General features: G+C 40.3%; 4 protein-coding genes and 1 long non-coding RNA gene across 9 annotated transcripts; 3 read left to right on the top strand and 2 right to left on the bottom strand.

The window, feature by feature from the left end:
• Positions 1 to 12,228: 12,228 nt before the first annotated feature.
• On the bottom strand, positions 12,229 to 14,885 carry LOC127452187 (small integral membrane protein 10-like protein 2A). The gene is made up of 2 exons (XM_051717492.1): positions 14,592 to 14,885; positions 12,229 to 12,908 (listed from the first exon to the last, which is right to left on the bottom strand). Exons 1-2 carry the CDS (start codon positions 14,757 to 14,759, stop codon positions 12,888 to 12,890), a joined length of 189 nt encoding a protein of 62 aa, XP_051573452.1. The 5' UTR covers positions 14,760 to 14,885; the 3' UTR covers positions 12,229 to 12,887.
• A 3,903-nt stretch (positions 14,886 to 18,788) lies between these two features.
• On the top strand, positions 18,789 to 37,095 carry LOC127452180 (ras-related C3 botulinum toxin substrate 1-like). Its single transcript, XM_051717486.1, has 6 exons — positions 18,789 to 19,035; positions 25,956 to 26,027; positions 28,627 to 28,744; positions 30,516 to 30,578; positions 30,747 to 30,906; positions 34,967 to 37,095. The coding sequence occupies exons 1-6, from the start codon at positions 19,001 to 19,003 to the stop codon at positions 35,095 to 35,097; spliced, it is 579 nt and encodes a 192-aa protein (XP_051573446.1). The 5' UTR covers positions 18,789 to 19,000; the 3' UTR covers positions 35,098 to 37,095.
• Positions 35,236 to 47,730, bottom strand: LOC127452174 (serine/threonine-protein kinase 19-like). Of its 5 annotated transcripts, none has more exons than XM_051717476.1 (6): positions 47,419 to 47,730; positions 42,756 to 42,901; positions 42,394 to 42,629; positions 38,288 to 38,385; positions 38,063 to 38,210; positions 35,236 to 37,176 (listed from the first exon to the last, which is right to left on the bottom strand). In XM_051717476.1, exons 1-6 carry the CDS (start codon positions 47,507 to 47,509, stop codon positions 37,119 to 37,121), a joined length of 777 nt encoding a protein of 258 aa, XP_051573436.1. In that variant the 5' UTR covers positions 47,510 to 47,730; the 3' UTR covers positions 35,236 to 37,118. The 5 variants fall into 5 exon arrangements, with proteins under 5 accessions (XP_051573436.1, XP_051573437.1, XP_051573439.1 ...); XM_051717477.1 differs by having other exon boundaries at positions 42,759 to 42,901; XM_051717479.1 differs by lacking the exon at positions 47,419 to 47,730 and adding an exon at positions 47,000 to 47,121.
• LOC127452191 (uncharacterized) lies at positions 47,120 to 60,051 on the top strand. Its single transcript, XR_007899211.1, has 3 exons — positions 47,120 to 47,183; positions 52,047 to 52,240; positions 59,848 to 60,051. It is a non-coding gene; the product is annotated as an uncharacterized LOC127452191 (long non-coding RNA).
• A 1,289-nt stretch (positions 60,052 to 61,340) lies between these two features.
• Positions 61,341 to 92,028, top strand: LOC127452162 (5-hydroxytryptamine receptor 3A-like). The gene is made up of 10 exons (XM_051717443.1): positions 61,341 to 61,398; positions 61,901 to 61,963; positions 66,707 to 66,858; positions 66,961 to 67,005; positions 68,094 to 68,197; positions 83,775 to 83,944; positions 84,418 to 84,545; positions 85,512 to 85,722; positions 90,153 to 90,317; positions 91,262 to 92,028. Exons 2-10 carry the CDS (start codon positions 61,909 to 61,911, stop codon positions 91,546 to 91,548), a joined length of 1,317 nt encoding a protein of 438 aa, XP_051573403.1. The 5' UTR covers positions 61,341 to 61,398; positions 61,901 to 61,908; the 3' UTR covers positions 91,549 to 92,028.
• The last annotated feature ends 34,647 nt before the right edge of the window (positions 92,029 to 126,675 follow it).

Below are 126,675 nucleotides of genomic sequence, written 5' to 3'. Positions count from 1 at the left end.
AATAAACCTGGTAAATTATCAATAATGACATCATAGTGATTAATTAAATTAAAACAGTAGGCCTTCATGAAAGACTAATGTAGCCTTTAATAAAAAATGTTATCCCAATATATTGCTATATTGTTATTCTGTAAATGGTTTACAAAATAATAATAACATTTTAACAGAGTTGTTTGATTAAGTTTACTCACCTTCAATGTCATAAAGAGCAGCTTTTGTTTTCTTTTCTTTTTTTCTAAAATTGGACTTTTGATCCTTGGACAATCCTTGAGGGTAACCACCACCTGTTTTGTAGGTCACAATACCACGGTATGATGCGGGATCCATATTTTATAGACCAAAAGAGAAAAATTGACTAAGTAAGAGAGATTGAGGTTGGTTGGAACAGATTTGATTTCTGGTCATTTTCTAATTACTTTCACAGATAAATACTTAGCTTCTTGCTCTACAGTGATCCTGTCAGGGCATTTAAATGTGAAAATCTCTTAATGTGAATATAACAAACCAGAGAAACATTTGAACAATTCTTTAATTTTAGTTTAAAGTTATTGATATAAGTATTATTTTGATCTAAGATTTACAAGTGGACTAATATCATGTACAGAAAAAGTATGACTAGGGTAGGTTGGCAGAGTTTTTGAAAGGGTAGGGGGATTAGTGAGTACACTGGGTATAAGAAAGTATACTTAACATATAATTACCTTCAAACACACTGTTTACAAACTGTCTAAATGTTTCATAAAATTAATTTTTACCAAAGATGCTGTGTTTCTAGCAACCCTCGTCACCCCCTTGTGTAAGTCTGGCTATAATTCTGATGCAATGAAAGTGACAATGGAAAAATATTTACCTCTCAAAGTGACAATTTCGAGGGGGTATTCGATTTCTTCACATTCTGCTGTTAACACCTGAATATTACCCTGCGATTAAGAGAGAGAGAGAGAGAGAGAGAGAGAGAGAGAGAGAGAAACACTTGTTGTTCCTAAAACGAAATATGTTACATCTTAAGTACATTTCTGCAATGTCGTTCACAATTTGTCATTCTTAAAGATAGTAGCCTAATTATTTAACTGTATGATTACCTTCATGGGTTTCTTCGGGGTACCGCTCAGCACCCCCTCTTCTGCACATGCATCATCGCACCCTAAGCCGAGTCCTGATTGGCCGATTCTCTATGTCATCGGCGCATGGACAAATGGGGTTTCCACTTCTGCAGATTAAACAATTGTTTTGCTGTAGGCTAGTTGTTGAAAAATATGCTGACATTATTTACCTTTTAAGTGTTATTGAAATAAAAGTGTAGTATGCAGATACATCATCCAATAGATAATTATGAGAAATACTCGTTAATGTAGCTATTATTGGACAAAATAAAAAGATTGAACACTCGTTTATTATACCAAATGTGAAGAATGTGATATCACTACCCATGTATTTTTCTTATTTAATGTTAAACTCTACATAAAATATTTATGTAGACTCCTTACATAATGTCACAATGAAGAGTAATAATTGAATATCTTAATAAAAATACACAAATAATTATCAAATAAAAAAAGAAAAAAAATTCTAGTAATTTTAAACGAAACTAAACTGTGGTTAATAAAAGCTCATAAACGCGTTTAAATGATTAGAGGGATGATAAAAACATAAATATACAGATTCAATTATAAAATTCAATTAACGAGTAGGTTTTCATGAACAGTGTACGTACATCAAATGCATATAAACACACACACACACACACACACACACACACACACAATAATAATAATAATAATAATAAAACAAGCAAGTGGCCATATTTGGGCATCCAGTCAGATGAACAGAGAGGTAGAATCCAGATAGGGTGGAAATTGAATTGAACATACTTTATTGTTCCAAAAAGCCATTTTTTCCTGTTTATACATACTTAATTTTGTTCCTGTTTGTACCCCTGAACAATAAGACAATGTCAATAGAATCAGATGTGTTGTGAGACACAGAGTGCTTCTTGTGACAATGCAACATACCTATTTTTATGATTTTTTTGGCCATCCATGCAGAATAATGAGGGAGGTATAATCCAGGCAGAGATGTAAAAAAGTGTTTGTAAAGAGGAAGCGAGAAGCAGCTTTTCCTGGTTCAGGTAAGCGTTTATTTTCCTTACTGCAGTCAACACAGTCTTTCAAGGCTTTTGCGCTGTTCAATAATGCAGTCTAAAATCCACAAGCTATTTCACAAATAAACTCTCAACTTTGCAACAACAGACTCTTGGCTTCACAATCAGTGCCCAGGCTCTCTCTCTTGTCTACTTGCGGTCTGGCTCCATTTATGCCGCTCTCCCTGTGCTCACTGAAATTAGAGACAGGTGTTAGACATAATTTAGCTCAGGTGTAAGCGCCCTTACCGCTTTCTCTCTCCGGAGAGATGCTTGACCACGCCCCCGCTGCCACATATCCCCTACCACTCCCCCCCCCCATTCCTGGAAAGGAAGTCGGCGACAGCCATCTGCGCCCCCCGGTCTGTGGACCACCTTGAACTTAAACAGCTGAAGAGCAAGATACCAACGGGTGATCCGGGCGTTAGTATCTTTCATGCGATGAAGCCACTGGAGTGGGGCGTGATCCGAGCAGAGGGTGAAGGCCCGCCCCAGCAGGTAGTATCGGAGAGTGAGGACCACCCACTTGATGGCGAGACACTCCTTTTCCACGGTGCTGTACTTAGTTTCCCTTAACGAGAGCTTACGGCTAATGTACAGCACCGGGCGCTCCTCCCCCTCCACCACCTGCGAGAGTACGGCCCCCAGCCCCCTGTCTGAAGCATCTGTCTTAAACAAAAGGGAGAGAGAAGTCAGGTGAATGTAACAGCGGCCCCCCGCAAAGTGCGGCTTTAACTTGCGTGAACGCCCGTTGACACTGCTCCGTCCACTGGACCGGATCTGGAGCTCCCTTTTTAGTGAGATCAGTCAGCGGGCTGGTGACGTCCGAATAATTAGGCACGAACCTTCTATAATAGCCAGCCAGCCCCAGGAACTGTCTCACCCCCTTTTTGGTCTTGGGTCTCGGGCAGGTCGCAATCGCCGCTGTCTTGTCAATTTGGGGACGCACCTGCCCGTGGCCCAAGTGGAACCCCAGATACCGTACCTCCACCCGTCCAATCGCGCACTTCTTCGGATTTGCTGTGAGTCCCGCTCGGCGCAGTGATCTCAGAACCGCCCTCAGATGTTGCATATGCCGCTGCCAATCATTGCTATAAATGATGATGTCATCTAAATAGGCAGCGGCGTAAGCTGAATGCGGTCTGAGGATTCGGTCCATGAGACGCTGAAACGTAGCCAGGGCTCCAAACAAACCAAACGGAAGTGTCACAAATTGGTGTAATCCAAACGGTGTGGAGAAGGCGGTTTTCTCATGGGAAATTGGTGTCAAGGGGATCTGCCAATAACCCTTCGTCAAATCCAATGTCGAATAAAAACGAGTAGTGCCCAATCAATCGAGCAACTCATCAACGCGAGGCATTGGATATGCATCAAATTTAGACACCATGTTGACTTTCCTATAATCCACACAGAATCGTACAGACCCATCGCTCTTAGGCACTAGAACGACTGGACTGGACCAATCGCTGTGGGATTCTTCTATTACCCCCATATCAAGCATCGCATCCAATTCTTCCTGAACAATTTTCTTTTTGTTTATTTTAGGAGATTGAGGTGGTATATTTGACGTGCGTCCCCTCTATCGGTTCGTTTAACCTCATAATCGAGATCTCCCACTTGTCGTGTGACCTCAAAGGGTCCTTGCCACTTGGCGAGTAATTTAGAGCTCGATGTGGGAAGCAATACAAGCACTTTATCTCCCGGTGCAAATTCCCTTAGCTGAGTTCCCCTGTCATACAGTCGGCGCTGTCGTTCTTGAGCTTGGAGCAAATTCTCCTGTGTTAGTTGCCCCAAGGTGTGGAGTTTTGCTCTAAGATCAAGAACGTACTGAATTTCATTTTTACTGTTTGAAGGTCCTTCCTCCCAGGCCTCTCGCATTACATCAAGCACGCCGCGTGGGCATCGCCCATACAGCAGCTTGAATGGGGAGAAGCCAGTGGAGGCTTGCGGGACCTCTCGTACTGCAAATAACAGGGGGTCGGGCCATTTATCCCAATTTCTAGAATCATCGTGCACGAACTTACGAATCATGTTTTTGAGGGTTTTATTAAATCGTTCCACCAGGCCATCCGTTTGAGGATGGTATACACTGGTGCGAATCGATTTCATATTTAACAGTTCGTACAGTTCGCGTAGTGTTCATGACATAAATGTTGTGCCTTGATCGGTGAGGATTTCTTTCGGAATCCCCACCCGGGAGATTATTTTGAAGAGTGCCTCCGCGACACTGCGTGCTGAGATGTTGCGAAGAGGCACTGCTTCCGGATATTGCGTTGCATAGTCCACTAGGACCAATACAAAGCGATGTCCGCTTGCTGACCATTCTAATGGCCCGACGAGGTCCATTCCAATTCTCTCAAAGGGGACCTCGATCAGAGGGAGAGGGCGCAATGGCGCTTTTGGGGTGGCCGGTGGGTTAACCAGCTGGCATTCGCGGCATGCCGCACACCACCTGCGGACATCGCCGCCAATGCCCGGCCAATAGAAACGGGCTATTAGACGGTTCAGTGTTTTCCTTTCTCCTAGGTGACCTGCCATGGGATTATAATGAGCCGCCTGGAATACCATTTCCCGACGGCTCCTTGGAATCAACAGTTGGGTTGTATCCTCTTTGGTCCGAGTGTCCTGTGTCACTCGATACAACCGCTCATTTATAATTGCAAAATAGGGGTATGAAAGTGCGATGTCAGGCTGGAGTCGTTGACCATCGATGACTCTCACTTGGTCAAAGGCGTGTTTGAGGGTTTCGTCTCGCGACTGCTCCAAAGGGAAATCCCCGTCAGGGAATTCCCTGAGAAGGGGAGGGGCTGCAGCCTCTCCCCCTCTCTCGTCATCATGATGTGGAGCTGTCGAGGACGGCCCCGGCTCCGCCTCCCCTGCCAGAGCATCGCACATCACACATCTCCCCATTTTCACACAGGACCCATCCGCGCAAATTCCCTTTAATAAAACTCTAAAATCAGGCCAATCAGTCCCCAAAATCAGCAGATGGGTGAGGCGGGAACTAACCGCAGCCTCCACTCTATGCTTTTTCCCCCGAAATTTAATTGTCAGGGTCACCACCGGATACTTGTGAATATCCCCGTGTACACACTTCACCTTCACCGTTTTAGTTGTGACCAATGCTTCGGGTTGAACCAAGCATTGGTAGATAGTGGTTTGATTACACCCGGTGTCCACCAACGCTTGGTGAGTACCCCCCTTGACACTTACCAGTATCTGGTACGCTCCGGCCCGGTCGGGGGCAGCCTGTGGGAGGTCAGAGACCCGCACCACTGTCCCCAGCTCCATCAGAGGGCACTGATCTCGGAAGTGGCCCGGGTCTCCGCACCTCCGGCAGGCCGGCCCAGGCGCTACGCCCGCACTTGCGTCGGCGGGCACCCCCCCCTGAGGCGGGGCATTGGTATATATTGGAAAGTGATGCCTCCCACACCCGGGGAACTGGTCTCCGTGGCTGAAGTCCTCCTCGTCTGCGTGGGGCAGGGACGGGACCTGCAGAGAGAGCAGAATGAGAGGAGATAGGGGAGGGGAATGAGACAGGGGGAAGAGAGAGAGAGAGGGAGGGCTCTTCCGCCCTCGGGATCGCCGCCATGTGGTCCTCCGCAAGCCAGATAGCTTCCTCCAGCGATGCCGGGCGGTGGCACTGGACCCACTCCGCCGTCCCTTTTGGCAGTTGTCATATTAATTGCTCCAGTACCACCTGGTCGATGATCGCGTTGACGCCGTGGTCCCCCGCTAGCAACCATCTTCGGCAGGTGATGCGGAGCCGCTGGGCGAAGGCAAACGGGCGGTCGGAGTTCTCCAACTTCAGGCTCTGGAAGAGCTGACGACTTTCTTCCGGACTCCGACCAACCCGTTGCAGGATGGCCTTTTTTAAGTCTTCGTAGGCCAGGAGGCTCATCGCTGGTAGTTGTTGAGCCGCAAGCTGGGCTTCCCCAGACAGTAGCGGAATGAGTCGGGCCGCCCACTGGTCGAGTGGCCAGCCCCAGATCTTGGCAGTGCGTTCAAAGAGATCCAGGAATGCCTCTGGGTCGTCCGCCGCTCCCATCTTTTGTAACGCAGGCGGCGGTAACGGCGTGTGGGTGTCCGGGGTCGCGGCTGGGGCTGCCTCCTGGCTGAGACGGCTCCGGATCGCCTGTCGGTCCTCTGCTTGAGCGCGCATGAGCTCCACAAACCGGCGGTCTTGATCTTGCTGAAGCTCAAGCAGGGATTGCTGGTAGCCCCGATGTAGGCCAGCGAGGGTCTGGAGGATCTCCGCCAACTGGGAGGACGCTATGGGGCGACTTCCATCCATTTTCAACCAAACTTCAGTTCCCGGGTTTCGGCACCAGTGTAAAGAGGAAGCGAGAAGCAGCTTTTCCTGGTTCAGGTAAGCGTTTATTTTCCTTACTGCAGTCAACACAGTCTTTCAAGGCTTTTGCGCTGTTCAATAATGCAGTCTAAAATCCACAAGCTATTTCACAAATAAACTCTCAACTTTGCAACAACAGACCTTTGGCTTCACAATCAGTGCCCAGGCTCTCTCTCTCGTCTACTTGCGGTCTGGCTCTATTTATGCCGCTCTCCCCGTGCTCACTGAAATTAGAGACAAGTGTTAGACATAATTTAGCTCAGGTGTAAGCGCCCTTACCGCTTTCTCTCTCCGGAGAGATGCTTGACCACGCCCCCACTGCCACAGTGTTTAAGTCAGTATTATGGGACATACAGTGCTTCTTGTGTCAATGGACCATAACTATTTTTATGACTTTTTGGGCATCCATGCAGAATAATGAGGGAGGCAGTAATGAGGGTATATATACAGGTGCATCTCAATAAATTAGAATGTCGTGGAAAAGTTCATTTATTTCAGTAATTTAACTCAAATTGTGAAACTCGTGTATTAAATAAATTCAATGCACACAGACTGAAGTAGTTTAAGTCTTTGGTTCTTTTAATTGTGATGATTTTGGCTCACATTTAACAAAAACCCACCAATTCACTATCTCAAAAAATTAGAATATGGTGACATGCCAATCAGCTAATCAACTCAAAACACCTGCAAAGGTTTCCTGAGCCTTCAAAATGGTCTCTCAGTTTGGTTCACTAGGCTACACAATCATGGGGAAGACTGCTGATCTGACAGTTGTCCAGAAGACAATCATTGACACCCTTCACAAGGAGGGTAAGCCACAAACATTCATTGCCAAAGAAGCTGGCTGTTCACAGAGTGCTGTATCCAAGCATGTTAACAGAAAGTTGAGTGGAAGGAAAAAGTGTGGAAGAAAAAGATGCACAACCAACCGAGAGAACCGCAGCCTTACGATTGTCAAGCAAAATCGATTCAAGAATTTGGGTGAACTTCACAAGGAATGGACTGAGGCTGGGGTCAAAGCATCAAGAGCCACCACACACAGACATGTCAAGGAATTTGGCTACAGTTGTCGTATTCCTCTTGTTAAGCCACTCCTGAACCACAGACAACGTCAGAGGCGTCTTGCCTGGGCTAAGGAGAAGAAGAACTGGACTGTTGCCCAGTGTTCCAAAGTCCTCTTTTCAGATGAGAGCAAGTTTTGTATTTCATTTGGAAACCAAGGTCCTAGAGTCTGGAGGAAGGGTGGAGAAGCTCATAGCCCAAGTTGCTTGAAGTCCAGTGTTAAGTTTCCACAGTCTGTGATGATTTGGGGTGCAATGTCATCTGCTGGTGTTGGTCCATTGTGTTTTTTGAAAACCAAAGTCACTGCACCCGTTTACCAAGAAATTTTGGAGCACTTCATGCTTCCTTCTGCTGACCAGCTTTTTAAAGATGCTGATTTCATTTTCCAGCAGGATTTGGCACCTGCCCACATTGCCAAAAGCACCAAAAGTTGGTTAAATGACCATGGTGTTGGTGTGATTGACTGGCCAGCAAACTATATATATATATATATTTTTTTTTTTTTTTTTTTTTTTTTACTGTCATGTTTGTTTTCTAATTCTGCATGTTTAATGTTCTCTTTTCCTTTTGTTGTGTTTCTATGTCTTGCCCGCTGAAATAATATATGGCAATGCCATTATTGCATGGGTTGACATGGGATGTGTGTGTGCACTTACTGTATGCTAAAAAAATAACCAAGAAGAAAAACTGTTTAAGTAAATAGAATATGTTATGGGACAAACAGTGTTGCTTGTCTAAACTAAACATTTCTTTTCATTCAGAAGAATGATGGAGGCAGAAATCAGGCAAAGAAGTTTGTTTGAAATCTTTGCAAATTTATAAAAATAAATAAATAAACATGTACATAAGTATTCACAGCCTTTGCTCAATACTTTGTTGAAGCACCTTTGGCACCAATTACAGCCTCAAGTCTTTTTGAGTATGATGCTACAAGATTGGCACACCTATTTTTGGGCAGTTTCTCCCATTCTTCTTTGCAGGACCTCTCAAGCTCCATCAGGTTGGATGGGGAGTGTCGGTGCACAGCCATTTTCAGATCTCTCCAGAGATGTTCAATCGGGTTCAAATCTGGGCTCTGGCTGGGCCACTCAAGGACATTCACAGAGTTGTCCTGGAGCCACTCCTTTGTTATCTTGGCTGTGTGCTTGGGGTCGTTGTCCTGTTGGAAGATGAACCTTTGCCCCAGTCTGAGGTCCAGAGCGCTCTGGAGCAGGTTTTCATCAAGGATGTCTCTGTACATTGCTGCATTCATCTTTTCCTCGATCCTGACAAGTCTCCCATTTCCTGCCACTGAAAAACATCTCCACAGCATGATGCTGCCACCACCATGCTTCACTGTAGGGATGGTATTGCCAGGTGATGAGCGGTGCCTGGTTTTCTCCAGACATGACGTTTGCCATTCAGGCTAAAGAGTTCAATCTTTGTTTCATCAGACCAGAGAATTTTGTTTCTCATGGTCTGAGAGTCCTCCAGGCGGGCTCTCATGTGCCTTTTACTGAGGAGTGGCTTCCGTCTGGCCACTCTACCATACAGGCCTGATTGGTGGAGTGCTGCAGAGATGGTTGTTCTTCTGGAAGGTTTACCTCTCTCCACAGAGAAATGCTGGAGCTCTGTCAGAGTGACCATTGGGTTCTTGGTCACCTTCCTGACTAAGGCCCTTCTCCCCCGATCTTTCAGTTTGGCCAAGTGGCCAGCTCTAGGAAGAATCCTGGTGGTTCCAAACTTCTTCCATTTACGGATGATGGAGGCCACTGTGCTCATTGGGACCTTCAGTGCTGCAGAAATTTTTCAGTACCCTTCCCCAGATCTGTGCCTCAATACAATCCTGTCTCAGAGGTCTACAGACAATTCCTTGGACTTCACGGCTTGGTTTGTGCTCTGACATGCACTGTTAACTGTGGGACCTTATATAGACAGGTGTGTGCCTTTCCAAATCATGTCCAATCAACTGAATTTACCACAGGTGGACTCCAATCAAGTTGTAGAAACATCTCAAGGATGATCAGTGGAAACAGGATGCAACTAAGCTCAATTTTGAGTGTCATGGCAAAGGCTGTGAATACTTATGTACATGTGATTTTTTTCGTTTTTTATTTTTAATAAATTTGCAAAGATTTCAAACAAACTTCTTTCATGTTGTCATTATGGGGTATTGTTTGTAGAATTTTGAGGAAAATAATGAATTGAATCCATTTTGGAATAAGGCTGTACCATAAAAAAAAATGTGGAAAAAGTGAAGCGCTGTGAATACTTTGCGGATGCACTGTAGTTTTTGTAAAATGAATTAATGTGTGTTTATGTTGTTTTTGTTATTCATTTGTGTATATTTCTCTTATTAATTTGTTTAAAATTTTTTGCTTAAATGCTGAAAGTTGCAGTAGAAATAAAGCTAGGCTATATTATTTATTTCCACCAAGAGCCAATTACAGAGCCTTACTACATCTACTATATGTACAATTTTAACAAATGTTTTAGATATAATACCCGTAACATTATTCATTATCATGAAAATTAAATACACTTATGTGTTCATTTGGACAACACTATAACATTACAAGAGTTGAGTGTGTCAGATTGACAAACTCATTTTCTTTTATAAAGCATGTGACACGTTAGTGTAAAATCTACCAGTAGGCTAGTGATTTAACGTTCAAATAGCAGACAAACAAGACCTAGAATCGACTTGATACACGAGTTGTGTAGAAACACAGATAACTGTTTCCATAAGGAGGTAGGGAAATGACCTTTGAAATCCATTGAATTAAATTTCAGAGTCTGTGCTGCCATCTACTGGAAAATGTATAACTTGTCATCCTAACTGAACTTTCGGATGGGTTGGGTGAAGACGAAATTCCCACTTTTTTACTGCCATCTAGTGGAAAAACGGCGGTACTGTGCGCGTGCACGCCAAGGTGGGTAGGCTTCAGCCGGGCAGTCGGAATTAGGCACAACACCGGACCCGGGGTTTCCCAGCAGAACATTGCCCAGAGCATCACACTCCCTCCACCGGCTTGTCGTCTTCCCACAGTGAATCCTGGTGTCATCGCTTCAGGCGTTCACGTGATGTAAAAGAAAACAGACTCTTCGGACCAGGCGACCTTCTTCCACTGCTCCAGTTCCGACGCTCACGTGCCCACTGTATCCGCTTTCGACAGTGGACAGGGGTGATCATGGGCACTCTGACCGGTCTGCGGCTACGCACCCCCATAAACAGCAGGGTGCGATGCATTGTGTGTTGTGACACATTCCTCCCATAATCAATATTTAAAATTTTCTGTGACTTGTGCCACAGTAGATACCCTTCGTTGCACTCGCGCATCGATGAAACTTGGGCGCCCAACACCCTGTCACCGGTTTGTGGTTTGTCCCTCCTCGGACCGCTGTCAGTAGGTACTCAACACTGCTGACCGGGAGCACCCCACAAGTCTTGCCGTTTCAGAGGTGCTCTGACACAGTCATCTGGCCATAACAATTTGGCTCTTATCAAAGTCACTCAGGTCTTTACTCCTGCACATTTCTCCTGCATTCAACACGTTGACTATGAGAACTGATTGTTCGCTTACTATCTAATCAACCCAAACCTTGACATGTGGCCTTGTTAGGAGATGATAAACATTATTCGCTTCACCTGTGAGTGGTCATAATGTTTTGGCTCATCAGATGATATTGAATTTTGAAGCCATATTGAATTGCATACATTTAAAAAAAAAAAAACAAAAAAAAACACAGAGGCTTTAAAATTCCCATTTGAGGTATGAAAGTGTGAAATTTATATTGCACGGCTGAACAGCTATGGCATAAAGTTAGTTCTAAGAAAATCTTTAGCAGCATTTATTTGCAGATAAGCCTTGCTTTGATATTTTATGTAATGCAATGATATTCAGACATATAGCTGAGATTTTTGAATTTTTGTTGTTTAATACCAGAGCTTTTCAGATGTACGTTTCTGAAATCCAAACACTATAGACATTGTGCTAACTGAAGAGCCACATGTCACTTATTTTTAATAACAGTGTATTTTTTAACTCTTGAAAATTAATTTTTTGGTTTATATGTGAATAAATAAAGATACATTTCTAGTTCCAACATTATTTGTACTTCAGACCTTTTTGTTGGACAAGAAAAACTAGCTTCATACCATGTGACCCACGTTTGGTTTTCGACCATTCAAAATTGGAGAATTTTCTTTGAGAGCCCAATTTCTCTGGGATTTAACCATACAGGGTCTTAAAAATGAAGATACACAAAGAAAAGTTTGTTCTGAACCAGAATCTAAAAGGATATTAAGAAATATTTAATACTTCTGGAGATATAGGCACTCCAACTTTGGAAAAACAACACAGAAAAGTGTTTTCCCATTAATTGCATCCAGTATAATGCAACGAGGAATGCTGAAATCAATTTTAGTAAATAAAACTAATGATGCTGACACCTTTCTGAGGTTATTTTTTGCCCTGTAGATTGCTCCAAAATCACAGAGGCAAACATTGTCATTTTGACCATCCTCTACAAAATAATGGATTACTCAGTAAAAGTTGATCCATGGGATTTAATGTTTTGCCTTTCATCATCAATGATATTTCTTTCACCAGTAAAAAACACACACACACAGAATGAGCCTATTGTCTGTATTGATTCCTCAATAATAAAGTGAAAATCCCAGTCACAAGGCAAGCAACATTTCTCATAGTTTATTTTAAAGTTAAATCAGAGTACATTCACAAACCTCCCAGATTAATCAAAATGCACTTGCTAAATAATGCACAGATTCCATAACGACAAAAAGACAAACAAATGAATCCATACCATATACAAATCCCTGTAGTTTAATGTAACAGTAGACACTGTGTTAGAGTAAATGAAATCTCTGGATTGTGTATGGTGGAGTCCATCCCTCTCTAAGAGATGTCATGCGGTGACTAAACAAAACTAGCTAAAATTAAAGTGTGCAAGAAAAGACATCTTAACACTGTTGCACTCAAGTTTCTCATGCTAAAACACGTACAGCAACTCATCACAAAGTTTTATTCTGTCATTTTGACTCTCATGGGATTTTGTCCAATGGTTTAAGAGTCATTTACCGTCCAGAATGTGCAAAAGTAACACGAAACTGTGGGTGATGCAGCATCATATAATTCTGCTCATCTCCTGGAAATGTCCATACAGTACGGATAATTCCCACTGATATCACAGTCAGCATGTTTGCATCTGTGTTTCTGCCTGTTATTTATAATCCATGGTGTAAGTTGATGAGCTCCGGGGTAACCATAGGATCGAGTCTCATTCTCGGACTTTGGCCAAATGGTGAATATTTCTCAGTGAGGCATCTATTAATCAATGAATCTCAATGTGAACCTTCAAACATGGAGAAAGATGAGATTGTTAGCAACATTATGAGAACTAATCACACTGTTCATGAAATGTATTAATGTACGCTACTAAAGCAAACAAAACATAAGGACTAACAACATCAATACAATATATAACTTTGATTTTAACAAACGGTCACACTTAAAGGTGCTGTAAGTTCCTACTCCCTGAAAGATATGAAAGAAGTGCCCTGAGATATCTCACCGGTCTCTGTGACAACTCTAGACTCTGTAAACAGCAAACAAAAATTTGTCCGTGGACAATGACGCTTTCTGCCTGTCAATCATTTTGCGCGTTTTCATAGTATTGTAGTTGCAGCGAATTATTGAGGCATGATGCATTTTTATGCCATGTTGTTCATAACAGTTGTCAATTGATGGCGCTATTTTGCTGCTGTTGTTTTTAACGAGCGTTTCTCTCAATAAAGCTCATTTTTGTATCTTTGGAGTTCAGTGTTTTGGAAAGAGGGGGCGTGGCTAATCCAACGGCTGAGTCACGGAAGTAGAATGGCTGAAATCGCTTAGAGAACCTTTAAGTTTTGTTTTAAAACATGTTCAGACAGACAGACAGACAGATAGATGGAAAAAAGAGTGACAGACAGACAGATAGAGAGATAGAAAAGAGTGATAAACAGACAAATAGATAAGAGAGTGATAGATAGACAGACAAGAAAGAGTGAAAGATGGAGAGACAGACAGATAGTGACAGACAGAAAAGAAAGAGTGATAAATAGACAGACAGAGAGATAAGAAAGAGTGAGATAGAAAGACAGAAAGATAGATAGATAGGAAAGAGTGATAGATAGACAGAAAATAAAGTGTTAAATAGACAGACAGATAGAAAAGAGAGTGACAGACAGACAGACAGACTGATAGAGTGATACACAGACAGAAAGATAAGAGAGAGACTGAAAGACAGACAGACAGGCAGACAAGAAAGATTGTTAGAAAGACAGACAGAAATGAAAGAGTGATAGATAGACAGACAGACAAGAGTGAGACTGAAAGACAGACAGACAAGAAAGAGTGATAGAAAGACAGATAGACAGACAGTGATGGTCAGACAGAAAAGAGTGATAGACAGACAGAAAAGAGAGAGTGATAGACAGATAGACAAATAGATATAAGATTGAGTGATAGACAGACATAAAAGAGTGATAGGTAGACAGACAGATAGACAAGATAAATAGACCGATAGATAAGAGTGACAGACAGACAGTCAGGAAAAAATGACAGACAGAAAAGAGTGACAGATTTACAGTCAGACAGATAGAAAAGTGACAGACAGACAAGAGTGCTAGATAGACAGACAGACAGACAGAAAAGATTGAGTGATAGATAAACAGACAGACAGAAAAGATTGAGTGAAAGATAGATAGGCAGAGAGACAGTGACAGACAGACAGACAGACAGACAGAAAAGAGTGATAGGTAGACAGACAGATAGACAAGAAAGAATGAGATGATAGATAGATAGATATAAATGAAAGAGTGACAGACAGAAATGAGTGATAGACAGACAGACAAATAGAAAAGAGTGACTGAGTGACTGACTGACAGACAGACAGACAGACAAGACTGCCATCATTATCAGTCCAGGAGGCGGATGGTTTGATTTGTTACATGGGCTAAAAGACGGACACACGTAAACAGCTCTTGAACACACTCACCTGTAGTCGCACGTTAAACATCATTGAGGCAATGACATACAGATATGGAAATCTGACTCTGAGTCTCCAGGCGAGATCAAAGAATATGAGCAGAGTTCTGCTGAGTCCTTTAGAAAACACTCCGTACGTGCCCGAGACACGCAGCACTAAATGCGACAGTCCCGCCATTACACTGCACTCACTGATTACTGACACATGAGCGTGTGATTTACTGCTGTAACAGTCCACATCTCCTCTCAGATCCACTCACCATCCTCCACCCTGTTAATATTACACTGCTGCTAGGGGAAAGATGGAGACATGCCCGGATGTTGTCAAAGTCAACTTCCGGTTTGCGTCAAAATATGTGCCGGCGAAAATGAATGATGAAAAAGCAATATATATATTTATATATATATATATATAGCTTAGCGTAATTCCTTAGTAATACTTTTTACTAGGCTATCATTAAATATGTTGTTATAAATTGTATATAATCAGGACATTACTGATTACTTACCAGCAGCCATCACTCCAACACCTTATCCTTGAGTAATCATGCTAAATTGCTAATTTGGTAGAAAATCACTTACCATTATATCATTAGTTCATTAAATGAAGCTTAACATTGTCTTTGTGTTTGTTTTTGAGTTGCCACAGTATGCAATAGACTGGCATGTTTTAAGGTCAATATTAGGTCAAAAATGGCAAAAAAGAAACAGCTTTCTCTAGAAACTCATCAGTCAATCATTGTTTTGAGGAATGAAGGCTATACAATGCTTGAAATTCTTGAAAATTTCATACAAGGTGTACACTACAGTCTTCAAAGACAAAGGACAACTGGCTCTAACAAGGACAGAAAAAGATGTGGAAGGCCAGATGTGCAACTAAATAAGACGATAAGTACATCAGAGTCTCTAGTTTGAGAAATAGATGCCTCACATGTCCTCAGCTGACAGCTTCATTGAATTCTACCTGCTCAACACCAGTTTCATGTACAACAGTAAAGAGAAGACTCAGGGGTGCAGGCCTTATGGGAAGAATTGCAAAGAAAAAGCCACTTTTGAAACAGAAAAAGAAAAAGAAAAGGTTAGAGTGGGCAAAGAAACACAGACATTGGACAACAGATAATTGGAAAAGAGTATTATGGATCTTAACCCCATTGAGCTTTTGTGGGATCAGCTAGACTGTAAGGTGCGTGAGAAGTGCCCGACAAGACAGCCACATCTATGGCAAGTGCTACAGGAAGCGTGGGGTGAAATGTCACTTGAGTATCTGGACAAACTGACAGCTAGAATGTCAAGGATCTGCAAAGCTGTCATTGCTGCACATGGAGGAATTTTTTGATGAGAACTCTTTGAAGTAGTTTAAGTTTTATTTTTCAAATTGTAATAATTTTTCACGTTATTAATGTCCTGACTATACATTGTGATCAGTTGAATGCCACTTTTGTGAATAAAAGTACCAATTTCTTTTCATAAGAGCAAAATCTGTATGTTATTCCAAACTTTTGGCTGCCAGTGTGTGTGTGTGTGTGTGTGTGTGTGTGTGTATATATATATATATATATATATATACAGGGTTGGGGAGTAACGGAATACATGTTATGGGATTACATATTTATAATATTAAATATTTGTAACTATTCCACTACAATTACAATTTTAATAATTGGTAATCAGAATACAGCTACATTTAAAAAGTATTTTGATTACTAAAGAGATTACTTTGACTTTTATTGTCATTTGTTTTATTTAATATTTAGTCTGTTCAGTTGGAAAACATTTATCCATATAAATGATGTGATCCGAGGAGCTTTTGAAAAGCGGTGAAACACTTTCTTACAATTTGTTTAATAAAAACGAGCACTAACCTTGTGTAAAGTGAACATTTAGCTTTATGCTAAGCTAAAAGGCTATTTCTGGCCTTTACATTCATCTGTTAGTGCACGATTATATCATATGATGATTTCTATGAAGACAATTCACATTATAGCATAACTTTTTTCTCTAGTAAGATTTTTGATATTAGGGCAAAGATGTACTGCAAAAATGTTATCCTTAATGACAATTAAAATATTTGTATTCCTGTAAAAATATAAAAAAAAATCCCTAAAAAAAGATCAATTTACTTGAGTAGCAAAACTGCATAAAATATTTTGGCTTTTTTCAGAGAATGTATTTTTACATTGAAGTATATTTTCTTACTTTATTTACTTGTTTGTATTCAAAACAAGTGAACAAATCTGTCAATGCTGAAGAAGTACTCCAAAGTATTTAGAATACGTTACTGACCTTGAGTCTGTGAGTGCTGTCGCACACTAGTAATAAACCATAATCAGTCACTTTCGTGATTGTGAAGAGCAATGATTAATGTGCAAAAGTGACTGATATTTATACGTGTTAAGGGTCTTTCGCATGACGCGTCAGCACTGCAGAATACATTGAAATCTATGAAGTGACGTCACTTTACACCAAAGTGTTTTTCACACACACGTTTTTGCTTCACCAATAATGTCATTGAGAGTACTAAGCAACAAGAAATATTTTAAAACTTTCCAAATTTGTGAAGAGATATTGAATGTCTCATAATTTCTTTTAATTAAATATTAGCTTATTGTTTATGAATATCAGAGACCCCAGCTATGGAACTAATTTAAATTCACCAAGAAAATGCTTAGACCTAAACATAAACGAGTCCTTTTAGACCTAAACATAAACAAGAAGGTAAGGATGTTATTGAAACTCACTATTATTAGACTATTACTGTTGTCTTTTTGGATGAAAAATAATGCTCAGACTGAAGAAAGACTATAGATCTGCTTTGTTCTTTTAATGCTTAAACACTATAAAGTCTCTTGGTAGATTTCAGTCATGAACGACTCAAAATGATTCACTGACTCACTCATAGCACATAAGACGCCCATTTGTCGCCACCTAGTGACATTTCCAGAAGGGGTCACTGAACTAATCAGTTAATAAAATTGAACAAATTTGTGAGACAGAAGCAAGCCTCACCAAAATACTTTTATTTTGCTGCTAATTCTGCATAATTCTAAACTTGAATAAACTTGAATCACTAAAATAGCTGGAATTGGTGATTTAAGCTTATTCTTTAAAAATAAATATCCCCAGAAAAAATGTTCGTGGACCAGTGATTGTCTTACCTTTTTCACCCCTCATGAGTTTGCATCCCTGTAATTTGTTGTGGCATTGCAAGAACAAATCTACAGATTAGAAAAGAGCAAATTTGTTTTGTTTTTTTCATTACCCATTTAGCGCTCTTGCCACCTGTGACCTCACACAGCATAGCCTACCTATGTGACTTATTTTTTTTTTTTGTTTGTTTTTTTGCATAGCTGAATTTCAAACATTACAAGTAAACACGCTACAAAGATGGACAGAAAACATGGACAAGTTCTTGAAAATGAAAAATATTGACGATGGTTAGCCTATGTGGGTTAGTGGTGTGCCGTAGAATTTTTTAGTCGTAAAAAGTGTGCCGTGGCAGAAACAAATTTAGGAAACACTGATCTAACGGAATACGTTACAAATTACATTCTGTAATCTGTAGCAGAATACTTTTTAAAAGTAATCTTCCCAACTCTGTATATATATATATATATATAAACATACATACAGTTGACATATAAATCATAAATATTTCATTATATTATTGTAGGTGTTTTGACAGTGACTGATTTTCGGAAGGCTGTTGATGTTGGCAGTTTACTTTGACATTACAAGCCTTATACTCTAGCTAGTGAAACTACAAGATGCTTTTTAGAAAGAGAATTTAATGCAGAATAGCAAGTTAACAAAACCATGGTTGACATTTTAATAGCTATCATACCCTATTGAAAAAACATGTCAAAACAAAAGATGTAAAGTGAGAATGTAACTTGTACTTAAACAGTTAACTTCTTGAAGACACTTTTTGTATGTTACATTGTATATAATAGTTTTTTTTTATTTAAAGGGGTGGGGGGGATGTGATGGGAAAAGCTAGAGTTGTTGATGAACAAACTAGTGCACACTTTCAAGTATTTTTAATAATACCTTTAGTCACATAAAATAATATAAAAAGGTCTGTGTTTTGAAATATGTTTAGGAAAAAAAAATATTGCTCGTGTGATTGACACAAATGGCAGGTGAAGGGGAGAGAGGACGAGACTTTTATTGTGGAATGAGCCGAGCGGAAGTGCGCCTGTAAATCTCTAAGGAAAGCTTCCTGTCTTGGGTGGTGGCTTCAAACTTTCTCACTGGACTTCATTCCTGTGTGTGTGGGAATGAGAGACGGAAGAAAAGTCATTTTAGAAGAGAGACACGTTGTGCGGCTGTAATACGCGTTGTTTCAGCTCGTTGTGGTTTATTTGAGTCCTCTTGTTCAGTTTCGTTCTGAGGGAGAGAGTTTATCGCAGCACAGACTCAATGCAGGCCATCAAGTGTGTGGTGGTGGGGGACGGGTGAGTGACTCCACGCCGACTACTCTCTTTTTAAACACTTTCTCGAGCCGAACAAGACTTAACTCACTTTCACACACTGGTTGGGTCTCGATACACAGTTAGCTGCCTACATAGACAGCATTTCCGGGCTTCATGAGCCGCATGCACTCTCAGCCCTCTGTGACGTCACGGCCGTTTTTAACGTACCATGTTTTACCATGACAATAATACCATGTAACAGTTCCTGAAACTGGAAATTAGCAGAATAACTGTTTAAAATAGTTTGAAGATTTGTGGATAATACCATACATGTTAAAATCCCAAAAGTAGCCCGTTTCAGGTCAAATACCCATTTGTTCAATTCCACGAGTTGGTGTATGTTTTAATTTGAGTTGTTCACATGGTAAGGAAAGTTAATAATTGATCTGTTAATGGCTGATTTTCTCATTTCCAGTAGGCTACAAGACACACACACATGTTGTAAGTGCTACCTGCAACCTGTTCAACAGATTTGCCTTTAATCTCAAAATATTTTAGAAGTGTAGTGGAGCAACGTTGTAAATGTATTAGTATTATTGTAGTAGTAGAAGATAACGTCATGCAGTTGGTTGTGTATGGCAGCACATTAAATACACACCCATAGCTGGACTTTGATCTGTACTTTATAATGAACTGAAGTAGTCAAGCGTTTCTCAACCTTTCATAAGCCCTGCTGTCCTGATGTGATTCATCTGAGCATGCTGTACTTCGCCAGCTGGAAGCAGTCGCCGCCATCATTCTAATGATTTTTTAATGGGCAAAAGTCTTCCCGTCGATCTGGTTATTCATAAGCCGTTTATGGCCTTTACGCCGATAAAGAAACAAGGTTTATTGCGTTTTCTTGACCGCACGCGTTGTCGGCTTATTAAGGATAATCAGTCGGGGTACTCGAGTCCAATTTTAATGGACTCGGATAAATTTTTACTCTGACTTGACTCGGACTCGAGCCTTTTGGACTGACTGAGTCCAGCCGAGTCCATGGCATTTGATTTGTGATGCAGTGAACAAAATAAATAAATAAAAATAACGAAACAGAAATAAATGGACACACTGTCTGCAAGTAGTTGTAGCACCTGCAGAGCAGCACACGCAGTCAACCAATATGCTTGAATGTTACTATGGAGACTGTTGGCACGACGAGCACATACAAGCATGTAGCCAATGTACTAGAAACTTCAAGGCAGTTTTGATGGCACGGGACCTGACAACTGGTAAAATCGCATGTGGCGTTTGTGCAGGCAAGACGGTGCTCGCATCGTGGTTAAAAACTTCATTAAGTCAAGTCACCCCCATCATGTCTCTCACAGTTTGCTAAAACAACATGTAAAAATAAAAACTCAGAAAAATATAATTAATAATGGGCTAAGTCTTTTTAGGCGTAATGTATCTACACATGTAGGCATCTGTAGTCTCTTGTGGTCTATGCAGTGTTGTCAACTTAAACTGGTCCTTGATGAATTAACTGGAACTTTTTAAATAGTCAGGAAAAAAATTATGCTAAAGCAGACTGCAACTCTGTTAAACCTATTTATTGTTTTTCTATTTTAAAAGCATTGACGAGCTGCTTAAAATATGTTCTTTTACAGTTTTTTCCACAATGAAATATGGAGTTATTTTGGGCAGCGAAATGTTTAGTTTATAATTTAATTATATATTGGGTGATCAGACGTCCCGGTTTATTACACAGGACAGTCCCGGTTTTTGGTAGGGTCACTGATTTTTTTCTTCTTAAATTAAATCTCCTCATTGTCCTTCTCGCTATTGTCTCTGGAATCGTTTGCAGAGAAGAAAATCAATTTTGTTGCGTCGCACATTTATTTGATGATACATTCATTCTAGTCTTCAGAAATAAGCTGAAATGTGTCTGGTTACCATGGCAATGACGTCATGCACTTAGCGCTCGCGCGCTATGTTGTCCTGTCAGTCAGCGCAAATGCCCAAAATAATGCAAAAATGCGTTTTCAACAGCGAGCTGAAAGAAGCCGATCTATATAATTGCATAACACGTGAAAATGTAAGCGGGGTGTTTTCTGAATGTTCATTTTCCCCACGAGCACGGAGGTAAATCAGACAAGTGTCATATTCAGACAGCTACACTGCACTTTTTACATAGTACAAGCATTTAAAGGAATGTTCCGGGTTCAATACAAGTTAAGCTCAGTCGACAGAATTTGTGGCATAATGTTGATTACCACAAAAATAAATTTTGACTCGTCACTCCTTTTCTTTAAAAAAAGCAAAAGTCTGTGTTCCAGTGAGGCACTTACAACTTAATGAAGGCCAATTTTTCAACATTAAAATATTCACTGTTTTAAAAGTATAGACACAAGACATAACGGATATGTATGTAAACATGATTTTAGTGTGATAAAATCACTTACTAACCGCATCTGTGGAAAGTTATATTCAATTTTACAACTCCGTTACCATGACGATGTAATGTCAACAAACCCTAAAACGACTGTAAAAATGACAATTTAAAGAACTTTACAGCTCAAATAATACATTAGATTTTACAGAAGAATTACTGTAAGTGCTTTTATAAAATTATAAGCTTCATATTTCTGTTTAAACCCTCAAAATGCCACATTCACTTCCTTGTTAGTGCCTCACTGGAACCTCGATATTTGCCTTTTTTTTTTTTTTATAATATGAAAAAGCGACGAGTCGAAATTAATTATTATGATAATATAATGCCACAAATGCTGCTGATTGAGCTTAACTTGAATTAAACACAGAATATTCCTTTAAATGTTGAGATGTGGGGATTGTATTTGAATTTTAGTTTCCATTTAGGGGTGCACCAATCAAAATCGGCAGATATTCGTCTTAAATCCACAATTGGCCGATCGTGCCTAGAATCAGGGTCGATCTTTTTTGCAGCATGCAGGGAATCACACATACACTGCTACTCTAATGAATGAGTGCTTTCTCAGCCCTTGATGCATGACAGAATGGCCTCTGGAGGGTGAGTTGTTGGCAGTTCTAGATTTTAAACTTTCAGACATGCTGTAATACAGATGAATATGCCGTTTTGTTTTTAAAAATGTGTAAGAATAACGTGTATGAATATTAAACTGCCCATTTTCTAGAGTTACAGTAGTTATTCTGACTCGTTGCACAGTGAGCAGGAAGAGGATAAAGAGACTGCTAATGGGTATAAAAACAAATTTAACAACAAATAAACATGCAAATAAAGACTGTTTGAGCCATCATGAGTGCTTTTAGTTTTACTCCCTTCAACATGAGCATTCTCAGTGTCAATCAAACAGGCGCGCTCTCCAGGTGTTCACAATATCTCATCATCAGTCACTCATCTCAGCGCTATTCTGTGAGGATCCCAATTTAAATCTAATTAATGTTGGTCACAATACCACCAATAACAGATGTAACTGTTTAACCTTCAATAACGACACCGCAGCTTCATGCATTTGCTTAATAATTTGTGTTACAAGATGCCAAAGACAGTAAACAATCATAGATATTAATGATTTCTCACTGGAGCAGTTTTAGAGCTTGTAATGGATCTATTTTTCTTATTTTTGAAAGTATCTCTGCTGTGTGTGATGCTCTCATGGTTTTTACTTGTTGCCAGTATGTCACAATGACCTTTTGATATTGACAACAGAACTATTAATAACTGTTTTCAATACAAATAAATGTTAACAATTCAAAATTAATGTAATTTTGATAACATTATAAAAAGGTTGAATTTCTTTACCATTAGTTAATGCATTAGGGATCATGAACAAACAATGAACAATAGATTTTTACAGCATTTATTAATCATAATGTTAGTCAATACAATTACAATTGTTCATTGTTAGTTCATAGTGCATTAGTGTGCATTAACTAATACAACATTTAACTTTAAAAATGTATTAGTATATGTTGTAACTAACATTTAGCTCATTAGTTCATGTTAACTACAGTAATGTTGTTAAATAATATTAACAAATGGAACCTTTTTGTAAAGTGTTACTGTAATTGTACTGTGTGGATCATAAACATAACTGCAGCATATAATTTGCAAAAGTGTGGCAAAGGGCACTTTAAGAAAAAATCGGTATCAGCCGATCTTGGTGTTAAAAAATATATCGGTATCGGCCTCAAATTTCCTGATCAGTGCACCACTAGTTCCAGTGTTGTGAATTTTGTGTTAAAGGTGCACTCAGCGATTCCTGAGAAACACTGTTGATATTCGAACTCAACTGCCAAAACAAACACACCCCTCCCTACAGTGCTCCTTTGGAAGATCCGCCCCCAAAATTCATGCCCGCAAATTCATTCCTTTTACCTCTCTGAGGTCTCTTCACCGCTGAAAAGCCTCGCCGATGTTGATTCGGCTCCTAGCCCTCGACTTATCATAATCCTTCTTTTTTAGTTTATATTCGTCTGAACTTTTTCTCTTGGTCTGTTTCTCAGCCAGTTGTCCTGCTTGAAGTTTACAAAGTTTGCATCAGCCAGATTTGCCATCGCTCTTCTAATGAATTTCCATCTCGGTCTGCCCCCACCCCCCCCATCCTGTGCACACGCAAGAACCACCCCCTGTTGCTGACTGGCTGGAGTAGTGTTGTGTGGATCGGTCTGATACACTTTGTTTTTATTCCATTTACAGAGCCAGGGCTGTGTACAAATACTAGATATTTTTTCAGCCCACCCACAGAACGGACAGTATTTGACAAAAAATTTATTGGATTAGAATTACTGAGTGCACCTTTAAAATGTGTACCTGACATAAATATGTAATTGTATGGATAGAATAGGCTACATGGAATTTGTAAGTTAAAGAAGCTAAAATATGGTTAAATAGTGAAAAACATAAAATATAAATTTTCACAAACTATATATTGCAGAAGTTTACCCCTTTTGTTTTAGGCCTATACATTTTCACACCCCTTTCAGAATGTATGCCAATAAACTCAGCAAAAAAAGAAATGTCTCTTTTTCGGGACACGGTATTTTAAAGATAATTTTGTAAAAATCCAAATAACTTTACAGATCTTTATTGTAAAGGGTTTAAACAATGTTTTCCATGCTTGTTCAATGAACCATAAACAGTTAATGAACATGCACCTGTGGAACGGTCATTTAGACACTAACAGCTTACAGATGGTAGGCAATTAAGGTCACAGATATAAAAATTTAGGACACTAAAGAGACCTTTCTACTGACTCTGAAAAACACCAAAAGAAAGATGCCCAGGGTCCCTGCTCATCTGCGTGAACGTGCATTAGGGTTTATTTGTGCCCTCAAAGGGCCCATTGAGCACCTGCTTTGGTAGCACTCATGCAGTTAGCACTAATATTACATATTATGTGCATTGAAATGCACATTTGACAGTACAGCACTGATTTTGAGGTTGGGATGCAGATGACTGTTATGATATTAACAACAGTAACATTTGTGTGAAAAAATGAACACCTACTTTTTATATGGCTAAACTGAAATATTCTGACAGTGTGAATAAGTTGGGTCTCCTTTACAGATTCCTTTCATTCAGGCTCCTACTGATTAAACTACAGTCATGTCTTGGAATTTCTGAAGGCAAACAAAACAACTTACATTTTCCAACAATCAGACAGCATTACAAGAGAACAGATTTTCCACAGATGGAAAACTGATAACGAAAATGCATCATAGATCTTCCATAGTTTGAACAATGGTTCATGGTAACCATGTACAACCATGTATGGCTCCTCACTACCATGATTAGTAACTATGGTTTCTATATAAAGAACTATGGCATTTTTGTAATGTAGAAAGTTTTTCTGCCACAACAACCATCGTTAATACAGTACAGTTAGTGTTACTACAGTAAATCCATGGTACATTTTTGTAAGCGTTGCAATCTGTGAATTGAAAAGCCTTCTAATTTGTTTTCTCCTGTTTTCTTTGTCGGTGTCATTTAGAATGTAGGGGCTGTTTGTTTTAAACTAGTTTCATCACCGACACAGAAGAGTTTTGCAACAGACAATTCGGTACCGCATTCAAACGGGTTTCGCAATCCCTGCCGCGCATCTCACTGGGTCACAAGCGCATTTCAATTAGTCTGTGCGGTTGACACCAGTCCGTGAATTACCGCACCTGCTCTGCCCTCGTGCTGCTATGATTAAGCCATGTTGATAATTGACCCGTGTAGCGCTGTTTCATTCTGCTTTTGAAGCGAGCAAAATGTGCTCCAAAACATTCAGATGACAGGGGAAGGCTCATTTATATTCGTTAGGAAAGCGCTAACTGATTGTTCAGGGAGACGTTCCGGTCACCTGCCATCCTACATTTCAGAAATTATCTTGCAGACCACTTGAAATGAAGCGAGTTTGACGTGTGTTATGCGGTGACGTCACTGTGAGTATGTGCGTGTGTGTGTGGTGGAGTCTCTTTCTTAGTGTACAAAGTGCACAGCTGACTGGGGCTGGCAAGCATTATGCTGCATCAAGAATATTAAATGAACCATGTGAAATCCCAACAGTGGCACTCGTAATTCAGCAGTGGCGCAGCACCGCTGCAAAATGCATATAGTGGAAACACTGAATAGTCACCGTATCATGTCCCTTTACATTTGCATAATGTTTAACTTCACTCAACTTTGTCACTGCACATCAGTTATTGTCAAGGGCCTTTTATCATAAAAAAAATATATATATATTTTACCTGCCTACTGTTCATATTATTCCCTGTGGAACTAAAGCAAATGCACTGTATTTCCTGCTCACCAAAATCAAAATCGCTTTTGGTTATACCAGGAAGCGGGCAGTACAAATTCTAGAGTAATTCACTGGAAATCTCAACCCTTCACTGACATTTATATGAGAACTGTGATATCATCTCCACCAGACTAGTTTTTCAACTAGTTATTGACTGTCCTGTAATGTGTGTAATGTTTGTCCTCTTCATTCCAGGGCTGTGGGTAAAACATGCCTGCTTATCAGCTATACCACCAATGCGTTCCCTGGAGAATACATCCCCACAGTGTGAGTTACATTCTTAAGTAATACCAGTCGAACAGTGCAATAATATTGACAAATGTGTGATTTCTCCACCTCTTGCACCACCAAACAGCATTGCAAAAATAATAATGCTCAAAAAACACAGCAGTGGTTTAAATGACCTTCAAATGTATCCATATCATAAATATTATTCAAATAACTGATTTCCTGAGATAATTATAACATTCAGGACTCAACAATAAGAAAGTCAGGGCTAGTGTGAGAGAGTTACATCAACATTTTTCTTGTCTTGCAAACTTAAACATTTGTTTTTCTGTGATTTATTGAACATTATTTCCACAAATATGTCACTAAGGTAATATTATTTAGCCAGCTAAAATGGATGAGATTTTGCCAAAACTGAGAGTGTGACTTACGAATGTTAGAATAGTTATAATAGGGTGTAAACATAAATCAGTAATGTTTTGCATTATTTGCCAATATATCCATAATTTATGAATGATGAATAACATTCAAATGAATTGTTAGTTTTAGCTGAACTTGTAATCGGGGGGAAAAAAGTATATTTTGACAAATAAATACATTGCTAAAAATAAAATGCATTTAATTTAAAAACAGCAAAAGTATATATATATATATATATATATATATATATATATATATATATATATATATATATATATATATATATATATAAATGAGTTTTTGTTAAAGTTTCACTCTTAATAAAAATAGTCATTATATATTTTTGACATAAAAATGCATTGTTTTTTTTTGTAATTTAATATATAAAAAAAAAAATCTAATTTATTTATCCAGCAGAAATATATTTGTGAATGATGAGTAACATTAAAGTTAATAATTAGTTGTAATTCTTGGGGAAAAAAAAAGCTAAACTTTTAATAAAAAAATAAATATATTTCTGAAATATATTGACAAAATACATAGCTAAAAATAAAATGTTTTATGTAAAACAGAACTGCTTTAGCTCAGCCATATTCTTAGCATCTCTATTGAGTTAGGGTCTGGGCTCTGACTGGGCCACTCCAAAAGGTGGATTTTCTTTTTTTGAAGCCATTCTGTAGTGGATTTACTTCGATGTTTAGGGTCATTGTCCTGCTGCATCACCTAACTTCTACTGAGCTTCAGCTGGTGCACAGCTACCCTGAAATCATCCTGTAGGATATCTTGATAAACTTGGGAATTCATTTTTCCCTCGATGATGGCAAGTGGTCCAGGCCCCGAAGCAGCAAAGCAGCCCCAAATCATGATGCTCCCTCCACAGTACTTCACAGTTGGGATGATGTTTTCATGTTGGTATGCAGTGCACTTTTAACACCATACGTAGTGCTGCATGTTCTTCTCAAACAATTCAGCCTTTGTTTCATCATTTCACAAAACATTTTCCCAGAAGAATTGTGGAGTGTCAAGGTGGTCTTTGGCAAACTTCAGTTGCGCAGCAATGTTTTTGTTGAAAAGCAGCGGCTGGCATGGCAGGACACCATGCCTGTTTAATGTTTTCTGTATTGGAGATTCATGAACAGAGATGTTAACCAGTTCCAATGATTCCTTCAAGTCTTTAGATGTCACTCAAAGTTTTTAACTCACTGAGCATTCTGCGGTGTGCCCTTTGAGTCATCTTGGCTGGACGGCCACTTCTAGGGAGAGTAGCCACAGTACTAAATCATCTCCATTTATAGACAGTTTGTCTAACTGTGGACAGATGAATATCTAAGCTCTCTGAGATAACTTTGTAACCCTTTCCAGCTTTATGCAAAGCAACAATTCTTGATCGTAGGTCTTCTGAGATCTCTTTTTTGCGAGGCATGGTCCACGTCAGCAGATGTTTCTTGTGAATAGCAAACTCAAAATGTTTGAATGCTTTTTATAAGTCAAAGTAGCTCTAACGCACACCTCCAATCTTGGTTCATTAATTGGATGCCAGGTTTGCCAACTACTGACTTTAACTTTTGTTGACGTCATAAGTCTAGGGGTGCACATACTCTTTACAACCTACACTGTGAATGTTTGAGTCATGTATTCAATATGTACAAGAACAATGATTTGTTTATTGTAACTTAGATGACAGTTCTAAAGGGTTCACATACTTGTTATTGCTAAAAAAAAAATAAAAGCTTAAATTGTAATAAAAAATACAAAAATTTGACAAAAAAATAGAAAGCTAAAAATAAAATGTATTTAATAAAAAAAACGATCTCATTTTTATCCAGCAAAAGTACATTTATGAATGTTTCATAAAAGCGAATTATTAGTTTTGTTAAAAAAAAAAAGCTTGGCCATTAATGCTTGATTGAAAAGAATAATTGTATATTTTTCACACAAATAATAATACATTGCTAAAAAATGTAATATAAAAAACAATCTCATTTTTTACGGAGCAAAAATATATTTATGATTGATGAGTGAATAATTAGTTTTTTAATAAAAAATAATAAAAAAAGCCGCTTAATTGGTAATAAACATATTTTTTGACAAATCCATTGATAAAAATATTTATATAAAAAATACATTTTAGTTTTTAATTTGGCTTTAACCTAAATAACATTGTAATTTGCATTGTTTACAGTCTTCATTTCCCCTGGTTTTAATTTTTATTTGACAGATTTGATAATTATTCTGCAAATGTGATGGTGGATGGTAAACCAGTGAATCTGGGTCTATGGGATACAGCAGGACAGGAGGATTATGACAGACTGCGTCCCCTGTCCTACCCTCAGACGGTAAGATCTGCAGCTCACCCCTCGACAAAAATGTCCTGGCTCACATTTTCTTTTACCTTTAGTTTTTAGAACCATGGTACGCTCAAAGCTGGACTATGGAAATATCATTTATGGATCAGCTAGGAAGTCATACATACGACTTTTGGACACTGTACACCACCAAGTTATACTACTAGCTTTGGGAGCCTACAGAACATCACCAATCCAAAGTCTCTATGCAGAAGCCAATGAACCTTCCTTGGAAATCAGACGCCTAAAGTTGGCCTTACAATATGCAACCAAACTTAAAACAAATAAAGATAACCCAGGCTATTCAGCAGTTTTCCCACTTCAGCGTTCAACAATATATGAAAAAAAAAAACAAGTTTCATTTATCCATTTGTCCTACGTATAAAAACCCATCTGGAGAATCTGAAAGTGGATCTAAACAGTGGAACAGACACATTTCTGCAAAATTCCTCCATGGGATCTCAAAGGAACCAAAAATCCAAAACGCATCCGAATGATTTCCATCAACAATTTCTGGACATAAAAGCAGTATACCCACAATATATCCCAATATACACAGTTGGATCTAAATCTGGAAATAAAGTGGCAGCAGCTTTTGCAACAAACCAACTGTGTCAGGGTATCCACATCCCTGATGAAAGTTCAGTTTTCACTGCAGAGGCAAACGCTCTACTACTGGCACTGAAGTTTACTGAGACTTTTTTTAATAATAACTGATTCAAAATCATTTCTTGAAGCATTGGAAGCTACTAAAACTGATCACCCAACAATTGTGAAGATTTTAATCAAACTGTCATCTCTTGAAGCAAAGGGTTTTATTATTATTTTCTGCTGGGTACCTGGACACTCAGGAATCTCCGGTAATGAACGAGCAGACAGAGCTGCCAGAGAAGCACTATCTGCTGAACCAGTAAAATGCCCTATACCTTCCACAGATCTGAAACCAACTCTGAATATATATATCAAAAACAAATGACAGTTGGAGTGGGATTAATGTTTAAACAACAAATTACAAGTAATAAATCTTGTTGGAACATGATATGTGTTCCCTTTTAATAAACGCTGGGATCATACAAGACTCACACACCAATTTTTACTATCAGGAGAAAATTCACCAAAGTGTTCATCTTGTCAGAACCCACTATCAATTAAACATATTTTACTGGACTGTCATACAACTACACATCTGTGGAACCTGTATTATTCAGTTGATTCTTTTGAAAAGGTTTTTAATCAAGTGAATCCAAATTTAGTTTTAAGGTTTTTAGGAAAAATGAATCTTAAACACCTCATTTAACTTATTTAACTATTTTAAATAACTAAACCTGGTTCCCGCCATGAATATAGCCATAGAAGCTGGCATGGCGTAAAAAATGAAAGAAACAAACAAACCTTTAGTTTTTTTATTCATAATTATTGAGGATGAGTGAATGTAATTCAACTAGTCTATCTTGACACCTGTCTAATTTGGCTAGCTTCTATCAAGTGACAGTTATTTGACAGATACAGTAGAGTTTGATTGAACATTCAATCTTTAGCATCAACAACAAAAGAGATGGGAAGTGTTTTTTCCTCTCTTTAAAAACTTTATAAACTTATTTATTTTGCTATGCTAACTATCTACAATTATTTGCTTAGTGGTATTTTATTATTTACATCGAGCATTATTTTTTCCTGCTGTCCTTGACAGTATCAGGAGCTGATGCTGTGTAAAACACATTTATATCATTACTGTAACATTACGACTGCTTTTGTCTCATAGGACGTGTTTCTTATCTGCTTCTCCCTCGTGAGTCCCGCCTCTTTTGAGAATGTTCGTGCGAAGGTGAGCTGTCTTTATTAAGAACACATCAGACTTTGCAAACAGACTTTAATTTGAGCTTTACTTCCTGAAACTCAAGTTCAGTCTGCATGACTGAAGTTGCCTATCCACCTGCACTAGATATTTTTATGAGTGGTTAAGAGTTAAATTTGAGAATGTTTGTGTGTGCAGTGGTATCCAGAAGTGAGACACCACTGTCCAAACACTCCGATCATCCTGGTGGGGACCAAGCTGGATCTGAGAGATGACAAAGACACTATAGAGAAACTGAAGGAGAAGAAGCTCACGCCCATCACTTACCCTCAGGGTCTGGCCATGGCGAAAGAGATCGGTATGTGTTGTTTCCTGTTTTAAACACTTATATGGGTGATTGTCATGTAAACATGTCAGGGCCACATTTCGAAATGATTATATTTTATAATAAGAGATTATATTTTAAACAAGAAAACAAAGCCTTTAAAAAAAAAAAAGAATATTAAGTTGTTGTTTTTTTTCTTTTTTGCATTGACATTTCCATGACAAAAAAGCATATTCTCATTAATGTAATGTCTCTAGACATTTTACATTTGAGTTTGTTTCTAATTCTCAAGTTTGTTGGTGATTTTCATTACTGTAAATGAATAACTTAATTTACATGGCTTTTAATATTTTAAAATAATCTCTTTTTGTTTGCATTACAGGGATAAATTATGAAATTAATTATAAAATCAATTGTGCTTAACTGTCATGACAGTAATGTCACAATGCCAAAATTCTCATCACTCCAATAGAATAATTTTAAAGTTTAAAACTTTTTTTTTAAAATAATATGATTTTAAATGACGTAAATATCACTTAAATTATATTTTTAGTTTTTTTTTTTGCATTACAGGGATAAATTCTAAAATTACATTTAAATTATACATTGAAATGTGTTTAATTGTCATGAAAGTAACATCACAATACAAAAATTATATTTACTGAAATAGAATAATTTTTATTTTATAAAGATTAAAAATGTTAATATTTTAAATTCTGTAAATATCAGTTTACCTTTTTTTTTTTTTTTAATTTTTGCAATACATGGAAAAATAATTTTTAATTATAAAATGTGCTAAATTGTCATGAAAATGTCACAATGTTTTATATATATATATAAACTCAGCAAAAAAGAAACGTCCATTTTTCAGGACACTGCATTTTAAAGAATTTTGTAAAAATCCAAATAACTTTACAGATCTTTATTGTAAAGGGTTTAAACAATGTTTTCCATGCTTGTTCAATGAACCATAAACAATTAATGAACATGCACCTGTGGAACGGTCATTAAGACAGTAACAGCTTACAGATGGTAGACAATTAAAGTCACAGTTATAAAAACTTAAGACACTAAAGAGACCTTTCTACTGACTCTGAAAAACACCAAAAGAAATATGCCCAGGGTCCCTGCTCATCTGCGTGAACGTGCATTAGGCATGCTGCATGGAGGCATGAGGACTGCAGATGTGGCCAGGGCAATAAATTGCAATGTCCGTACTGTGAGACACCTAAGACAGCGCTACAGGGAGACAGGAAGGACAGCTGATCATCCTCGCAGTGGCAGACCACGTGTAACAACACCTGCACAGGATTGGTACATCCGAATATCACACCTGCGGGACAGGTACAGGATGGCAACAACAACTGCCCGAGTTACACCAGGAACGCACAATCTCTCCATCAGTGCTCAGACTGTCCGCAATAGCCTGAGAGAGGCTGGACTGAGGGCTTGTAGACCTGTTGTAAGGCAGGTCCTTACCAGACATCACCAGCAACAACGTCGCCTATGGGCACAAACCCACCTTCGCTGGACCAGACAGGACTGGCAAAAAGTGCTCTTCACTGAGGAGTCACGGTTTTGTCTCACCAGGGGTGATGGTCAGACTCGTGTTTATCATAGAAGGAATGAGCGTTACACTGTGGCCTGTCCTCTGGAGCGGTATCGATTTGGAGGTGGAGGGTCCATCATGGTCTGGGGCGGTGTGTCACAGCATCATCAGACTGAGCTTGTTTTCATTGCAGGCAATCTCAACATTGTGCGTTACAGGGAAGACATCCTCCTCCCTCATGTGGTACCCTTCCTGCAGGCTCATCCTGACATGACCCTCCAGCATGACAATACAGCCATACTGCTCGTTCTGTGAGTGATTTCCTGCAAGACAGGAATGTCAGTGCTCTGCCATGGCCAGCGAAGAGCCCGGATCTCAATCCCATTGAGCACGTCTGGGACCTGTCGGATCGGAGGGTGAGGGCTAGGGCCATTCCCCCCAGAAATGTCCTTTATCTTACAGGTGACTTGGTGGAAGAGTGGGGTAACATCTCACAGCAAGAACTGGCAAATCTGGTGCAGTCCATGAGGAGGAGATACACTGCAGTACTTAATGCAGCTGGTGGACTGTTACTTTTGATTTTGACCGCCCCCCCCCCCCCTTTTGTTCAGGGACACATTATTCCATTTCTGTTAGTCATATGTCTGTGAAACTTGTTCAGTTTATGTCTTAGATGTTGAATCTTTTTATGTTCATACAAATATTTACACATGTTAAGTTTGCTGAAAATAAAAGCAGTTGAAAGTGAGAGGACGTTTCTTTTTTTGCTGAGTTTATGTATATATATATATATACAGGTGCATCTCAATAAATTAGAATGTCGTGGAAAAGTTCATTTATTTCAGTAATTCAACTCAAATTGTGAAACTCGTGTATTAAATAAATTCAATGCACACAGACTGAAGTAGTTTAAGTCTTTGGTTCTTTTAATTGTGATGATTTTGGCTCACATTTAACAAAAACCCACCAATTCACTATCTCAAAAAATTAGAATATGTGACATGCCAATCAGCTAATCAACTCAAAACACCTGCAAAGGTTTCCTGAGCCTTCAAAATGGTCTCTCAGTTTGGTTCACTAGGCTACACAATCATGGGGAAGACTGCTGATCTGACAGTTGTCCAGAAGACAATCACTGACACCCTTCACAAGGAGGGTAAGCCACAGACATTCATTGCCAAAGAAGCTGGCTGTTCACAGAGTGCTGTATCCAAGCATGTTAACAGAAAGTTGAGTGGAAGGAAAAAGTGTGGAAGAAAAAGATGCACAACCAACCGAGAGAACCGCAGCCTTATGAGGATTGTCAAGCAAAATCGATTCAAGAATTTGGGTGAACTTCACAAGGAATGGACTGAGGCTGGGGTCAAGGCATCAGGAGCCACCACACACAGACATGTCAAGGAATTTGGCAACAGTTATCGTATTCCTCTTGTTAAGCCACTCCTGAACCACAGACAACGTCAGAGGCATCTTACCTGGGCTAAGGAGAAGAACTGGACTGTTGCCCAGTGGTCCAAGAGCAAGTTTTGTATTTCATTTGGAAACCAAGGTCCTAGAGTCTGGAGGAAGGGTGGAGAAGCTCATAGCCCAAGTTGCTTGAAGTCCAGTATTAAGTTTCCACAGTCTGTGATGATTTGGGGTGCAATGTCATCTGCTGGTGTTGGTCCATTCTGTTTTTTGAAAACCAAAGTCACTGCACCCGTTTACCAAGAAATTTTGGAGCACTTCATGCTTCCTTCTGCTGACCAGCTTTTTAAAGATGCTGATTTCATTTTCCAGCAGGATTTGGCACCTGCCCACACTGCCAAAAGCACCAAAAGTTGGTTAAATGACCATGGTGTTGGTGTGCTTGACTGGCCAGCATACTCACCAGACCTGAACCCCATAGAGAATCTATGGGGTATTGTCAAGAGGAAAATGAGAAACAAGAGACAAAAAATGCAGATGAGCTGAAGGCCACTGTCAAAGAAACCTGGGCTTCCATACCACCTCAGCAGTGCCACAAACTGATCACCTCCATGCCACGCCGAATTGAGGCAGTAATTAAAGCAAAAGGAGCCCCTACCAAGTATTGAGTACATATGCAGTAAATGAACATACTTTCCAGAAGGCCAACAATTCACTAAAAATGTTTTTTTTATTGGTCTTATGATGTATTCTAATTTTTTGAGATAGTGAATTTGGTGGGTTTTTGTTAAATGTGAGCCAAAATCATCACAATTAAAAGAACCAAAGACTTAAACTACTTCAGTCTGTGTGCATTGAATTTATTTAATACATGAGTTTCACAATTTGAGTTGAATTACTGAAATAAATGAACTTTTCCACGACATTCTAATTTATTGAGATGCACCTGTGTATATATATATATATATAATGTACATTTTAAATATAACAATTAAAAAATGGTCTTGACAGCTTTTGTAAGATGCACCCATTTTGTGTTTGGCTTAAGTCATAAGTTTCTTCTGACAAATCACACTTGTTAAGCTGTCATATGTTTTAAAAATGTTGGGCTAAATGACACTTGTCTTCATCTCTCAGGGGCTGTGAAGTATCTGGAGTGCTCGGCACTCACACAGCGTGGCCTTAAGACGGTGTTTGACGAGGCCATTCGGGCCGTACTGTGCCCTCCTCCTGTCAAGAAGAGAAAGAGGAAGTGCTCCCTGCTCTGAGGAAACATTGTTGTCATCCAAACTGTATTTTAGGGGGAGAAGTTAGAAATGAGACCATGTTTTCATTTTTCAGTTCCTCCCATGTAACCATCAGTACAACTTTATACCTTCACAAAACTTTTATTGATAGATGTTGTAAAAAAAAAAAATATATATATATATTATTCTTAACCCATCTCCCTTAGACACACATTATTGTACTACCTGCGGCCTTTGATGGATAACGGATATTAACTAGAAGGTTAACAATGACCTGAAGTTGGTTCCTTCCATTGAGAACCCATAATGTTTGTTTACAGTCTTTGTTTGAAAGGAATGAAGATCTTGCCAAATAGCACTACAATAGGAAATGGCAGCATTGTATACACTAAATTTGTTGCTTATTACCTCTTACGTGCTGCAACCATTTGGCAAACCAAAGCTAACTGTTAGCTACTGAGAAGTCAGCTTACCTCACACTAAAACAAGAGGTTCTGTAAACAGAAGGATGAGATGTCCTTCCAGATTTGTATATTTCTTCATTATCAGGTTTTGTTAACACTATGATTTGTCTGGGGGTTATACTGTATTTGAGGCTGCACTCATTGCAATGCTTTTATGTCAGTGGGGGAATATCATGAAAACATGTCCAGGCCACATTGAACCTCAAAATCAAAGAAATATATTTGCAAAACCAGTTTAGCCTAGTTTAGGACCTTTTTTGTATTGTGACCATTTTTATGACAGTTAACCACATTTTCCCACCCAAATTTCCATTACCTTAATGTATTCAGATAATATAATAGCCTGATGTTCAGATGTTTTACTTTTTGTAATTTCTGTTATACTCAATAGTGAGTCCATTTCCAATTACTGCAATACATCCATTTTTAAGGTACTACAGGTTGATTTTTGATTTGTTTTTAAACACTACAAATACTACTAATAGAAATACTTGACTATTTAAATAATTCCTCATTTTTATGCATTATAATTGAGAACAGTTGTTTTTTTTTTTGGCCATTATAATTTGAGATTTAATGGGAAATGTGGTTAATTGTCATGAAAGATTGTCATAATTCCAAAAACCTCAATGGTATTAAGATGTGTTAAATTGTAAGTAAAACACTTTTTATTTTATTATTATTATTATTGATTTTGGGGTGAAATATGACCCTTGACAGATATTGTGTGATTCACCCCAGTATGTCATAAATATTTCAGCTGTAAGAGGTGATGACAGATTTCCAAATATCTGCATCCCAGTTTTGAAGGTCCTTTCTACTTAAGATGTCCTATATATTTGACAAAGGCTGTCCGGGTCTGGAATATCAAATGGATCATGTGGGACTTTTAGTGTACAGGTAAATCTGATAGTTAAAACAATCCTTTAATGGTCTGGGTATTTTAAGTACACCCTTTACAGCCATATAGAAATATATATTTTTGTTAACAGCACATTTTTAGAATTTTATTTTTTGTCTTCTTGACACTTTTATATTTGCTAATGTTACAAAATAAACACTACAGGATTATTATGTGGAGTAGGTTTATCTTAAATTCCCATTATAGTTAATCATTTTTAACTAACATTTTATTCATGTACTAATAACATTGTTACCCTGTTTTTAGTGGTAATCATGATGTCACTTGTTTTTCAAATACAATAAATTCAGATTAAACCTTAAAACATTTGGTTTGATTCCAAGTGTACATTTGAAAAAGTGATAGGCTTTAAAGTCGACATGAAAAGAGTTTTGCAACACATTTGACTTGAAACAGGATATTGATGATGAATTGTGCACAGTACATGGGGTCAAATCTGATTGCATGTTGACTTCAACTGATAAACGTAAAAAAATGTATGGCATATGTACTATTAATGAATGAGAATTGTTTTTTGTTTTTTTTATTAATGTGAAATATTATATCTGATAAAGCAAACAATAATACACTGTTGCCTTGGGGCTGTTTGTAACCCAAAACAAAACATGGCAATAAATAAAACTATACAGTTCATTCAAATGTGTACTAAATTGAATCTAAGACAAGTTGTTTCCATCCACATAACGTAATACCGTCCCTGATGTTGTCTGTATGCTAGAGACAAAAAAATAAATAAAAAAAGTTTAGTCATCAGTCACTGAATTAATTTCCAAAATTTCACCCCAAAATCCAAAGAAAAACAAATATTTTACAAGTTCAACAGCATTTGTGGCATAATGTTAATGACCACAAAAAATAATTTAGACTCCCTCCTTTTCCTTAAAAAAGCCAAAATCTGGGTTATAGTGAGATACTTACAATGGAAGTAAATGATGCCAAATTTTTGAAGGGTTTAAAAGGCAGAAATGTGAAGCTTATATTTTATAAAACCACTTGCATTAAATTCTTCTGTATAAACTTGTGTATAATTTAAACTGTAAAGTTGTTTACATTGTCATTTTTACAGTTGTTTTAGGGTTTACAGCATTATGTTGTCACGGCAAATAGTAAAATTGGATGTAAAATTGTATAACTTTATATAGAAAAGGTTAGCAAGCGATTTTATCACACTAAAATCATGTTAATCTGCATGTTGTTTTCATCTTGTGGCTACACTATTGAATATTTGAATGTTTACTTCCATTGTAAGTGCCTCAGATTATGTAACCCAGATTTTTGCGGTACTCATGTCACAAATGCTGTCAACTGAGGTTAACTTGTATTGAATCTGTAATGTCCGAAGTTTATTTTTGTAATTTACATTATTCTTAATTATGATTTTTTTACTGCAATATAAAAATAAAATAAAAACCCTCATGAAAATGTCACAATTGCAAAACATTTGAATTGTCTTTGAATAGGCTTCCTTTATTTTTATTTTTAGAAAAATATAATTTGTTCCACTGTTCTTCTGATTTGGGGTGAAATATAACCAGGTTTTGTGAGATTCACCCAATTATAATTATTGAATGTGTTCAATTATACTACACAGTGGTCTTACCATTCAACTAACTCCGCTCCAACAATATCATGAATGTGATACTTCATCTGGAATTTAACCTGGGCAGGTGTGTGCCGTCCCTCCAATTCAGTCTTTAGGATTTCACCATATTTGGATTTCTTTACCATGCCAAGAACAGTTTTGCGCCCTGTTAGAAGATGTAACTGGATATTAAACAATAACAATAGGAAAACCAATGAATGTGAGTCTTGTTGTAAAACCTACCTTTAATGAAATACTTAATGAATTTGCCAGAGTTTGGGATTGAAAGCCACCAGCTGCCCGCATCCCTCACGGTCAGCACACCTGATTTCACCAGCTGCCTGCAAGTTGAAAAGCATCTTTTAAAGTCAACGTGAAATGACATTAACAACCAATTTTTCCTTCCGAGTGAAACAGGATAATCAACAAGAAAGAAATTTAGGCTGGGACTTGATTTTATCCATTGGGAATTTATTGGATCGTGAAAAATGGGCGTTCCATACCAGAATGGAGCAAGACCTGAACGGACGTGGAGGCTGAAAGTCTCAAATTCACATTTGAGAGTGATCCAAATCATCCTAAATGATGATGATGATGATCTCGGTGACCAATTGTAACACTATTGTTATCGACATAATACTGTAACACTAGAAAAGCAGTGTCCTTCCAACTGTTATTTTTTACAGAGAAATGGTTTTTGTGAAGAATTTCAGTCAGGATTTAGGATTTCCATTATTTTAAATTAGACTTTGTTTGGAAAATTACATTCTAAATGTTATTATTAGGGATGCACTTATACAACTTTTTCTATAACTACACATATCATTATAAAATAGCGTAGACAAAACAATTGCATAAAAAATTGTGTAGCCTATAAAGAAAATCATTTTTGATAACTACTCTACTGGATAATGCAGCAGCAAAATGTACAATAATTCCAGTGAAAATCTTCAGTGAACATGAAGCCAGTTCTATTGGCACATTTCCCCCACATTTAATAATAATAATAATAATGTTTTATTATACAATAATACACTTTCAGTCGTAATTTCTAAACTTGTTTTGAGCTGCACTAACAACAGTAGCACTTTGAGGTGTTGGGCCTCATGTATTCAGATAGAAGACAAAGACAGGCCTAATACAGTCGTAAAACCTAACTGAGGCCCACACACAAAGTCATAAATCTTACTGATAAAAACCGCGCAAAAATCAAACAAAGCGAGTCCAAAACGGACTACAAATCCCATGAAGCCTTGCTCACTAAAGGATCGAACTCTCAACTCCTTTTGGATGAGGCACATGACAGAACGCCCCTCAACCATGACATCATCAGAAGTAGAAATACCTCTGAGATCCTTCCGGGATTTGCTTCCAGCAACTTTGCTCGCCGTGTGTAGATGCAGCTCATCGCTGCTCTCAGGTGTAGCCTCGTGGCACAAGGAAGTAACATCCGACTTGAAACTGTGGCCATACAATCTCCATCTCGCTGGACAAGTTGAGATTACTCTGTGTTCCACCAAACACTCTAACGGATCCGAAGGAGACCGCCGAGCAATCCGCATCTTCATCCGTTTGCCTGCAGAAGCGAAGAGAAAAAAGATTTCTCTTCCCTCTTCAATCAAGTCGACGTCACTTATTTCTCCGCCAGCCTGCCGAGAATCAGCAGCCGTACCACCTGCCGACAGAGCGAGGAAACGGCCTTCCGTCATCACCCGATCCTCGAGGAACCGAGTCGGAGTTAAAGGACAGATGAACACACATTCGTCTGCGTCCTCATACAATTCAAGTAAGAGGTTTACATCAGGGCAGAGATAGAATATTATAGTGTGTTATTCTTGTGTATCAAGGTTATTGCTTGTACAGTTTACGGACTGCCGAGTCCACTCATTGCTGCTAATAATACTCAAGGTATTATTGTAATGTACTGTTATCATGAATGAGATCTGCTGTGTTGTAGTCCAACCACATTGGACTGTTGTGTATTTCCGCCATCGCGGGTGAGACCGGCACACTGAGTTTATCCATTAAAGAACCAAAGACCGCGGGACGGTTTACTAGCCGTCCACTGAGTAACTGAGTAATAAACTAACAGATTCTTGATCCATTCCTAGTGGACCACTAACACCACACATTTTGGATGTCTTCCTTATTGGACAAACCACATTCATATCATGGAGCATTTACTAATTGTGTTAGATAAACTAGACATCCAAAATGTGCAGTGTTGGTGGTCCTACAGGCTCCGATATGCTTTATCCGCCATTTTAACCACTTGATGATGATTTAAAGTAATATATATTTACACACTGGCCAAAAAAAAGCTGCCGTTTGGATTTAAATAAGCAGAAACTTAAGAGCCTATGATTGGATCGTTATTGCAGTGATAAATGTTTCAGCTGGCAACAATTCTTTTAACCCTAAGTGATGAAGTGTGTAGCTTCTCATTTTTTAAACAACCATGTCAGAAGACGTATCTCATGGTCGTAGAAAAGATGTTATGGAGTTTCAGAAGTGGTAAATTATTGGCCTGCATCAAGCAAAGAAAACAACTAAGGAGATTGCTGAAATCACTGGAATGGGTTAAGAACTGTCCAACGCATTATTAAAACCTGGAAGGATAGTGGTGAACCATCAGCTTCACGGAAGAAATGTGGTCAGAAAAAAATCTTGAATGATCGTGATCAGAGATCACTAAAATGCTTGAAATTCACATCGTAAAAAAATCGACAGTAGAACTCACGGCTATGTTTAATAGTGACAGTAAGAGCATTTCCACATGCACAATGCGACGAGAACTTACAGGTTTGGGACAAAACAGCTGTGTGGCCACAAGAAAGCCACTTGTTTGTGAGGCAAATTGGAAAAAAACATTTAAATTTGCTAGGGAGTTTAAAGATTGGACTGTGGAGCAATGGAAAAAGGTCATGTGGTCTGATGAGTCCAGATTTACCCTATTCCAAAGCGATGGGTGCATCAGGGTAAGAAGGGAAGAGCATGAAGTGATGCACCCATCATGCATAGTGCCCACTGTACAAGCCTCTGGAGGCAGTGTTATGATCTGGGGTTGCATCTATTGGTCAGGTCTATGCTCAACAACGTTATGTGGGAATAAAATGAAGTCAGCTGAATGTACTGAATGACCAGGTTATCCCATCAATAGATTTTTTCTTCCCTTATGGCATATTCCAGGATGACAATGCCAAGATTCACTGGGCTCAGATTGTGAGAGAGTGGTTCAGGGAGCATGAGAATCATTTTCACACATGAATTGGACCCTGACCTTAACCCAATTGAAAGTCTTTGGGATGTGCTGGAGAATACTTAACGGAGTGGTTCGACTTTCCTGTTGTCAATACAAGATCTCGGCCAAAAATGTATGCAACTCTGGACAGAAATAAATGTTGTGATGTTTCATAAGGTTGTTGAAACAATGCCATGATGAATGCACACCGTAATCAAAGCTAAAGGCGGTCCAACGTAATATTACAGTATGCAACCTTTTTAATTTTTTTTGGCCAGGCAGTGTATGTGGCAATAATATGCACCGGTTATCATATGTTATTGTATTTTATAGGCTTATAAAATAAATTCACATGACATGGTCTTGGAAAATGTCTCTACGTGAACGATCGTAGAGATGTAGGTACGTTTGCACCAGCTCGGCAACTCAGCACTCCAATGTGTTCAGGTTGTCTGATCTCGACTCAAGAAATCAACTGGAAAAAGATGTTGGTGTATGTGGAGCACCCAGTCACACCCACCTATGATGTGGACCAATAGCAGTAAGAAGGTGTTTAACAGCCAGCGCAAAGTTTTCCTTCAAGTTTGCGCTGGCAAGCTTATTCCGCAAAGAACTTAACATATTTTTTGACCAGATTTACTGTATTTTAAAATGACATCACATCTGTTCTTTCTTCCATTTCTCTAGAAGTATATTGTGGCCTTAGGAGACATCATCAGGAATCATTGAATAAGTTTTCACTATGCTGATGATACTCGGCTTTATACTTCCTCCAGTCCAGACCTGATGAAATTTCTTAATAGCAGGGTGTATTACTGTGTTAACTATTTGAAAGATTTTAGAAAGGCTGCATTACCTCCAACGGCAGCCCAACATGCTATTTGGCTATTGGTTAACATTAACCAATAGTCCACCCAGCCTATGTGACACCAGCTGAAAAGCTAAGTTGTTTCAGAGACCGAGCAATTTATTACATTTTGATGTAAGATTTTATGTTCTTTAGAATAATGTACGCATGAATCCTGCATATAAGAGAAATTAAAGAACCATAGAAGTGGTCTTTTAAACAGTGTTCAACAGAACAATATAATAACGTTTCTGTCCTTACGTGATCTCAGAGTCTGTAAAGAGGAACTCTTTTAGCATTTTCTCTTTGTTGAAGCTCAACTCGGAGCAGGCGGGAATTAGTTTATCCAGAAATTTCTCTACAGTTCCGAGAGTCTCTCTGCCTGCCTGCCCCTGAAGAACTTTGGATCTGTAGTCTTCAGAAAACACCAAAGCGAAGGCCTCAGAGTCGAATCCCATCTGGAACATCAACAGCTCGCCGTTTTCTCTCATTTCATTCTGCCAACAAAGACAACCATACCAAAACTTATGAATGCATTTAAATAATCTACTACTATGTCTTTATTTGGAGAGGGTGAACTGATTTATTGATCTATATTTAAATAAGATACAGACTGATCTTACCACCTGCTTGTCCACTAAGGTTTTGTCATTGTGTAAACTGTACAGCTGATGTTTTAACACCACAGGAGGAAGAGTGTCGTTGAAGAGTTTGCGTGAAAACAGCATCATGAGGCACTGCAAGCTTGATCTGATATCAGTCACTCCATCTGTAAACAAAAATCATACAAATTATTCAGTCATTTCCAATGAAAATGTCAAGAACTAACATGAAGCTTTGAACTGAATTATATCATGTTTTACTGTGTCCAGTAGCACATTATTTGACTTTCAGTGACTTAACCCTCTGTTAAGATTGACTCCCTTACAGTTTCAGAGACCTCTGCTCTATGTGTTCAAACAATAATAGTAATTTCAAAATCACCCTTTTTTATTTTCCATTCAAATTCTTTGGTTGTTTTGCAGGATGCTTTTTATGTTTGGGGTCAAACTGAAAGTAGAAATAGACACCTTTTAGATGATACTGATACAGTCTGTACACCAATCGAAGAAAATCAGAATTTAGTGAACATTCACTGTAGTATTCATGTGTCTTCACCCCTTTTCCACACTCGGCTCTTCCGTGTTTTGTCATCTAACTTCCTGTTTGCATTGAAGCTACTGAGAAGAGTCGATCAAAATGGATTAGGTGTGGAAGCACAGAAAGTATTTTCACCTTGATAGTGTGAGTCTACAGCATCCCTTTACTACGTGAAAATGCTAGTGAGGTGTTTTTTGTCACTCTAAATGTTCATTTTCCCATCACATATGGAGGTAAATTGGATCTGGAAGCGTTTAATTGTTATACGTGTAACATTGTCTAATTTTTAGGTTTCAATTTAATTATTTGTGTTAAAATGAGTAGTTGACATGAAATTGCCAACAGTGACAGCTCTTATATTACACATGCAAGTTACATTAAAGAAAATTACGATTGTACTTTTAAAATTAAATTGTCACACTATTTTTTAGAAGCTTAAATGTGATTAAAATGGTTGTAAATTGAATATAAAAAAAATACATATATATATATATATACTTTTGCGCGCGCGCGTGTGTGTGTGTATGTGTATAAATATAATTGCACCCCTCCAACCGTCCCAGTTTAACACTAAAAAAATCTGCTCACCTTAACTATAACGCGATGGGTGAATGACATGAGATGGTGGCCAGGGGTGTCGTACAGAGATATTTTTAATGACTTGATGTGTTGTCTCTTGGAGTTTCATGAGCACAGAGGCATTTCAGTACTTCCTCAGCGTGAAGGTAGGATCTTGTGTATTTGTGAATAAAATCTCCCCCCTCTGCTTCCAGTTGTTATGACATCCCCAATAACATTCTCCGCTTTCAGAATGCGTTGCCCCATGCACAAACCTAAACCTAAACCTAAGCCTAACCTTCTCTACCCTACCCTACTCTAACCCCATATCCTATCGGGGCTAGGGGGAAACAGATTCCGTCGGGGAACACAATTCGATACAACACCAGATCCTTTCAACAAAGTCTCTTTTTCAAGGTCAGTCCATTCGGCGGCCATTTTTGGAACGCTCTAATGGTGTTTTCACACCTCACTCGTTTGAAGCATTTGTTTTTCGGAACCTGCCGCATTTTCTCCCTTGGTTTGCTTCGTTTAGGCATATATGAACACGGCAATCGCACTCGGATCTGCATCAAAACAATCGATCGGGTGGTCTCGGACCGATTGCAAATGAACTCTGGAGCAGTTCACTTGTGGTGAGAATGCAAAACCACCCAACGGACCAACGAACATAACTGAGGGATCTTTGGAGAAGACATCTGTAGATCAGCACTTCTCTGTAATTCACCATCAAAATGTGGATATAGCCTTTTGGCAACTATATTAGATATAATTGCATGTTTAGAATAGGAGCTGTTTTATAATTCCTGAGGTAACTTTAGTACGATGGTTTCTCTCTTTTGGATAGCGGCAGAACACGGGTAGGATGGCGTTAGCAACTTTTTGACAAATAAAAAAGCATTTTTACACGGCTTTACTCTGATGTTTGTGTGTGTGTACATGCAAGAGAGAGAGAGAGAGAGAGAGAGATCTGTGAGAACAGGCACGTTTCAATGGAGAAATAATGCAAAAGCAACTAATGACGGATAAAAATAACCATGACAGAAACTTTACAAATCATATCCATCCGAGTGATGGGTAATTTGTATTTGGAACACAACCCTGAACTGGCGACGCTCGAAAATTCTCTAAAATTTGTAATAGACCTTATTCATGCTAGTGCCATGTTTGAATTTTAATGGGAATGGAAACGAGGCTGTGAGGGATAGACTTACCATCACTTCAATGGCACAAATGGTATAAAGCTGTTTAAAGCTCCTAGATCAACATCTGATTTTCCAAAACCCAAGTTGTCTAGAGTTCTTTGTATACTGAATGTTCTTGGACAGATATTTTATCAATGTTTTGTCCACAGAATGATCCAAAAACACTTTAAACTGCAGTACAGTCCACTGAAGAGACTGTAAGTCTATCCCTCACAGCCTCATTGTCAAAGATGGTGCTATTGTGAATAAGGTCTGTGGTTGACAAATTTTTTACAGGCATATAATTTTAACCGGTATATCAATGGATGAGCTTAATCCTGGAACAGTGAACAAACATAGTGACCAATAAGGGGACAGCTTGCTCACATGACTTTTATTGACATAGTTTTGGTCTGTTCTGAAATGTTGCCTCGTGAAAGCGAACCGAACCAAGAAGATAATGCAACATTGTAACAATTTAGTCCCTGTTTCGGAACAAAGTAAACGGTCTGAAAATAACCTTAGGTAATTTGGGCAACTTTATTTCTATTTAAACAAGTGTTAGGACAGTGAAGCTCTTATCTACTTGAATGGGGAAAAAACAAAATCACCAAAACGGTTGGTCAAGATTACAATAAAAGAAAATATTTCAAATAAGAAGTAAATTGTATTGGTCCGAGGCGCCTGTGTTGCCGGCTTCACTCAAGCGGCCCGGCCGTGACACGTGCTCCAATACCCGGCGTCGCATCTAACTCGCTCCTGGGGGTGCGGATCTGGTGACGCATCTAAGGTGGTTTTCAAACTGGGTACGTTTGCTGTGGTCCGAATCCGAGTGCGATTGTTCCCGGTGCCCCCTACAGCGTTGGTCTGGTTTCACACTCACTTGATTCTATCGAACCCTGGTCCATTTGCGTTCATCTTACGTCATCACAAACACGCATGGAGAACACAACACAACTCATCGTACTTTTTGTTTTTTTGTTATTTTGGTGCCATTATGCACAGCAGAGTGAACGGCAACTGCGTATGTGCACGTTTCATGGCATAACTCATCAGATGTCCAGGGGAAGGCTGACAGCTGTTGAGTTGACAGCTGATTGCAAGGAATTCATTTGCATCTTTGTTTACACTGCACGCTTACGCTCGTGTCCAAGGTGAAGTTATCACAACTGTCATCTCCTATTATACCTTATATTTATAAGTCGAAACTGATGATGTCGTCATCGGCTAAAACGCATGCGCAGGTTACTTTACTTCCTGAACGAGTGCGCACCCAAGTCCAAGTTGCTTTCACATTCACACGAATCGCGCTACAGTTCCATTGCAACCGAACTCAGACCACCTCCTATAGGTAGTCTCGGTTTCAGTACCACGGTGCGCTCCCCGGTATGCATAACAGCTTTCACATTACCAATTTTTCATGCGAACCGTGCTCTGTTTCAAACTAAACTGCCAGTGTGAAAGCACCCTAACTCGCACCGGACCCTCACCGCACCATTCCTGGACCCGCGAAGATGCCAGCAGGTTGAGACCAGTCTCCCGAGGAGAGGCATACTCGGTGTTTAAAGGCAGCGGTAATGAGGCTGTATTTTTTCCGCTGATCGTTGGCTGCCATTGGGTGTTCCAATTTCTATCATTCATTTTAATCCACAGTTTTCCTGAGCAACCACTGGGCGGCGCCATGATGATTCTAACTGCCCGTTTTGTATTTCTGGTCTCCAGACGCCAAGTAAAAACTGCCAAAACAAGCAATCCAGAAGAGAACAACAACCAAGTGTTGCTTGGTGTAAAATTTAATTTCAGGCTCAACTTGTGCTATTGTTGGCTGTCATAAGAACTCAGAATTCATGATATCAACGTAACTTACCTCGGATCATCGCTTTGTGTCATGTACACACTCAGGTGAGGCACTGTTTATAAAAAACGGTCATCTCGACTCCGTGAACTATCGGCATGTTTTTTGACAATTTTTACAAATGTATTACCTTAAACATTACATTTCCCGCTAAGAATATTCGTCGATGCGAGTGAAAACACTGGAGACCGGAAATTGAAAACACTTCCGCGTTCAGGAAAATTTTGGATAGAAGTGGCCCGTCTCTGCTAAATGCTCTCTGTTTTGACAAGCAGGAAATGTTCATGGAACAGTGACGAACAGTCCTCGAAATGGTCTGTAACCTAAACCCAAACACATTTAATGCAAATCAAGTTTTAATCGGGTCTTATAAAATTAGTTAACTTAAATTTACGTATCATCCAATGTTTTTGAGCTATTAAAGAGGCTTAGCGACTCTCAGACAATTATATATATATATAAAAAAGCATAAGGCTACATACTAATGGTTAAATAACTAATAAATGTAATATTAAATTAAGTAATGTTAATGTTGTGTGAGAAACTTACCTTGACTCTCCCCATTAACACTGTCAGCTCCAGATCTGCGTTTCTTCATTAAACAGAATGTATCTGCGATTAAAGCTCTTTTTCTGTTCATTTCTTACTGACTTTCAAGCTATTAGCAGAGATACTATTTTTATTTAGATTTTACTTGTACTAATATAGCTTCTATGCTAGTTTGTAACATGTTGATATAGTAGAATAATTTGAGAATATTTCAATTGTAACTCTGCTGTTTTAGGAATGTTTGATTATTTGTTTAGAGCTCATCAAACGGTTGACCGAGACTCTTCTTCATGTGCTATTATGAAGCACAATCTGCCGTCTTCTGCCCTCTAGCGGACTGTGTTAAAACAACACGCACACACTCAAAGACAGGACGATCTGTTGTCACTGCAATTTAACGTCTTATATTAAAAGGTTCTGTGTCTATGCCTCAACCCTTACTTTAAAAATCTGCTATACTCTCTACTACCTGGATTTACATCTCTTAACTAGATTATACCTTTCTTATAAACTTAAAAACAATATATTTTCAACTACTTTATTAGAACAAATGTTCTTAAAGGAGCAATATGTAACATTGACATTAAGCGTTTAAAATGGGTTCTGCAGTCCAAATTTAAAATATTGGAGAGAGTTGTCTCCCCCGTCCCCTCCTCCCTAGACTCACACGGGTTGCCAGGTTGAGGACACGCAACAGGAACGAGCAAACTGACAATGGAAAGCGACGAGCCTTACACTGTAATTTGATCAGCTAATGTAAACGTTTGCAATGTTTTTATTGTTTGCAAATTATAAACCAGCTCATGTGGATTTTTTTATAACTCTGTCAATGTTAGCTAGATGTATTGCTGGCTTCCATGACTGCAGAGAGCTGTGTTAGCCCGCTAACTTGTTTTCAATCTGGCAACCTGGGGTGTTGAAATACTTTTGTGAAATGGGCAGTGGGCGGGATCACACAGGCCAAAACACAAACAGAAATTCCGGCCCGGAACAGACATTTCAAAGTAGAATATAATGGCTGTAGCATTGTTTTCAGAGAAGCCAGTATTTCAATTTAGCATATTTCCTAAATCTCTGATGACATATTATGATAATTGTATGCTTTAGTACAGTAAATATATTACATATTGCACCTTTAAAGCTGCCTTGTGCATTCAGGTTAAGATTGTTGTCTTTGGTGGTCAGATTAGTTAATTGCTGCTGTCCATTCCAGTGGTTCTGAACGATGGGAAGAGTGATGTGTCAGGCCTACGATGTTGAAACTAGCAACTAGCAATCTTTTCTTTTTCTTTTTGTTGTATGTCAAAACAAGCTCTTCTGGCACTATGGTTCATGTATGATTTAATGGACATAAACATGCTTGGCTTAATATATGACAATTTTTAATTTGTGTGATATGAGCAATATTACTGTCCTGAATTTAAAACAATTTGGTCATGAAGTTTGCCACTGTGTCATAATTGTTTCCACTGACTGGTGGGTTCTAAGGCAACAATTACATCAATAACATTTCCACAACATTACACTCACCCGTATAATGTGTTCTGGGCACAGTGTTTAATAATGTGTATTAAAAATCTTTGATGCTTGCCCAGTCTCAAAGCCCTTGGCACATGCCTGCATTTAATGGCTTAAGGCCAGTTTATACTTCTGTGTCGAACCTACGCCGTAGGCTCCGCATAGCGGCCAACGTGCTGGTTTGCATTTACAGTTCTGTGTTGGTGTGTCTGCATCATTTTGTGATTGGGTTGCTGCGATATGAAACTTTTGGCTTCGGTACAACACCAGCCCTGGTACCTCGATATTGATACTAAATCAATACTTCAGCAACAAATAAATAGCCTCAGATTACTGATGAAATCACACAGAAAAGGACTGGAATAAAATAACTGCATAATGTCTTGTAGTTGCAAATTCTGCATTTTCCATTTTATTTTTTCTGGATGCCATGTTTTATGTTTTAATTAAGTTTGGTTTTAAACTGTGTTAACTCAAATTAAAGGTGCTGTATGTGATTTTAGTGTGACTAAGCCATTGAATTAGCCAGGCCCCTCATTCCAAAACCCCGCCCTACAAAGATAATTGTGAGACCAAAACTGAGCAAAAAAGCAGCATTGTTTGTTCCTGTGGCTGTCAAATTCAACAGTGGCACAATAGCGCCCTCAACTGACAAACATTATGAATCATAGCCTCAGTGATCTGCTTCAAATACAACACTATGAGAACAAGCAAAATGATTGACAGGTGAAAAGCGTCAATGTCTGCGGTCCACAGACACGTTTTTGTTTGCTGTGTACAAAGTCTACAGCTGTCACAGAGATGACGGTGAGATATCTCAGGGCACTTATTCATTAATATCTATAAGGGAGTAGGAATATTTTTTGCATACTTTTCCATGAAAAAAAAAATCGCTTACAGCACCTTTAATACATAAATCTTTAATAAAAAAAAAAAAGAAACTAATTTAATTTTCAACCAAAAAAAGCGTTTTTTTTTCTTCAAATACAATGCTGCGCAACAGAGCTTCACAGTATAAATGAAAACATTAATTAAAAGAATCTGATTACCTGTGGCACAAGGCTGCTACGACTCTGCTGAAAAATTTGAAGTTTTTTGTTTTCATAATTTATAAAATATGAGTATTTACAGGACATCATACTATCAAACATATGGTCAAAATATTATACAGATCTGAAAGTTCTCGAGTAGAATAAAACAAATATTGTTTTACTCAAAAACCAAATATATACATTAAAAGACCAGAGAAAAAAGCACAGAGTTTATAAATTGTAAACAGATGTGTCTTTTGTCACATTTTCGCTTGTAACTTCATGAAATAAACAAAATATATAAACAGCAGATGCTCACAAAAAACGAAACAAGGCCAAATACAATGTGAAATGATCACTGACAAGCGGATACAAATGATGCATAGATAAAATAATCTTGGAGAAAATGCGACGCTACCTCAGATATTTTCTTGTCATGCTGGGGGACATAATGGCCCCATTTACACCTTGCATTAACATGCATTTTCGGTGATCGGATCGCTATCGGATTACACTTGACCACATTAAATGAAAGGTGTAAATGCACCCAAGATGCACTGTGAATGGATTGTGAGATGGTCAGGAACGGATTCTGACCACATTCAAAGAAGGTGTAAATGCACATGCGTTTTCGTTATCCGGATACAACTACGTAAGTAATCAGTGTTTTTAAAGAATTTTCAGTTACCACAGCCTCTGATGTAGGGATGCAACAACTAATCAATAAAACTGATAATTATCGATAATGAAAATCATCGACAACTAATTTAATTATCGATCATTTGGCTATTAGCCGTGCACGGAGAAGCTCCGTCAGTGATGTCACTTTACAACCCAGTGAAAAATGTTTTGCATGATGAACCTCGTTTGAATGACGGAGACAAGTTGAAGCGGAAAAAACATGACCCAAGATGTCCAGTGCACGAGAGCACTTTATAAACACTTCAAAGATCATTATAAGCACACATTTTAATATGGACCAGGTACTGCATCAGGTGCGTTGACAGAGTGCATGCGCATGTGTCAAAAAACTGAAGTGATGTCTGGCTAGCACCAGCTGTAGTTTGTCGTCATCTTTCAGCGACACGTAGCAGTGGAGTCCGACACCAAGCAGGAATACAGCTGGATCTGGCAGGCTCTGATAACCTCGGGATATGAATCCTGAGATTGAGACAGGGAAACAAATAGAATATTATTAGTGTAGATGCCATTAAATTTTATGCAGAGTAATAGATAATGATGATTTCTGGTTCTGGCAGACCTAACTAAAGCAGCCTAACTGTGAGTTGAAGGATAAATTAGGTTTATGCCTGGCTAAATAGATGAGTCGATAAAATTGGGCTAATATGATCATATACTGTATCTTGGTTTTCGTCAGCACTCTGGCTGCTGCATTTTCAACCAATTGAAGTTTATTTATTGATCTTGCTGGACATCCTCCCAGTAATGCATTACAATAATCTTAGTCTTGAGGTCAGGAACACATGAATTAATTTTTTGGCATCAGCGACAGAGAGCATGTGTCGTAATTTAGCAATATTTCTCAGGTGGAAGAATGCTGTTCTACAAACATTTTAAATGTGATTTTCAAAGGACAGATTGGTATCAAATATAACACCTAAGTTCTTTGCAGAAGAAGACGATGTAACAGTACATCCATTGAGAATCAAATTATATTTTAGCTTCTTATTTTTTGCAGTTTTTGGACCAATCATTAGTACCTCTGTTTTGTCGGAATTGAGTAGAAGGAAATTTCTGGCCATACAATCTTTGATTTCATTGATTTCATTGAAACACTGCTAATTTGGAGAATTGTGAATTTTTGTTGGGTTTAGAAGAAATATAAAGTTGTGTATTGTCGGCATAACAGTGGAAACTTATTCCATGATTCCTGATCTCCAAGGGGAAGCATGTACGTATAAGGAGAAAAGCAGAGGTCCTAAAACTGATCCATGTGGCACCCCATACTTAACTTTAATTTGATATGACAATTCCTCTTTTAAACATACAAAGTGGTAGCGGTCTGATAAATAGGATCTAAACCACGCTAATGCAAACCACTCCTCCTCTTATTGGCAGATAGTCGCGGTTCCTCCGGCTCTTGGCGGCCGGCAGCGACCCCTTCGTCCCCAGGCAGACGGCCGTAGCTGCTCCCCTGGTGGATGGCAACAGCGAGGACTCCGTGACAACGCATCCCTTCTCCCTCCCGGGGGTTTTGGCAACACTGTAACAGTATAAAAACGGGCAAGGAGGAGGTGGGAACTGGCTGAACAGTAAGCATAAAGTTTAATGGCAAACTTAAAACCAACATAAACAAACGTGCAGCACAGCCGTGTGCATCTCTCTCTCTCGAACCGGCGTCTCCGGCTGCTACTTTATCTCGCTCTCTCGCTGATCAGCTGATTCAGCACCGGCCACGCCCTCCTCCTCGTCACACTAACCAATTTAGCTACAGTACTGAATAAACACCTAGGAGTGTTGTGGTTATTTTCTATGAGTTTGCTAAAATATGCTGACCTGGCAGCTTTTAGTGCTTAGTTACTATCCTTCCATGCACTAAGAAATACCTCTAATTTTGTATTCTTCCACTTGTGCTCCATTTTCCGAGCTGCTGTCTTGAGAGCATGAGTGTGATCATTGAACCATGGTGCAAGGCTTTTTTCTTTAATTTTCTTTAATCGAAGGGGGGCGACGCTATCAAGAGTGCTAGAGAAGACTGTATTTATATTTTCTGTTTTTTCATCAAGTTCTTCTAGACTTTTTGGTTTACAGTGTATGTGAGACAATTCTGGAAGATTATTAGTGAAGCTATCTTTAGTGGTTGAAAGAATAGTTCTACCTGAATGATAGTGTGGTGTAGATTGAATGACATTAACTGATCACAACAAACAAGAGACAAGGTAATGATCAACATCAACTCCATATGACAGAATTAAATCTAGATTATGATTATGGTGATGAGTTGGTTCTGTCACATTTTGTCTGACTCCAAGAGAGTTGAGAATATCAATAAATGCTAATCCTAAAATGTGTCATTTTCACTATCTATGTGAATGTTGAAGTCACCAACAATAAAGCTCTATCTACATTAATTACTAGATCAGATAGAAAATGTGCAGATTCACCAAGGAAACCAGAGTAAGGCCCGGGTGATCTATATACTGTAGCAAGGGCAAAAGACGACAGCGATTTTTTTTATTTATATCTGACGGTGTCATATTAAGCATTATTAGTTAAAAAGACTTAAACTTATATCCTGTCCTCTGAATAACACCAAAAACTTCACTGTAAATTGTAGCAACACCTCCTCCTCGACCCTTCAGACGAGGATCATGTTTATAACAATAACCTGAGGGAGTAGATTCATTTAAACTAATATATTCATCCAGTTTAAGCCAGGTTTCAGTCATACAGAGCGCATCCAAACTATGATCTGTAATAATTTCATTTACAATTAGTGCTTTGGTAGAAAGAGATCTAACGTTTAGTAGCCCTACCTTTATATGATGTTTATCTTACATGTTTTTAGTTTTTTTCAAGTTTGACCGTAAACAAATTTTTTTCTAAATGATTTAGTGAGAGTTTTGTGTTTGGTAGTTCGGAGAACAGACACAGTCTCTATATGGTATCTAGGTGATATAGTTACTATGTGTTGTAGTTTATGTGACCTATGTGACATCTCAAGGCAGCTAGCAGATGTTCGGATTAACCAGTTTATCTGCTTCCTGACCTGGGCCCCAGTTAGTCAAATACTATCATTATTAAGACTATGAGCCAAATTACTAGAGAGGAGAGCATCACCTTCCCTGGAGGGATGGAGTCCGTCTCTCTTTAGCAGGTCAGGTCTACCCCAAAAACTCTTCCAATTATCTATAAATCCTGTGCTTTTCTCCAGACACCACTCAGACATCCAGCCATCCAGTGACACTAATCTACTATAAACCTAGTCACCACGATGAGTAGGGAGGGGGCCCGAGCATATTACAGTGTCTGACAGTTTTTGCAAGTTCACACACCTCTTTAACATTATCTCTAGTGATCTCTGACTGGCAAAGCCGGACATCATTAGTGCTGACATGAATAACAATTTTAGAAAATCTACATTTAGCATTAGCCACCACTTGTAAATTTGATCTGATGTCAGATGCCCGAGCCCCCGAAATGCATTTAACAATGTTGGCTGGAGTCTCTATTTCCACGTTCCTTACAGTAGAATCACTAATTATTAGGGCTCTTTCAACATGATTCTCAGTGGGTGCATCACTGAGTGAGGAGAATCAATTGGACACCCTAACAGGAACAGGAGAGTGGTGTTGCTTTGCTGAGTGAGTATGCCGCAGAGACATTACCCAATCGCCCTGCTGCAGGGGCTCTAGAGCCAGAACCAAAGTGTGTGTGTTACTCGCTGTTCTACCCGCATCCGAAACAGTGTCTACCGTCTTCTCTTTCTCACTGACCTCCATTAGTGTTTGGATGTGTGCCTCTAGCTCATTAGCCTGACTAATTCCTTACATTTATCACATGTGAATCCCTCACTGCTGACAGAAGAAGCTATTGTAAACGTGGCGTGTAATGCAGGATGCAATAATGTGAGTGGATGCTATGACTTACTGCAGTTGTTTGTTGTTGTTGTTGTTATGGTTGTTTGTGAGCTGCGAGGGTTTGAGATCGATGTGGTTGCTAATCAGCAGATGTTTGAGATTGATGCAATAATCCGTGTAAAACACAGTGGAGAAAACGAATGCACGCAATCGAGACGCGAGATGTAGACAAGCGGAAAAAAGCGAGAGAAACGGGTGCACGCAGTATAATACACACAGATGAAATAGTAGAAAAGCGGAAAAAACAGAAGCACATGGTAAAATGGCAAAAGATAAAGCGATGAATTTATAAGAATAAGAATAAGCAATGCTAAGCAGGCTAGCAAGCTACAAACACTTGTGAAAATGGACTCCCAATGGACTCCCATTCACTGGAAAACTTTGTGTCAGTTTCTATTCCAGCATCATTACACGTCAAAATAGTGCCATACCTGTTTGCTCTCTGACAAGTTACCAAAGAAAACAAGTATAGAGCACCTCCTAGTGTTCAAATCACAAAATATACCAGGAACTTTCACAAAGTCATTCCACCTCAGTCTAACATAAAATATTGATCCTTACCTTAAATCATTCTGATAAGTTTGTACTTTTCCAACACCTCATTCCACCCCTTTTACCTCATCCATTTTTTTTTTTGGAGCTATCCCCCTACCTCTTTAGTATTCCTCAATCTTTTCTAATTGCTTGATTATCATAAGTGTATAGGGTCTTTATTGATTCACTTAATTTATATTTGCGCTTCCATAAATCATATTTTTTCATATTATGTCAAATCTTTATAAGCTTACTATCACAGTATACCTATTTCTTTGTTTATTACGAGACACATGAGTTCTATATTCATACAAATGACGGCTATATTATATTTATTTACATTTGACATTGCTATATGACGAAGAAGAAATGCAGAATGTAAAATATTGCAAGTGTTCGAAAGACATCAGTCTGGTTTAAAAATGGACACTCAATGGAGACTGCCCTTTTGTCAGTAGTGGAAATCCTGCGACTGGCGAGAGCAAACTCCAAATCATCTGTCCTCATCCTCCTTGACTTGTCGGCTGCTTTCAAAACAGTGAACCTCCAGATTCTCCTGTCCACTCTCTCTGACCTGGGCATCACAGGAACTGTGCTTGGAAGGTTTGAGTCATATATCACAGGCAGATCCTTCAAGTTCACCTGGAGAGGAGAGGTGTCCAAATCGCACCAGCTGACCACTGGTGTTCCTCAGGGATCAGTGCTTGGACCACTCCTCTTTTCAATCAACACTACATGACTTAGACCTATCATTAAAGCACATGGTTTCTCCTACCATTGATACGCTGATGACATGCAGCTCTACCTGTCCTTCCATCCTGACGACCCCACCGTCTCAGCTCGTATCTCTGCCTGACTCTCTGAGATCTCGACCTGGATGAAGGAACGTCAACTTCAGCTCAACCTTGTCAAGGCAGAACTCCCCGTGATTTCAGCCAACCCATCTGTTGGCAACAAGTTCTCTATTAATCTTGGTTCAACTATGCTAATGCCAACCAGGACAGACCAGAACCTGGGAGTGGTGGTGGATGATATCCAACCTTTCCTGTCTGAATATGCTGCACAGCTCCTGATCCAAGCTCTGGTCATTTCAAGGCTGGACTACTGTAATGCCCTGTTGGCCGGTCTCACAGCTAGCATGATTATGCCACTGCATATTGTCCAGAACGCTGCAGTGTGTCTGGTCTTCAATTAGCCAAAGATGGCTCACATCACCCCACTCTTGATTTCATTCTACTGGCTGATTTTCCACCAATCAACACTAAATACACTTACTATTTAACAAAAAATAAAAATCTTGCGCTGGCATCTTTACAACTTCAGCCACTGTGAGATCTTGGAAGTGTGATACTGAAGATATTGTTGACTTTTGTATGACAAATTACTTGTTGTGTTCCTCATTTGTAAGTCGCTTTGGATAAAAACATCTGCTAAGTGACAATGTAATATAATGTATTTATTTGTTAACATTTGTTAAGTGTTACACCTGAACAGTATGATTTGACTATTGCCATTTGAGAGTACTACTGACATTCTGTAAGTTGTTTGTGTATTTGGACTCAGTAAGTGCCTGAGAAAATAACATAAGCTGTGTAGTTTACAGGTGCATCTCAATAAATTAGAATGTCATGGAAAAGTTCATTTATTTCAGTAATTCAACTCAGATTGTGAAACTCGTGTATTAAATAAATTCAATGCACACAGACTGAAGTAGTTTAAGTCTTTGGTTCTTTTAATTGTGATGATTTTGGCTCACATTTAACAAAAACCCACCAATTCACTATCTCAAAAAATTAGAATACATCATAAGACCACTAAAAAAAAACATTTTTAGTGAATTGTTGGCCTTCTGGAAAGTATGTTCATTTACTGTATATGTACTCAATACTTGGTAGGGGCTCCTTTTGTTTTATTTACTGTCTCAATTCGGCGTGGCATGGAGGTGATCAGTTTGTGGCACTGCTGAGGTGGTATGGAAGCCCAGGTTTCTTTGACAGTGGCCTCCAGCTCATCTGCATTTTTTGGTCTCTTGTTTCTCATTTTCCTCTTGACAATACCCCATAGATTCTCTATGGGGTTCAGGTCTGGTGAGTTTGCTGGCCAGTCAAGCACACCAACACCATGGTCATTTAATCAACTTTTGGTGCTTTTGGCAGTGTGGGCAGGTGCCAAATCCTGCTGGAAAATGAAATCAGCATCTTTAAAAAGCTGGTCAGCAGAAGGAAGCATGAAATGCTCCAAAATTTCTTGGTAAACGGGTGCAGTGATTTTGGTTTTCAAAAAACACAATGGACCAACACCAGCAGATGACATTGCACCCCAAATCATCACAGAATGTGGAAACTTAACACTGGACTTCAAGCAACTTGGGCTATGAGCTTCTCCACCCTTCCTCCAGACTCTAGGACCTTGGTTTCCAAATGAAATACAAAACTTCTTCTCCTTAGCCCAGGTAAGACGCCTCTGACGTTGTCTGTGGTTCAGGAGTGGCTTAACAAGAGGAATACGACAACTGTAGCCAAATTCCTTGACACGTCTGTGTGTGGTGGCTCTTGATGCCTTGACCCCAGCCTCAGTCCATTCCTTGTGAAGTTCACCCAAATTCTTGAATCGATTTTGCTTGACAATCCTCATAAGGCTGCGGTTCTCTCGGTTGGTTGTGCATCTTTTTCTTCCACACTTTTTCCTTCCACTCAACTTTCTGTTAACATGCTTGGATACAGCACTCTGTGAACAGCCAGCTTCTTTGGCAATGAATGTTTGTGGCTTACCCTCCTTGTGAAGGGTGTCAATGATTGTCTTCTGGACAACTGTCAGATCAGCAGTCTTCCCCATGATTGTGTAGCCTAGTGAACCAAACTGAGAGACCATTTTGAAGGCTCAGGAAACCTTTGCAGGTGTTTTGAGTTGATTAGCTGATTGGCATGTCACCATATTCTAATTTTTTGAGATAGTGAATTGGTGGGTTTTTGTTAAATGTGAGCCAAAATCATCACATTAAAAGAACCAAAGACTTAAACTACTTCAGTCTGTGTGCATTGAATTTATTTAATACACCAGTTTCACAATTTGAGTTGAATTACTGAAATAAATGAACTTTTCCATGACATTCTAGTTTATTGAGATGCACCTGTATGAGTTATGTGAAGCTCAGTATGAGTTTGACAGCCAGTTGCATCTCATAAAATTTCAGCATGTTAGCCATGAATACTTTTCTATAATTTGTTGCATAATCTGTTTGGTATATGAAAAATAAACCATCAAAACATAACAGAATATATTATTTTCTGTTATTTTCTAATTGTCTTAAAAATGCTTTGAAATGCTTACACTGTCTGGGGATTTTGTAGATCCATTTATAATAAATATACACTGATGAGCCAAAACATTATGATCACTCACAGGTGAAGCAAATAACATTGATCATCTCCTAACAAGGCCACATGTCAAGGTCTTGGTTGATTAGATGGTAAGCAAACAATCAGTTGTATTATTCATCGTGTTGAATGCAGGAGAAATGGGCAGGAGTAAAGACCTGAGTGACTTTGACAAGGGTCAAATTGTTATGGCCAGACAACTGGGTCAGAGCATCTCTGAAACGGAAAGGCATCTGGGGAGCTCCTGGTCAGCAATGGTGAGTACCTACCAACAGTGGTCTGAGGAGAGTCAAACCACAAACCGGCGATAAACCGTTGGGCACCCGATGTTCATCGATGTGCGAGGGCAATCGATGATATCCCATCTGGTCCGAACCGACAGAAGGTCTACTGTGGCACAAGTCACAGAAACTTTTAATGATGGTTACGGGAGGAATGTGTCACAACATACAATGCATCGCACCCTGCTGCGTATGGGGCTGCGTAGCCGCAGACCAGTTAGAGTGCCCATGATGACCCCTGTTCACCGTCAAAAGTGCCTACAATGGGCACGTGAGTGTTGGAACTGGAGCAGTGGAAGAAGGTCGCCTGGTCCGATGAGTCCCGTTTTCTTTTACATCACGTGGACAGCTGTATAAGTGTGCACCATTTACCTGGGGAAGTGATGGCACCAGAATGCACTGTGGGAAGACGACAAGCCGGTGGAGGGAGTGTGATGCTGTGGGCAATGTTCTGCTGAGAAACCCTGGGTCCGGCCATTCATGTGGACGTCAATTTGACACGTGCCACCTACCTAAACATTGCTGCAGACTAGGTACACCCCTTCATGGCAGTGATATTCCCTGATGGCAGTGGCCTCTTTCAGCAGGATAATGCACCTTGCCACACTGCACACATTGTTTGGGAATGGTTTGAGGAACATGATGAAGTGTTCAAGCTGTTGCTCTGGCCTCCAAAGTCCCTAGATCTCAATCTGAATGAGCATCAACTGGATGTGCTGGATCAACAAGTCAGATCCACGGCAGCTCCACCTCGCAACTTACAGAACTTGAAGGATCTGTTGCTAATGTCTTGGTGCCATATACCACAGGACACCTTCAGGAGTCTTGTAGAGTCCATGCCTCGGTGGGTCTGCGCTGTTTTGGCAGCATGAGGAACATGTCAGGTGTACATGTCAGGATGCTAAAGACCCGAGGTAAGTGGTTATGTTTGGTGTAACACACATGCATTTATGGGTTAAAATCAACTGTATAGGCCAAACAACATTGTGGCATGGGGACGTGGTCATGTGTCTGTCTGCGGGAGAGGGTAAGCGGTAAGGCTCTTCACCTGGGCTGTGATTACTCTAACACCTGTCTCTCATTATAGTGATGGCGGAGGGAGACCTGATAAGCCACACCAGAGTGTCAGAGTGGGAGAGAGAGTGGCAAAGGAAACTGGTGACTGAATGACTGGCAGCTATATGCAGAGACTGCACACGTCCAGTTCTATGAGATACTAAAAAAGCCCTGTTTGAATTGGCCACTGAGAGCAGTTTTTTGTTAACCTGACTGTGTGGATAAAATAAATACTCACCTCAACTGTTCGCTGTCTCCTGACTCCTCCATTGCCCATGAACTTAGATCCTTCACAAACATACACAATAATTTAACACGAGTGAACATGCTCTATAGGAAAATTGACAGTTTTGTAAATGCCTAAATAACAGCAAAAATATCTAGATGTATCTCCAAAACAAACTGCAAAATATTGATGTTGAGTTTGATGCAAAGATGTTGGATGTGATTTCTTGAAAAGTCTATTAATTTTGATACCTTAATTTACATGATTATTATGGATTATTATGGTTGAATTTTATTTTTTGCATTTAGCATTGTTTTTTTTTTCAAACGCTGTCTGTGACACTATCAGAACCCACTCACAACCCACCAACTAAGAACCACTGAAGTTCACCTATTTAATCATCCCTTCCCAAAAATAGGGATTTTTTTGTTGTTGAAAATTTCGATAATTACTCAAAACATAATCAGACTATTAGAACACAGCATAACAAGACAATTTTCATTATGAAAACAATCATTTATATTGTAAAATATTCAGCCACAGAGATTCATAATAACTTCATATTGCAATGAAAGCAGTGTTTTCTACTGAAATTAGCGTCAATAACAAATTCCAGTGTAAATTCAAAACAGACTTTGTTTTGGCAACTCTGTTTACATGTATTATTAATTGCTCAAAGGTAAAAATGTATATCAAAATATATATTATTAGACAGTGTTTACTAAGTTTTCAAACTTGCATGTCTTCTGGGTTTCTTCATCAGTTTATTCACCTATGTCATCACTGGCATCACATTATGCCTGATATGATCAATATTTACATTCCAGTTCCATCAAGTTAATATGCCAGACTGATATGAAAATAATATAGGGTGGAAGTGTGTTGTACGTTTAGGATGAGGTAAGGTTATCCTTTAATAAAATCTGTTGTTTTTCTTTACCATCAAACTTAATGAAACCCTTGGTGGAAATGTTTGCTAATGTGCAGTGCTTATTCTCATTTATGACCTTCTACATGTCCTTTGTGACCCGTGTATAATGACCCTCTATTCAACTGCACATGAAAGACCTGCTGGTAATTAAAACTCTACTGGTAGATGTTTATGCATTAATAACAATGGATAATTGCTGAGATCTTAGCTACACTATGGGATCAAATTTAATACACATAGGTGGTTCAAATATGGGCTGGATCTATTTTGTTTGTTTTACATAATACCATTTATGTGGTATTCAATCTATGACCCTTTAAAAGGACCAAATGATTCTGGATCTCTTCTAAACTATAAAACCAACAGCTGAAGTTTGTGGGATTTAATCTGAGAAGTCTGATCATTTTCAGCACATGCGAGTAAAGGTAAAGTTCATCAGTTTTGCATTCTTACATGCTTGACTACAATGTATATGCATATACAGTAAAGTGCTAATTTCCACTAGTTAAATTGCCTCTTACAATATAATAAATATATTTTCATTACAATTTTCTTATTTAATTATTGACCTATCAATAGTGGATTTTGAAAATACTAAAACAAATTAAAGTTATGATGCAAAATGAAGGAGAAATTCGTACGATGAACAATTTCTTGGTGTCTTATCAAATTAGCAAAATGTGACACCTTGTGATATCTTTGCTTCTATTGAAGCACACAAGAAGGTTTTGGAACATTCTTAATATTTTTTTTTTTTTTTTTTACCTGTGTCAGTCTGAGTCTGTGTCAGTATAACATAATTTGTAATAAAAATATTTGTTTTAAATTATTAAAGTGCAAAAAAAAAATTTATTAGTAGTGGATTTTTGTACTGTAGATATATACATATGTAAGAGAAAGTTAATTTGCATAATTTTGTGGTTTTAGGGTCTGCAATGGATCTTCAACACAGAATCTCATTGTTGCTCCTCATCTTTTCATCTCTGTTGGGTAAACTATTACTCTAGCTTCACTGATTGTGCTTCTTACTGTAATTTAAGTATTTAAAAAAATTCAAATTCACAGATAAATAAAAAGTCTTATTAAAAGGTTGAGTTTGATATCTGCAGCTGAATACTGTACAATGGGGTTTGAAAGTCTGAATCCACATAACAAATTTGCAATTCAAAATCTAATTTAAACCTGGGGAAAAAAAGGTTTTAGGATTTTAAACATTTTAAAACAGAAACTTTATGATGTATAATGAATGAATAAGAAACATTTTAGATTCCAAACGATTTCTAGGTCACTGATCAAATAAGCAAATTTTTGTTTCCTTTTAACTAATTTGTCAGGTGAGTTCCCTATCTGTCACTCACTTGAAGTGGTGTCGATGTAGTGACACTAGGGATCACTCTTGGGAGCCTCAAACTCCTCTGATCTTTGAGATTAGGCCAATGGGAATTGGCGAGTGGAATTTGCATGCCACTCCCCCAGACATAAAAGGAGCTGGCTCGCAACCACTCATTCAGATTTTTTCTTCGGAGACGAGTGGTGTTCATTCATTGAATTCCACTGCCGTTCCATTCACCTCTGTGTATGCTGTTGGCTATATGCTGCATTTCAGCGGTTTCTTCTCCTTGTGCACAGATAAAGTGCAGAGAACGCCCCTGGGCGCTTCGACAGCTAAAAAGAGAGTATATTCTAAAAGAGTATTTTCCTCTAAAAGATTGGCACTGACGGAGAGCGTCTTTTTAAAGATGCCTTTCCATCTGTGTATAGTTCCTGGTTGCGGTCGTTACCTCTCCGCCTCTGACAGCCACGATCGCTGTCTCACCTGTTTGGGCTACAGCCATGCTGAGACAGCGTTCGTGGATGGCTCATGGTCCCACTGTGAGAGCATGACCATGGCAACGTTGCGGTCGCGGCTTTCCTTCTTCAGGGGGAAAGCTACTCCAGCCGCTCCCCGCCCTGGTCCTTCTACTTACAGGTACGAGGCCACGACGGTAAGCGCTGGGGGCGATTTGGGACCCCAGTGGGAGTGGTTCTGCCGGGTAATCCCCCACGGACCTCCCATTCCCCAGTAAACTCGTTTGCCCTGGTCGAGTTCTGGGATGAGACAGGCGGCTCGCCCCAGGGCAAGTTTGATGTCTCATTTGGGGCTCGAGAGCAGGATGAGCTCTCAATCACACATCGGAGAGCAGGCTGATCCAGTCAGATGTGGAGGACTCGACTGGGCTCCCACCTTTGGGTGTGGTCTCCCAGTCTGAGGCTGATGCAGAGCTGGCGGCCATGCTTGCCCAGGCTGCCGCGAGCATCGGCTTGAGTGGAATCCTCCACCCTGTCCTGAGCCCTCGCGGCTTGATGATTGGTTCCTGGCTCAGAGCGCTGCTCACGGCCACGCGTTCGTGGCGGTTCCATTCTTCCCGGAGGTGCACGAGGAGCTCATGAAGTCATGGCAGGCACCTTTTACTGCCCGGATCCAACCTCTGAGCTTCTTCGCTCTCACTACCCTCGATGGTGGGGCAGCCAGGGGGTACACAAAGATTCCCCAGGAGGACAAGGTGGTTGCAGTGCACCTTTGTCCGCAAAACGCTGCCACCTGGCGGAATCGCCCGAGACTCCCGTCCAAGGCCTGTAAGCCTACGTCGTCCTTGGCGACCAAGGCTTACAGTGCCACTGTACAGGCCGCCTCCACCCTGCATGCCATGGCCCTCCTGCAAGTGCACCAGGCCAAGGCATTGAAAGAGCTGCACGAGGGTAGTCCTGACCCGGGAGTGATGCAGGAGCTGTGCTTGGCGACCGATCTCACCCTCCGGGAGATGAAGGTCACGGCGTGGGCTCTTTTGGGAAAGCGATGTCCACCTTGCTGGTCCAGGAGCACCACCTGTGGCTTAACCTGGTTGAGATGAAGGATGCTGACAAGGTACGCTTCCTTGACGCCCCCATCGCCCAGGCTGGCCTGTTCGGCGACACCATCGAGGACTTCGCCCAGCAGTTCTCAACGGTCAAGAGGCAGATGGAGGCTATCCAACACATCCTTCCCCGGCTTGGCTCAAGGTCCTGCACCCTGTCTGCTCGTCACCAAGGGCGTCCCCCTGCGGTGACGACACTGGCTCTGCTGCAGCCCGGGCCATCTGCCCAGCCCCAATGTAGAGCCCCTCCGCAGGAAGCTGACGCCCCCCGTCCCACGATCCGGCGGCAAGAACCCGAGGAAGGCTTCGAAGCACCCCTGAGACGGGCAACCCAGGGACAAGGAGATCTGCTGTAAGTTTGGAGGTGGTGGACAGACCACTCCATCCAGGAGAATGTTTTGTTTCCTTTGAATTTGATTTCGCCACACGCCCGAGGGGCACCCACATTTTCAAAGAAAGAGCAGATTCCTCATTTCCTGGGTCACACAGCCGGTGTTTATGGGCGTCATTATCATGACCACCGGACACTGAATGTTCACAGCAGGCAGGGCACTACGGAAGCGGGTTCCCCGCCTTCGCGCGCCCAGCTGCGGCACACACACACCCATGCTCAGGTGGTTGAGACGAGTCACGAGTACTTTACCTTGGTGAGGTTCGAGAACGCCACAGCCCTGCATGCGGAGATCACGACATGCGGAGATCACGATCCTTCTGCAGAAGGATGTGACAGAGCCTGTCCCTCCAGCTGAGATGAAGAAGGGGTTCTACAGCCCCTACTTCATCGTGCCAAAGAAAGGCGGTGGGTTGCAGCCAATCTTGGACCTGTGAGTGCTGAACCGTTCAAGATGCTGATGCAGAAGCGCATTCTGTCGTGCATCCAGCATCAAGATTGTTTCACGGCGGTAGACCTGAAGGATGCGTACTTCCAGTTCTCGGTTTTACCTCGGCATAGACCCTTTCTGCGGTTCGCCTTCGAGGGCCAGGCGTATCAGTACAAGGTCCTTCCCTTCAGTCTGTCACTGTTGCCTCGCGTCTTAACGAAAGTCACAGAGGCATCCCTTGCCCCGCTAAGGGAAGTGGGCATTCACGTCCTCAATTATCTCGACGACTGGCTGATTCTAGCTCACTCTCGAGACCTGTTGTGTGCGCACAGGGACCTGGTGCTCAGGCACCTCAGCCGGTTGAGGCTTCGGGTCAACTGGGAAAGAGAAAGCTCTCTCTGGTTCAGATCATCTCTTTTCTCGGGATGGAGTTAGACTCAGTCTCTATGATAGCGTGCCTCACAAACGAGCGTGTGCAGTTGGTGCTGAACTGCCTGAAGTTGTTCAGGCGGAGAACGCCGGTCTCACTGAACAGTTTCAGAGGCTCCTGGGGCATATGGCATCCTCAGCGGCGGTTACACCACTCGGGTTGATGCATATGAGACTGCTCCAGCCTTCAGACTTGAGTCCCTTGAGAGGGGAAGACGTGCGCTTTTTCCCCCATGGGAGTTCACAAGATGTTGAACCCTGGATGTCTTTCCTCCTCAGCCCTGTGGCAGGCGAATTCGGCAGAGAAATTCGATGCCGACTCAGTACGTGCGCTAGTATGTCCTGTAATGGGGTAGGTGCTCCACATGTGCTGGTTTCCCGTGGGTGACCCCCTGTGATGTATTTTCCATGGTATGGTTTCCCTGTTGGTAAACCCGCGTCTTCCTTGGGCAGAGCTCCTTCTGCCACCGGTCACCGTGTTTGTAGGACCTACCACGGGGACTTCTTCCACATGCGATACTGCCGGTCGGTAAGGCCATGTGACGTATTCTCCACACATTACCTCCCCTTCGTGCAGGGTGTGGTCTCCACGGTGTTTTTCCCCTTTGGAAAGGACCCCCCCCCAACGCAGATGCATATGGCCCTAGCTGAATGATTTTCCATTTTTGTGGGAGAAAAAAGAAGAGAAGAGGCCACGGCTGGTGCGGCCTGTCCCCACTATGAATTTGTCTTGTCCCCAGGGTGCGAGGGGCCGTATGACACCCGTGGGGCATTGGGGAAGTTTACGTGGGGGCTGGGTGCACTTGCTACGAGGCACACAGTGGTCTGCCTGCACCTGCACCGCCAGTCCACGTAACACAGTTCAGCTGGTTGTGGTGTTTTGTATAGGGACCCTTAGTGTCACTACATCGACACAACGTCAAGTGAGTGACAGATAGGGAATGTCTTAGTTACTGTCGTAACCTCCGTTCCCTGATGGAGGGAACAAGATGTTGTGTCCCTCTTGCCACAATGCTGAGCTACCCGCTGAAATGGCCGGGACTCTGTCTCGGCTCTTCAGCGCAAAACCTGAATGATTGGTTGTGAGCCAGCTCCTTTTATACCCATATATCCAGGGGAGTGGCATGCAAATTCCCTCGCCAATTCCCATTGGCCTTTTCTCAAAGATCAGAGGTGTTTGGGGCTCCCAAGAGCGACCCCTATTGTCACTACATCGACACAACGTCTCGTTCCCTCCGTTACGACATTTACCAAGAAGATTTCCTTGCTACAAGATGCTCATTCTCAAATCATGCTGGATAACATGAACCATCAGGTTTTGAACCTTGGCATTCATTTTCACATGTGGATTCAGACATTTGAACACCACTTCATATTTCATTGCTTTAGATAACTTTGCATAAAACTTCAGATAAACTACCAGTCAAAAGGTTTGGACACACTTGCCCGAATTTATATTTCTCATGATCTTAAAAAAATGCCTAACTAATAATTCTTTCAAAGCATCCAAATTAATAACATTCAGTCAATTGTTTTTTTCTATTACAATTTCTTTCTTTTTAATTTATCATGTTTATCTGGTCTTATAGAGCTGACTAGTGGAAATTTCACAGCACATGACTGTGATCGGCGATGTCTGGCACAACTTCTGATTGATAAAAAACTACTGAGTCCGCCACAGAATGAAAATTGCACCACTGTAGTAAACATCACTTCAATACAATATGAGACACTGTCTTTTGTAAGTGTCACTGTTTTTGCCTTTTTATCATCTTCTATTCATGTTCAAAATATATGTACAAATATACACAACTATCCCATAATTTTGTCGCCATTTGTATAGGATACAAAGGACATGCAAATGAATAGCCGCATCAAGGTAAACATGGTGAGTAGATACGTTTTTGAATTAAATATGTTTACTGAATGTCACCAACATCTCACTCAAAAATATGTTTGGCTTGGATGGTAAAAGTTACATGTAAACAATATAATATAATATAATATAATATAATATAATATAATATAATGCATATCCCATTTCTTCCATGGCCACTTGTTAAATTAAAAATATACAGCATATGTATATATATATATATATATTATTTATATCAGTATATATATATGTATGAAATCAGTTGCTTGGCACACCAGTCAATTATACAGTTATATATACAGAAATATTTTATGGTAAATTGCTGCAATTGACCAGTCACAAGTAACATGCAATTGTTACCTTAAAGGTGCACTCTGTTTTTTTTTCCTCATTAAAAAAGTTTAATTCCTAAAGACATGAATTGTCATTTTGCAATATATGTAGGAACTCATGAGCACTCACATTAAAATGAAGACTCCAGCCATATCAGTAACCTTATAAAAGCTGTTTTATTCTACATGGAGAGGGTCCACACATGGGGGCTGCCATGTTAGAATCACATGACCAGCCAAATACTACTCGCTTAATCTCAGTAACCGTCCTGTTATTTGACACTTTCACTCAATGATTAAAGTAATCATGGTTGATTGTGAATACAAATTTCTACAATGTCATCTGAAACTGAAAACTATTGATTTTAAATGATGCTGCATCCAAGCCACTAGGTGTCAGTGTAAGTTTAAGATGACACAAAGACAAAAGTTACTGAGTGCATCTTTAAGGGGCTATTTCTATTTGATCCAACTATTAAAATATGCTTTATTCTGGTTGATCCAGTGATATTAAATAATATTTTTTGAATTAAATGAAACAAAGTAAATTTAGATGTTGCCACATTAAGCACATTGTTTATGTTACGTTTTTTTTACAGTGCAATATAAAATAATAGCCTAGTAATGAATCTGTTAATGTTCCGTTAACTAAAAGCTGGTTTTATAATAGTGTAACTGTAGTAAAAATATATAATAATATTAGTATTAGAATAGCAATAGTATAACCTTAAAAAATATTTCTTAGACTGGCTGGATTTTCTCCAATAGGAATGGATGGATCCTGATCTTGCGTGGACAAAGAATTATAGCTTTCCAACAATTGTCATGCCAGTTGACAAGATCTGGACTCCTGGGATCGTTTTGGACAATGCGTGAGTGGAACTCAGAACTTCTGTAGAACGGATTATTCTGTTAATTAATTTTAAGAGCATTTGGCATCTTAATTATAATGTTGCAGTCATGTGTGTACAATGATTTAGAAATATAATATTGGATGGCTGCTTGCACTGTGAATTTGGCGATATTTAGCTCTGTCGGATAGTAATGGATTACATGTAATCCAAGTATGTAATCAGATTACAAAAATCAAGTACTTGTTATTAGAAAATATTACATTTAAAATACTCATAATTACAGTTACTTTTTATGGATTACATGCTTACACATTAATCAGGCAACGGCAATAAATTATTCATAATTTATTTACTGCCCTAAACCTTTTTTTAATCTTTCAAATGTTTTCAGTCTAAATCAGCCTACCATACATTAACATTTGGTTAGTCTTAGAGTGTTTTTGGAATACAGGAGGAGGGTTGTGAAATTACACACACAGTTCGGATACAAGACACTAGCCAGGTGGCTATAATTACACTGAAGATGGAGCGGCCTCACTCAGCATTTGACAGTCCCCTTTGGTGTTCAGGAATAGTTGTCCACACTAGGCCTGTCTGTCCTGCTCTGTCTCTCTTTGTTTCTGATACGAACTGAGTGCCAGTGGGCGGGGCCAAGGGTGCGATGACGCATGTTGTGGGACGTGTAAATACTAATGAGCAATGTCTCGTGATGACACGAACACAGATTTAAAAATTAAATGTTTCAGCAGGGTGGTAACTATAAATGCTCTTTTTAGACTGGGGAGGAAGTTTTGAGTTCTGAAATGTACAGTATGTTTTTATTGTACAATTACTTCTTATATGTCTAAATATCAAGGAAAATTTGATTCTCCATTTCAAGACCCCTTTAACGCGCCAGGGCGCACCTGTCCCTAATTCTAGAAACTCTCCCATTAGAAATGCCTGTTAAACTCAAACATAGAGTATTGAGTCTGTAATTGAGCATGTTTACAAGCACGTTCTAACACTGATTATGCTTAATAAGCCATCAACTTGTGTGGTCATGTACATGCATTTAACGACTTTACTATTTTGGCGTAAGGTCATAAACGGCTTTAGAATTAACTGATAAACACGGGTAGATTTTTGCCCATTACCCAGATTTTGTGTTGCATGTAAACACCTTTACCAACATTCTTAATGGCTTATACAATGTATGCACGTGTTGTGCTCATGCCTCATGGTTTGATGTCAAAACCCTGAGGAGGCCTGATGAAGCCCCGGAAGAGACAGTGGGAACGCAACTGGCCCTGGCATGCACTAGCATGCCCTCATTTGGCCCGATAGTGGAAATGTGGCTAATGTGTTTTATTGGGCCTTTAGCCCTATATACTATCCTTGCACTAATTGGACAGTTATTGAAATTATTTTAATTTAATCACATTGAACAAAATTTTAAATAACAAATAAGTATTTTGTCTCAAAATAAATGTGATAATTTCAGGGATTTTCATTAGCTACTTAAATTTGCAAGATTTTAAAAATGATTAAATATTAGATCAAATGACCTCAAAATCAACTTTAAGACATTACAGAGTATAAAGTATAGTGACAAATGGGTATTTAGGAAAGTGATGTGTTAGTTCTTGTTGCTATTTAGTGTTTTTAGAGAAAATCAAATCAAATCTGCATTTTACCTCAGGGGGCCCCTAGATTTCGGTTAAAATGTGTTTTTGTGTTTCATGACATTTATTTTATTTTATTCTATTCAGAATCAGACAAATAGCGAGTAAAATACAAAAACTCAATTCCCATGTTTTGATTCATTAAGTTTTCTCAAATGCATTTAAGCAACATTATGTAAAAATTGTAAAGATAATCTTACTCAAATGCATGTGACATCAAATAAACAAGAGTTAGGTCCGAGGTAATCCAAAAGTGATAAAATTACCTAAAAAATATAATCCAAGAGATTACGTTACTGATTACAATTTAGTCATGCAATTTGTATCAGTACCAGATTGCAATTCAGAAGTAATCTATCTAGCACAGCTGTCAGTGTGCGTACTCCATTTATTGAAGGATGCACTTTTCGGCCATAAAAAAAAAAAAAGAAAAAAAAAGAAAACCTTTTTTGCAGGTGATGCTGGTGAGTAGTATGAATACATTTTAGACATACTTCATTCGGGAACATGGGCATTGTCCCGTGACCCAAATATATGACGTTGTAACAATTTACACTGAATTTTTTTTTTTAAAAAACATCCTCCTCCCGTCTTTCTGGGGGGGGGGGGATTGCCCTTCCGGCTCCGCCTGCCGGCAGGCCTTCCCCACCTTACGTGACCTGGGAAGGAGACAAGGGGAGGGAAAAACAAAACAACAAAAAGAGGAGAAGGAAAGGCCAACACGGAGCGACAGTGAGTGAGAGAGAGAGAGAGAGAGAGAGAGAGAGAGAGAGAGAGAGAGAGAGAGAGAGGGAGAGGAGAGAGATGAAAAAGTATTCGCCGGATCCCAGACACGCCATCGCCTGGTCCTCGATCACTCCTCCACACTTTGGTGGACAACAGCCGCTCCTCCCTGGGTGGACTGGAGCCAGTCCTCCGACCCCTGGCAGACAGAACGCCCCTCCGCATTTCAGCAGCCGGTAGGGAACTCCTCCACCCCTGGCAGTGGCTCTACTGCTCCAGGCGGTTGGCAGCGAGCCCCTCCTCCCCTCGCGGATGGTGGCCGTTCTTCCAACACCTCCAGGCATGGAATGAGGGCAGGGTCCAGGATGTGACGGGATGGGACCCAGCAGCATTCCTCAGGCCCATAGCCCTCCTAATTGACCAGGTACTGGATTCCCCAGACCATTTTGCAGGACTTCATCAGTCTCTGGACCGTGTAAGCTGGACCACCTGTAACAAAGTGAGAGGGAGGAGGCAGCAACAAAGGGAGCGACCAAGGGGAGGTAAGAACAGGTTTTAAAAGGGAAACATGGAATACCAGACTCACCTGGAGATTCTTGGGGAGCCTTAGCTGGGTTGACTCTTCTCACTACTGTAAAGGGGCCAGTGTAGCGAGGGGTGAACTTGCTGGAATTTGTGCACAGAGGGAGAGTTTGTGTAGATAGCCACACCCGCTGCCCTGGCCTGAATGAAGGTGTGGGTCTCCACTTCCGGTTGGCCTGGTGCTGGTGTCACTGGGAAGCCTGTTAGAGTATTGCCCTGGCTTTCTTCCAAGACCTCTTACACCTGGCTATGGCCTGTGCAGAAGGGACCGCCACCTCTGGTGAAAGATGGTGTGGTTGTTTCAAGGAGCACAATACTTGTTGACCCCTCTCCAAACATAGCACTTATGGTTGTGACCATAAAGCTCTATTTTGGTCTCGTCACTCCAAATTACAGTGTGCCAGAAGCCGTGAGGCGTGTCAAGGTGTTGTCGGGCATATTGTAACCGGGCTTTTTTGTGGCATTGGCTTCTTTCTGGCAACTCAACCATACAGCTAATTTTTGTTCAAGTATTGTCGTGTTGTGCTTCTTGAAACAACCACACCGTCTTTTTCCAGAGCAGCCTGTATTTCTCCTGAGGTTACCTGTGGGTTTTTCTTTGTATCCTGAACAATTCTTCTGGCAGTTGTGGCTGAAATCTTTCTTGGTCTACCTGACCTTGGCTTGGTATCAAGAGATCCCCGAATTTTTCACTTCTTAATAAGTGATTGAACAGTACTGACTGGCATTTTCAAGGCTTTGGATATATTTTTATATCCTTTTCCATCTTTATAAAGTTCCATTACCTTGTTACACAGGTCTTTTGACAGTTCTGCTCCCCATGGCTCAGTATCCAGCCTGCTCAGTGCATCCACGTGAGAGCTAACAAACTCATTGACTATTTATACACAGACACTAATTGCAATTTAAAAAGCCACAGGTGTGGGAAATTAACCTTTAATTGCCATTTAAACCTGTGTGTGTCATCTTGTGTGTCTGTAACAAGGCCAAACATTCAAGGGTATGTAAACTTTTGATCAGGGCCATTTGTGTGATTTCTGTTATCATTATGATTGAAAAAGGAGCCAAACAACTATGTGATAATAAATGGCTTCATATGATCACAATCCTTAAATAAAAGACAGTTTTTTTTGCATGATCAGTCATATTTTCAAAATCAATGCCATCGGCAGCTGCAACTTCATCTGTCTCCCATCTTACTACAAACCAGCAAGATGATGCAGCCTTTAATACCGCTTCTGCCGGTCTTTCCTCCACTCCGGTCGCTCCGTCCCCAAGTGGTGCTGCATTTTCCTACATCAGAGCCACCAGCAAACACTGCTTGAGCTCCGACAAGATCAAGATCGCCGGTTTGTCGAGCTCCTACGCGCTCAAGCCGAGGACCGGCAGGTGATCCGGAGCCTCCTCAGCCAGGAGGCATCCCCAGCCGTGACCCCAGACACTCACACGCCGTTACCCCCGCCCGCGTTACAGAAAATGGGGACGGCGGACGACCCAGAGGCCTTCCTGGATTTGTTTGAATGGACCACCGAGATCTGGGGCTGGCCGCTCGGCCAATGAGCCCGACTTATCCCGCTGTTGTCCGGGGAAGCCTAGCTCGCGGCTCAACAACTGGCAGTGACGAGTCTCCTGGCTTACGGAGACTTAAAGAAAGCCATCCTGCAATGGGTTGGTCGGAGTCTGGAGGAAAGTCGTCAACTCTTCCGGAGCCTGAAGTTGGAGAGTTCCGACTGCCCGTTTGCCTTCACCCAACGGCTCCGCAACGCCTGCCGAAGATGGTTGCTAGCGGGAGACCGCGACGTCGACGGGATCATCGACCAGGTGGTACTGGAACAGTTAATACATTGTCTGCCAAAAGGGATGGTGGAGTGGGTCCAGTGCCACCGCCCAGAGTTGCTGGAGGAAGCCGTCCAGCTTGCGGAGGACCACATGGTTGCGATCCCGAGGGCGGAAGAGCCCTCCTACACTCTCTCTCCTCCCTCTGTCTCATCCCCCTCCCCTCTCTCCTCTCGCTCTGCTCTCTCTCCAGGTCCCGTTCCTGCCCCACGCAGACGAGGAGGACTTCAGCCCCTGAGACCAGTTCCCCGGGTGTGGGAGGCGACACCTTCCCCTATCCCGATGCCCCGCCGCTCTCCCCCTCAGTGCGGAGACCCGGGCCACTTCCGGGATCAGTGCCCTCTGATGGAGCTGGGGATGGTGGTGCGGGTCTCTGACCTCCCACAGGCTGCCCCCGATGGCGGGGTGGACACCGGCGTTGGTGGACACCGGGTGTAATCAAACCACTATCCACCAGCGCTTGGTTCAACCCGAGGCATTGGGCAAAACTAAAACGGTGAGGGTGAAATATGTGCACGGGAATATTCACAAGTATCTGGTGGTGACCCTGATGATTCAATTCCGGGGGAAAAAGCATAGAGTGGAGGCCGCTGTTAGTTCCCGCCTCACCCATCCGCTGATTTTGGGGACTGATTGGCCCGATTTTAGAGTTTTATTCAAGGGAATTTGCGCGGATGGGTCCTGTATGAAGTTAGGGAGATATGCAATGTGCGATGCTCTGGCAGGGGAGGCGGAGCCGGGGCCGTCCTCGACAACTCCGCGTCATAATGACGAGAGAGGGGGAGAGGCTGCAGCCCCTCCCCTTCTCAGGGAATTCCCTGAAGGGGATTTCCCTTTGCAGCAGTCGTGAGACAAAACCCTCAAACACGCCTTCGACCAAGTGAGAGTCATCGATGGTCAACGTCTCCAGCCGGACATCACCCTTTCATACCCCTATTTTGCAATTATAAAGGAGCGGTTGTATAAAGTGACACAGGACGCTCAGACTAAAGAGGATACAACCCAACTTATGATTCCACGGAGCTGTCGGGAAATGGTATTCCAGGCGGCTCATTATAATCCCATGGTGGGTCACTTAGGAGAAAGGAAAACACTGAACCATCTAATAGCCCGTTTCTATTGGCCGGGCATTGGCGGCGATGTCCGCAGGTGGTGTGCGGCCTGCCATGAATGCCAGTTGGTTAACCCACCGGCCACCCCAAAAGCGCCATTGCGCCCTCTCCCTTTGATTGAGGTCCCCTTTGAGAGAATTGGAATGGACCTCGTCGGGCCATTAGAACGGTCAGCACGCAGACATCGCTTTGTATTGGTCCTAGTGGACTATGCAACGCAATATCCGGAAGCAGTGCCTCTTCACAACATCTCAGCACACAGTGTTGCGGAGGCACTTTTCAAAATAATCTCCTGGGTGGGGATTCCGAAAGAAATCCTCACCGATCAGGGCACAACATTTATGTCACGGACACTACGCGAGCTGTACGAATTGTTGAGTATTAAATCGATTCGCACCAGCGTGTACCATCCTCAAACGGATGGCCTGGTGGAACGATTTAATAAAACCCTCAAAAACATGATTCGTAAGTTCGTGCACGACGATGCTAGAAATTGGGATAAATGGCTCGACTCCCTGTTATTTGCAGTACGAGAGGTCCCGCATGCCTCCACTGGCTTCTCCCCATTTGAGCTGCTGTATGGGCAATGCCAACGCGGTGTGCTTGATGTATTGCGAGAGGCCTGGGAGGAGGGACCTTCAAACAGCAAAAATGAAATTCAGTACGTTCTTGATCTTAGAGCAAAACTCCACACTTTGGGACAGCTAACACAGGAGAATTTGCTCCAAGCTCAAGAACAACAGCGCCGACTGTATGACAGGGGAACTCAGCTAAGGGAATTTGCACCGGGAGATAAAGTGCTTGTATTGCTTCCCACATCGAGCTCTAAATTACTCGCCAAGTGGCAAGGACCCTTTGAGGTCACACGACGAGTGGGAGATCTCGATTATGAGGTTAAACGATCCGATAGAGGGGACGCACGTCAAATATATCACCTCAATCTCCTAAAATTGTGGAGGGAGGCGGTCCCCGTGACGTTGGCTACGGTGGTTCCCGAGAAGGTGGAGCTCGGACCGGAGGTGAGCTCAAAACATAAACAGTTCACCCCGGTCACTTGCGGAGACCACCTCTCACCGAGTCAACTCGCGGAGGTTGCTAGGTTGCAACAGGAGTTTGCGGATGTGTTCTCCCCTCTACCGGGACGTACAAACCTCATCCATCACCACATCGAGACCGAGCCGGGGGTCGTGGTACGTAGCCACCCCTATCGATTATCCAAACACAAGAAGAAAATCGTTCGGGAAGAATTGGATGCAATGCTCGATATGGGGGTAATAGAAGAATCCCACAGTGATTGGTCCAGCCCAGTTGTTCTAGTGCCTAAGAGTGACGGGTCTGTACGATTCTGTGTGGATTATAGGAAAGTCAACGCGGTGTCTAAATTTGATGCGTATCCAATGCCTCGCGTTGATGAGTTGCTCAATTGGTTGGGCACTGCTCGATTTTATTCAACACTGGATTTGAAAAAGGGTTATTGGCAAATCCTCTTGACACCAATTTCCTGTGAAAAAAACGCCTTCTCCACACCGTTTGGATTACACCAATTTGTGACACTTCCGTTCGGTTTGTTTGGAGCACCGGCTACGTTTCAGCATCTCATGGACCGAATCCTCAGACCGCATTCAGCTTACGCCGCTGCCTATTTAGATGACATCATCATTTATAGCAATGATTGGCAGCGGCACATGCAACATCTGAGGGCGGTTCTGAGATCGCTGCGCCGAGTGGGACTCACAGCGAACCCGAAGAAGTGTGCGATTGGGCGGGTGGAGGTACGGTATCTGGGGTTCCACTTGGGCCACGGGCAGGTGCGTCCCCAAATTGGCAAGACAGTGGCGATTGCGACCTGCCTGAGACCTAAGACCAAAAAGGGGGTGAGACAGTTCCTGGGGCTGGCTGGCTACTATAGAAGGTTCGTGCCTAATTATTCGGACATCACCAGCCCGCTGACTGATCTCACTAAAAAGGGAGCTCCAGACCCAGTCCAGTGGATGGAGCAGTGTCAGTGGGCGTTCTCGCAAGTTAAAGCTGCACTTTGCGGGGGGCCACTTTTATATTCACCTGACTTCTCTCTCCCTTTTGTTTTACAGACAGATGCTTCAGACAGGGGGCTGGGGGCCGTACTCTCACAGGTGGTGGGGGGAGGAGCGCTCGGTGCTGTATATTAGCTGTAAGCTCTCGTTGAGGGAAACTAAGTACAGCACCGTGGAAAAGGAGTGTCTCGCCATCAAGTGGGCGGTCCTCACTCTCTGATACTACCTGTTGGGGTGGGCCTTCACCCTCTGTTCCGATCACGCCCCACTCCAGTGGCTCCACCACATGAAAGATACCAATGCCCGGATCACCCGTTGGTATTTGGCTCTTCAGCCGTTTAAGTTCAAGGTGGTCCACAGACCGGGGGCACAGATGGCTGTCGCCGACTTCCTTTCCAGGAATGGGGGGGGAGTAGTAGGCAGGCCGGACGCCGCCCCGGCCTGAGTCGGGCGGTTGGGATATGTGGTAGCGGGGGCGTGGTCAAGGATCTCTCCGGAGAGAGAGAAAGCGGTAAGGGCGCTTACACCTGAGCTAAATTATGTCTAACACCTGTCTCTAATTTCAGTGAGCATGGGGAGAGCGGCATAAAAGGAGCCACACCGCCAGGAGAGAGAGAGAGAGAGAGACTGGCATAAGTAAATCAATTCCACCATGAAAGTTATTGTGAAGGTGTGTGTATCTGAAGTCAATAAGTGTTCTTGCAAAGCTGTAAAAACTTTATAACTGGATAAATTAAAGCACCCACCTGAACTGGGAAACCTCGCTTCTCACCTCCTCCTTTACCTCGAAACCCTTACACTTCCTCTGTTCATTCTCGATGATTCCAAAGCTGACATCATCCTTGGTCAGCCCTGGCTCATCCAACATTCGCTTACGTTATCCTGGTCATCTGGTGAAATCATTGCCTGGGGAGACGAATGCTTTAAGGGGTGTCTCTCACTTCCTCAACACCCTTCTTCTCTGTCGATTCTCTCACTGAATCCTCTAGACCTTCCTCTCTGCACCACTTCTATCAAGAGCCCAGCCATAGACTCCTCCATTTCAGCACCACTTATTATGACCAGTTTGATGATGTTTTCTGTCCCCAATGCGCTGCTCTCCTCCCGCTACATCGCCCTTGGGACTGCACCATAGACCTGTTGCTGGGTGCTCCTGTGCCACATGGGCGAGTCTACCCACTGTCTCTGCCTAAAAAATGAGCCATGGAGGAGTAAATCGAGGAAGCTCTCCAGATTCATCCATCCATCCACTTCCCCTGCAGCCTTCAGCTTCTTCTTTGTGGCCAAGAAGGATGGTGGGTTATGGCCATGTATCGACTATCGTACCCTGAATGACGTCACAATCAAGTATAGATACCCTCTCCCTCTGGTTCCAGCTGCCCTTGAACTTCTCTGTGGGGTGACCATCTTCACTAAACTTGACTTGAGGAGTGCCTACAACCTCATCCATATCCATAAGGGGGACGAGTGGAAGACCGCATTCATTACTCCTACAGGATATTATGAATATCGTGTAATGCCATATGGGCTGGCCAACGCCCCTTCAGTGTTCCAAGGCTTCATGAACAAGGTCTTCCGCGATTATCTCCACCAGTTTGTTATCATCTACATTGATGACATCCTCATTTACTCATCCTCTTTAACCGATCACATCCGACATGTTAAACTCATCCTCCAGGGCCTCCGAGAACACCACCTCTTCCTCAATGTTGAAAAATGCTCATTCCATCAGCCCACTGTGCAATTCCTGGGTTATGTCATTGGCATAACAAGGCGTACAAATGGATCCTGGGAAGATCGAGGCAGTTCACTTCTGGCCATCACCTTCTACAGTCAAGGAACTCCAATGTTTCCTGGGCTTCTCCAGTTGCTATCGCCGGTTCATCTGGAATTTCATTTCCATTGTGACTCCTCTAACTTATCTCCTTAAAGGAAAACCCAAAACTCTTCCCTGGTCTCCTGCCACCTCAGAGGCCTTCCAGCTTCTCAAGAAGTCCTTCACGACTGAATCATCTCTCGCTGACTCACAGTCATTAATGGTGGCCACACATGGCCCGGGACATCCGACGGTTTGTACAAGTATGCCCAGACTGTGTCATGACCAAGTTTCCTCGGCGTCTCCCAGCTGGTAAGCTCCTCCCATTGCCCATCCCTCAATGTCCATGGTCACACTTAGGGGTTGACTTCATGACAGATCTCCCACCATCTAACAGTCAAACCTGTATTCTGATCGCGGTAGATTGCTTCTCAAAGGCCTGTTGTCTGGTCCCCCTCAAAAGATTGCCTACCACTTTTGAGACCGCAGAGACACTGTTCCAGCATGTCTTCTGGAATTTCAGCCTTCCAGAAGACATTGTGTCTGACCGTGGTCCCCAGTTTATATCTAAAGTCTGGAAAGCAATCTTCAAGCTCCTCAATGTGTTCATAAGTCTCACTTTTGGTTACCATCCTCAGTCAAATGGGCAAACGGAGAGAAAGATTCAGGACACTGGCCACTTCCTGCGCACCTACTGCCATCAGCACCAACACGACTGGAACCATCATCTTCCGTGGGCCGAGTATGCACAAAATTCACTCCGTCAAACATCCACTAGTCTCACACCCTTCCAGTGCATACTCAGATTCCAGCCACCTCTGTTCCCATGGTCTGGTGAGCCTTCAGACGTTCCAGCAGTGGACTACTGGACTACATATTAATACAAAGTCCCACTAATTTAGCCTAATTCAAGAGTGCTACTTCACAATCCAGTCCCTTCACCCATCACTTTCTATTGACCAATTTTAGGTCACACAAAATTGTCTTTTCAATGACCAGATCATGGAACAGTACTCATGTGGAGCATCAGGATCAAACGTCTCCCCCACGCTTAGCAAGAGAAGAGTAAAAGATCCTGTCTCCCTCAACCCTAGACTCAAGAGAGAGAATATTGTGTTTTAAGCATGAGCATGTAAATGATTCAGCACTTGCCCGTGGTTTTACGGTTATGTAGAATATAACCGAAAACACCATTCAAAATCATAACATTTTGATTAGTGTAGCATAACAACATATTGGATATAACAGCATAAAGATCAAAATCAGTAAATATATCAAAGACATCAAAAATAGTAGAAGTAAACCAACACTAAAAAGTTCTTTTTTTTTCAAAGATCCCATTGACAAAAGATCTTCGACCCAGTTACTTTGCGTAATGAAGAGGGTCCCCACTGGGGAGAGGTAAGGCTAGCACTTACATCCCAGGGCATGGCTCATCATTCATCTCCTCATGGTCTGTCAGTCTACTTCCCTCTCCACGTGTAGTTTCTTCTTAGCCTTCTTCACCTTGTACATTTGGTGTGGTGGTGGCATAGTGGACTAAAGCACTAAACTGGTAAGCAAAAGGTTGTTGGTTCAATTCCCACAGCCACCACCATTGTGTCCTTGAGCAAGGCACTTAACTCCAGGTTGCTCCAGGGAGATTGTCCCTATAATAAGGGCACTGCAAGTCGCTTTGGATAAAAGTGTCTGCCAAATGCATAAATGTAAATGTACTTTTCTTTCAGCATAATGTGGCCCTTCTGGTGTTTCTGGATCTTCAGTATCACTTCCTTCAGATTCCTCTTCAGGCATTTCTCTAACTCTGAGTACCCTGGTGCAATGATTCACATGGTACCATGTGGTGCTATCTTAAACTTAGACAGCTGTTGGCATTGCTTTCCCACTCTCCTGGGCTTCCTTATCACTTCCCCCCTTGCACAGTAGTCAAAATCATGCGCATCTGAAATAAGAACATTGAGAAGCAAAGTTGATGCAACAATCTGTCCTTCATGTGAACGCCATATAGCTTGTGAATCTTTCTTGGCACCCCTATTTTCCCACGTAGTGTGTTCATATGGGCCTGCTTCCTGTTGAATTGTGGTTGTGGTTCAATAAGAACCATTGGTGCTAATACTGCTACTTGACAGCCAGAAGCCTTTTTGGCATCTAAATCTGCTGCATTATTTCCCTTGATGACAAAGTCATTGCCCTTTTTGTGGGTTTGACATTTATTGATAGCCAACATTTTAGGTAACATCATTGCAGAAATCAACTGTCCAATCTGTTCTGCATGTTGAATTGGGGTTCCATCACTTTTTCTGAAACCTCTTTGTTTCCATACAGCTCCAAACAGGTGACAAACACCATGAGCATAAGCCGAATCAGTGAAAATGTTAACTGTTTGTCCTTTAGCTAACTGACACACAGCAGTAAGAGCTTTCAATTCTGCTAGTTGAGCAGAAAAAGATTGTGTACAATGTTGTGATATTACCGATATAAAGTCATCTTCGTCTTGTTTCACAACTGCATATCCTGCATGATTTCACAAATGATCCCTGAAACAAGAACCATCTGCCATCTGCTTCAGAGATCGGTACAGACTCAAGATCTAGCCCAAGCTAGTGAATGCTAATGAATTAGTCACGCAATCATGTGGTGTTCCTTCATGGGCTAAAGGAATCAATTCAGCTGGGTTAACTGTATTAAATCACTTGATGGTGACGTCTGGGTATGTAAGGAGTGATGCGTATGTTAGAATGCGAGCTTGAGTCAAAACAAATTTGCCCTGTTCAATTAGTTCCACAGTTTTGTGATGCTTATATATATATATATATATATATATATATATATATATATATATATATATATATAATCACTGGATATCTCATAGTTATTGTTGAAGTTTTCTCATGCACGTAATGTACAGCTGCAGGGCCCTGTTGGAAACATGGCAGATAGCCTTGAGCTACACTATCCAATTTGGTGCTATAATAAGCTATGGGCTGTTTTTTCCTTCCACTGCATGTTTCTTGCATCAACACTGCTGACGCATATCCATCGACCCTATTAGCAACATACAAATGAAATAGTTTAGTCTAGTCTGGCGTAGCTAAGGTAGGTGATTTTTGGAGTTCTTTCTTTATCGACTCAAATGCTAGCAATGCATCATTACTCCATGTTAATGGCATATTCAAATTCTTTAACCCTGCTTGTTTCATGATTTCGTGCAATGGTGCAGTTTTTACTGCATACTTCTCTATCCAATCTGCACTAAAACCAGTCATTCCCAAAAAGGTCATCATTTGACCTACTGTTTGAGGCAATGGCGCTTTACTTATGCCTTCCAATTGGGCTGGAGCTATGGAGTTTGTTCCATAGGTTACAAGTCGTCTTAAGTATTCAACCTGTGGTTGACAGTACTGCAATATAGTTTTTGAAGCCTTGTGGCCTCCTTGAGCCAACTTTTTGAGCACTGTGATGGAATCTCTGTGACACTGCTCTAACAAAGTGGAACAAATCATCAGATCATCCACATATTGTAGTAACGTACTGCCTATCACAAGATCTTCCAAATCAGCCTTAAGTACCTGGTTGAACACATGTGGTGAATGTTTGAAACCCTGTGGCATTCTGGTATAGTATACTGTTTGTTACCATACGTAAATGCAAACAGATGTCTGCTCTCCTCGGCTAATGGAACACTGGAAAATGCAGAACAAAGATCAATTACAGTAAAATATTTTGCATCAGTAGGAACATTCGTTTATGTTCATAGCCGCTCCCTGTTTACCTATTATGATATATTGTGAGGTCAGCTGGATTTTTTCCCTTTAGTTCCTTCCTGCCATTTCTTTTCTTTCTCAAAGTCTCTTGTTGGATCATACATTGTACAATGAAATTCTGATTTTGGTGAATGTGCTTCAGGGATCTGAGACCTGATAAACTTTCCCCAGTTACTGATTGTCATTCATACCTCATTTTCTATCTGACCTAACCAATACACATTTGCACCTGGCTCATATACCATCGTTTGTGTCCCAATTCCTTTTGTGTCAATATAGACTCCTTGTGGAGTACACCAGATTTGCAATCCCAATTTACATATGCATCTTTTCCTAACAAATTGACAGAAGTTTGATCTGATACAAGAATTGGTATAGATAAATTTTTATTTTCGGTTTGTAGACTGACTGGAGCTCTCATATGAATTAGCTGCATTTTACCCAAGAAACCTACTGTCTTTGCAAATTTTCCAGACATGGGGAGATGAGAGGCATAATTTGAATTTACACATGTGTAAGTTTCTCCATTGTCTATCAACATGGGTGTGACTTTACCCTCTATTTTAACCTGCAGCATAGGTTCTTGATCAGCTTCTATTGTCAAAATTGGAAGCTGAATCTCCCTTGTAGGATTCTCTGTGCACCCCTAGAACCCTAAATTATTTACCCCCCACAGATTTACTGGATTTGCCAATATGCTGGTCTTTGCTGTTGGACCTGACTTGGCTGATGCCAACTCCTCCCCCCTTCACCATAAGGAGACTGTTGCCATGGATTGGTTGGGCAGTTGCGTCTGTTGTGTCTAGCTTTTCCACATCCCCATCACTCTCCAGGTGGACTAGAATTTGGTCTGCCTCTTACTCTTTGTCCCCCTTGTGGTGGCTTTCTTTTCCATCCCACTTGTCCTGGCTGCTGAGTGTAGACATTGACAATTGGCACAGGAGCAGCCTGGTTCACAGTTGTAGGGACCAGTGCAGCTTGAGTGGGTTGGACAATTGGTGGATTTGGAGTGTTCATCTGAGGAGGAGGGATGTTCATTGGAACTATCACTGCTATCTGCTCCGCCTCTCCTTTCTTTATAGCAAGCTGTATCTTCTTTTTATTCTTGCTTGTTTTATTTTTCTCAGAAAGTTTTCTCCTTTTTTAAACATTGTCAACACTTCCTTTTCTATTTCTCTTTTAATCATTCTCTTTTTACTCTAATTGTTCACTTTATAGTTCTTTATCAATGTTTCCATCTCCTCACAAACCGTCACAGCAAATGTTTTGGCCATTTTGTATTCAAATTTTTGGTTCTTTTTTCCCATTTCTTTGAGATTTTATCAATAAATTCTCACAGGTGCCATCTTCAGCAACTAGCCAATGGAATGATTTCAACTGATTTTTTTTCTATTTAATATTATCTCTACATTTGAGAGGGGTCTGTCTGCATCCTGCAAGACTACTACAAGACACACCCACTACACCTTACGCCCCCCTCCAAATAACCAGTGAAATCCTGAAGTCTTGGAACAGTTGGATGCCACATCCATACACTGTTTCCCTTACAAAAATCGAGAGTTCATGGCAAATTTGCCATAAATTCGCCACTGATCATTTTCACATGCAAATGAGCTTTGCGGCAAACTTGCGGTAAATTCTCCATTGATGCCAAAGATTTGCTGGAGGTTCACCACTACCAGCCAATCTTCTGGCAAACATTTGCGACAAATCAAAAGCTCATTCGCATGTGAAAATAATGAGCTGCAAATTTGCAGCAAGTTTAGATTTTTTGCAAGGGTTGATGTGTATATTTAGAGTCCTGCAGCAACCATACACCTACACCTATCCATAACTTTAAACCTAACCATAATCAAAGATAATTCTGACAGATAAAGGTCACTACAGTGTCTGCAGCACCACTAAACCATCACTAGAATGGCAGTGGATTTTTATTTATTTATTTTTATTCAGGGGGATTTTTGTCACTTTCATTGGAATTTTTGCCCTAAGCCCTGGATAAATGAATTGACTTGGAAATTACTAATTTCTGCCCCTCCTGAGATTCCATATTCTCTCTCCTCAGGATAGAAACAACTGTGGAGCCATACACTAATGATGTGCAGGTGAGAAGGGATGGGACTGTTGATCATGCAGTTGTCTTGTTCACCTCAGTGAGCTGTGAAATCAACCTTTTTAACTATCCCTTTGTGACTGGAGAATGCCCTGTGGCCATCAATGGATGGAGCCAGAAATGTAAGACTGAAAATAGAATGATTAAAGGGCTAGTTCACCCAAACATTGAAAATTGTTATGTTGTTCCAAACCTGTATGCTGTTACTTATTTCTGGGGAACACAAAAGTAGCTTTTGCCATACAACAACAGTTCATAGTGACCACGTCTGTCAAGCTCCAAGCTTGTAAATAATGCACAACATAATGTATCATAACTGTCGTTGTATGGAAAAAGCTGCAGATAGATTCATTGAGTATATATACTTTTTGTGTCGCATGGAAAAAATAACAGCATACATGTTTGGAAAGACAAAAGGGTGACTAAATGATTACAGAATTTTCATTTTTGGGTGAACTATTCCTTTAATTGTAAAGCAGATTGTGAAATTCCAGAGAAATTTCTCTGAATAGATTGTGATTTTTATTAATAGATTGTGATAAATTACATCTGAATAACTTATGTTTTATATGTTCTCTTGTTTGTATTGATCTAGCTTGTTCGCTAAACCTCCAGATCTCTGATAATGTATCTTTGGTTGGCGGGTCTGGAGGAGAGTGGCAGACTTTGAGTGTCATCAAAGTTTCTGATACATCACAACCAGAGAGTCGCAATTATCTCCATGTAACTGAATTATTCAATTTTAAACTTCTGATTGAGAATATTATGTTTAGAGAACTTGTCAGTGGTTCTGTTTACACCTAATATTAACTTACATCTTAAGTGCATCTCTTGTGTTCAGATTTCAAGTGGAGAGTTCCTGATTTCATGACTGCATACATCACTCACTAAATAAGTAATTGGGTTTCCATCCATGTATTTTTATGTATATGTTGGGATATTGCATAAAAAAGCCCCATGAATAAAAAATACAAAAAATCCACCTCAAGAGAGCATATAAGCTTTTTATCCATGAACCCGCCCGCCAGTCCAGAAGGGGGCAATATATCACGAAGTAAGTTTACGCTTAAGTCCCCGGATACATAAATAAGGCATATTTGGTATCGTTTGAAAGCTTAGAATCGTAACTTTTCAGAGAATGCCATCACTTTTGCATTTATGTTACATAAAATAATAAAATAAGGCCTGAAAATATCTGCGTCGTGAATAAGCACCACCTAGAATTAATGTAGTATAAATATTAATATGAATATAAAAGTATTTCACATAGCACTTAAATAGACGAGTGCGACTATACAGTTTTTATTTATTTTGTTGTCAAATATGAACTTCTCTTTTATGCGCCGACCACTGCCGCTGTAAGCCCCAAGTAGCCACAAACTTTATATCTGACAGATGAGTAAGTGGTCATTTGCTGCTGTACAGGATGCATGAGGATGTATTAGAGTTTACACTAGGTTATTTACTACCTCAATGTGGTTTGAGTGATCCAATCACAAAATGTTGTGGACTCAATTTACAGCTGTATTTAGCGCTGCCCACCTGTGATCGGATCACTCGAAATGGATGTTAATTCCAGGCATAAACAGGGTCACTGATCTCTAAAAACCTAAATGATTGCATATCTACACTTACTGGTTGATGGCTTTTAATGAATATACATAATTTACTCTTTTGATGTTTGAGTAGGTCACGCTGTCCATCAACCCCTTTGGTGCTTTTGTGACCCTGATCCTGCCCAGTGCACTGATATTGCTGGCTGACCTTGTGAGCTTTGCTTTACCATTTGAAGGAGGAGAACGCAACTCTTTTAAGGTCACATTGGTACTGAGCTTCACCATGTTTCTCCTCATCCTCAACGATCACCTGCCTAACGGTGGCAACTGCAGCCCTCTGCTCCGTGAGTGAAAACATGAAGCTTGTTTTTTCAGCTTGGTAATGATCTTATTGGATTTCAACCAGGGCTGTTAATAAAAAAAATGTAATCTAATTAATTCATGTAATGTTGCCCTGGCGCTGGCAATGATGATGACGATAAAGTAAAGAGAACCCAGATGCAGTTTATTTACAAAGTGCAGTACAAAACATAACCAACATAAACGACTTGACTATAAAACAAAACATAAACTTGACTTGGCTTGGCTTGGCTTGAACAATAACAATACTTGACAAAGGACAATGGAAAACATGAGGGTATAAATACATGGACATGGGAGAACAAATCAATGAACAAACAGAACTCTAAACAAGATAACAAGAACATGAACATGGAGGAAAAACATGAAATCACATGACAAGGGACAGGAACTAGAATTTTCAAAATAAGACATGAAATACAAGAATCAACAAAATACACATGACATATCCCTCCCACTAAGGGGTGGCTCCCGACGCCCCAACACATGAACAAAACACAAAACATGACATAATTTTCAAAGTTCAATAGGGAGCTGGGGGGTGGTCTTGAGGCATGTCTTGGCAGGGCGTGGAGCATGGGAATAGGGCGGAGCACATGGGGGGTGGAGCCATGAGAGGCTCGAGGGGTGGAGCCATGGAAGGCAGAGCTGTGAGAGGCTCTAGGGGCGGAGCCATGGAGAACTGGATACCTGGAGAGTAGCCGAAGACTCGAATGGTCAGGGTGGAGCCGCAGGCAGGAAGGACCAAGGCGGCGCCAGAGGCTCAGATGAGCAAGGCGTAGCTTGGGGATTGGAAGACTGAGGCAGAGCTGGTGGCACTGAGGACCAAGGTGGAGCCGTAGGGAAGGAAGGCCCCGGTGGAGCTGACGGATCGGAGGGACAAGGCGCAGCTAGAGGATCAGAGAGCCAAGGTGAAGCCAGGTGACCGACAGACCAAGGAGGAGCCAGAAGGACAACAGGCTGAAGGACAGCAGTGGAGCCGAGGGAACGCAGAGCTGAGGCAATGTTGAGGGACCGACAGGCCAAGGCGGAGTCCAGGGCTCGGAGGGTCCAGGCAGGGTCGGAGGGTTGAAAGTTCCCCTTGCCTGCTAAGGGTGGGTACAAGGGCGGGAACCATCTCCAAGTCCATCTGCTTAGATGTGGCCATGACATGGCGTGGAACAGACTCAGGCATGGCTGTGACGTGGCATGGAGCAGGCTGAGGTGTTGCTGTGACATGGCATGGAGCAGGCTGAGGCATTGCTGTGACATGGCATGGGGCAGGCTGAGGCATTGCTGTGACATGGCATGAAGCAGGCTGAGGCGTTGCTGTGACAAAAGATGGCACTAGCTCAGCGACCATGACGAGGAACTCTGGCTTGGCGGCCATGACGTGAAACTCTGGCTCGGCAGCCATGACGTGAAACTCTGGCTTGGCGGCCGTGATGTGAAACTCTGATGATTATTGTTATGCTTGGTGTTTATCATAATCTAAAGCATAATCTTAACCTTTTTGACACAGAGTGCCATTTTTTATTTTCCTGGTTATTGGCTGTGCCGATGTCCAAGTTTGAGTCCACTTGTGAAAATGTTTCTATTTAGCATTTTTCTAATTTAGCCATTTATTTTTCATTACAAATTATATTATCAGCATAACAGTTTGAGCGAAAAATTTGTGCAAAACCCAATGATTATGATATAATCATGATCCTGCATGTGAATTATCACAGATCATCTTGTGAAAGTGCTTTAATGAAAGAAAACCTGTCCTTTTGTACAAAATGAGTTAACACAGTTAATGTCACAAATTTGCTCATTTGATTACTGATCACAAAATTGTGTGGAATCTTAAATATTTCTTTAATTATGTCATACATTTTTCAAAATCACACAGAGGGGTAATCACTAGTACGCAAGCAATAGCGAGGGAGGAGCAGGCTATTTTATTTATATGAAGTTTTTCACACCTGACCTGCATTCCAATCTACAACTTGATGTAATCCTTAATCGTGATCACGCAAGGTGTTTTAATCATCTGAATGGGAGGCTAAACACTATTAAAGTGTGACGAGACTCGCGCGTGCAAACCATTCGCACATCACAAGCCATTCAACTTTTTAGCCCTTTTCGGTGAATCGCACCTGCAAAATCCTAAAATTTTATTTCCAGGTTTAATTTATATTTTGAAGAGACTTAGATTTTTGTGTTTATGTTTTCTCTTTTAATCATTTAATGTAATTTTGAGTGTTACCATGGATTAAGGAGGGTGTACCTGTATGCTGGGTTGGAAATCTCAAGGATTAATAGTGGTGTTTTCCTTATTACAGCACGTGTTCTGAAAACAAAAAGAAACAAATGAAACACGGAATGTAGGCTGTCATCTGCGCAGCCTGACCAAAGCAAAGCGGGCACGTATTAACTTGCGCAGTTAACCGAAAGTGAAGCGCTGCTGGCTCGTAATGTGTGAATATGAGTCTGTTGGGTATACTATAGTCTCGTCACATTTTTACTTTGTTTAGCCTCCCATTCACCTGATGAAAACATGCTGCGGGATCATGAGGAAGGTTACATCAAGATGTAGATTGGGATGCAGGTGCAGAATTTATATAAATAAAATAGTCTACTCCTCTCTCGCCGTTGCTGACGTGCCAGTGATTATCCCTCCGTGTGCCAATGCTGGCATGCGTGCCATAGGTTGCCGACCCCTGATCTAAATGAATTATTAGTTTTGTTCTTAATTTGTTCTTAATTTATCAGTTAACATCATACAAAGTCCAGTAAACATAAAAAAAGCTAAATTAATATTTGGTGTGACCGCCTTTGCCTTTAAAACAACACCAATTATCCTAGGTACACCGAGACACAGTTTTTCTTGGTTGTTGGCAGACAGGATTTTCCAAGCTTCTTGGAGAATTCGCCACAGTTAGGCTGTCGATTTAGGCTGTCTCAATTGCTTCTGTCTCTTTATGTAATCCCAGACTGACTCAATGTTTAGTGGGGGACTCTGGGGGGCCATGCCATCTTTTGCAGGGGTCCTGTTCTTCTATTCTGTTCTATTTGCAAAAGGAATGTTTGGGAGGCTAACATTTATATTTCCTTTGGACAAACTAAAGACAAATGTTTTTGTACAAATGTTTTTGTGCCTAAGACTTTTGCACAGTACTGTATATACAGTATATATATAGACACTGGCAGCCAAAAGTTTGGAATAATGTACAGATTTTGAAGTTTCGGAAGGAAATTGGTACTTTAATTCACCAAAGTGGCATTCAACTGACCACAAAGTATAGTCAGGACATTACTGATGTAAAAAACAGCACCATCACTATTTGAAAAAAGTCATTTTTGATCAAATATAGACAGGCCCCATTTCCAGCAGCTATCACTCCAACACCTTATCCTTGAGTAATCATGCCAAATTGCTAATTTGGTGCTAGACAATCACTTACCATTATATCAAACACAGTTGAAAGCTATTTGGTTCGTTAAATGAAGCTAAACATTGTCTTTGTGTTTGTTTTTGAGTTGCCACAGTATGCAATAGGCTGGCATGTCTTAAGGTCAATATTAGGTCAAAAATGGCAAAAAAGAAACAGCTTTCTCTAGAAACTCATCAGTCAATCATTGTTTTGAGGAATGAAGGCTACACAATGCTTGAAATTGCCAAAAAACTGAAGATTTCATACAAAGGTGTACACTACAGTCTTCAAAGACAAAGGACAACTGGCTCTAACAAGGACAGAAAGAGATGTGGAAGGCCAGATGTACAACTAAATAAGAGGATAAGTACATCAGAGTCTCTAGTTTGAGAAACAGACACCTCACATGTCCTCAGCTGACAGCTTCATTGAATTCTACCCGCTCAACACCAGTTTCATGTTCAACAGTAAAGAGAAGACTCAGGGGTGCAGGCCTTATGGGAAGAATTGCAAAGAAAAAGCCACTTTTGAAACAGAAAAACAAAAAGAAAAGGTTAGAGTGGGCAAAGAAACACAGACATTGGACAACAGATAATTGGAAAAGAGTGTTATGGATCTTAACCCCATTGAGCTTTTGTGGGATCAGCTAGACTGTAAGGTGTGTGAGAAGTGCCCGACAAGACAGTCACATCTATGGCAAGTGCTACAGGAAGTGTGGGGTGAAATGACACCCAAGTATCCAGTTCTAATTTTGTGATGATTTTAAAAATTTCTGATTTGTTTTTCAAATTGTAATAGTCATTTTTCATGTTATTAATACATTGTGATCAGTTGAATGCCACTGGAGAATAAAAGTACCAATTTCCTTCTGAAACAGCAAAATCTGTACATTATTCCAAACTTTTGGCTGTCAGTACATATATATATATATATATATATATATATATATATATATATATATATATATATATATATATATATAATGCTGTTTTTTTTTTTTTTTTTTTGCTCCATAGATTATCATTTCAGTTTCTGTCTGGTGTGTTTGGTGCTGAGTATGCTGATTTCTATAGTGCTCACACGTCTGTCAGTAGATGGCAGTATTTTGCCATGCAGACGCTCAAAGGTTCATCCGTCCAACAGTCCCAATCCTAAAAATGACTGCCTGGATAAAGAGAAAGGTAAGAAATGACTGCAAACAAAAGGGTCTATGCTTAATGGCTTGGGGCTAACATTTTATTATGCTAATGTTAGGTTATGATTAAGTAATGAAACAAACAACAAAGTGCAAACATTAAAGGTGAAAAGTGTAACACCGTGGTTCATTGGTAAATGTAGAAATAACTTGATTGGTTTTACCCTTAAAGCAGGAAAGATTAAAGCATTATTAAGTGGATGAGTGGATAAGACTCCATATGGACAACGGTCCACTTATTAACAATGGCTGACACTTAAGTGTTGTTTAACTCACCACCGAGTATTGTTAACAGGGACTAAAAATGAAATGTTTTTCATTTCAGTTTGTTCTGAGCAAAAACTGTACACAAAACTTCTGCTGCTTCCTTCTAAATGGTGACCGGTTAGAACTAAATAAAGAACGGTTAATAATGTTCTTTTTAAAATGACAGTACTCTGTGCTAATGGGTGGGTTAAATACCAATTGGAGTGTTGCCAGATCTCACAAGTGTAACAAGCAACCTGGTCTCGAAAAACAAACCCAAAATAAGCCACTTGCCTCACCAAAATAAGCGATTAAAAACAGTTAAATTATTTCTGGTGTGGTGGATTTATCAGCATAGAAATCATAACAAGCATACAGTTAATTAACAGTTAAGTATAATTTTATTTACAGATCTGCTTCTCAGTCAAAAACCGGCAACATCTAGTCTGTATTAATGCATCAAATCTGACAATAATTCAGTGAAGACTTGGAAACAACTGAGAAATATACTTTTTTTTACCTGTAATAAGGTTTTCCTTGTATCTGTAACTGTTTAGTGAATTTGGCCCTAATTGTTTTGTAATTCTATTTGGTGATGCTTGTGTTACAGAAATTACACTCTTCACCTATAATTGAATTTGATTATCATTTTAATAACAAATGTGACATGGTGTTCATTAACAGATATGGGTTCAGAGATTTCTTTACTCCAGAAAATAGTCTTTTTTTTGGAGGACATGGATAAAGGAGATGACAACAAGGAGAGTAACATGGCTTTCGCGTACTTCATGGACAAATGCTGCTTCTGCTTTTTTTTAATCATTTACATAATTTATGCCATAATTCTCATTTGTGTTACCCAAGCAGACATATGTAAGGTTAATAATCTAGATTTCTGGGATAATTCTAAGCCTCCAGATTACTCATTTGACTACTCATACAGCTACTACTACTACTACTACCAAGAGTAACCTTCATTTAACTGTTTCAATAGATCTGCTCAGCTCAGCTCTGGTCTGTTGTTTTGGTTTGTGAATATAACCTGAGGTTTATGGAAATTTATATAAGGTCATAATCTGAGACATGGTTCATATATTACATATTGATTTAATCATAAGTAGATCAATGTTTTAAAGGCATAAATACAGAATACACACAGAATATACTCTACAAAACATGTGGTTATACTGTAATTAACTAAAATAAAATGAGTTAATAGCTCATAAATTATTTACTTTTATTTATTTTTGTGTGACTTGTAATTTTTTACTGTCTAATTAAATCCACACACTTTCTGCATGTTATGAGGTATACAGTTTTATTGTATTAATCTGCTATACTGAGTTACAGTAATGGATAGTCTTAAACTTTATTGTAAAATAAATAAATAAAAGAAAAAAATTGTGACATTTTACTGTGCTTTTTGTATGATTTAATTAAAGTTGCATGAAATCAAAATAGACCAAATGTTCCTGTTGTCATTGGGAAGGATTCATCAGTACACATTATTATAAATGAATAAAATAACATAAAATGACTGCTGTGAATTGAGTGGTTTTCTTCCTTGAAATAACCAAATCTAATGGACATTTCTCTCATTTTCTCCATATTAATGAATTGGCAATTAGCATTTGTTTTAGGGCATGTTTGGCCAGGGCTTCCTTGCTGACTGTATTTATTGGAGATATTAATGGTATATACAAATATGAAATGTTAAATTTCTTTAAGTATAAAGTTTATATATATATATATAAAAAATCTAATCACACTTAACACTGAAATTATCTACAAAAAGAAAGTATGAGAAATTTCAGTGCAGTGCTGTTTTGCAAGCCCATGATTAAAATATGAAAAGATTTTTAAGGTGCACAAATTTTGTGGTGCAGGTTTTTCCCCCATGGCATTAATCTTTTACCCCAACAATCAGATTTACACCGATGAGCCAAAACATTATGACAACTCACAGGTGAAGCGAATAACATTGATCATCTCCTAACAAGGCCACATGTCAAGGTCTGGGTTGATTAGATGGTAAGCGAACAATCAGTTCTCCTTGTCAATGTGTTGAATGCAGGAGAAATGGGCAGGAGTAAAGACCTGAGTGACTTTGACAAGAGCCAGATTGTTGTGGCCAGATGACTGGGTCAGAGCATCTCTGAAATGGCAAGGCTTGTGGGGTGCTCCTGGTCAGCATTGGTGAGTACCTGCCGACAGTGGTGCGAGGAGGGACAAACCACAAACCGGCGACAGGGTGTTGGGTGCCCAAGGCATATCTATGTGCGAGGGCAATGAAGTCTATCCCGTCTGGTCCGAACCGACAGAAGGTCTACTGTGGCACAAGTCACAGAACATTTTTATGATGTTACGGGAAGGAATGTGTCACAACACACAGTGCATAGCACTCTGCTGCATAGCCGCAGACAGGTCAGAGTGCCCATGTTGACCCCTGTTGAAAGCGCCTACAATGGGCACGCGAGCATCAGAACTGGACCTTGGAGCAGTGAAAGAAGATCGCCTGGTCCGATCAGTCCCAGGTTTTTTTACATCACATGGACGGCCATGTATGTGCGTGCTGTTTACCTGGGGAAGTGATGGCACCAGGATGCATTGTGGAAAGACGACAGTTCGGTGGAGGGAGTGTGATGCTCTGGGCAATGTTCTGCTAGGAAACCCTGGGTCTGGCCATTCATGTGGACGTCAGTTTGAAACGTGACACCTACCTAACCATTGTCTCAGACCAGGTACACCCCTTACACCCCCTGCAACACTCCACACATTGTTTGGGAATGGTTTGAGGAACATGATGAAGAGTTCAAGGTGTTGCCCTGGCCTCCAAATTACCCAGATCTCAATCCAATTGAGCATCTATGGGATGTACCGGACCAACAAGTCTGATCCACGGCGGCTCCACCTCACATCTTACAGGATTTGAAGGATCCGCTGCTAATGTCTTGGTGCCAGATACCACAAGACAACTTCAGGGGTCTTGTAGAGTCCATGTCACAGCAGGTCGTGCTGTTTTGGTGGCACGCGGAGGACCAACAGCAAATTAGGCAGGTGGTCATAATGTTTTGGCTCATCAGTGTATACTGACACCTAGTAGCAGGGATCATCACACAAAAATAGAAGTTATTGGTGTTGACTGTGTTGGTTTCCCAACAATGATGGATCTTAGCTCTTATGGGTGTTCTCTGCGTGCTAAGTTATGAAAGTTATTCTTTTTCACATGCGTTTACCAAACTGCACTTAACACAAATGCGCAAAGATGCATCTTAAGTGCTGAAATGTGACAGTATAGCGTTACTCGTCATTGTAATTTCAATATAGTTTGCCCTTAACTTTATAAATACTTATAATTTACCTCGCTAGGAAATGATTTAAGTTATTATCTTAAATACTCAAACTAATTAACTACATATTTAAATATTTGACTTTGTAATAATTTTGTACAGAACAATCTATTATTAATTACACAATCACTGTTTTGTTCATCATACATGTGGTTTCGAATTCACTAGTGATGCAAATTTTGACTTAATGAACGTTAATGAATGAAAATAGATTAAATATCAACAATAACAATAATAGACTATAAGTAGTGATAAGACACATTGTTTTTTTAATCAAAGCTTTATTTATACAAAGTTTGATTTTTGACTAACCAACTGTTCTAATGCAAACTTGAAAATGTCAACATCGGAGAAAAATTACTTCAGAAGGAAAAGTGAAAACATGGAACAGCCACTAAGTATGTGCATGTAGTCTACTGTTTAAATATCATTTAAATAAATACACATAAAGGTGCAGTATGTAACAATTTTCATGTAATATTCACCTTTTTTTTTTTTGGCCAATGTGTGAACGGCTTGTAAGGCAACTTAAAAAATGAACCCTTCCCGGACTTCCTAGGTTGCCTATTAAAGCCTGTAGACTGATTTTCATGTGAAAGGAGTGGGTTAGTTTTGCTGGGAAAATCCAAAGGATGTGACGTTTATGTGCACTCCCGAGAGCCTCGGTGCTTCTCTTCCGCTATTCAACAGCGACAACAGACAGTCTGCAACACTAGGTAACGTTATCTTAGAGATGGAATCCAGTAAACGTCCGGCTCCCAGCACAACACCGACTCCTACACAAACTCAGAATAAGCCAAAAAAACAAAAAAACATTTATTTACTGAATCCCGTCTGACTAAGCGGGAACGTGATCGTGGTCGAGCGAAAACTAGAGTGAACATCGGCAGGGCATTTGATACCTGGAGGGACCTTTGTTTTGGGGATCAAAACCGACCTTGAATTGGCGTTCTTCTTATTGGACAGGTAAGCTTACATAACTGCAAAGCATGTGAAATATAGTGCCATAAGGACTGATCTGTGTAATTTTAGCTAACTTGATCTTGCCTGCTAACACTGACAAATTGCAAGCTACCTTGCTCTCGTAACTTTCAAATAATTTAAACGATCTTCTCTTTATACTAATAGTCAGGTATACAGGATAAATTTAAGCAAATACCCCTTCCTCTCACCCTCCCTCTTCCTCTATCATCACTGTCATTGCTTTCATCTATTGGAGCTGCATATATTTCTGAACTGGATTGCTGAAATGAAAACAATGAAATATTATGAAACTAATATTTTTATATTTATTTATATATAATTCCATATTTGAGGTATGTGGATTCACAGTAACTGACATAAAAAATGTTAATCTGTAATTATTCAGCAAGGTAAACTACAATAACACATGAAATGAATGCTAGACAATGTTCAAGATAATGCAAAAAGACCCATTCATTAGTGTAACGTAACTTGGTTATACAGAAAATATATACATTCTATTATTATAAAACAATAGCGCATCGATATATCAAAATGACAGTTGTGATGGAATAACATCAATACTGAATTGTGTCAACATATTTATAATGTACAGTCTATTTTATAAACAGCTACTGTCATCATCCACCAAATTTAGCTAACAGCTATTGATAAATCTGGCTAGCTAGCTAATGCCGACATAGGCTATTGTATAAATGCAGTCAATGTATCATGCAAAGAAAAGTGATTACTTCAAACTACAGTCTCGCATAGTCAGACCTATATCCACACTTTGTTTTAGCCCTGTTCCAGCACTGGAGAGTCAAATATAATATTACAGTCTCAAAGTTTGTAGTAAAACAATCATAACTGTGTAATTTTAATTATGCTACCTCATTTGTCAGCATGATGCCGGTGAATCACGTTGTCTCTTTGTACATTACGTCATTGTTTTGGATGCTTGCTCGCTCGCGTTGCTATGGAGTGTGTGCACGAGCATGAGCACAAGCAAAAGGTAGCTGGCTGCTGTTCACTTAACAGCCACAGGTGTCATTAATAACAAGGGTTTCTGAATCTTACAACCTGCACCTTTAAGAAATGTGAGTACTGGTATTTTCCTCTTAATTTATTTTCAGTTCAGTGTATTTTTTATATATTCAGGCTGTTTTAATTACTTTACATTAATTTACTGTTAATGTATTGCTGTTAATAATATCTTGTATAGAAGATACAGATTTGAGTTGAACCTAAAACGTAACATTGTAGATTGTGCAATATTTCAGAACTTACATTTTTATTTTCAATTAAGTCAAATAATAACACGCTGTGTGAATACAGTTAATAACATGGTACACTAGTGACAGTGAGATTTCAGGTGAATGTAATGGCATGATTTTCTGGTGATAACTGATGTGATTGTTTGTGTGGATGATACAGGGAGCCTTTATTTTAAATTATATACAAGTATACATTCAATAATAAATATAGGCCTATACAGTGCATCCGGAAAGTATTCACAGCACTTCACTTTTTCCACATTTTGTTATGTTACAGCCTTATTCCAAAATGGATTCAATTCATTATTTTCCTCAGAATTCTACAAACAATACCCCATAATGACAAGGTGAAAGAATTTTGTTTGAGACCTTTGCAAATTTATTAAAAATAAAAAATGAAAAAAATCACATGTACATAAGTATTCACAGCCTTTGCCATGACACTCAAAATTGAGCTCAGGTGCATCCTGTTTCCACTGATCATCCTTGAGATGTTTCTACAACTTGATTGGAGTCCACCTGTGGTAAATTCAGTTGATTGGACATGATTTGGAAAGGCACACAACTGTCTATATAAGGTCCCACAGTTAACAGTGCATGTCAGAGCACAAACCAAGCCATGAAGTCCAAGGAATTGTCTGTAGACCTCTGAGACAGGATTGCATCGAGGCACAGATCTGGGGAAGGGTACAGAAACATTTCTGCAGCATTGAAGGTCCCAATGAGCACAGTGGCCTCCATCATCCGTAAATGGAAGAAGTTTGGAACCACCAGGACTCTTCGTAGAGCTGGCCGCCTGGCCAAACTGAGCGATCGGGGGAGAATGACCTTAGTCAGGGAGGTGACCAAAAACCAGATGGTCACTCTGACAGAGCTCCAGCATTTCTCTGTGGAGAGAGGAGAACCTTCCAGAAGAACAACCATCTCTGCAGCACTCCACCAATCAGGCCTGTATGGTAGAGTGGCCAGACAGAAGCCACTCCTCAGTAAAAGGCACATGACAGCCCGACTGGAGTTTGCCAAAAGGCACCTGAAGGACTCTCAGACCATGAGAAACAAAGATTGAACTCTTTGGCCTGAATGGCAAGCGTCATGTCTGGAGGAAACCAGGCACCACTCATCACCTGGCCAATACCATCCCTAGAGTGAAGCATGGTGGTGGCAGCATCATGCTGTGGGGATGTTTTTCAGTGGCAGGAACTGGGAGACTAGTCAGGATCGAGGGAAAGATGAATGCAGCAATGTACAGAGACATCCTTGATGAAAACCTGGTCCAGAGCGCTCTGGACCTCAGACTGGGGCGAAGGTTCATCTTCCAACAGGACAACGACCCTAAGCACACAGCCAAGATAACAAAGGAGTGGCTCCGGGACAACTCTGTGAATGTCCTTGAGTGGCCCAGCCAGAGCCCAGACTTGAACCCGATTGAACATCTCTGGAGAGATCTGAAAATGGCTGTGCACCGACGCTCCCCATCCAACCTGATGGAGCATGAGAGGTCCTGCAAAGAAGAATGTGAGAAACTGCCCAAAAATAGGTGTGCCAAGCTTGTAGCATCATACTCAAAAAGACTTGAGGCTGTAATTGGTGCCAAAGGTGCTTCAACAAAGTATTGAGCAAAGGCTGTGAATACTTATGTACATGTTATTTTTTTGTTTTTGTTTTTTATTTTTAATAAATTTGCAAAGGTTTCAAACAAACTTCTTTCACGTTGTCATTATGGGGTATTGTTTGTAGAATTTTGAGGAAAATAATGAATTGAATCCATTTTGGAATAAGGCTGTAACATAACAAAATGTGGAAAAAGTGAAGCGCTGTGAATACTTTCCGGATGCACTGTATAATTGATCTTATAAGTAGACTTATATAATTACATTATATAAAAAAAAAATAAACAAAATGTTTAAAGTATCATGGTCACATTGTATAGTGCATAAAGTGTAAGAATCTATACATTGATTGCATTAAATTCTATTAAGTGTATTTTTGCACTTGTCCTGCAGGTGTCTGCACAAGTCTGTTTCAATGCTCTTAGCACTCTATGATTACTCCAGAGCACTCATAGAGCTACGACAATATTCAAGTACTACTTAAAGGTGCACTCAGTAACTTTTGTCTTTGTGTCATCTTGAACTTACACTGACACCTAGAGGCTTGGATACAGCATCATTTAAAATCAATAGTTTTCAGCTTCAGATGCCATTGTAGAAATGTAGTATTCACAGTCAGCCATGATTACTTTAATCGATGAGTGAAAGTGTCAAATAACAGGACGGTTACTGAGATTAAGATCACCAAAAACATATTGTGTACTCATTGCATAAACATATGCTAAATCACATGATACTTTTTTTACTATTTCATTCTGTTTAAAAGTTTAGCAATAAATAAATAAATAGTAATTCTACCATAAAAACATTAACATTTATATTTAAAACTAGTATCAAACATCTTTACTCCAGTTTGGGTTAGGTCCAGTTGGTTGCCATGGCAACTCCATTGCCAGCAGTACTATCCAGAATATTTTCAGCAAGTCCACTGTGTTTGGACATGTGGGTGGAATTGATCCGAGTGTGCGAGTTTCGGCGGAAGAGCAGCAGTTGGCAACACTGGGGGTGCTTCTCATTTCCTAAATTTAGCTTCCTCATTTCCTCGTTCCTCCATCCTCGAGCCCGTGACCTGGAAACTGATCAAAGTCCGCCATCATGAAGGACGTATCAATTCGCTAAATGCACCACAAGGAGGCGAGGACAGAGGAAGCTTACTGAGGACGCTTGAGCGAGGAAACACAGGAGCCTCCTATGCGGAAGACTTTTTGGTCGAAGCACCTGACGCACGCACAAATTCTCCTCTCCCTTCACATCTGACACAACAGTTTTAATTCATGCTTCACCTTTGCGGTTTAAATAAACCATAATTGTCACATACTTTAACTGTGCATCTTGAATTATTAGGTTTTATAATGAAAATATCAATTTATCAAGTTTCATATAATGAAAAGTACTCCACTGTAATGCAGCTGCGCAGAGATGGCGCTCTGAAGTGACGCATGAGTGAGCAGGACATTCCATTTTACCAAAACATCTTCCTTTGATTCCTCTGTCCTCATTTCCTTACCTTCCGTCGTTTCCTCGTTTCCTAAGTGGGTGAAGCAAGGAAATGAGAAAAGGAAGCAAGGAAAGGAAATGAGGATGCACAATTTCAGACCTGGGTTGTGACTGGAGAGGAGATGGAAGGTAATGGCGTGAATATCTGAAGTGATTCGGAAATGGAGGATGGATTGTTTGGCGGGGAATCTGAAGGTTGTAGAAATAGCAACTGGACTTCAATGAAAAATCGAAAAAGGAAGAATATCTGGAGTAAGGCTTCTGGAATGGATAGCAAAAGAGAAAATCGACAGGTCAGAAAACAAAAGGAAGAGTACAAGGTAATGATAAAATTGTATCAGAGTCAGTAAATACTTTAAAACCTATAATAGTAACTAAAGCATTGAAGGAAGTGGTTGATAAGATCGAAAGTGCTAAGATGATGCGAGATGGGAGATTGATGATATTCTGTGAGGATAGAAAACAGCAAAAGCAGCATTAGGATTAAAATCTTTAATGGGAGTAAAAGTGTCAGTTCAGTAATGGAAGATAAGAAATGGATAAGAGGAGTGATAACAGGGGTTCCCACAGATGTGACTGTTGAGTCAGTCAAGAGGAATTTGTCAGAGGCGGAGGTGATCAGTGGAACACTTAAAGTATGTCAGGAATAAGGAGAAGATGGATAGCCTTTCAGTTACAATACATTTCGATGAGGAAAAATGGCCTGGATTCTTTTTTTGTTTTGTTTTGTAAATACATTTTTTTATTGATTCCTATAATAAATTTAAAAAAGCAATATATATATATATATATATACATAGAATCAACATTTAAACCCCACAATTATTTTTTAGAATCCTAGCCCACTCTTCATCCTCCAATACCAAGTTTAAATCTTTCTCCCATAATCTCTTGATAGAAGTTAAAGCTCCGTCCCCCAGACTCTGAATTAGCAGGGTGTAATACACTGATGCAATAATCACCATTCCCAGAGTATCTGCCACTTTAGGGTGGTGTATGCTACTCCCAAAAATAGTACAGAGCAAGTGGCGCAGCTGTAAATACCTATAAAACTGAGATCTGGGAATCCCAAAATGTTGAACCAAATTTTCAAAAGATCTCAACACTCCATTCTCATATAGGTCACCGAGCATATTAACCAACCTCACAATCCACTCTGACCAGCAGAAAGGGGACTTATTGATACATAATTTTGGATTCAGCCATATGCTCGAGGCAACATTTAAATAAATGTCCGAATTCAACACTCTGGACACTTTTGTCCAAACCGAGTGCAAATGCGAGATAACGAGGTGTAACTTCTCCGGTTAGTTTAATAGAAAGGCTTTGCAATGGCGAAATAGGGGCAAGAGCTTCCTGTTCAATACAAAACCAGGGAGGGGCTCTCTCAGGTGGGAGTGACCAATGAGCCAAATGTCTGAGACCAAATGCATAATAATAAAATACAATTTTGGTAGGCCTAGCCCACCTTTGTCAATCGGCCTATGCAACTTATTGAAATGTAATCTGGGATGCTTACCATTCCAAATGAAGGACTTCGCTATGCTATCAAATTGCTTGAAATAAGAGAGGGGGGCATCTACAGGGAGAGATTGTATCAGGTAGTTGAATTTTGGAATACAATTCATTTTAATAACACTAACCTTCCCAATCATAGATAAATGTAATGAAGCCCACCTGCCCACATCGCTTGAAAAATCTTTTTATTAAGGGGTCAAAATTAACTCTTACTAAATCACAAATTTGCTGGGAATAAAATGCCCAAACACTTAATGCCCTGTTTGGGCCACTGGAAAACACCCGGCTGAAAAGCCGTCACTGGGCAGTATTTCGGATTTAGACCAATTGACTCTGTATCCTGAGAAATTAGAAAAGGAAATAATAATTCTGTGGAGGCAAGGCATAGATCTAGTAGGGTCGGAGACGAATAATAAAATATCATCTGTGTAGAGCAAAAGCTTATGCGCCATACCTCCCACCACCACCCCTGGAAAATCATCTTCCTTTCTTATCATGGCTGCTAATGGTTCCAGGACAATTCAGAACAATAATGGGGTAAGAGGGCAACCCTGCCGGGTGCCCCTATCCAGAGTAAAATAATCTGAAATTAATCCATTTGTTTGTACCGCCGCTACCGGGTGTCTATAAAGTAACTTAATCCATCCAATAAAAGTATACCAAAACCCATATATTTCCAAAATCTTAAAAAGATAATCCCATTCTATCATATCAAATGCCTTTTCGGCGTCCAGTGAGATGGCAGCGACCGGAGTCTGATCATTTGCCACTGACTACAGGATATTGATGAAATGCCTAATGTTATCAGAAGAGCTATGTATAAGAGATGTCATAACTTTACTTAATCGGTTAGCCAGAATTTTTTACAATATTTTAATGTCTAGCTGGATCAGGGAAATTGGATGATAACACTTACACTCGCTTGGATCTTTGTCCTTTTTAAGAATCAGACTGATCTGGGCTTGTGTCATGGTTGGTGGAAGCTTTCCATTCTTGAATGATTCCATATAAACTTCTAACAAAAATTAAGCCAATTCTGTAGCATAAGATCTACAAAAATTCAGCAGCAAAGCCGTCTGGCCCCTCGCCAAGCCCTTCCAAGGTTATCTCAGAATCAAGAATTTTTTTTTTGCTCAGTCGTCAGTTTAGGGTGTTCTAATGGTTCCATAATGTTTCTAATATCTTCAGTAGTAGACGAAGACGTGGAACTATAGAGATCAAGATATAATTCTTTAAAAGCATTATTAATATCAATGGCTGTGGTAAATATTTTACCACCAGCAGATTTCACTGAGGGAATGCTTTATATATCTAACCAAAAGCTTTCCTGCATTGTCCCCCAACTCAAAGTAAGACTGTCTTGCCCTGAATAGCCAAAACTCCGGCTAGGAAATACTTGGATGCAGAGGGAATAACAGTGGATCAAATAAGTGATATACTTAAGGTACAAGTGTCAAATTCACAGGCAACATGTGGTGGTTCATAATGGTTTTAATAATTTTTAAATGGAAGGCAAGAAGTTTGATTGCAAATGGACAGGAATTTAAAAAATGTTTAGATTATTTAGATGACAAACCACATACAGTATAATTTGTATAAAGGGGTCTTGGCTAAAACTTTATTTAAATTTTGGATATTCAACAGTGTGTAGGGACAGGAAAGTCGGAAATGGTGGTGGGGTGATTATCAGAGTTGTGGCTGTGAATACTGAATGTGAAGCAGATTTCAATCTGCTCCTGTGAACGAGATTTCAATACACATAGTACATTATGCGGTAGTTTGAGTCTATGGCTATGGAAATCCCATAATTTGTAAAATTGGGGTAGATGTATATAAGTTGGGTATAGATAAAATTCCTAGGTGGAAGTTCAAATCTGCTGACTGGATAAATTTAAAGAGATAAGTGAGGAAATACTATTGGGTTTAAGCAAGTCCATAGAAAATATAGAGGAGCTTAATTATAAAATATGTGGAATTATTTTTGGTACAGCAGAAGATGTGATTGGTAAAAGCATAGGGGTGTGAGGGGGGAAAAACATGCCATGGTAGACAGATGATTGCAGTACGACAATTAAAGTCATAAATAGAGCATTAAGAAAGTTAAGAAAGACTTTTCATTTGATAATTTCACTATGTTCAAGAGAGTTCAGGCAAATGTAAGCAAAATGAAAGCACTGGAGAGAATTTTGCGATACAATGGGTGAGGAGACCGATATCAGTAAACTGTGGGGAATGATTGGGAAAATGGGAGGGGTTCAAAGGTGCAGTAGTATTCCTGTCCTGATAAATGGTGAGAAACAAATTATCACTGATAGAGGAAAAGCAGGAGTGTTAGCTGTGACCTTCATTAAAGTGCATAGCAATGGCAATATTTCGGATGGGATTAGGAAATGTAAGGAACACAGTCTGAGAGAGAAATCTTGGTCCATAGAGGTCCTTCTGGATGTACACTTGATGTTAACTCTTTGCTGTATGAACTGAAACAGGTTCTTGTGGGGGTAAGACATATGTTCCTGGGAAGGATGAAGTCTGTATGAAATGATTAAACATCTCTCAGATTTATCATTAAATATAATTTTAAGCCTTATTTTTAATAAGGAATGAGAAGCAGGGTGTCACAAACTATTCTGTGTTTCACCCTGTCTTCTTCTAGAGACTCTTATGTTGAAATCACCTTCTTCACTACATTTCCCAAGATGCACCGATATCATCCTCACCTGTCCTCCATCATCATTGTGATCAGCTGTTTTGTGTTAATCATCATTTGTTCCTTTATTTATACCTTCATGTTCAGTTATTCGAGGTCTAGTCTCGTCTATCGTGCCTTGAGCTAAAGCTGCTCTTTTGTTATTACCTTCAGCATTCCTAGTGCTATTTGTATTTTGTCTTCATCTTGATTACACTCTGCATTTGGGTTCAATTGCATCTCTCTCCATGGTTCATGTGCTGATAGAAGACTAGACCCAAATATGAACCCAGCAGAAGAACCGACCAAGGACAAGGATCTGGTGGATGCGTTTATGGAGCTGTTCAGGCAAAATCTTCCTCTTCTGGAATATTCTGTAAAGTTTTATCGACTCGCTGTGACAGCAACTGTAACTGACACCTACCTCAAATCCATCAGTGGTATGTTACTTAACTACCACTGGAGTACAGCTCTTCCGGAGATGGGGAACCTATTTTTTCAGGAATATGTGCAAGCAACGCTGGTGAGCCATTACCTCTCGATGAAGGCCCCTCTGCTTCCCACTCCGGTGGCCCCACACTCTTCATCTTCCGAGCCTGCCATCACAGCCCATAAACCATGTAGCATACCGGCGTCCACAGCTCCTTCCAAGCCTTCCACGGCTCCTTCCTCCAAGCCTTCCACGGCTCCTTCCACCACGCCTGCCATGGTCAACAGGCCCACGGTCTCTGTGCCCATCCCAGAGCCAGCGTTTGAAGCCTTGTCTGTCCCAGAGCCAGCGTTTGAAGCCTCGTCTGTCCCAGAGCCAGTGTTTGAAGCGTCGTTCATCCCAGAGCTAGCGTTGCAAGTCTTTTCTGTCCCTGAACCACACATGGCTCTGCCCCTCGAGCCTCCCATGGCTCTGCCCCTCATGGCTCCGCCCCTCAAGCCTCCCACGTTACTGCCTTCCGAGCCTCCCACAGCTCCGCCTTTCGAGCCTCCCACAGCAGTGCTCACGGCCATCTGGAAGAGGAGGAGAAGAGCTCCTACTCCCCAGGCACTGCCTGTGCTCATGACCACGGTGGCCATTCTCCTGTCACTGCCTGTGCTCACGACCACGGAGGCCATTTCCCAGTCGCTGCCAGCACTTCTGACCACGGCGACTCCACCCTCTGAGCCTTCCATGACTCCGCCCTCAGAGTCTTACCCAACTCCACCATCAGAGTCTTCCCCGACTCCTCCTCCTCCGGTGGTCCCGTCCACTCCCCCAGAGATTCCTCCTCCGCCCGCTCCTCCTGAGACTCCTCCAAGAAGTAAAAAGGTCATAAAAATAATTTAAGAACAATATAACTGTCACAATATACATGTCACGTAATAAGTGTACATGACTATCACTAAGAATAAAGAGTACATTTTCTTAACTTTCTGGACATCAAAACACCAGTCATCTTTCTTAACAGACGTGCTCCACTAGGATCTCAAGTTTCCATGGCTACCAAGTAAACTTATTGCTGAAAAAAACTTTATTTCAATGCATTATTTAGTGTGTGTTGGTAATGACGGATACATTAAGGGACAGGTATAAATTAAAGGAAATATAGAACAAAATCCAGATGTATACTTAAAATGTGCTAATAATATGCTAGCTTAAACAATGTTTAATTAAAATTGCAAAATTTAGTGGGAAATCTTTCATTTAAATATGGCATTATATTTTAAACTTATGGTTGGGGACAACACCAAAACATGCATTTTCTACCATAAAACACAAATAAAATTTATTCAAATAATTATCTTGTGACACAATAAAAAGTATTTGTCTAAACTATGGACATTTAAAATAGTTGTGTGAAATGTGTTTTTCCTAGAAATACATCCCAGGAACAGAAATATGCCTGTAATCTGAGAATCACATGTTAATGTCACATAGAGAAATGCTGATGTCACCAATCATCCACTGGCAGTGGGTTTGGTACAGTAATGGAAACTTTGGAAACTCAGAGTATGACCATTCTCTGGTATTTGTAAATAGCATATGACCAATAACTATAAAATGGCCTGTTCTTGAGTGTATTTTTGGCCACACAAAATATTTAGTCCCTAAATTTAATTCCTACAGGTGCCCCACTTCTTGAACTTGAACCGACTTTGAGCAGCCCACAAATACTATGCATGGTTTATCTGGCAGTCTTGCAAGCAGGTTTGCATCCTGTGGAATCTCCACGAAGCCCGGGCTAGTAAATGCCTCCCAGTCGTCTTGATCTGGAAACCAAACGAATGGATTTCCCAGAGGAGGCCTTGGTCATGGGATATCAAATTTGTGTCTGATGTTGTCCTGCAGCCACTGAACCCAGTTCATTAGGTACATGAAACACAGGAGACATAACACAGATAAGCAGTAACTGCATCTTTGACAACACGACTTGGTGTCATAGAGGGGCCCGTTGTCCCACAGCATTAGACAGGAACTAAATTCAGTGAGGGTGAGTTGATTAGTCTTCACCCTAAGGAGGCCTCTCCCCCACTATAAGAGGGAGTTCTTTCCTCAGGCTCCCTCACTCCTCTTGACCTGTAATGCTTTGGGCGGGACAAGAGTGTGAGGCATGGGTCCATTTATCCCTCCCCATTAGTTTTACTGCTGTTGGAGTTATTAATAGAATGGTATATGGACCCTCCCATCAGTTGCCTTTTCCTTTTAACGACTTGACCTGGTATGTAGTTATGGGACATCGTGCTCTACAGCTTTAACATGTTCGGCTGCCTCTAACACTGCTCTGTGCAGTCTGGCAGAATAGCACTGGGAGACCACAAGAGGGTGGTATAACATTTACTGTAGCCTGACACGATCACACACACACACACAGGACGAGCTGATGCAGTGCAGCAAATGGCAGTCAAAAGTTATGAAGGTTTTTGTACTTTTTAAGAATGAATAAAGTGACGTTGATGAGTTTGCATGTTAGTGTATGAAACTGGTATGAAACTGCGCAAACTGAACGATTACAAATAGCGACGATTATTTTGCAATTTCTCTGCATATAGCCTTGAATAGGTCTGAAATCCAGATATACACTGCACACTGCCTGGCCAAATAAAAAGTCACATACTCTAATATTTAGTTGGACCAACATTAGCTTTGATTACGGCATGCATTCATCTTGGCATTGTTTTGACAACCTTATGCAACGTCACAACATTTATTTACATCCAGATTTGCATTAGTTTTTGTCCGAGATCTTATATGGACAACAGGAGAGTCGAGCAACTCCGTAAAGTCTTCTGCAGCACATCCCAAAGACTTTCAATGAGGTTAAGGTCAGGACTCTGTGGTGTCCAATTCATGTGTGAAAATGATTCTCATGCTCCCTGAACTACTCTTTCACAATTTGAGCATGATGAATCTTGGCATTGTCGTCCTGGAATATGGCTGTGCAGTCAGGGAAGAAAAAATCCATTGATGGAATAACCTGGTCATTCAGTACATTCAGGAACTCAGCTGATTTCATTTTAATGCCGCATAATGTTGCTGAGCCTAGACCTGACCAATAGATGCAACCCCAGATCATAACACTGCCTCCAGAGGCTTGTACAGTGGGCATTATGCATGATGGGTGCATCACTTCATGCGCTTCCCTTTTTACCCTGATGCGCCCATTGCTTTGGAATAGGGTTCTACAGTCAATTTTTTACGATGTGACTTCACCAAGCATTTTAGTGATCTCCGATCATGAACATTCAAGATTTTTTTCCGACCACATTTCTTCCGCGAAGCTGACAGTTCACCACTATCCTTCCAGGTTTTAATAATGCGTTGGACAGTTCTTAACCAAATTCCAGTGATTTCAGCAATCTCCATAGTTGTTTTCTTTGCTTGATGCAGACCAATATTTTGCCCCTTCTGAAACACAGTAACATCTTTTCCATGACCATAGGATACATCTTCCGACATGATTGTTTAAGAAATGAGAAGCTACACACTGCAGCAGTTAGGGTTAAAGGAATTGTTGCCAGCTGAAACATATTAATCACTGCAATGATCCAATCATATGCTCTTAAGTTTCTGCTTATTTAAATCCAAATGGCTACTTTTTTTTGTGCCAGGCAGTGTATATCGGGATGGACTTCAAAGACACTAGCTGTGTCCCAGATGACACACTATACACTTATATTATGCACTCAGCCATTTAGTGTAAGAATTTTCAAAGTGTAGTATCATCCCAAATGGAACACTTAACGTTTTTTACTACACAGAAGCATTCAGTGTTTAACAGCTGATGGAAGTGACGTTTCAAACGCACATGATGTGTTGCCGCTAGCTTTATCGCATTAGACAGCCTCAGTTCAACACTTGTATCTCAAACAACATACATATTCAAACAGCATGGGGTGATGATAAAGCATTCAACTCACATTTGTAAGGTGCTGTATCCACTGAAGTTTCGCTAGCTGCTACATTCTTCATTATTTACAACTGTTTTGTCAGACCAGCAACACAGCCAGGTAACTCCGCCCCTTCCACTATCTACGGCAAATCGCATGCGTTGAGTACATGAAGTGTCCAACATTCCACACTCCATTTTGACGGTTGAAAAAGTGCATCATCCTGGTACTTAAAGTACACTTTTTTAGCTGCATTTTCAGTGTAAACGTACTACTCGCACTACTTACACTACAAAATGGTGTAGAATAGTGCAGAAGTGTGCTGTTTGGGATGCACCTACTCAATCATTAATCTAACAGTTCATAAACAATCCTTTAATTTTAAACATTTCCCACCAACATCTACTCAGTTTCCTCATATAAATCAAGACTTGTACTATACAGAGATAACTAATCTAGGCATAATATTCATGCTATATAGCCAAAAGGGGAACTGGCTCCCCCAGCTGAGGCTGGTTTCTCCAAAGGTCATTTTTTTCCATTAACTTTTAACATTAACTCACAGTCACATCTGGCTTGCTCACTGGGGGCCTAAAGACAATACATTTTAAAGGCATGATTTTTAATTGCGTTATTCATTTAAACCACACAATGAGGACTTTAAGACACCACAGCATTATTTTCTGTTACAGCATAATTTTCTGTAAAGCTGCTGTTGGACCTCAGTATTCAGGCAGTCACACGTTCCATACAACAGGCAAAGCAACAGGCAGAGGAATTAAAAAATTGTACTCAGAACAATTACGTAGATTCACACATACACTGGTATTCCCCTAAGCCGTAAAACTCCTGTGGCACCTCAACGCCGGCTGTCTGGGTTAAATGAGTTAAGAGTCCACATCTGCTAATTCTCAACTGTCTTTTGATCAAAAGGACAATTCTGATGACCACTCTGACCAGAGTTTAACCCCTTCCAGATCTGGATTTAAAGTAAGTCACCTGACCATCCTCATATGGTCTATTACGAAAGAGGCAATTCACAAGTCACTACTGATCTAAAACAGACTGCCTAAGGGAATGACCCTTTTGAACTCCAATGGACACATAACTGTGCATTTGGAGAAATGGAGATTATTAGAACCTATTTTTCGATACCAAAAATTGACAAATTCATCTTACACAAATGATAACCCTTAAAATTATATAATAATGACTCGTTCACATATTACCCAGGTTTTAAAACCATAGAGTTAACTATTATGATTTTAACCTCATATTTTCATGTTTTGTAACTTAGAACAGAATCATAAATTAATTACCTTGAGGAAGGAGAGTGTTGATCATAGGACATAGCAAATGTAACATCTGATTGGCTTAATGCTCCTTTGGGGTGTGGCCACCCCAACTCCATGCATTGAGTGAACTAGCAGTTCTGAAGAGCTAGGAGTTCCAGAAATTCTCAAGAACCCCGTGAGACCCCAAGGCCTCCCCTTGTTTTCAACATCCTTCACGGCCAATTCCTCCTTGAGTCTTCAATTTCCTGAGTTCGCTCATTGTGTGAGTCCTTGTGTTCTGACTTAAAACATGTAGAAGTCAGAGCTTTCTTCTGCAGCCGCCTCTGAGGCTCCACCAGGTTGCTTCAGCATCCATTCGATGTGCCTGACCATGTTCTTCAATGGAACTCAAGACCATCAACCCAGCACAAACAAAGACTTCACACAAGCCAAGCCAAAGGGCTTCCAAGCAATACACAAGTACAATTATCTCCAAACTTTTGCTAAAATCTGATGCTTTATCATAGAATTTGGGTAACCCGATCTTAAATCGAGGTGTATTCAAAGAAGCTGTGGTGGTTCATTCAAGGCAGGGTCTATAGACTCCATATAAGTTCATTTTCCTCTGTTATAGATAATTTCCATTAATTTTCTGTCAAAGCTTATTCACTTACCTGTGTTTATGTTTGTCTATATGTGATAGTTTAATTTTATATTGTAGATTAGTCAATAAAGTCTTGTTTGTATTCAAAGTTGACTGTGGTATATGATTTAGATTTCAAGATTGGTCACTGGAAATCTGTAGATCCTATAGTTACCTGCTTATAATATTGGCTGTAAGGTGGCTGCTGAGTTTTGGGGGATTGGAGAATTCGTCGTCCAAATGGAAAAGTTTGATCTCAAAGGAATAGGGCATGGTTCTCGACTTGGGACAGGGCCAAGTTCCGGAAGGACTAGAGTGAGAATAAGGTAAGCAGCGGCCACATATATTCTGTAGATTGATTGGCAGATTAGATGAGCAACCTCCTCCCAAACCTGTGATTAAGAACTCCATGTCTTTATGGAGACTGCAGGTCAAGGACATCCAGCCAGCAGTGCATTACAATAATCTTGTTTTGAGGTCACAAATGAATGTACTAGCTTTTCTGCACCAAGAATAGATAACAATATTTAAAAGGTGGAAGAATACTTAAGCATTTAAGCATGGTATCAATAATGTCAAGTTCCAAACACTCCTGGACAAAAAGGGAGAAGTTTTACTATTAAATTCCAAAGTGCATTTATGATTATTGTGTTTGAATTGGACTGCATAGTAAACTTGCATATTAACATGTGCCATTACTCTGAGAAGCTGAAAAACAAGTTTTCAGCTAACGACCCTGCATCAGTGTGGAGTGGCATGAAACAACTCACAAATTACAGGACTCCTACCCCCAATCCTGTGGTGGACCAACAACTGGCTGACGACCTGAATGTGTTCTACTGCAGATTTGAAAGGCCCAATCTCACACCCCACACCCACTCTGACCTTCACCTCACTTCACTTCACACCAACACCTCCTGCAACCCCCCTCCTCCCCCCTCCTGCTGCTCAACCTGCACTTAAGATCTGTGAAGATGATGTGAGCCGTGTCTTTCGGAAACAAAAGACGAGGAAAGCTTCAGGCCCAGGTGGCGTCTCACCAGCGTGTCTTAGATCCTGTGCTAACCAGCTGGCCCCCATCTTCACACAGATCTTCAATAGATCACTGGAGCAGTGTGAAGTCCCATGCTGCTTCAAACGCTCAATCATTATTCCTGTCCCAAAGAAACCAAAAATCACAGGACTTAATGACTACAGACCTGTCGCCCTGACATCTGTGGTCATGAAATCATTTGAGAGACTGGTGTTGGCCCACCTGAAGAACATCACTGGACCCTTTCTAGATCCCCTTCAATTTGCTTATCGAGCAAATATGTCTGTGGATGATGCAGTCAACATGGGATTGCATCATATCCTGCAACATCTGGACAGATCAGGGACATATGCAAGGATCCTTTTTGTGGACTTCAGAGTGGCTTTCAACACCATCATCCCAGCTACCAGACTGAGGAAAAAGGCTGTAAAAATCACTCTGGACCCCACTCACCTTGCCCATTACCATTTTGAACTGTTGCCTTCTGGCCAATGCTTCGGAGCTCTGAGCACCAGAACCGTCACGCACAGGAACAGTTTTTTCCCTCAGGCTATCCATCTCATGAACAGTTAAATTGCCCTATTGAGCAATAACTATGTGCAATACACAGTTTAGTCTTTTTTATATTTATCCAACACATCCAATCTCTTCTGCCATTTCATTCCTCTGAAAAAAAACAAGACTGATTTGTATTTGCACTGTACATAAAAGATAACAGATTTGTATTAGATTGCACTACGTATGTGTATGTGTGTGTGTATGTATGTGTGTGTCTGTGTGTGTGTATGTACATATGTGTATAACTATTTTTTATGATTATCTATGTCTTGCTGCTGTTTTTGTATTGTTTTTGTATTGTTGTGTACTGGAAGCTCCTGTCACCAAGTCAAATTCCTTGTATGCGTAAGCATACTTGGCAATAAAGCTGATTCTGATTCTGATTCTGATAACATTGTAATTTCTAAATATTATTTTTGTGGTGAATGTGTGTTTTTATAAGCTGCTCTGGTAGGGAACTTTTAGAGATCTGCAAAGAGCCAGTCAAGGGACTGATAAGGTTCTTGCAGGACCATGTTTAACTTAAGTACAGGAAAATTGATAATCAAAATACAGTCCTTAAGATAGCACTCAAAGAGATCTCAATTTGCTAAATTCTGGAAAAATACACTGTTTTGACACTTTTGATCATGTTCTGATTTATCAAAGGTGGTACTTGGCCTGAAAAATTTGAGAATCACTGCTGTAAACAAAATGAAATTGAAATTGACGAGATTTACTTTTGTTAATAAATGCCTGGTCTTAATGTGCACCATTCAGTGCATGTTATTGTTTTTTCTGTTCAAAACAGAACATTTTCTGTTATGTTCAAAATATAGTTACTTTGTAATTACCTTCAAAACAACGTTTCTTGACTGCTGACATCACCAAGGCTGCAAAGGCTGGGAAAAGAAATGTCAACTAATAATATTATTACCTATTGGATGATATATTATCATAGTCTAACTTTTTATAGTCCAGTCAAATCCAGAGGGATGAACTCAATTGCGGTTGTATATTCTGTTGAAAAAAAAAGAAAAACAACTAAAAATTAAAAAAATTAAAGTGCATACAACTTATGGACTATATTACAGCCTTAGTGTGATGAACAGACCAAAATTTAAGTTGATATTCACTGACAATCTTGACATGCACAAGCTCTCCTTGGTGCAGTCATAAGAGTTCAAGAGAGAAGTAACAATTTCCAATTTAACGAGTTAGGGTTGGCTCAATACCAAAATTTTGACTTTGGTATGGTACCAGCCTCTGGTGCCTCTGTATTGATAATAAATCGATACCTTTAGGGAACAAATGAAAGGACAAAAACATCCTGACCCTAGCCCTTGTGCCTTGCCTAAAACTGATAGCATCCTGTCAAAAGCAAGAGTGAGATGACCAGCTGTAACTGTATTGAAATTTGGCACATTTTCATTTTGGCACTTTTGGGTCAGGTACCTAAATTTGCTAAATGACGATATTGTGTCATAGTATTTTTTTTAAGTACCAGTACGCCATGCAACCTTATCTGGTTCACAAAACCAGTCTAGCTTATTCTGACTGAACCAATTGCAGCTATTTTCAAGTTAAAAGCTCACTGGAGGGGAAGATCATCAGTGAATAATACCTTACATTTCATTCTGTTTCTCACAAAAATAATAAATTAATCATGTCTGACTGTGAATAGTGCATTAGTGTATTTATTAACCAAAATATATTGATGCTACATCCACACCGCTAGGTGTTAGCATAAGTCAAAGAAGACTGCCAGCACAACAGAAACAAAACATTACTGAGTGCACCTTAAATTAACAAATGATTGATCATAAGTAAAACATACTATTTGCTCCTATGCAAAATGTTAAAGTGAGGACACATATAATGAATATTTATTATTTTTCATGGGATCTGTTCACAAGTCACTTTATCCATTAATCCTTTTAGTGCTATTTTGACCCTGATCTTGCCCAGTGTATTGATAATGCTGGCTGACCTGGTGAGCTTTGCTTTGCCAGTTTATGGAGGAGAACGCAACAGCCTGAAGGTCACATTGGTCCTGAGCTTAACCATGTTCCTCCCACCAGTGGTGGAAGTTGTAGCCCTCTCCTTCATAAGTGAAATTGCAAAACAAAGGAACTCCTGCACTTTTGTCAGGGTCACGCTGGGCAACATTCACAGTGTGGAACTTACCAGGCTTCAGTAAAGCCAAGAACATGCTTTGCTAAACGCTCAGTAAAAACACATGAAGTGACAAAGTGTATACCCCCTATGTGCTCAAAGTGCTTTTTATGGGTGGATACCCAGGGCAAAGTAACACATGTTTAGGGGGTGCTTTCTACTGGCAATTTATTTTTATTTATCAATAAATACTAGGATTACATTTTTAAATATATTGCATTGTTGTGGTAGACAAGTATAGCATTGATTAGACATTGCAAAAAGTGTCTTTAGAAGTTGCTCTAAGCAGTTAAGGCTCTGGGTTACTGATCAGAAGGTTGGGGGTTCAAGCCCCAGCACTGCCAAGATACCACTGTTGGGCCCTTGAGCAAGGCCCTTGACCCTATCTGCTCCAGGGGCGCCGTATCATGGCTGACCCTGCACTCTGACCCCAGCTTAGCTGGGATATGTGAAAAAAAAGAATTTCACTGTATATGTGCAAATGTGTGATAAATAAATATAATTATTAATTATTTAAATTATAATTAATTATTATTAATTATTAATATATAGTTTGTTTTTATTTCCATAACATTGAACATAAGACTACATTCGACAGCAAGCCATTTTGTAATTGAGTTCGTCAATTAAACACATTCCTGCATTCTGTCAGCGCAATTTTTTATTGCTGGTGTAGGTACATATGCATCAGACGAATACTTTTTTTTTTCTTGCATCAAAAAAGGCATGTTTTAGATAGCTGTGTCAAGTTTAAATAGTTGATAATTTAAAAATCATGTCTCGCAATCCCTGCATTCTGTTGTACTTCAGTTGTCAAGAACACATCCAGCTCTCTTTTAGTGGCTGCGTTGCTTGTGAGGTTTGTTGATGCGCGTTGACTGCCCCCTGCTGATGCGGCTCATAAAAACACAAGTTTCGTGTTCCTCAAGTTTTAATTGCTGTGATGAAAGGAAAATACTTTTATTACAGAATTTAGGTATGTGTCAGAAAGCATAATTAATTGCGCTAATCTTATTTATATGTTCTTTTTTATATAATTGCAATAAATTAGCACATTAAATCCACAGCACTAATAAAAACTATTTATTAATCCTCTACAACAGCATTTTTTAAACTAAAAGTCACGACCCAAATTGGGTTGCGTAGACATACATGTTGGGTCGTGATGTATTTTAATAAAAGTGCAATAATCTCCTGTGTAAAAGTAAACAAAATTGCTAAGAGCAAATTTGCTCTCTTCAGTCCACTCTTCCATGCTTACGCTGGCCGGGACTGTCTGCAAAATCATTTATAAGGCACGTGCTCTCTCTCCGCGATATGCAGCGAGGCAGATGTGCTGTCACTCTACCTCACAACTCTTTCCATGTACACTCGCCTAACAGAAAGATGACAAATTCCTCGATTCATTTGTTTGTGTCGGTTTTGTATAGACCGTTTTTTTTAAGTGTCAGATTGAGCGAGCAATGGCCACAATACGTTATGTGGGCAAGTTCAAAGTAATCTCTTTTATTAACAATGTCAGATGGCGTCTTCTCACGCAACAGCTCCCGCATACAACAAAAAGCTGCGAAAGTTCTTTAACCAAAGTTTTTGCCAAAATATCAAGGGCCTTATTTTAAGAGCACAAGCATTACGAGCAACGCAATGCCTTAAGTCATAAGCGCGAAGTCAGTGGGCATGGCCATGAAGTTTTGGTATTTTCGTGCAAGCGTGCGCCAAGTCTAGACGCATTGGGTTGGCGCTAAGACATTTCAAAAATTGTGTGTAATTATGTGTATATTAGATATGTAAATTGTGTTGTGTAAAGCTGATGTTTATTGTAAATTGGTATAAGTCTCATCACTGTCATGACTGATATGTTACTCACCCAAGACTTTCACCCACTGTTGCAATTGTGTATATGGTTGAGTGACAATAAAGGGATTTGATTTGAAATAGTACAAGTAGGATGGTAGTGTGCATGTAGAATAATGGGATAAATCTGTATGCACTCCCATCCCACTCCCAAGCCTTAAATGTCATGTGACTAACCAATCTGGATCCACCAGAAAATGATGTCATGACAACAAAAGTATGCGTATAGTCCTAAGTCCTTCTCTAGCAACTACCCTGAGCTGTTATGTCAAAAGCATTAGACAGGGGCTGTTTCTCAATGTGTGTTTTTTGTGTGCTTGTGTTCTCGTGGACTCATTCGATGTCATCATCCACTGGCGAAGTTCAATTTCAATACTCAAGAACAAAAGTGTCGAGAATTCATAAAATTTCCCAGATGTGTTCTCAATCTAGCTGAATATCGAGGATGCATCAAGAACCCAGTACTATGGTGGCAGACAAAGGACATTTATCATTGTATTTGTTTCGCTCAAGAGTTTCCCACAGTAAGCTAGCGAAAGTCTGATGGCTCGAGAGCAGTCATATGTGTTCTACATCCTCCTGTCTTTCAGAGATCTTGGCAAGACTGGTCTAAATAAGAACGCAAGTCCATTCTGCATTCTTAGCACTGAGAAACACCCAGGGAAAAATAAGAGCCATTCAAAAGGCACAAACATATGGATTTATCTATGGCTCATCAACTAGCAACATAGTCACCTGCAGGTTAACCGGTTATCACTTTACTGTAAATGCACATTTAAGATTAAATGCAAATTCATGGTTTATTGTTACTCAGGCACTGAATAGAGTACCTAATAAAACTTCTTTCAGGCAATCCACAGTTTTCCTGACTAACCACTGGGCGATGCAATAATGATTTTAATGGCTGCTGGACTGTTTTCTGGTTCTGGTCCCTGTAAGAAACACCAATAAGAGCTTTTCAGATTGATAAAAACATCCATTTTAAGTGTTAGTTGGAGTCAGTATAAGTTCAAGTACAACTTGTGCAATAGTTGGCTGTCATAACAACTCAAAGTAGTTAACGAAATCAATGTAACTAAGCTTCACGTCACTTAATACTTAATTGAAAATAATTGAGGCTTTCATTTCTTCAACGTATAGTTTATTCCCAAAATTGTATCAGTTTTTTTCCAGCAAAAGAGCTTGGCGTGATGCTAACCCTTACAAAAATCGAGAGTTCATGGCAAATTTTACGCAAACTTCCCGCAAATTCACCACTGATTATTTTCACATGGAAATGAGCTTTGCTGCAAATTGTCCACTGTTGCCAAAGGTTTGCTGCAGGTTCTCTACTACCGATGAAGAGCTGCAAACTTCTGGAAAACATTTGCATTTGAAAATAATGAGTGGCAAATTTGTGGCAAGTTTGGGATAAGGTTGTCGGAAGATGCAGTTTGTGTTTGATTTATTTGTAATTAAAAAAAAATTAATGCCTTGTAATGTGACTGGTTTGACAATTTCTTTATTTGATATAAGCTCTATAATTTAGGTTACACTTATTCAGTATATGCACTGATAAATCGTATTCAGTTGATAATGCATGGTCTTATGTTAATGCTGTTAAACCTATAAATTAACACATGTAGATGTGTACATAATACAATAGAAAAAATAGAAAAAGCCCTGCACACTGTCATAGCTTGCAAATCTTTATTGGATTACAATGTTTCTGTCAAAGACCTTCTTCAGGCAATGTATTAATTTCTCAGAAGATTCTTCTAGTTGCAAGGGATGTATCACTGTTACCATCGAGATTTACCCGAGAACTTTCAACAGTGATGCTGGCAATGCGTTTAACTAAACCTGATAAGGTTCATGTTGGTGGACCGATTCCTGCTGGTGTTGTGCCTAAATCTGACTTCCCAATAGATTTGTACTCCTCGCTACCTGATCAGTCCCTCTCCCTATAGCCGACCCCTAACCCTAACCAAAATAGGGAGTCATTGGTCCCAATCCCTAAAGGCCATTCCCTACACCTAACTATAGCCATACTATGGAGTCAGAAATCGCCACAACACCAGCATTAAACTGGTGATTTTTTTTTCTTCTTTTTTTTACACAAGCTTCACGTCAAACAATTTTTATTGACCTCTTGGACAGTTTGATTCACAAAAGAACCTGCAAGGACAGTAAATTCCTCTCTGTCTTTTAGATGGGACACACCCCCTTTTATTGCTGTTTCACAAAGATGTTATAAGTTTTCTATTTACATTTACTAGTGAGTCTGAAGCCTTCCTTTGGCAACAATGGACAATTTGCCGTTAGTTTGCCGCAAAGCTCATTTGCATGTGAAAATGATCAGTGGCGAATTTGCAGCAAGTTTGCGGCAAATTTGCCACGAGCTCTCAATTTTCATAAGGGTACGAATGTTTGGAACAACTAACATACTGTACACATATTTAAAGGGATAGTTTACCCTAAAATGAAAATTCTCTCATCATTTACTCACCCTCATGCCATCCCAGATGTGTATGACTGTCTTTCTTCAGCTGAACACATATTAAGATTTTTAGAAAAATATGTTAGCTCTATCCATAAAATGTAAGTGAATGGGTGCCAAATTTTTGAAGCTCCAAAAAACACATATAGTCATCATAAAGTAATCCATTTGACTTCAGTGGATTAATTATTGTCTTCTGAAGCTAAACGCTAGGTTTGTGTAAGAAATAGATCAATATTTCAAACTTTTTGTTTACTAAAAATGTTCGCTTCCGGCCAGCTTGTTGACGAGGGTGGAGTTCAAACTGCCAAACACATGATGTAAGCTTCCTCTGTATGGATTTTGTTTTTCTCCTCAGGCTATCCATCTCATGAACAGTTAAAACTGCCCTATTGAGCAATAATTATGTGCAATACACAGCTTGGTCTACCTTATTTATATTTATCCAACATATGCTACCTCTTCTGCCATTACATTCCATTGTACTATCCGTATATTTGTATTTGTACATTATATATATATATATATATATATATATATATATATATATATATATATATATATATTGTCTTACTGTGTATTTTTATATATACTTATATTTTCTATTCACTTTTTATTTTTATTCTATTTTTTTTTTTTATTATCTCTGTCTTGTTGTTGCATTGTTTGAGCACTGGAAGCTTCTGTCACCAAGACAAATTCCTTGTATATGTACGTGCTTTTTTGTCACCTGACATCGCAATGATTTTCTTCAAACATAATGGCAGTTCTGTTTTAGTTGACACGATCAGTATCTCAGCAGGGAGCTGAGTCGGTCTGGCCATTAACGAACACCTCCTGGCAGGGCCGTAACCACAATATACTTTGAGGGGGACAAGTCCCCCCCAATAATCAGGTATGATTGTCCCCCCCAATAATTGATATCCTTGTGTCTGCTGCAGTTCATTATGCACCGGTGTCTAATAGTCATTAAGTTGTTGCAAGAATAACATAATGGTTTAAAAAAGTTTCATTTTTACCACGCTCAGTAGTCTAACACCACTCGTCAATGTCATATGAGATAGCCAATCAAATCGATGAAGGAACCTCGTGGAATATTCCAGTGCTGCGCATCAGCTAGCAGTTCAGGTTAAGAGTGTTTGTGTCATGTGAGATGTCAGTATATAACTAAACATGCAATATTTGACCACTGTTTTATGATTTAAATGTTGTACTGACCGACATTAATTTCCAAGGGTGCAAACTATTCACCATTTGGCGAAATTCGCCATTTTGAATTGACAATATGTCATGTAGAGTACGTGATTCGTGTCATTCATAATTGTGAATGAGAAAACATTAACGGAACAGTTTTCAGCATATCAGGCTTAAGATAAAGCGCAATTGTGTGTATATTGTAAAGGAACTGAATGAATGTGGTAATCTGGCAGGCTTTTGAAGGTGCTTTTTAGAAAATTCTCTTGACATTATCTAAGAAAATTATCTATAAAAAAACACAAAGTAGAGCGTTATCACCCTCAGATCAGAACTAGAATATGAGACCTGTGACTTGTGACTTCCATTGTGCTTTTAGGTTTTGGCAAGAACACCGTCATATTCTTAATGCAAATATTATTGGGTAATAATTTAAAATCAGTTTAAGATTTTCTAAGAATTTCTTTATGTCTTTAATTCTGAATTTTGTACAGCATCTCCTAAGAGATGCTACTTTATTAAAACAGACCATTTTATTTTGAGGATGTCTTGTCAGATTTGTGCTCAAAAAATGAGGGACAACTTCAGGGCAGCAAATCATTTTGTGTATTTTCTTTTTGCTAGACAGCTGACAGTCATGTAATTTTACAGATACATCAGTGATGCAAAGAAATTCAAATTATATTAATCTTTTCTTTGAGACAGCACAAAAAAAAAAAAAAGAAAAAAAGAAAGAAAGATGACTGAAACAGGCAAATTGCTAGCAATGCAGACACAGTGGTTGTCTTGTACTGTGTGAACTTTAAAATTACATGTATCTTTTAAAACAAACAATTATACAATTTTGGGCCTTTATCGCATTTCAAGCCTTTATTCAGAAAATTATTGCATTCAACACCTTTACTATATTAAAGGACCAAAGAGGACCATTATATTTGTGACCTCAAAACCTGTGACCCCCCACCCCCAAAATGGTTTGGTCCCCCCAGTGTTCAAGACATGGTTACGGCCTTGCCTCCTGGCAAATACAGCTGCAAGTGCCGACGCCCTCCGACTGGCCAGCGATTGTGTAAATAAAGCTTATGACTGAAAACCAAAGGAAAAATCGGATAATGATGCTTAACTGGATCATGCTTATAAGCCAAATCATGAGACCTTAAAGGCAGCAGGCCGATTTCCATGTTGTTTACCTGCCTGCCAGCAGATGGCAGCATCCTAACATGAAAAGCTTGAAGCACAAAGCTGCAAGTGTGTGTCAATCAAGAAAGCTCCAGATCAGTGGTTCTCAACCAGGGGGTCGGGGCCTCAACACACTTCCAGGGGGTTCTCAAAATCTCTTAAAATGATTTAAAATGATTATTATAACTTTTATATAATTATTATAATTCAACTTACTGAAAATGCAAAAAAAAAAAAAAAAGAAAGTAGTAATGACTCCCTTTAACAGCTTGATTTTTTTGAAGAACATACAGTTTTTGACATTTCTGGAATCACGAAATTTATCATGATTAATTGTTTTATTTACACTAGTAGATTCTTACATTAAAAAAACTATGAAAAACAAGCTTTGTCATCATTACAGTAGAGGTATCCGAGGAAATATCTTATAATAGATATATCTTATAAAATGAATATCTAATAGCCTACTTTGGGGGCCTTCACATATTTTGTCAGACAATGGGGGTCCTTGGAGTCACAAAGGTTGAGAGCTACTGAGCCGGAACAGGGTAAATATGCACAGTCATGTAAAGGGAATGAGCAGCTAAGTAATGTACAATGAACAAACATTTTCATGTCGGGTTTCATTAGGCCTGCATTATAAATGTACATACCCTGCTTGAAAAAGAAAATACATTTTAATGGTTTCCACTATAAGTAGCATGAAGTGTGTATTGTGTTTTGGGCCATATTCCATTAGGATTTAATGGTTTGTATTGGTTTCTATTACAGATATGAATTGTCTCTATTGGTATCCACTAGACATAACATATCACCAACAGAAGCCAAAACATTACCAGTAAAGACCCACAGGGTCCATTATAGTTTCCATTAAAACCAGTTTTGTTGTTGTTTTCCCAGCAGGGTAAGGACAGCAGCATTTTGCTCATTTTAAAAAAATGCATTTGTCACACCGCAGGACCTTTTATAACCATCTAGTGAAGACAAAAAGTGATTAAAAACAGTGGCGAACTTTAAAGAAATGTGACTAGTTACAGAACTTAAGATATACACTTTCTCTTATACATTTGTATACATTTCATGTACTCGTCAACCACCTTAACTTTTTCCAGAGGTTAGGGTAGAACAGGCAGAATAGCACAATGTAAAACTTCATCTCTGATTCACACCTGGATTTAATTGTACTATGACTCCAACCTACATTGAGCTCCTCAACTATAACATTTATCTCCTGCTTTTATTGCAGACATAGACATGCAGGTAAAATTTCCCTTGGACTGCACTCGAAGAAAGAAAAGTGATTGTTGATCAAAGTGGTTGTTCTATTATTCCAAAAAATTTATATAAGCCTTAGTCAATGAAACACTCACCTTTTGTCAAACATTACCGTGAATAGCAAAGGCGATTTCCTGTCTCAATGCTGTTTGCATATGCTTTTCTTTAGAGGACAATGTCTGCATTATTCTTTGAAGAAAGATAAGATCAAACTATGTTTGTTCCCTTCCCGACAATACAGCACAGTCATGGCCAACACTTTGAAAAACAGGCTAAGTTTAAGCATTAAGGACACTTTTTATTTTCGTATTTAGTCTAAATTAAAATGTTGTGTTTAGCATAACATCAGTGTACTGTCACTAACGATGTCTAAATGATTTTCTGTGAAGTTGCCCGATACACAAAACACTGGATGCCGATAAATAAATGCATGTAGCACTGGAAAGCCTTTTCAATTAAAATCTTTTACTAATATCAAAAAATAAAAACCATTCAAATAAAAAAGGAAAACATAATGAATGATTTAAAAGGTGGAAAACAATGTGGTTAAAAACCTCAAATGACACTGTACAAAGTTTGTTGGAAAATAAACAGTAACTTACTGGCAACCAGTGTTGGGTAAGTTGCTCAAAAAGTAGTCTAGTACAAATGACTAATTATTTATCTAAAATTGTAATCAGATTTTCCTGATTACTTTAACGGAAAACTAATCACATTACTTTTTTTTTAGTTACTTTCTAAAACACTTTCACAGAAATAAAAAGATTAAAATAATGTTTAGCTATATTTTTTCCTCATCCATTGTCACACACCCCTGTCACAGAAACAAAAACAGATGTACACATGAACATAAATCATATTTTACATGTACTATATACTAAATAATATTCTATTAGAAATATGTGTGACCCAAGTAATGTACTTAGTACATAATGTACAAGTAATTACCTAAATTGAACTGTAATCTAATTACAAGAATTTGATAAAAAATAATGAATGCATTGCTTTATGACCGGCTGGCTGCGAGCCGAGTGGGCCCTCCACTTGCTGCCACTGCTTTCCAGGGTGGCCCAGCTTGCGGCGCAGAATCTACCACCTGAGGACTGTCTGGACTACGTGAAGCTGAAGACCACTGTCCTGCATGGGTTGGCCGCACCCCAGAACAACACTGCCGGAAACGGAGAGTGGTGCCACCCAAACCGGCGCCCCGCCTTCGCGGGCTGCACTACAGGCCGGCCACCTCCCCTACCCCTCTCCATCATCCTTCCCAGGTTGATGTCTCTGCCGCCACAAGTCCAGCCGGGAAGCCTGGGCTGGTCTGCCGGAGTTGCGGGGAACCGAGACACGTCAAAAGCCGGTGTCCAGTAAGGGAGGCAGAGACGTGGATCCGGGAACCTGACACACCACAGACTGCCCCAATCAAGCAGGGATATACCGTATACTGGTAAAAATTAAGGGGCATACATACCAAGCCCTGGTGGATTCGGGCTTTAATCAAACCTCGATCCACCACGGTTTGGTTCATGACAGGACTTTGGGTACAAATACAAGGTGATGGTAAGGTGTGTGCATAGGGTTGTTCACAAATATCCGGTACAGAGTGGAGGCCGTGGTTAACTCCCGCCTCACCCATCCACTGATTCTGGGAACCAATTGGCCAGGGTTTAAGAGATTATTTAAAGCGTTATGTGTAGATGGGTCCTGCAAACCAAAATCTCGGTGTGTGTCATGTGACGCGATGGCTGGGGAGGCGGAGATGGGGCCATCTGCGTCTTCTCAGCATCAGAATGACGCAGGAGGGGAATCCTCCGGCATTCCCGTCCTTAGGGAGTTCCTGGAGGGGGATTTCCTTCTAGAGCAGTTGCGTGACAAAACACTTAGGCACGCCTTTGACCAAGTGAGAGTAATCAATGGCCAGCAGCTCCAGCTGGACGTTGCCTCACATATCCGTACTTTTCAATTATTAGGGAACAGTTGTATCGAGTGATGCAGGACACTCAAACCCACGAAAATACAACCCAGTTATTAGTCCCGAGGAGCCATCAGGAAACACTTTTCCAGGCAGCTCACCACAATCCTATGGTGGGTCACTTAGGACAAGAACGAACACTGCACCATCTAATGGCCTGCTTTTATTGGCTGGGCATTCACGGGGATGTACGCAGATGGTTTGCAGCATGCCTCGAATGTCAGCTGGTGAATCCACCGGCCACCACAAGAGCGCTTTACCGTTAATCGAGGCTCCATTTGAAAGAATTGGTATGGACCTCGTTGGGCCATTAGAACGGTCAGCACGCGGATACCTCTTTGTATTAGTCCTAGTGGATTATGCAACATGATATCCGGAAGCAGTGCCTTTACGCAACATTTCAGCATGCAGTGTTGTGGAGGCACTCTTCAAAATTATCTCCTAGGTGGGTATTCTGAAAGAAATCCTCACCGACCAAGGCACAACGTTTATGTCACGAACGTTACGCAAATTTACGAATTTCTGGGGATTAAATCGATTCGCACCAGCGTTTATCACCCGCAAACTGACGGGCTGGTGGAATGATTTAATCGAACCCTGAAAACCGCAAGTTCGTGCACGAGGATGCTAGGAATTGGGACAAATGGCTGGAACCCTTATTATTTGCAGTCAGGGAGGTCCCGCAAGCCTCCACAGGGTTTTCCCAAAGCAAGAATGAAATTCAATATGTCCTTGATCTTCGAGCAAAACTACACATACTGGGTCGGTTATCACAACAAAATTTGCTCCAAGCTCAAGAGACACAAAGCCGGCTGTATAATATGGGTACCCAGCTATGGGAATTTGCACCGGGAGACAAAGTATTTGTATTACTCCCCACATCAAGCTCGAAATTACTTACCAAGTGGCAAGGACCCTTTGAGGTTACACTGCAAGTCGTGGATCTCGATTATGAGGTTAAGCGAATGGATAGAGGCGGAGCATGTCAAATTTACCACCTCAACCTCCTTAAATTATGGAGAGAGGTGGTCCCCGTGTCCATGGCGACAGTAGTTCCAGAGAGGGTGGAGCTCGGTCTGGAGGTGAAGTTCAAAGCCGACCCATTCACCCCGGTCCCTTGTAGAGAACACCTCTCACCATCCCAGCTCACGGAGGTGGCCAAATTGCAAAACGAGTTTGCAAACATTTTCTCTCCTCTTCCCAGTCGTACTAACCTCATACAACACCATATCGAGACCCCACCAGGAGTGGTAGTGCGTAGTCGGCCGTACTACTTGCCCGAACATAAGAAAAAAATGATTCGGGACAAATTAGAGGCAATGATCGAGATGGGTGTAATAGAAGAATCGCACAACGATTTGGCCTGCCTGGTCGTTCTTGAACCTAAGAGTGACTGGTCAGTCCGGTTCTGTGTTGATTATCGGAAAGTAATCGCGGTGTCTAAATTTGATGCGTACCCAATGCCCCGGATTGGCGAACTGCTCGATCGGTTGGGTGTGGCTCAATTTTATTCGACACTGGATTTAACTAAGGGATATTGGCAGATGCCCTTAACTCCATTATTCCGAGAAAAAACAGCCTTTTCCACACCGTTTGGATTACACCAATTCATCACTCTTCCATTCGGTTTGCTCATGGATAAGACTCTCCAGCCACATGCTGTGTATGCCGCCGCCTATTTAGATGATATCATTATATACAGTAATGTTTGGCAGAGGCATATGCAGCAGCTGAGAGCTGTCCTGAGGTCACTGAGGCGGGCGGGCTCAAGGCAAACCCGAAAATGTGCGCAATTGGGTGGGTGGATGTACAGTATCTGGGCTTCCATTTGGGTCATGGGCAGGTACATTCCCAAATCGATAAGACCGCAGCGATAGCAGCCTGCCCACGCCCAAGTCCAAAAAGGAGGTGAGGCAGTTCATGTGGCTGGCTGACTATTACAGAAGGTTTGTTCCTAAGTTTTCCTGATGTCACCAGCCCCTTGACTGATCTCACTAAAAAGGGGGTGCCAGATCTGGTCCATGGACAGAGGCATGCCAACAGGCTTTCACGAGAGTGAAATCTGCACTATGTGGCAGACCGCATTTACATGCTCCTAACTTCTCTCTCCCCTTTATTTTACAGATGGATGCATCAGAGAGGGGGTTGGGGGCCGTGCTCTCGCAGGAGGTGGAGGGGGTCGTAAGCTCTCTTTGACAGAGACTAAGTTCAGCACCATTGAGAAAAAATGCCTTGTCATCAAGTGGGCGGTCCTAATCCTCCACTACTACCTGCTGGGGCAGGCCTCATCCTCCACTCGGATCACGCCCCGCTTCAGTGGTTCCACCACATGAAGGATAACAGGCCAGGGCCACAGATGGTTGTGGCTGACTTCCTCTCCAGGAATGGGGGGGTTATCAGGCCGGATGTTGCCCGGGCCTGAGTCGGGCGGTGGGGGTATGTGGAGCTGGACGTGGTTGTGTGTCTGTCATTGGGGAGAGAGGAAGCGTTAAGGGCCTTCACCTGGTGAATACTGATGCTTAACACCTGTGTCTCATTACAGTGACGACTGAGACGGGCTTGAAAAGACTGCCGAGAACGCCGGAGAGAGAGAGAGAGTTAGCGACAGAGAAACACAACGTTGTGAAGCTGAAGTGTATATTTATCGTGAAGCTAAAGTGTATGTTGTTGTGAAGCTAAAGTGTATACGTCGATTGTGAAGCTGAAAAGCCAAAACTCTGATTGTGAAGCTGAAAAGCCAAAACTAAATAATAAAAAGCTGACTTACCTGGACTGCCACCCCGCTTCCCGTTTACACTTTCAGGTAATTTTTTTTATCAAGAAATACAGCAAAAAATGACAGCAATATACTGTAAACATGTTCTATAGTAAGACACCGAATATAATTTAAACAAAACTGTTACAAACCTAACAATGTATTGGTAGATTTCCCTTCCCCTAAAATGACTATAGGTTAATTGCAGTATGGCTGTATAAGTTGCTTCATGGTTGTAATATGCACAAATGTCATAAAAAAAGAAATTGGTGACGCATTTTGTCTGATAAACATGAGGAAATTGCAGCAATGTTACCACATACTGGAAATACGGATTTATACAAAATAACAACAACGACTAAATGACAATGGAGGAGCTGCAGGTGTTAAACACTGTCAGACTGTTGCTACATTCAATTGAGGGTGAACTGTCAAATGATAAATATCATTCTAATGAAGATTTCTTCCTCA

The sequence above is a fragment of the Myxocyprinus asiaticus genome, chromosome 14 (assembly GCF_019703515.2).
Source record: "Myxocyprinus asiaticus isolate MX2 ecotype Aquarium Trade chromosome 14, UBuf_Myxa_2, whole genome shotgun sequence".
In the NCBI taxonomy this organism is placed as follows: Eukaryota; Metazoa; Chordata; class Actinopteri; order Cypriniformes; family Catostomidae; genus Myxocyprinus; species Myxocyprinus asiaticus.
Note: the sequence above shows the minus strand (reverse complement) of the source record. Positions and strands in the feature narration are given on the sequence as shown.

Bases quoted from the DNA above. Each gene is read 5' to 3' on its own strand.
- LOC127452187 (XM_051717492.1), bottom strand. From the start codon at position 14,759: ATGGCGGGACTGTCGCATTTAGTGCTGCGTGTCTCGGGCACGTACGGA. The intron at 12,909-14,591 runs GTGAGTGTGTTC...CCATGTTTGAAG, and splicing joins TGTTTAACGTGCGACTACAG to GTTCACATTGAGATTCATTG.
- LOC127452180 (XM_051717486.1), top strand. From the start codon at position 19,001: ATGCAGGCCATCAAGTGTGTGGTGGTGGGGGACGG. The intron at 19,036-25,955 runs GTGAGTGACTCC...TCTTCATTCCAG, and splicing joins TGTGTGGTGGTGGGGGACGG to GGCTGTGGGTAAAACATGCC. The intron at 30,907-34,966 runs GTATGTGTTGTT...TTCATCTCTCAG, and splicing joins GGCCATGGCGAAAGAGATCG to GGGCTGTGAAGTATCTGGAG.
- LOC127452174 (XM_051717476.1), bottom strand. From the start codon at position 47,509: ATGAACAGAAAAAGAGCTTTAATCGCAGATACATTCTGTTTAATGAAG. The intron at 42,902-47,418 runs GTAAGTTTCTCA...TTTTGTTTACAG, and splicing joins TGTTAATGGGGAGAGTCAAG to ATGGAGTGACTGATATCAGA. The intron at 38,211-38,287 runs GTAGGTTTTACA...ATCTTCTAACAG, and splicing joins CATTAAGTATTTCATTAAAG to GGCGCAAAACTGTTCTTGGC.
- LOC127452162 (XM_051717443.1), top strand. From the start codon at position 61,909: ATGGATCTTCAACACAGAATCTCATTGTTGCTCCTCATCTTTTCATCT. The intron at 67,006-68,093 runs GTGAGTAGATAC...TTTCTCCAATAG, and splicing joins GCCGCATCAAGGTAAACATG to GAATGGATGGATCCTGATCT. The intron at 68,198-83,774 runs GTGAGTGGAACT...CTCTCTCCTCAG, and splicing joins GGGATCGTTTTGGACAATGC to GATAGAAACAACTGTGGAGC.